At 36.9% G+C, this 116,352-nt stretch overlaps 5 protein-coding genes and 4 long non-coding RNA genes across 16 annotated transcripts; 2 read left to right on the top strand and 7 right to left on the bottom strand.

Annotated features, from left to right (window-relative positions):
- Positions 1-9,443: 9,443 nt before the first annotated feature.
- LOC113283836 lies at positions 9,444-14,690 on the bottom strand. Of its 3 annotated transcripts, none has more exons than XR_003327651.1 (4): positions 14,121-14,690; positions 12,501-12,704; positions 10,988-12,309; positions 9,444-9,726 (listed from the first exon to the last, which is right to left on the bottom strand). It is a non-coding gene; the product is annotated as an uncharacterized LOC113283836 (long non-coding RNA). The 3 variants fall into 3 exon arrangements; XR_003327652.1 differs by having other exon boundaries at positions 12,501-12,659; XR_003327650.1 differs by having other exon boundaries at positions 14,126-14,690.
- A 4,878-nt stretch (positions 14,691-19,568) lies between these two features.
- Positions 19,569-21,837, bottom strand: LOC113278254 (L-type lectin-domain containing receptor kinase IV.2-like). The gene has a single exon (XM_026527149.1). The coding sequence runs from the start codon at positions 21,716-21,718 to the stop codon at positions 19,667-19,669; it is 2,052 nt and encodes a 683-aa protein (XP_026382934.1). The 5' UTR covers positions 21,719-21,837; the 3' UTR covers positions 19,569-19,666.
- Positions 21,838-22,225: 388 nt separating this feature from the next.
- On the bottom strand, positions 22,226-26,924 carry LOC113283835. Its single transcript, XR_003327649.1, has 3 exons — positions 26,384-26,924; positions 24,309-25,963; positions 22,226-22,750 (listed from the first exon to the last, which is right to left on the bottom strand). It is a non-coding gene; the product is annotated as an uncharacterized LOC113283835 (long non-coding RNA).
- Positions 26,925-38,072: 11,148 nt separating this feature from the next.
- On the top strand, positions 38,073-40,179 carry LOC113280225 (cilia- and flagella-associated protein 251-like). Its single transcript, XM_026528875.1, has 6 exons — positions 38,073-38,153; positions 38,241-38,536; positions 38,857-38,940; positions 39,075-39,177; positions 39,549-39,662; positions 40,009-40,179. Exons 1-6 carry the CDS (start codon positions 38,073-38,075, stop codon positions 40,177-40,179), a joined length of 849 nt encoding a protein of 282 aa, XP_026384660.1.
- A 7,166-nt stretch (positions 40,180-47,345) lies between these two features.
- Positions 47,346-50,102, bottom strand: LOC113283834 (probable WRKY transcription factor 33). Its single transcript, XM_026533221.1, has 4 exons — positions 49,623-50,102; positions 48,588-49,459; positions 48,215-48,388; positions 47,346-48,072 (listed from the first exon to the last, which is right to left on the bottom strand). Exons 1-4 carry the CDS (start codon positions 49,995-49,997, stop codon positions 47,604-47,606), a joined length of 1,890 nt encoding a protein of 629 aa, XP_026389006.1. The 5' UTR covers positions 49,998-50,102; the 3' UTR covers positions 47,346-47,603.
- Positions 50,103-53,786: 3,684 nt separating this feature from the next.
- LOC113283832 lies at positions 53,787-56,251 on the bottom strand. The gene is made up of 8 exons (XR_003327648.1): positions 55,993-56,251; positions 55,854-55,916; positions 55,234-55,328; positions 55,002-55,101; positions 54,829-54,890; positions 54,651-54,692; positions 54,297-54,465; positions 53,787-54,046 (listed from the first exon to the last, which is right to left on the bottom strand). It is a non-coding gene; the product is annotated as an uncharacterized LOC113283832 (long non-coding RNA).
- A 17,377-nt stretch (positions 56,252-73,628) lies between these two features.
- Positions 73,629-76,980, bottom strand: LOC113278253. 2 transcript variants are annotated; one of them, XM_026527147.1, is made up of 2 exons: positions 75,511-76,980; positions 73,629-74,590 (listed from the first exon to the last, which is right to left on the bottom strand). In XM_026527147.1, exons 1-2 carry the CDS (start codon positions 76,006-76,008, stop codon positions 74,519-74,521), a joined length of 570 nt encoding a protein of 189 aa, XP_026382932.1. In that variant the 5' UTR covers positions 76,009-76,980; the 3' UTR covers positions 73,629-74,518. The 2 variants fall into 2 exon arrangements, with proteins under 2 accessions (XP_026382932.1, XP_026382931.1); XM_026527146.1 differs by having other exon boundaries at positions 73,629-76,117; positions 76,492-76,980.
- Positions 76,981-77,929: 949 nt separating this feature from the next.
- Positions 77,930-82,223, bottom strand: LOC113283831 (F-box/LRR-repeat protein 3-like). Of its 2 annotated transcripts, none has more exons than XM_026533219.1 (8): positions 81,481-82,223; positions 80,701-80,826; positions 80,422-80,526; positions 79,939-80,332; positions 79,729-79,858; positions 79,259-79,562; positions 78,917-79,168; positions 77,930-78,792 (listed from the first exon to the last, which is right to left on the bottom strand). In XM_026533219.1, the coding sequence occupies exons 1-8, from the start codon at positions 82,096-82,098 to the stop codon at positions 78,742-78,744; spliced, it is 1,980 nt and encodes a 659-aa protein (XP_026389004.1). In that variant the 5' UTR covers positions 82,099-82,223; the 3' UTR covers positions 77,930-78,741. The 2 variants fall into 2 exon arrangements, with proteins under 2 accessions (XP_026389004.1, XP_026389005.1); XM_026533220.1 differs by having other exon boundaries at positions 79,268-79,562.
- A 17,018-nt stretch (positions 82,224-99,241) lies between these two features.
- LOC113278252 lies at positions 99,242-102,267 on the top strand. 4 transcript variants are annotated; one of them, XR_003325389.1, is made up of 5 exons: positions 99,242-99,653; positions 100,240-100,333; positions 100,933-101,253; positions 101,394-101,503; positions 101,851-102,267. It is a non-coding gene; the product is annotated as an uncharacterized LOC113278252 (long non-coding RNA). The 4 variants fall into 4 exon arrangements; XR_003325388.1 differs by having other exon boundaries at positions 100,861-101,253; XR_003325386.1 differs by having other exon boundaries at positions 100,240-101,253.
- The last annotated feature ends 14,085 nt before the right edge of the window (positions 102,268-116,352 follow it).

Raw genomic sequence — 116,352 nt, 5'->3', positions numbered from 1 at the left:
TGGGTTACTTCTCAACTAAAATATGCCTCGTTGGATCTTGGTTAGAGCCTCGTAAAATAAAGGGTTCGCCGGATCGTATAATGGGAAAGACAGACCATCCCTCAGATACCCAGCAGTAATGATAATCCTAGTAGACGACCAGGAATCAGAATCAATCCATTGATAATTCAACTCCATATTCTTTGCTGCTTCAATTGGAGGATCGACAGAAGAATTAATCAACCACCGGAAAAGAAAAAGACCCTTCCGTCTTAGTTTTGTTTGAAAATCCTTGAAACTTTTAGATGATATTGGTGAGGAATTCTTCTTAGGAGCCATGAAAGCCTAGTAAATAAAGACTTGGAGAGAGTGAAAGAAAAATAGAAGATGATGTTTGTGAACCAGAGGAGAAGGACAGTAGCATAAAGGAAAGATGGTGAAGAACTAGAGAATTTCTCTTACTAGTCAAACTATTTATATATAGTAATAGGGAAGGTAACCGGCTAAGGCAGGTGACGAAAATTGGGACCGGTGTTAGCCAGTCATCTAGAGAGTGAGGAAAACGTGGGGATATGGGAAGCGAGAATCAAGGAGACTTGGCAGTTATATAATTCATGCAGAGTTCTCTTTTTGTACTCATTGCTTTCGAACAAAAAGAGAAAAGGCAAAATATAGATACAGAAAACCCATCTGTCACGTGTTTAACCGTCACGTGTTTAACCGAGAAAGAACGAACTCGACGAACAAACCTTGTTAGAAGATAATATCACCAGATTTGGAGACAAAACATTTAATGAGAGGTCAATCAGTTGCCAGAAAAACTTTACTGAAATTTGGATCTGCGAAAAAAGGATTACGAAGTAATATTGAGAAGATGACTCACGAATGAAAGCGACGAGGAGAAGGAAGACCCAACGAACATGAATGATTCGTCCAGATTCAGCGAGGAAAGAATGTCCAAGCGAAGTAATATGGCTATAGACGAAGATAAACTGTTAAACAAGAAACGAAGATAAATTGTTAAACAAGAAACCAGGACATCTGTACCGACAAATCACCGGGATTATCGGCGAAAAACAGGAACAACTTATCAAAAATTGGATTGACGAAGTAAAAGTGTAAATCATGTGAATTGTGTGACTATCCGCGAAGTAAACATGAGTTGTACTCCACTTCACTGTTTGCCTATAAATAGGGTCCGTAGGACATTGTTTGAGGGGAGGTTTTTTTGGATAATCAGTAAGGCCATATTGTAAGAGAAAAAGATTAAGTTAGGGTTTGTGCTGTCTTGATACTTGTGTAATTCCACCTAATAATATTAAGAGTTAATTTTAATCTTATGATCATGTCTTAGAACTTGAGTAATAGTTCATTTGGGTGTACTGTGGTATTTCCTGCAATTACAACCACCTTTAAGAGTATCAACCAGACCAGAATCTTCCATTCCAAGTTCATCATCTTCCATTTCAACATATTCTAGTTCCTCATCCCCATCTTCATCATCCCATTAATTTAAAGGTTTTTGAGGACTCTATCAAATCTCTCAGAAGCTCCTTTTCCTGTCGTGCAACAATGTTTTCTTTTCCAATTTGCATAGTCATTACCATATCCCTTGTTTTCAAAGAAGTAAGGCATCTTGATTTTAGGTCTTCTTGTGCAACAACCTACAAAGAGAACATGAACCGTGTTATGGGCTGAAAGCCCGGATAATACGCTCCATACATGGCACGATCGCTCACATCCCTTTAGGCCCGCTTAATTAATCAAATAGTTTTCCTTGCATCATCTCATCTCCTTTATACGGCTGTGGAAATCTTGCCTTTTCGAGCCAAAAACTTTGTAGCTCTGAAAGATGTAGCGGGAGGACTGTTACTAGAAAGGAAGGCCAGTTGAACGCATCACATATATATGTTTCCCAATTCAGATTTTATTTCTTTTTCAGAATATTCATAATTTAGCAGTTAGTTTCAAACTTGTACATTACTGCTGAGCCTATACAAGGAAGTAATCACCATATAAAACCACAAATTGTACTTGTCGCCCCAAAATTCCAACTCTCTTGTTTTTCTTTCGTCAAAACATGAAGTTTCTGTTGGAGACTCTCTCCTTGTGCTTTTTACTTGTACTAGTTGTTGAATTATTTTCTTTGAGTGATACTTTGTTCAGCAACATTACAACAGGTTCGTCTCTCTCTACTTCAACGAATGATACTTTGGTCAGCAACATTACAAGAGGTGCATCTCTTTATTCGAATGATGCTAGTCCTTACTGGCTTTCTCCATCGGGTAATATTGCTTTTGGTTTCTACCGGTTACCACGCACACGTTTCTCGTACAATTGTTGTGATCGGTATGTTGTTGGTACATGGTTTGTTAAATCACCACAAAAAACTCTAGTAAAAGAGATAATGTTGTAATGATATATTGTCTTAAAGAGAACAAAAGATAAGCCTGGCATTTATAGTAGATGCACAGGTTAAACATGACAAAACCCTAACAACATTTAAGATAGGACAACTAACAGTAAATGAAAGTAAAGACATAATACTAACACTCTGTTGACACTGAAAGCAAAATAACTGAGTTACAATACACTCTCTAATAGTCCCCCTCAAGCTGATGCCAGTGTAGTAAACTGCATTAGATTGTCACGAAGTCCAGAGAACTGAGGAAGATTCAATCCTTTTGTAAGAATATCAGCAAGTTGCAGAGAGGAGGGAATGTAGGTGAACTGCACAACACCATCTTCAATAAGGTCACACACATAGTGATAGTCCACCTCAATGTGTTTGGTACGTGCATGAAAGATGGGATTTGCATCCAAGGCACGAGCACCATTGTTGTCACAATACAGAGTGAATGGAGTAGACAGAGGTAGGTGTAGTTCTTCAAGGAGGGTCGAGAGCCACATAACTTGTGATGCTAAGAGTTATAAGACCTTGTACTCAGCTTCAGTGCTTGACTTGGACACAGTAGGTTGTTTCTTATATATCCAAGAGATAAGAGACGATACAAGAAAGACACAATAGCCAGCAGTTGACTTACGGGTGTCTGGACAGCCATCCCAATCCGAGTCAGAGTAACCAGATAAGCATGTAATGTTTTCTAAAGTAAGTGTATACCTGATCCAAGTGAGTGCTTGATATAGCGCAAGATTCTATTCACAGTCATCATATCGGCTGACGTTGGACCATGCATGAACTGTGAAGCGTAGTTTACCCCAAAGGTTATATCTGGTCTTGTGAGAGTGAGGTATTGTAAGGCACCCACTAAGATTCTGTATACCATTGGGTCTGTCAATAAGTCACCATCATGTTTGGAGACTCTGGGGCCATGAGCAACTGGAGTAGAACTTGGCTTACAGTCAAGCATGTCTGCTTTAGTAATCAAGTCCAAGGCATACTTGGATTGAGTAAGAAGTAGAGACTGTTTATCATCAGACTGTCTGGATTCAATGCCAAGAAAGTAATTAAGCTCACCTAAGTCTTTCATAGCAAAGACTGTATTGAGTTTGGTGATGAAGGAAGAAATAAGAGCATCTGAACTTCCCACCAAGATGATATCATCCACATATAGTAAGAGGAGGAGAACATCAGTGCCACAGAAGTATGGAAAAAGAGAATGATCTTATCTTGATATAGTAAATCCCTGTTGAAGGAGAAAACTGTTGTACTTATGGAACCAAGCCCTAGGTGCTTGCTTTAGTCCATTGGAGGACTTATTGAGTTTGCAAACATGATGAGGTTTATTTTTATCAACATACCCCTGTGCCTGTTCCATGTAGACTGCCTCAGATAGATCGTCATGTAAAAAGGCATTGGACACATCCAATTTCCTTATTTTCACCCCTTAGTAAAAGCAACAATAAGAATTTTTCTAATAGTAGTGAATTTAACCACAGGACTGAAAGTCTCTGTATAGTCAAGACCATCAATCTGATGATAACCTTTAGCCACCAACCTAGATTTGAGCCTCTCAGTTGTGCCATCTGATCTCAACTTCACTTTATATACCCATGTGCAACCCAAAACGTTCATGGAGGGATGATAAGGAACTAGAACACATGTGTCATTGAGAAGGAGAGCTGCATATTCCTTGTCCATGGAGTCTACCCATCTGGGATCTTTTTGAGCAGTTTTGAAGGTTTTTGGTTCATCAAGAGAGATGACTTTTGAAGTGAAGGCCATGGGTATAGGGTGACTGGTAGAGAAATAAGTCACAAAATCTGGCAGATATTTTGGTTTATGAACACCCAACTGGGACCTATTTGTCATTAAATGAGTGGTAGAATCAAGAATTGGTGTAACAGTAAGGTCAGGATTGTGCTCATCTGCAGGTGCAGGAGAGTGAACAACAGGTTCAATGGGTGGTAAGTTGCAGATTTCTGGGAGATCATCTTGTTGCTCAACTATTTGAGATAGTGGTTCTGGAAGAAGTATTTGATTAGGATAAATCTCTTCAAGAGTGGATGGTGGTGTCTATGTAGGATAAAAGGTTGGCAAATTGAGAATTGTTGGGGTTGAGAAAGTTACAGGGGCAGCTGAAGTAGGTGAAGGCTGTGATGTACAGGTGCAGAAAGGATAAGTGGTTTCATCAAATAGCACATGTCTAGAGATATATACTTTCTTAGTGGCATTCTCATAACACTTGTAGCCTTTGTGGTGTTGACTGTACCCAATGAAAGTACACAAGGCAGACTTGGGACTCAATTTGTCCTTTCTATATTGACCCAAAAATGGAAAACATGCACAACCAAAGACCTTCAAGGAAGAAAGATCAGGTAGCTTACCAAAAAGCACTTCAAATGGAGTTTTGAAGTCAATAAGCTTGGATGGAGTCCTGTTAATCAAAAAGGTAGTTGTATGGAATGAATCTATACATAACTCCTTGGGCATACAGGCAGCAAAAGCAATGGTGTTGCCAACTTCAGCGATGTGTCTTATCTTTCTTTCAGCAGCTCTATTTTGTCGACGGGTCTTTTGACAAAACCAATACACCACAATTCCTGAGGAGTCAAGGAAACTCCTAAAAGGTCCTTTCACAAATTCATAAGCACCATCACATTGAAAGGATTTAATCTTGGTTGAGAAGAAGTTCTCATGAACTGTTTTGAAGTATTGGAAACAAGCAATACTCTCATCCCTGGTTTTCATAGGATAAATCCAGTGGTACTTGATGTAGTCATCCACAAACAGAATGTAGTACCTAAAACCCAGTTTGGACAATGTTGGTGCCGGGCCCCAAATATCACAGTGAATGAGTTCCAAGGGCGCAGTGGCTTTTCTGTCAGATGTAACAAATGGAAGTCTCTTGCTTTTTCCAATCTGACAGGAGTGACAAAGAGCACTGGAATCATCTTGTGTGATTTGAATAAGAGAGGATGACACAAGTTTATTAACTATAGGATTGGCAGGATGCCCCAATCTCTTATGCCACAAAGTAGAAGCAGCTTTAACTGTGACATGGGCCAGAGGAGCAAAAGAAGTAGCAGAGAGTAGTGGATGCAGATTACCTTCTTTAGGGCCTTCAGCTATAATCTGTTGTGTGTTTAAGTCCTTGATGGAGTAACCCCAAGGTCAGAACTCAACATAACATAAATTATCACTAGTGAATTCTCCAACTGAGACCGAAGCTATAATCTGTTGCTTTTGGTTTCCACCAGTTACCATGCACACGTTCCTCGTACAATTGTTGTGATCGGTATGTTGTTGGTACATGGTTTGTTAAATCACCACAAAAAACTCTAGTTTGGACCACTAACTGTAACGATCTTCTACTGAACAAACCATCTTCAATTCTCTTCACTAACCAAGGGAAGTTAGTACTCCGTATAATTCCAGACAATACAAATCACCTCTTGCTACCCAATGTACCTGAACCGGCTGCATATGCAAAGATTCATGATGATGGCAACTTTGTATTATATGGTTCAGAGTCTCAAATTGTTAGGGAAAGTTTTGACCATCCAACTAATACAATTCTCGGAGGTCAAAAGTTAAAAGATGGAGTTGATCCAATCTCTGGTAATTACATGTTATCAGTTAGACAGACTGACGGTTTAATTGCTATATACAATATTGATTCTCTTCGTAGGGGGTATCGAACTGAAGAGATTTTGAAGGTAGTGTCAGATGAGATTGGAGGTTCAATAAGTAGTCCACTAACATTGAACTTGGACACTACTGGTAACTTATACATTGTTGATTCTCATGATGTAGTACTAAAATATCTTTATCGAAACAAGAATTAACAAGAAGAAGAAGGAAGTATTCTAGGGGATGAGGAGGAGGTTCATATGTATAGAGCTACACTGGGTTTATGAGGGAGTTCTAATCTGTACAAGGATAGAATTGATGGCAATATTAGTAGTACTACGAATCATAATGAAAAATCGCCTTCTATTCTTGTAATACTATGGCAAGTTGCTGATGAGGTGAATCATGAATTAGAGATATTCTTGATATTATTAGGTATCATTACTCTCGTTGGATTACTTTGTTTATTGTAACGGAAAAACATATGTTCACCGAGGATTTGTGTAGTTTTCTCTTTGTTTTACTGTTTGAGAATATTTTCCTTTTCATCTTTGTAATATTGGTGCATAATGCTTACTATTTTTCCTAGCCTCTCCCAATTGATTAAGTTATAATAGGACCCAACCCAGTGTTCATCTCTCGCCAACATCAACATCAAAATTGTTGCAATTGGCATGGGATTCAATGTTCAAATGATACTTCTCATGTCATATCCATCAACCTTCGAAATATACAGCTTCAAAATCACCAAAATGAATATTCCCTACTTCTTTATTTGACTCAACTTAAGGTATTTTAGTTTTTCTTGTAATAACCTCACAGGAGTTATCCAATCTTGCATATCTTCAATCTTGAAAATATCGTTTACTTAGATTTGTCTAACAACAAACTCCGACAGTCCTCTGCCTTTTCCACCTATAGGTATGCACAATTTTGATTTATCACATAATAAACTCGACGATATAATCTCATTAGAAATTGGCGAAAGACTATCGAGTTATAGCTAGCTACATTGGTCAAGATGACAATCAACTTTCAGGTTGAATTCCTTCTTCAATATGTTGACAACAAGTACCAGCTTCTATATATTGATCTCTCTCACCTAGTCATCAAGGCACCATGCGGCAGTTTGAGAACATGTCCGACTGACTATAGTTGGGGAATCGATCTATCATGTAACATTATTGACGGAAACATTCCAAAAGAGATAGGTTTATTAAATGGACTTGTTATTCTTAATTTGTTCGCACAATCATTTCTCGAGTAAGTAATATCCCACCGAGTGGAGTGTCTATACTAGAATCTTTGGATTTGAATTCCCATAAAACGGCTTGATTATAATTTGGGAATTTTGATAAAGTGCCCCCGTTTTGAATATAGCAAAAAAAAATGCCCCCGTTTTTTCCAACTTTTCAAAAGTGCCCCGTTTTTTTCAAAAACGGGTAACGGCTAGTTAGGGGGTTAAGTGCCAGCTGGCACTCTACAAATGACATATACACCCCTCGCGCGTGCATCTCACACACGTAGCAGTAACATGAGACGGAAATTCCCAGAGCAGTTGAGTGATCTAGGCCAGAGCAGTTAAGTGATCTAGGCCAGAGCAGTTGACAACGCCAAATCAATACTGCACCATGATGGCGCTGCACAACCACAACTTCAACCATGCTAGCACTCTTCTGTAACCCTCGTTTCGTCTCAACTCCAAACACAACTGACTGCATAACACAACCGCAAGACATCGCAGCTGTTATCTAGACCACCAGAAATTCATCTGCATCACAATCAACAGCTCATAACACTCCTCAGCTCTGCCATAACCCTCAACAACACTGCCTGCAACATCAATCTGCAACCTTGACTCAAGCAGCAATAACACAACTCCAGTTACAACATCCATCATTTCCTCAGGCAATTTCTCACTAGCAAACCACTGCATTTCAGTTGCAACTTCTACTCTGTAAAACCACTTCAAGCATTACCATCCAGACTCAATTCCAGTGCACCAGATCACTACTGCTTCAAACATTCAACACACAAAACCCTTCCACCTTATTACAGCTGTAGCTTCAACTCAGCTGCAATACTAACTAGATGCAACAACATGCTCTAACTGCAGCTGCTCTTGTCAGTTAATCCCTGTACTAACATACATCTAGGATACTCATTCAACACCATTTCAGGCCGTGCGACAGTAGCTTGTCCTTCCTCCTTGTATTGCAGCATTACCAGCACCATGTCATTCATACATCTACTTCATTTCAGTAACCTATGAAATCCACATCTAATTTGAATAACAATCTTGAAACAATCATCACAACCTGCAATCAATCTCTTCTAAACCCTTTAAGCACATTCATTCCTGCAATTTCACCATTCAATCAACATCAGTAAGCCCATAATCTCTTCCATGTTTTCATCACAATCCACCTCCAACCCTATTATCTTGATTTCTGACTCATCTTCAACATAATCTCAAATACCACCATCTCTTCCTTGCTCTTTCTTCACTGAAACCATCCTTGGTGACAACTAACCCTGGCCATAATCATCTTCTTCTCAATTTCAAGAGTAAGACGACCAACATCTTCTAATTCTATTCTTTATTTTCTGAAATACACCACTGAATTCAAGATAACATTTCACAAACCCTACAATTACACAAACTCAGTCTTTCATCTCAAAACATCAGATCATCTTCTCCATCGATTACACATCCACTTCAAACCAATTTCATGACCTAACTTCAATTTCTTAAGCCAAATCTTCAATTCATCCATAACCCATCTCTTCTGGTTCTTCATAAGCTTGAATTCCTCTCTACATTTCTTCCCAAATTACACAACTAAGAAATCATCATCAAAATAAACTAGGGTTCGACAAATCTCACCTGTCTACAACCTTCTTCTTCTTCTCGTTTTCCTTCATCTTCTCGTTTTCGTTCATCGTCAAATCAAGCAGAAGACGAAGTTAAATCTCTCAATCTCTCTAGATTAAATAACGATATCGATCTGCAATCCCTCAATCGCAACTGCTAACCTAAACTGAAATCCTAAGAGAAATGAGAAATGAGTTTCTCTCTCTCGATCGATAGGTCATAAAGACCAAGGGACAAACAAGTAATTTTACTTGTTATTTTTGACCACGTATTGCCCTGTTTGACCGACAAACCTGACTTTTGGCGGAAAAAAGAAACTGAAGGGCACTTTTGAAAATTGGAAGTGGGGAAGTTTATCAAAATTCCCTTATAATTTCAGCGGCAAAGTTCCGAGATATTCACTTTGATACATTGGGTTCAGATGGTCTGCTAGAAATGGATTTACTGTGCAGATATCCTGCGGGACATTTTTATGTTAGAAGAGAATGAAAAATAAACAACAAGGTCGTTGTAGTATAGTGTTAAGTATTCCCACCTGTCACCCGGGTTCGATCGATACCCCGCAACGGTGCTTTTTTTTTTTTTTTTTGACTGAAATTTCCTGAAGCTGAATCTAATATACTGCCGAATACAAAAGCCAACAAAAGATAATTCCTACAATAGAAAGAAAACATGTAAACAGATTCTGCTGCATATGATTCCTCATCCTAGAAATATGCTCCTCTATAAACCCAGGGCTGTAGCAGGCTGCACGGAAGACTCAATGAAACCATGGAGAGAATAATCTTCAGCGGCATCTAAAGTGGCTAGAGGTCTTCTCTTTCCTCTCGAACGCAACCTGTATGTAATCATAAATTCAGTTATCCAAAAATGAGCGAAAAACAGACGAGAATTTGAAAAAATAAATATAAAAAGGGGGAAAGAACTAGCTTAAAAGAACTAGCATATATAAACAATACTTTTTTTTCAAAAATGACGATCTACCAGAAAGCATACAAAGCCGAATGGATGGTGAAGTACGTGAGTTAGCTACCACAATGCGTACAAAGCCTAGAATGGTTGGTGAAGTACATCTGTTAGTTAGAACTATCCAACCTACATACAGTCATTTATACAAAACGTAGAACATAATATGGCAAACTAATGATCATAATCCTGTTACATATTCCTTTACTAATAATAATAATTATTATTATTATTCTTATTATTATTGTTGGTTTGTTACCTTTACTTCTTAGACTTTAACTAGGTCTTCCATTCTATGTTTAAAAGCTGATGGCTGTTAGTCACATTGTTTTAATCATTAACTTCTGTCTCTGCAGATAACTTGAATCTGGAGGGGGTTTAGATAAGTATTAAATCTATATAATCATTTAGTAGAGGATAATAATGTTTGGATGCGTTTCTTTTATAGGTACAATTATGTTTTGGATGGCTAACTGATGACCCATCAAATGTAAAACAAGAAGCTAAGTATGGCTTAAAGTTCTTATGCAGTGAATCCTGGCTTCAGAACTAAGTTCAACAGAAGCACTTTCAAAGTTAAGATAACTGGAAATGAGCATAAGCATACAGCGAGTATTCCTAGTATCTTTAACATCCAAATACCAGTTTGGACTTCAACATGAAAACATATCACCAGCATACAGAACAGAATCAAAGAATTTCCATCAGAAGTCGAAACACAGAAATGACGTGTTTCTCATTTTCAGATTTTGGGAACTAATGAAATGGGTTTGGAAGATTTTGTTGTTCCAGTGAAAGAGTTCCTTTATATTCCAAGGTCTTTTCTACATATATTATGCTGAAAGAATGAATGTCCTTATAATCTAGCCATATATGCATGGATAACACAAACCGAAACCTTGATACAAACAAGTGTCACTAATCTTAAGCTAATGGAATTTTTTTTTATTCTGATACCTAGAATGACTAAATGAGAAATGATAACAAGCAGACAAAGATGAGAAAATATAAATAACGCAGAAACATAGAAGTACTAAAGTTCGACAGATAAATCTTCTTCTTCTTCTAGGCCCTTCGTCCAAAACAAGTTTGACAGATAAATAAAACCCAGTAATGAAACAGTATATACTTACAGGATCAAGAATATTGGGTTATCTCCATATCCAGATGTTAGCAGAAATATGCTGCAATTACTGTAGCCATTTTTAATACTTTACGAGATAGCGTCCTCCGCTTGGTGGCATGTTAAACTACTTTTCTTCCACTGGAAGACTTTTCCGCCTACTTACTGCATCAATGAGCTACCTACAATACTAGAACAACTCAAGTAATGCACTTGAAGCTTCAGATTTCTTTTCTGGAAGCTCATGTGCAAACCATAAACTTGCAGTAAACGGCACATATGTTGCACCATGAACAAAGGAAACCCTTGTTGCATCTCTTCCTTCTAAACTCGGGCACGTCTCTTAGATAGAACAGCATACACGGAGCCCAAATTGGGGTGTTCAATTCACAAAAGTACATGGCTTCCACAAGCCGAGGTTTCTTCTGTTCTGAAACACAGCTGTCCAACATGCTTCCTTCACTGCTGTCATCATCAGTCCGGTGAAGATGCCATAGTTGTCCACTGGAATAATATTAGCTTCAACTATAAAGGGCCACGCGTGCACATAGGTTCATCACATAAAGATCCAGCTCCAGTAGCAAGCTGAAACCCAGATAAAGCACTGCTCCTGAGACTCTCTGCCTCCATAAAGAGAGAACTGTTTGTTTCTTTAAATATTTCAAAAAGCCACAGTTTGTGATTGAAGAGGAGAACCTCGAATTTGAGCTGAATGGTCATCATTCTCTTCTTTGGCTTCTGGAACAAGAAAAATATTAAGACCAATGTGCCTAGATCAAAGAGCCCAGATCAAGCAACTTTGTAACTGCCAGCAGAAACTTTACAACCTGCACCCGAACACATTGACCATTGGAAATTGGGTCCATCCCGTTCAATGGTCTCTTTATAGGAGACAGGGATTTTGAGATATTCGGATTAACCCTTGCAAGCCTCTCTTTCAAATCCCTTACGCATCACTCGAAATGAACCTCTCCTGCAGCTGCAACTGCAAGCACTTGTACTCCTTTGCCAGAATCAGTAACCTCTATGAATGAGTCTCCACTGTTCAGAAGCCGCAAACCCTTTGTAAGTGCAGAAACTCTTAGAGTAGGGGCAACTTGGAAAACCATATTTGAAAAGAGCCAACAATTTCTAGTTGAAGAAAGATTTGCACTCTTTAGGATGTGATGACCAAGGCCTTCAGATGGCAGCAACTTCCCCTGCCACAGGTTTGAAACCTTGTCCCATCAAGGAGATACAAGGAATGCAACTCAACTTCTTGCAGATGTTTCTGCACTGCTTCTTACCCTTTACATGGATCATAAAGAGCTGAAAGCACATAAATTCTCTTCCCTGCAAAATAGTGAGAGAGATATAAATGAAGTTGCACATACGAGTCATGTTTTGCAGAACATCATTGCCTGTTTTGTCTTTCCTTCCAGCTTACTCTGAAGATTAGTAGAAGGACAAAGGGGGGAGTCTTGGGTTTTAAGCTATGATTGATCTAACGTAATGAATTAACTGCTAAGTTACAGAAGAGGTACCTTTGATTCATATAGAAAGCCCAAATGACCTTCGTGTACAAATAATCTCCACCATTCCCTCGCAGAAGTTTCTCATCAACTTGGTCTACATGATAAAAAAAGTTGCACTGTAAGGGTACCTCGCCAATAAATGAGTGTGTAAAGTTACACTCATACAGGCTGCAGATTTTCCAGAAGAATAACTCGAATGTTAGAACAATATTCCTGTTCAAGAATCAAAACATTCGTATCAATTAATCTAATAAATGAGTGTATAACCAACGGGAATTTAGTTTCAGAAAACATCCGTAAAATTTAGTTGACAGCAGAAATACAGATGATCTAGCCTATCTTTACTCTTCTGCAATTGGTTCCACATATTAGGCTATGAACTGTGTAATCAATTGAAAGCAGAATGAACCAATTGTCCCACGCAAAAATTAAGAAGAGGATAAGTTTTGGTTTCATCCAAGGATAAGGTCAGTTATTTACGGTGTACAGCTATATGTTGTCTCTAATTACTGCAGTTGATTTGAGAACTGAAACAGACAAATGAAAGCTAATCTCATGAAACAAACCAATAAAAACAAAGAACTATTAGCGTATAAGAGAAAATCTTAAACTTAAACAATAATCCTAACTTTTATCTGAGCCATATGATTGTTGAAAAAGAGCACAAAGGAACAAAGTCCCAATAATCGAAGATTGATGATACGCGAGAACTTTCCAATTGAAAAATTAGTCCGAGATCGAAAACCAACAAAAGAATATCTGTAACTAATAAAATAGCCGTCATTAAAAACAGTATGAACAATACATTCGCCTATACTTGTAAAGAGCCCTAAAAGAACCAGTAACTACAATACCCACGACACATTTTGAATCACTAGTCAATGATGCTTTACCAGCACACAACCTTACAAAAACCATACTCACGAAAATCCCATGACTTAAGATAATTTAGTTAACGAGTAACTAACTGTTCACACATGTTCTAGCAAGACAAAGACAGCCAGCACAGAAAGCTTATGCAACCAATTTTGCAATCAACTAAAAGCAGAGTGAACCTACGGTACCATGCCAAATCAAATAACTAAAGCCCTTAATGGTGAAGATGAATCACCTTATATTAAAATTGCAAACTGTACTCTTCCCATGCTGATTGAAGATTTGGGTCCCCAATTTCTCTACATTAAAGGAGATTTTTCAAGGGAGGTTGGCAACAACACCCTCCAGGTATCTTGCTTTCTCCTCGTTACTAATAGGCTCATCAATACGGTCTAGTCGATGGAATAAGTTAAAAAGAGTATAATTGACAGTGTTTTTTAGCAACTTGAAAGGTTAATGCCCCAGGAATCCAGTAAGAAAATATGGGAATTCAAAGTTACAAAAGAAATTAGCATCTCCCTCCATTCTTTCACATTTCTATTAACAGCTAGGCACTGAACAACTGTCAATAAAACTGTGACTAGTACTCACTTTTCAGTATCTATCCTACAGAGCTATGACTAACAGTGAACCACATCAATCTAGCAAGTAACTAACTAAATAAAAAAGATAAGACAAGCAATTGAGAAATCAATTTAAGCAGAATGAACCTATTGTCCCATGCAAAATCAAATAACTGCAAGGAAGAATCACCTTACAGCCAAATTGGAATTCGTCCTCTCCTCTTCCATTCTGATCTCCAATTCCACTCAAGAATCACCATACAGCAAAATTTTCCAATTGAAGTTCATCTTTGAATGATCCCCAATTTCTCCATAGATTTCACAATTCTTCATTTGATTCAGCTGCTTTGGTAGATGATTCTTCATCTTAGAAAGACCTCCATAGACATTGATTTCCTGTGATCTATTTCGAGTGTTTGATCTCCAACAATCAAAATGAATTTAACATATTGCGGATTTTTGTTACATTCAACAGCAACCACGTAGATTGATAACTAACCATTGAAATTTCATTCCCTACAGAAATCCAGGAATCGAATAGCACAACGATAGCAGATTCAATCACAAACTGGAAGATAGTATCCAAATCAATGCTTCTTATTTCTTCTCTTCCTTCTCTTCTTCTTCTTGTTATTCTGTAATTGTATCACTCAATTCGTCGCTAACAACTCAAACAACTTAGATTTAGCAACTTCCTCCATATCTTGTTTCATTTCAGGGTGTAGAGAATAGAGTTTGTTGTGATCTCAAAGCCTGTGAATTTCATCGTTTTGGTTTTAAATGAGATAGATTCAGGGTTAAGGTTGGGGTTCTAGGATTATTACGCCCCAACTTTTACTATTTGATATTTACCACGTACTACCTGATAAGGGCAGGCAACTCATAAGGTAAATATTTGATATTTACCACATACAGTTTCATTATGTGTAACAGATGGCTACAGTTAAGGTAATTCTAAAGGTTGGTAGATTTACCCGCTGCAGTGGGAGTTAAGAGCTTCTCCAATAGAATGTATTTGAAGATAAATATCTAAATCCACGTAAGATAGACATTCATTTTCCTTAAAATTCTTCTCCAACCCAACTTCTTAAATCAATGTGAATATGACATGCCTTAAATTTTGTTAGACATTGTCGAGTCCAAATTTGTGCACCCCTTGTATACCGCGGTGCACGTTCCGGCCGCTCTCATTGGCCCAAATATTCAAAATTGGTTTCCGGTTTTCACTTCTTTTCTTTCGTTTTCAAAAATATTCTTTAAAATAGGAGAAATTAAAGAAATTTTTAGATCTTATTTATAGTGCCTGTTTTATTTTTTTTCTATTTCATTACTTCCCACGAAGAAGAAAACCAGTTGGATGCATACTAACTAATCCAACAAATTAAACTTTACCTCGCAAGAAGCACGCGGACTTACCAGACAGTATTTTTCTACACATCACGAGGTCCAAAAACCAAAAGGAGAAAAAGATGAAGTTCTTAAAAAAGAAAAGCCTATACGAGCAAGATAACTGACGAACTTAAGCCTTACCTTCACCAAGAGCACCTTGATCAGTGTCCATCTGATCCTCGCCCTCGGCAGTGCCAAGAGCAACTTGCTCGGGCTCAACAGGCGGAGGCTGAATCACAACATTGGCAGCAACAACTCTTTGACGCTCACGAAGGACGGCAGCCCAGCACGGATTTGTCATCATAACTTTGTACTCAGCATGAAGGTTACTCAGTTTGTGATTCTTATCAGCACGTTCATCCTCCAGCTCTTCCTCATGGTTTCTCACCAACTCATTAATCTCTTCATCAAGACTTTGCCTTGCTTCCTTCACTTCTTCCAACTGTTTCTCCAGCTCTGCATTACGCTTGCGAGCCTCTACAAGAGAAATAAAAGGAGACAGTCAATATAACAAAAACAACTCATAAAAGCGTGAAGTGAATAAAATCAAAAGCCTCTAATAGGAAACCTTCATGTTCAATTAGAACGGAAGCTACGGTCTGTTCCACTTGGGACTTTTGATTATCTAAAACACTAATCCGTGCTTCAACAGGAGTTATGGCAGCATCACCAGTCGGGCACGATAACATGTATCTATCGCGCTCCTTCTCAAGTTGGATAAAATCTCGCTTGAGACGAAGTAACTCTTTTCTATCGTCCTCTGCCTGCACTAACAGAGGCATATAATCGGATTTCCACTCAATCAGCCCATCCTTTTGAGTTCGGAGAATATTGATCTCATCCGAGCGAGCTACAACCACTGGCTTGGCTTTATCTAACATCACACGAAGCTCAATAATGTGATCCCGATGCACATCCACATCTTTCTGAAGTTGCACATTCTCATGTTTCAGGGAATCGATCTTGCACTGGCGAGAGCTCACATCGAGCCTTAAGTTGCAAAGTTCCCTAGCATGCCTATGACCAGTATTATCTATCGCCTCCTCCAAATGTTTGATGGTGGATACCAATAGGGGGACTAATTCATAACTCTAGAACCTATTACGGAGTTGAGAAACAAACAACAAAAAACAAACTTAGAGAAAGTAGAAGCTAAATACCTTCCAACTCTTTCTTATCTTGGCGAAAGGACAAGGCCTCCTGCTTAGCCATCTCCACGGCGAAACGTAAATTCTGGATCTCGTGCTCTGCAGCTCTGGCTCGCTTCCTAGCAACACGAGTCTCGGACAGCATACCAACTCTAAGACTATTGCTCTAGTAAACCAGACAACATCACCAGTTAGAAAAACTTCAACTGGGTCAATAATAAGTCATATACTATTACAAGTATAGCCAAGTTTTGATACATACCGCCTGCACAAGCTGCTGATGAGGGACTTCGACAAAGAAGTTAAGATGCGAGCTTGCACATCCTCACTTAGCCGAGCATACTGATCCGATCATAGCATCTTCATCTCCTCGGATCCTCCACCAAAAACAGGGGAGAGGAACTAGAAGGACCCGCTGGAGCAGAAGGAAAGCCGCCAGCAAAAGTACTTGGCTCGCCAGTGCCAACACCACCACCACTCGGAATCACAAGAACAATATCATCAACACCACCACCAACCCAAACCCCTACACCGGGAACAACACTCTTATCAGCGAGATTACTCGCCTGGGGCATCCTCACATCCGATAAGGTAGCAGTGCCATCGGGATTGGTAGGATCATCTAACAAGGCTTGGTCAAGATCATCAAAGAATGCATCACCAAGATCCACCATCTTATTCTCACCAAACAATGCATCAATATCTACCTCAAGAGCATGTTCTGCAACCTCCACAGGAGCATTAGATGGCCCGGAACCATCAGCAACCCTCCTCCTCTGCCAACACATTCAAGCAGCATCAAACGCTAAGGAATAAAACAGGGGCAAGGTGTATATACGTTAAATAGTAAGACAATATTTTATACCTTAGCATCCTCAATAGCTCGAGCAGTTTGTGATGAACGCCTGCGAGGAGGGATCTATTTAAGCACCCATGGCTTATAAGGAAACAAATGATTATGCATCTAGGGAATCCCAGGAAGAACATCGCCAGTCTCATTCCAACCATAGATTTAAGGCCCCACAATGCGAAGTGGAGCTAAAAATCACTTGGGATCATGAGTCTTACGAAGTGTAAGTTGGCTGGCATTGGGAGGATCTAAATCAAACATAAGAGGAGGACCTCGGAGAGGCTTCCCAGATCTAGAAATCCCAAATCCAAACCCCTCAAAGGTATCAGACTGTTGACACCAATAGTTCTCCACGAAGGTCGCAGGCGTATACAACTCCTTCTGCTCCGGGATGAACTCGTTCAACTCGTGCTCAATAACCTTGCATTGGCTTCGCCAAGAACATTCTCGCGTGATTCTATAAAAATTACCATTGGGGTGGAATATAGCTCGCTGAGGATTAAGCATAGTAAGTACCTCGTACTGTAAAGAATCTAGTGGACAGTACAGAGGAAGGCGAATCCCAGAATCAAGTTGGCTTGCTGCCACGATGATCTCGTTGGGACCACAAGGGTTATCTTCAAAAAGTTTCTTGGTCAAAACGCCGTCCTGACCCTCCGGAGTGGAAAAACTGACTTGAAACCTCTGAAGACGATGTATAGTCTTCATTAACTCCAAGAAAGCGGCATCAGACATGCCGGAAGAATGACTAGTGCTCGGAGTTCTCATCGGGTTTTTATCAGGACTGTAAAAAGTGGACAGAAGAAGAGAGTTAGTATTTATACCAGCAAAGAACTGGTGAAAATATCAAGAAGAAGACGGAAACGACGATGGTGATCCCCAAAGAAACTCCACAGTTGAAAATTAATGGCAAGAACCATTGACGATCAACATAAGAACCACATAGTTCACAAAAACGGCGCAAACCACCGGCAAAAACAAAAAACAAAAAGTAAATCAAAAAAGAAGGACCATACCGTCTTAGAGGTCGATAGGAGAACTTCTCCCAGACATAATGAACTTCTTTATAGGAGACAAGAAGTTAAGAAGGAATAGAAAAAGACAGAGGAGAGAAAGAATGAAAAAGTTCTGAACACTGAAAACAGATAATAAAGACATCATTCTCTTCTCCCAAAAGATTTTATAAGTAACCAATGGACATCCAACCGGCGCCTCAAGTCCAACAAGTAAAAGCGCACTAAAAGTGCAGACGTGGCGAAAATTACGGACGTGGCGATAAAGATGGGACGATTATGAAGTTTTCTTCCTATAATGCCCTTCGCAAGTTGCAAAGAAAAGGAGCAAAATGTGAGGGTAAATTACCCGATGGCTACGTGTCAACATCTCAAGGGATGGTTTCATGATAAGGTGATGAGGTAGAAGCACCGAATCATACTCTAACGGGTGATTTCGTCTGAATCGAGACACCTTCTACAAACGATACATGGATTACACGTGTGAGGAGTGGTCTAATCAACTCAGACGGTCAAGTCTAAAAAGAAGGACTGCATTTAATAAGAGATCAGAAGAGGTGTGGACGAATCTACATCGTACTAGTAGGCTCGTGCCATCCATACTATAACCCAATGATGATGCAGCACGAAATTCCCCCAAGGGAGAGCAGCACAATGACGAACAGGGAGAGATGACTCGGAAGGGGAACCAAGTAGGTCATCACGAGGGATAGCATAAAGCTCGTTCTAAGTGGTGAGAAAATGTACGATAGCTCCACCATCTCGGAGAGACCAGGCCTTTACGAGTCTAATTTGTCTATAAATACCAGTCCATGTAGAAGGAAATTGACATGTTATGTAATCTTAGATGGTCTTTCTATAGAGAATTCCTGAGAGAGATCTAGATAAAGAGAGAGTGAGAATTCTAAGTGATACTTGTAGCTCTTTCAAAGGTAAGACCTTATAATCAATAAAGAACACGTATTCTTTCCCGTGGACGTAGGTCTTCATGTCCGAACCACGTTATATGCTTGAGTTAATCTTTACTTTTCATGTTCTTTATATCTTGTTTATCTTAGAATCTTGAATGTTAAAATAGTTTATAACCTTTAGATTCATTTGGATGTAGGCATCAGAAAAGATGCAACTACATCCACCACCAATATGATGAAATCCATTCACAAAATGACTTTATTTTTCTTAATCACACAATTTTGATAACTTATTAAGCAAAAAAGAAAATTACTAAAGCCCAAATCTAACACGAACCCTATATATAAAATCAACATCAAATTTTTAGAAACTGTAATATAATACACTGAATAGATTACAAACATGAGACGGGACAACACTAAATTCAAACAGGACTTGATGGTATCGATCCATTTGGCATGGACTTTGTGTTATCTGTAGAAAAAGGGTGTTGATCTCCTGGACCTGCGCGGCGTGTGAATGCTTGATTCAGTGTATCGCTACTCTCCAGAGATGACATATCCGTTTGCTGCAGAGTAAGATCGCCGCTTAAGTACTGCACGACTCGTCTCATACTTGGTCTGCACTCGGGATCAGTATGGGTACAAAGCAACCCAAGTCCTAGAGCCAATTCCATCTGTTCGACCACGAACTCACTTCCTAAATTTGGATCAGCTGTCTCAAGAATTATGCCTTTCCTCCAATTTGTCAGAGCCAAGTCGACAAGATAAATTAAACCTTCACCTGTTAAAGCTGTTTTAAGTTCTACTGGTCTCTTCCCTGTAGCAACTTCAAGCAAGAAAACCCCGAATGCATAAACATCGGTGCTAGTTGACGCCATTCCGCTTTTAGTCATCTCTGGTGCGAGATAACCTGGTGTGCCGACTACTCTAGAAGTTGGAGCATCACAGGTTCCATGATCAAATAACATTGCAAGACCAAAATCGCCTAATCTTGGGTTCATCTCCTCATCCAATAAAACATTACTTGACTTGATATCTCTATGAATCACAACTTTTTCCCATTCTTCGTGTAGATAAACCAGTCCAGAGGCTATACCTTTGATGATCTGAAACCTTTGACTCCAATCCAGCATTGTTTTCACCGAGCCATCTGTTGAGCGACGTCGAAAAATGAAATTGTCTAAGCTTCCATTGGGCATGTAGTCATAGACCAACAGTAGCTCTCCTTTACGTCTGCAATAACCATACAGTTGTACTAAATTTCGATGTCGAAGTTTGCCAATACTAACAATCTCTGCAATGAATTGCTGCATTCCTCGTGTTGAATCGTGAGAGACTTTCTTGATAGCGACTTGACTTTTAGTGGAGGGTAATACACCTTTGTAGACCTTACCAAATGCACCATTTCCTATAACCTCTTTTTCCCTAAACCCATTTGTAGCCCTATAAAGATCTCTATATGCAAATCTATGCGTTCCGTAAATGTCTTCCCAATCCTCTATCAGTTCTTCGTACTTCTTCTTCCATATGTAGATAATGCTGGCAGCAGCAAATATGGTCAGAACAACAATTGGGATGAGCACTGACAAAGCAATTGTCTCCTGTTTCTTAAAAGTCCTAGGATGGTCAGGAAGACTTGGTACATGAAGCTCTTGAGCTATTCCATTGACCTTAAAACTCCATCCATGTATGTAATGAAATGCTTTCACAGTTTGAGTAGACGAAGAGAATCCAACATACATAGTATCTAAAAGAATATGCGAAAGATCTTTTGACAAGGACAACAATGGAATATCTGGTTTAGGTAAATGAATTGGAGCTATTGTGACATTAAGTTGCTTATTTATCACCCCATCATAATCTATCCAAACTTGCATAGGTTCGCCACCCGAAAGACTCAAATTCTTATACCCACCATTCATATCCGTATAGTACCTAGCAAATTCGGCCTTGACAGATTTTAATCCATTGATATCAATACCAATATGGTTATTATCAGCATCATATTCAACATTTCTATTAGTATCTAGCTCCACTGCAATAATATGATTTTTTGGGTTCCCATTGTTTGTATCATTAAAAATGCCCAAGTATTGATTTGCCAAACCTCCTGGTAACCCTCTTGTGGGTGCAATAACAAAAGCCATCCCTTGCCCACTTATTTTACTCTCAGGCACTATTGCAAAAATGAAAGTAGTCGAAAACGAAAGAGGAGTACTGATGTTGTTACCTTTAGATTTCAATTGAACTGGATTGGAGTAAAAAGCATGACCAACTCCATATTTGGTTTTAGAATGAGTCAGCCTCAACAGACCTTTAGGTGTAATATCAGCCATCCCATCAAGTACCAAATTTTCAGCATCTTTGAACCCATTGTAGATGAAATCAACATCTTGTAATGCTGCTGCAGAATTCAAGACCAGATGCAGCAGAATTAACAACGAAATCCTGCACTTGCAGCAGAAGAAGAACATAGCTGCTAATCACCAGCCCAATCTTGGTAGTAGAACAGCAACTGCAGCAGTAGTAGTTTTTGGATTGGATTGGATTGCAAAGATTGAAACTGAAGGAGCAGAGTTGAACATTGAAATGATATAAAAATATTGGAGAGGAAGATAGATGCTGGAAGATTCTTTTTGGAAAGATATATTAAACCGGAAAGATTAATCAGGAAATTAGGAGGAAATTATTTCAGATGATGTTACTATAACGTGTGCGGCATTAAAGTATGATCATCCTGTCATTGTGTTGTCTATGAGGTGTAAAATTCCCAAAAATGATATATGCTTGCACGTCTGACTGAGTGTATTGGTTGTCTTTTAAGGGAACAACCAATGCGCTTCTAGCGGCACAGCCGCAGCATCTACGCGAGACTTGTTCATTGGGAGCAGGGCAGCAGGGTTGACATAACGACATGTTCACTGGAAGCAAATTTTTTGATTGATTAAACAAAAATAAAACAGGAAGAGTCAGAGAGAGAGTGTCATAAAAATATTTTTTATTTTTTTATTTGTTCTTATCCAATGTTGAAAAATGAAAACTATGCAAAGAATCTCAACAATAATAAAATTTGTTGCCACTCCCAGGCCTCCCAAATTAACATCTACAGATGAATCCAGCCTAAATGAATGACCTGGTTGTGGCTTCCACCCTTATCCCCCTAATAATTGGGATTTCACCAGCTGCGGCCATTAAAACTTCCTCAAAGCATCTCGGATTTAAGAAATTAAAGACATTTCCCAATCAGCTTGGAACGATTTCACTGAAATCACAAAAACCATAACAGACAAGGCACTATACATCCATAACAGACCACCAAAGAAAGCATTTTGGTAATTTGCTTCTCGTACCCACCCATATCCTATAAGCTGTTTTTCTGTGACAAACTGTCAAAATTCCCCATAGCAATCAAATTCACCAACTTTCCTGCTGTGCTACTGGCCATCAACTGTTGCTGCAGGTTGGGTCATTCTTCTTTCAGCCTTAGCATCCAATCAGGATTCCTCCTGCCAATTCATCATGGAGGTACGGTTATATATACACATATATATCCTCGTAATAAAAATTCCTATGAGAATGAAGATATTCCTGCATATGGGTTACGCAGTCTCTCCTTCAAAATTGAGGATTGGGTAATTATGTATCTATGTGTGACCTTAAGAAAACAAGGTCAACAGAACAACACTTGATCAATCAAGGGTGTTGGGTGTGCTACAACAACAACAAAAACAGAAACTGTTTTTTCAGATGTAGTTTTGTAGTACTGGTTTCATGTGTGTGTATATATAAACAAATTTTTGTTTCATATGGTTGACTTCGCAGACTCACGTCAAAACCAAAAATGACAGATCTACCAGAATGCATATAAGGCCTAGAATGGTTAGAGAATGATCCAGCCTACATACAGTCACTAGCAATTCATACAAAATATAGAACATACATACAGCAAACCAATGATCATAGTCACGTTACATTTTCCTTAAACAGTTATACTAATTATTCTTCTTCTTGATTGTTACCTCAGTTTCTTAGTACTGATAGGAGAAGACTTTAGCTAGGGTCTTCCATTATAGGTTCAAAAGCTGATGATGGCTGTTAGTCACATTGCTTTGATCATCAATTTCTGTCTCTGAAGATAACTTGAGGGGGTTTAGATGTTTTAAATCAATATTATCAATTTTGTAGAGGATAATAAAGTTTTTAAGGCAGTAGATTATTTTCCTTCATATAAGATACAAATATTTTTGAATGGCTAACTGATGAACATCAAATGTAAAACGAGAAGCTAAGAGCGGCTCCCGGTTAAAGTTCATACGCAGTGAATCCTAGTCTCAAAAATACGTTCAACAAAAGCTCTTTCCAAGTTAAGATAATTTAAATGAGCTTCAACATAGAGCAAGTATTCCTAGTATCTTCAACATCCAAAAACAAGTTTGGAATTAAACATGAAAAGTGCAAAATATCTCCAGGATACAGAATGCTGTGAATGGACACAGAATCACAGAATTCCCTCAAAACACAGAAAATAACACGTTTCTCATTTTCAAGTTTTGGGAACTAACAAAACGGGTTTGAATGAGGATTTTGTTTTTCGAATTTGGAAAATCAAACCATAATTTGAAGTTTTGAACCAGAGTTACAAACTGAACTCCTGCACCAATAGTTCTAATGAAAGTTGGTACCCAGACAAAGTTCATTTTCTATCTGTCTACTGTTGTTTGTTGGTACTAGAAAGGTCTTTTAACTGACATATGCTATGCTGAAGGGATGTCCTTATAATCTAGCATATATGTAATGGAGAACACAAGTTCATCTTCAGGTATATCCCCTAAAACTTGATACAAACTAGTGTAGCTAATCTTAAGCTAAGGAAAAAGGTTTTGATTCAGATACCTAGAATGACAAAAATGAGAAATAATAACAAGTGGATAAAAATGAGAAAAAATAATTAAGGCAGAAACATAAAAGTACTAAAGTGTGACAGATACAACACAATAATGAGAACATATATATATATTAAAAGGCGAAATTGTGAGTTTGCAGAAATGAACAATATATACTTACAGGGTCAAGAATATTGGGTCATCTCCATATCCAGAAGTATGAGAGAAATGCTGCAGTTACTTTAGCCATATGCATTTAACTGGAAGACCTTTTCGTGTCCTTAGTGCACCAATGAGCTTCCTAGCTGTGTTTGGCAGAATACTAGAACCATCTCTAAACACTTTGATTTCTTCTTCTGTCTAAGGGACAAAGAAAGAATCTTCCGGAAGCTCTTCCCAATGACCAAGTACAAGTAATGCACTTAAGCTCCAGATTTTTCTAGAAGCTCCCGTGCAAAACCTGAACTTTCAGTAACCGGCAGATATGCATGCACTGTGGACAAAGAAGACCCTTGTTGCATCCCATCCTTCAAAACTCGGGCACATCTCTTAGATAGAACAGCATACATGGAGACTCAAATGTCCAGTTGGGGTGTTCAATTCACAATAAGTACACATGGCTTCCACAAGACAAGGTTTCTTATGAAGTACGGCCATTCTACATGCTTCCTTCACTGCAGTCATTATCTGTCCAGTGAAGACGCCATAGTGATCTGCTAATTGAGTATAATTGAGTAGAAACATGCACATCAGATCACTGGATATATTAATCTCCACTGTAATAACATTAGCTTCAATAATAAAGGCCAACCCCCACATAGTTTCATCACATAATGGTCCAGCTCCAGTAGCAAGCTGAAACCCAGATAAAACACTGCTCATGAGAGTCTCTGCTTCCATAAAAAGGGAACTGCTTGTTTCTACAGATTTTTCAAAAGCCACATTTCATCACTAGTCTTCTCATCGACAAACTCTGATCTCTGAGATGCAAGAAGAGGAAAATCTTGAATTAGAACTGAATGATCATCAATTTCTTCTTTGGCTTCTGGAGACGAGAAGAATATTAGGACAAACACTCCTAGGTCCAAGAGCCCAGATTCTCCACAGCAACTGAAGCCACACATTTCTACATTTATCAGCATTATCCTTGTTGAGTTTTTTTCACTCGCAGCATGATCCTGCACAACATCCATCTTCTGTTGTTTAAGTGCTTCGAGTACACTATCATGTAATACTGAAGTTCTCCAAGTGTTGCAAACAGTTTGTTGTTTCTTTACCCGGGTTCTCGCTTCTAGAATTTCTCCAAGTAGATCGGAACTTTCCTCAAGCAACTTTGTACCCCCACCCGAACAACACATCGACCATTGGGAGTTGTTTTCTCCACATAAACTAAGCTACCAGTCAAGACTTTCAGATTATCCAGGAAATTGGATCCATCCCCTTCAGTGGTCACCGAATAGAAGCAAGGGGTTTTGAGACATTCAGATTAACCCTTGCAAACCTCTCTTTCAAATCCTGTATGCATCCCTCCTGCAGCTACAAGCACATGTTCTCCTGTGCCAGAAACACTAACCTCTACAAATGAAGTCTGCGCTGTTCAGAAGCTGCAAACCCCTTTGTAGATCCCTCGGAATAGTCGGTCCAACAGCAACTGTTAGAGTAGGGGCAGCTTGGAAAACCATATTTGAAAAGGGCCAACAGTTTCTAGTCAAAGAAAGAGTTGCGCTCTTTAAGATTTGATGACCAAGGCCTCATATGGCAACAACATTCCCTAATGAGGACCCCTAACCTTTACATATACCTCCGGGTGTGCGTATAATTAGCTTCTCCTCGAAACTACATACACATTACAAGACACACGGTTATCAGAAAAGACATACATGCAATAATTTTGTCACACAAATTCAGAATCTCTAGAGCCGAGAATTAACTAATAGTAACCCACATCAATTTAGCGAGTAACTAACATGTTTTAGCAAAGATCATGACTACCAACATATAGAATAAGCTAATTCAAGCAATTTAGAAATCAATCAAGAGCAAAATGAACCTATTGGTCCCATGCAAGATCAAATAACTGCAAAGAAGAATCACCCTACATTGAAATTGGAATCTGTAATGCTGATTGAAGATCCTCCTTGGTGATCCCCAATTCCTCACCACATTTCACAATTCTTCGATTGATTCAGAATCAATTAATAGAAAAATGAACCTATTGGTCTGATGCAAGATCAAATAACTGCAAAGAAGAATCACCTTACAGTGAAATTGGAATCTGTAATGCTGATTGAAGATGATCCCCAATTCCTCTCTACGTTTCACAATTCTTCAATTGATTCAGCTGCCTGCTTTGGTAGATGATTGATGCTGTTGTTCTGCGATGATACGGGTAACTTCTTTGGATCTTTCCATCCAGTTTCTAATACTTCCAAAATAACTTTAATTTTGCCCAGCAATTTCTAATTTCTGCACTGTCCAAGTTCCAAAAACAACCCAAAAATGATGGTCGAAAGCTTAAAACAATGGACTCATGGAAACCAGTTATGAAAATTTGAAAACTGTAAGCAAAATCACATACTGATCGAATGAAAACCAGTTAAGAAAACCCCAATTCCCAGCCCGCTCATACCCAAACTAACTTAAATTTACCAGCTTTTCTTCTTATTCTTCTTATTACAACACCAGCTTCTTCTTCTTCTTGTTTCTTCATCTTCTTCTTCGTTTGCTTAATCTACAGATCGTCTCTCAAATCTTTTTGATTTCACAGTGTAGAGAACTAACGAGGCTGCTGCTGACCTAAAATGGTTTTGTGGGTTTTGAGATGGGAAATTGAGATTTGGTTTTTACTGTCCCACACTTTTGATAAGGGCAGCTCTAATACAAAGGTTTGTATCGGCGGAACCACTTGCTGGTCCTAGTTTAATTGGGGGTCATGGAATTTTGTTTGCCCCCCAAAATTTTCAGGGGTGTAAATATTGCAATATGAATATACTATTTTACCCTTCACTAATTGAAAATCAGTTTCACTAATTAACTATCCTAATTAAGGCCCCTAATCTATATACCCTAATTAAATCAAAGAGAAAATCAGTTTCTGTTTTATCTTCATCTTCCTCTCCTCCCTTTCTCTTCTCCACCTCCACCATTAACGACTCCACCTCCACCGAGGAAAATTCTTCGAACCGATTCATCGCGTAATCGTCGATGATAAAACTTTAATCGACGATTAACTTCTTCTACAAATATGACTAAAACAAAGCAAACCGCTCGCAAAGCACTTCAAATTCCTAACCTTGTAGATACGGTGAATGCAAAGGTGTACGTGCGAAGAGCTCCTGAAGCAAGCAAATCGAAACCCAAAAAGGGAATGGATCCAATTAGAGGGTACGTGAACTTAAACCCACCTCTTATTCGATGTTTCGGTTGTTTTTTGATTGTGTAATCGAGATTGGTAACTGAAAAATAGAAGTTACAGAGTTAGAGTCGTTAGCATCGAAGAAATAATACCCTAACGACTCTTACATTGCATGCTTTTTCTATGAAAAATCGTTAACCTGTTAGTGTAAATATGACGACCCTTGTTCCTTGGAAGTTTACTAAGACGCTCGTCTTCCTCCTTGGAACGTTGATTACCCTTTGCAGGTTTGATCTATTGGATTTGATTCTTGCAATTATTAAAAAGATTCTTTTGGATGTGCCACGTACAAAGAAAATGTTGAGCAAGGGGAAAAACTTGACGAACGACACTCATGACTGCATAATCCCTATCCGTAAATATAACCTGCGGTGTCTCTTCGCCACGGTAAATCAACCTAACTTGTTCCAAAGCCCAAACATAGTCTTCTATTTCTTCCTTTTCCATAAAGCACCATGCCACGGTGAATGATTGCTTATCCGAAGTATGACTAGTCACGTTCAACAAGGGCATGTTATACTTGTTGGTTTTATAGGTGCAATCTATGAACAAGACCTGGTAAAAGCACTGTGCCAAATCCATCATCCTAGGATGGGCAAGAAAAATATGAGTCACTTTGTCGCCCAGACCAACCCTTGTTTGCATGGCATAGTTATGTTTTTCTGCCAACCACTCTGATTTTTGCATAATTAATCTACCATCACATTCAGTTCTCTTGATCGTTGCTTTGGCAGCGTAGATTGTGGAAAGAATAGACAAGTTTGACTTATCTTCCACCTTTATTGCATTTAGAATCTTAAGGGGCCTACATCGCTTCATCTGCCGAACCTTTTCCATTTGATGTAGTTTCAATCGGGCATATGCTGGGTGCCCTAAAAGAGTACTAGGTGGAGGATGGTTGTGACGACCATCCGGAATAACATACATCCACCATACTAGAGTCTCGGGATGCCTTTTGAAAACAATCCTGAAGGGGCATTTTATCTTCTTCGACGAAGTTTTGTAGACCCTCGTCGTCTTCTTCACATACTTGTAGTTCTTCCATTTGTGACTTTCTTCCTTATCCCCCGCTCTCTCACATACCATCTTCATTTGCTTACAATCAACGTGTTTGCTTTGAACAATTACGCACATATTCTCTTTTGCCTTGGAAATAATCCATTCCTTGACCTCAGCCTTTGTTTTCCACGTCTACATTAAACAAATAACATGTTCATTATAAAAAACTAATTAAACAATTTCTGTATGGATATACATTGACTCAAACAATAAAAACGTACCAAATCGGTCATATATGCTTGGGAGGTATCCGGGCCGACAGTGCCGAGGGGTTCAGGTTGAGAGCTCACCCGTACAACCAACTACAAAAAAAGAACAACAAAATCAGTATAGGGTCGTCACTCTGTAAGATGTTAATATGACGACCCAGACAGTCGTCAGCATATACAGGTGAACGACTCTTTAAGTCGTCACCCAGATTTTCTGTAGACCAACGACCCTTTTCTCGATGTATGACGACTCTTTTTTATAAAGTGACGACTCTACATTGATAGATATAACCAACTCTGCCCAGTTTTCACCTTGAATCGTCACTTTGTATACATATAAAATAACGACTCTACGAGTCGTTCTCTGGTACATGTGAAGAGTCGTTTGGTTTTAATCTTTACGGATTAACGATTCATGTTAGTGGTTGCATTTGTTTTTGAATTTAACTCAACCAAATGTGGTTGAGGCAGTTTGGTCGCTCCATTCTATATATAGAGGCCCATATCTCACTTATTCCATATCAAAACCCTAATTATCAACATCCTCTTCTCCTTTTCATTTAATTACCATTTAAGAGCAGAAAAAGAGAAACATCATGACTCCATTCACTAATGAAGAGAATTGTGCCATTACAAGAGCTTGGAAAACAGTCACTAACCACTTTGAAAGTCTAGACAAAGACATTTATGAAACATCGAATGCTTGGTGGAACCGCGTATTCATCGTTTTTGTGGCTTTGGACGGAAATTGCAACTTAAGATCTTTGAAACAAGTCAAGGAACGCTTCCAGAAGATATAATTCGAGTGTGATGTTTTGAAAAGAGAACTTAAGGATGTTAGGGAAGCCTTTCCGGATATGTTGAGTGTTGTAAGAGTTAGTATTTGAACAAGAGGTAAAACTTATAAAAATCTTTGATCGATACTAACTAAGTATATTTGCATTTTCAGTTGGGGAATGCGTATCGCTATTATGAGGAGCTTCGTGGGGAAAAGTTTGAGATCCACGATTGCTACTTTATCTTGGAAGGCACTAGATATAACAACCCATATATGATTAAGTGTATAAGTGCACCTTTATTATCTATTGTATTTCATTTCCTTCAATGCAACGCTATGCGAGATGTATGCCTTTTACGATTCAATGAAATGGTTCTATGAAATCAAAAATTATGAGAATCTAGTGCAAGGGTCGTTGTTTTATATAACTAATCAAACTAACGACTCTAAAAGAAATAGTAATTGATAGCTAGAATCGTCATTTCATATGACTACATGTATGACGACCCTAAGTGTTACTTTTTATAGAGAGTTTTGGTTTTAGAGTCGTTAATGTGTAAACAAAACAACAAAACGACTCTAAGTGACCTAGTTAAAAAGGGTCGTCAACGTTTAGCACACTATCCTAACGATTTTTCATAACCTGGAAAAGTTGCAGGTTTGAGTCGTTATTTGTAGTGTCAATATACTGGCGTCCTTAGAGAGTCGTTTGGGTATACAACCCCCGACTATGACGACCCTTTCTCTGAGTTGTTCCATAGTGTGGATGATTCGACTACTTGGAGCACTATTCCGACAATTTGAAGAGTATAGGAAGTTTACCTGATTGTTTTGTCCTTGGGGTTCCTCATTATGAGTGTTGGTTCCTTCATCTTGAGCAACGGGATCTTCATTCCAACCATTGTTCATGCCTTCCTCTGTCAACATCTCCTCATCAAACATCCAATCCATATCATTAGTCGAGACAATCTTACCATCAACACAATCATTGTTGTTATTTGAAGCTTCACCAATCTTATTCCCTCCACTTGAATCACCCATTTGTAAAAACCCTAGGTTTTCCTCTCAAAACTCCTCCTCTTTTCTCAACACATAAAACACATAAAAACACATTTTCCATAATTTTTTTCCTAAAATCAGATTTTAATCTAAATACACTTACCACACTAATCAAACTAATTAATTCCTAATACTAATCAGATTTCCATATAAGGGCAGTTTTGCCATTTAGAAAATATTTTTTTAAAGGGTGACCCAAATTAGGATTGGGTGACCTTTTTTGTCCCGTAGTGCATGGCCCCTAATTGGAAGTTATGGCCCCCAATTAAGCTAGGTTGCTGGTGTGCCGTGACATGTAAGTGTATTTTTCATTTCCGAGTGATGATCATTTTATTCGCATTTAAAGTTTCAAGTATCAACTCAATGGATTGTTTTTCACTTCCTAGTTTTTTTTTTAGATAAAATGAACTTAAATTACACTAAGCAAAGAGAGTTGCAGCATTATGATTACAAAGTATATCTAACCATATACTCCCTCTGTTACTTTTTAATATGCTGGTTTGGTTTTTAGAGAAAAATTAAGGAAATGAAGAGAACCAATCATTGAAAGTGGTCCTCATGACACTTGTCAATAAAAAAAAGTGAAGTGAAATGATCCCCATGACACTTGTCAGCAAAAGAAGTAAAGTGAGATGGTCCACATGACACTTGTCATAAAAAGAAGTTAAGAAAACAGTGGTCCCACAAAACCAAAGTAACATTTGACTTTCCCAATTAGGAAACCAGCCTATATTTTTGAAGCTTTCATTAATAGAAACCAGCCTATTAAAAAGTAACGGAGGGAGTAGCTTTTCTCTGGTTATCCCAGTTTCTAGAGTCAACTAGAATATTAGTAAACTTGTTAAGATAACTAATTTATTCGTTATATTGTTTAAATATCTCCTTTTATTAAATTAGTTATATTGTTATAATCCCTTCTAATATAATAAAAGGAAGAATTGGGAAAATAGTTCTTATAAACCAAAGCATTCATCAAGATAGATTTACATCTCCGGATCAGAGCAAAGTGATTCTTCTTCATTCCACTTATGACATTCATATTATCATTGAGAAATACTAGTTTGCGATGTCTATAACTTTGGACCCATCTTGTTGCTTCTCTATGACCTCTTGATTCAGCTTCATCTGAGCTAGAACACCAGCATGTCCCTCTTGCAAATTCACAGACTTGTCTAGCATTATTCATCATAACAATGCCATAAGCGTATCTCTTCGTACTTTTTTGGAAAGAAGCATCGAAAAATATATAAGCAGCATTTCCATAAGAATCCGACGACCCAAATTTACACCATGAATGCTGGCAGTCACAAGTAGTAACTTGTTTCTTATTTTTCTAGTTGTTGTCTTGCTTATTTACCAGCTGGGGAAGCTTTTTCTGCAAAACAGTAATTAACTCTTTAGGATTAGGAGCAATTTCATCAAAGACGACCCTACATATGACCCTACATTTGTATTTCCAAATGTGCAAAACAATATGAGCATAAGCATCTCTATTATCCTTATCATTTAACCATTGCAAACAGCATTCTATGAAACTCAAATTCTCGGCATCATAGAAATTAAAAGATAAAGACAGACCTCTCCAAATAGCTTCAGAGAAAACGCATCTAGTAAAAATATGATCAACATTTTCACTCACCAGGATATTACATAAAGGACATTGAATTTCAATAGGTATAAATCTACCTAATCTTTTCCTAACATGCAAACAATCTCTAACAGCTTTCCGTAGAAAAACTTGGAATCTAGGCATCACACAGAGATTTCCATATCGAAAACCACTCAACTTTGTTACTCCTATGATATCTATTACAAAGAAAATTGTAAGAAAATTTAACCGATGCTGAACCATCTTGAGTACCTAACCATTTTATGTGATCTTTTTCATCTATACTGTTAAATGGCTCAACTAACTTGATTTCTGGAATAGTGTTATCATCAAACAGATTATGAACAAGGTCAATATTCCATTTACCATGAAGAGTAATTACATCTGAGACTTTTGGGAGTAGGGAAAAAAATCTATCTTTTGGTTTCGGACAATCCCCATTTGGAAGCCATCTATCATTCCAGAGATCTATATTCTCTCACCATTTCCTATATCTCAACCATGATTTTCTTTAATAATATAAATACCCTTACAAATACTAGTCTACACCCAAGATAACCGATTTTTTCTTATAGTTTAAAGGGTCGCAATTAGGGAAATATTTATATTTCAGAATTATACACCATAATTTATCTGGATTTTCAGTAAGTCTCCAAGCAAGCGAGAAGAGCTAAATTGAATTTATGAGGGTTTTTAATACCCAGGCCTCCGCTAGCTTTACTGGTACAAACCGTATCCCAAGACATAAGCTTAATACCTTTGTTACTTTTTTTCTTTTGCCACCAAAATTCTCTTTGTAACGTGGTGAGCCTGTCTAGAGTTTTCTTAGGAAGCGAAAAGCACATCATTTGGTACATAGGCATAACACTAGTGACATAACAAATGAGAGTGGTTCTCCCATCCTAAGAAAGTAACTTAGCCTTCTAATCTTGCACTCTGCTATACACCTTATCCAACATATATATTCTAGCAATTGAAACTCTTAGTTCTATTAAAGAAATGTGGGTACCAAGATAAGTGTCAATCTTTGTTATTTCATTAACCTTTAGGGTTCTAGCTAGAAGTCTACAAATCTACCTTTTTACCAAAGTAGATGACCGACTTTTGATCATTTATACCAGAAAAATCACTGAATTTTTGAAGAACATCAATCAAATTACTAGCTTGTACTATACTGGCAGAAGTAAAGACAAAAGAATCATCAGCGAAAAATAGGTGAGAAGCAGAGGGACTATTTCTATTTACTTTCACTCCGGATATTTTGCATGTCGTTTCAGCATGCATAAGAAGTTTAGAAAGAGATTACATACAAATAATGAAAATATAAGGTGACAAAGGGTCACCTTGTCTAATTCCCCTAGTCGGGAAGAAAGATTCACCTGGAGTACCATTAACTAAGACCGCATATGACACGGAGGAAATACAAGCATAAATAAGACTACATAAATCATCAGAAAAGCCAAAATATTTAAATATATCAATTATAAAATCCCACTATAATCTATCAAAAGTCTTAGACAAGTCGAGTTTTAGGGACATATATCAATTTTCTTTTACTGGTTTTCATAGTATGCAAAGTTTCATGAGCAACTATATTGTTATCAGTTATCTGTCGTTTAGGAAAAAAGCTAACTGATTCTGAGAAATAAGATTATCTAACAAAGGCTGCAAGTAATGTTTCAACTCCTTATCAAAGTGGGTGATCAACATCGCTATGAAATCCTCATACTCTATCATCCCCTATGACATTTCCATCACTTCAACTTGCTTGTGATGCAGTCATGGATCTTGATTTTTTTTCTTTTTTGATGATCCCTTCTCTGCCTCACGGTGGACGCCAAAAGAAGTTGTAGCAAAACAAATTCCACAAAAATCCTCAAGATTTGAATATGTATATGAAATTGTAGTTGTTGGATGACTCAATGGTTTTCCTCGTGATATGTTCTAGGTAGGTGTGTGTGTGTGTGGGGGGGGGGGGGGGGAGTTGTACCTGCAAAGGCACTCTGATGCCTCAATGAGTAAGCGCTCTAAGCAGGTTCGTATGGAGAGAAAATGATTAGAAATATATACCTTTCTGGTTGAAATTCCACCTCTGTTTATAAGTTTTGGAGGAATTGTATCCAGTTCAATATTTGTCCGGATATATTTTGACCATGTATCTGGACCAAATGCTCTGTAGGTTCAGCCTGGTACAAAACCTCCAGAATTTGAAATATGTGGTTTCATCCCCCCCCCCCCCCCCCCCCCCGGTGTTGCAACTTCCAATTTTGAATATGTACCTGGTCTTGTTAGTAACTAATTCTCCCTCTTTTTAGGAATCTCTGACCTCCAGGCTTGATTATGTATCTGGTGTTTTGTTGTAGAAGGGAAATTGCTGATTGGGCTAGCTGTAATCATCCTTCCATATATTTTTTCCCAAGGGCCTGGTTAGAACTATTTCGCTAGGGCTCTTGAGCCCATATACAAACTATATGGTACAAACACTCTAGAATTAGAAAATAATTCTCCCTAAAGGCAACAATTAAGTTTCAAAGAGTATATGACTCTCATCCTTGCATAAGTGTTCTAAAAACCAAGTTTGACTTCCTTCTCCCCTGACCCTATCTCTTCTAATTTATACTTGCACCGAGAACATATTCGGCACATTCAAAGATATAATATAAATGATGTTTCAATATTATACGAGACATCCACAATACATCACTTCGTCACCGAGTCATGGGCAACAACGCGACCCTATAAAATAAATATCTGAAAAATGAAAAATGAAAAAAACGGTTCAGTACAAAACCGCCCCCAAATATACGGATTAGAGCACCCCGATTCGACTAGGAATAGATTACTCCAAAGTTAATTTTAAAATGTGTAAAGACGCTTCTATCCTTCGCACGCTTTTAATAAAGCACACGTGCAATGAAAAAGAATCAGTTTTGTAACTGACACAATGAACGTGGCTGCGACACGTTGGCTTGAATAAAAAAATGATTAAAAACTGCGGCGTAACGGAGAAAACATTAAATCCAACATTTTTCTTTTTCAGACTAAAATCAGAAGAAAAAAATCAAAAAACTTGAGAAGAAATTTTGTAGAAAAACCTTAGAAAAATCTTCAAACTATTGAAAACATTTAATCAAAACCCTAAAATCTTACTAATCAAAACACCTAGATGAATGCAGTATCAGTAACATCATGGTGATATGAAAAAAACCAGTTTCAAAGACAAACGTACCACCAACAACGGAATATTCAACATCAACTGAAGAAGAAAATTCATCAGTTGCGGTAGAAGAAATTCAAAAATCAACATCACCAAGAACGAGATCAAAGTTAGCATTAAAATATTCAACATCAATTTCATCCCCAACTCCATCAGTTGCAGTAGAAGAAATTCGAAAATCAACATCAATTTCAGTACCAAGGACTAGATCGAAGAGAGCATTGCAAGATTCAACATCAATTTCAGTACCAGAAACTTCAAAAACATCACCACCTAAGAAAAAATAAAAGACTTCAAATCCTTCAAAGCCTTTAAAAACTTCAAAGCCTTCAACATCTGTTAAAAAAAAAAAAGGTAACAATTCAAGTCCAGTTTTATCTGTTTTTGAGCAATTTTTTTGAGATTTCTTGTATATGTGTACAGATTTGTACACCGCCATGTTGTTGCAGTCCATTTCATGTTCTGTCTGTTTTTGTGCAATTCTTGTGAGATTTCTTGTATATGTGTACATACTAGTACACCACCATGTTGTTGCAGTTCATTTCAAGTTATGTCTGTTTTATAGCAATTTTTGTGAGATTTCTTGTATATGTGTACAGATCTGTACACCGCCATGTTGTTGCAGTCCATTTCATGTTCTGTCTGTTTTTGAGAAATTCTTGTGAGATTTCTTGTATATGTGTTCATACTAGTACACCACCATGTTATTGCAGTCCATTTCATGTTCTGTCTGTTTTTTAGCAATTTTTGTGGGAATTGTTGCTAGTGTGTTCATACCAGTACACCGCCATGCTGTTGCAGTGCTTCATGTCCTGTTATGTCTGTTTTTGAGAAATTTTTGTGGGAATTGTTGGTGGTGTGTAAATACTAGCAATTTTTGTGGGAATTGTGAGTGGTTTTATGGTTAATGGCATGTTATATGTGATTCATGGCATGTTATATGTGTTATGGAGTTGTTTCATTTCAGTTGTGTGTACAGATTTGTACACAAGGATTCTATTGCAGTGATTCATGGCATGTTGTGTGTGTTTTAAAAATGTTTCTGTAGGAGTGTACATATTTTTACACCATCATGGTGTTATAGTGATGTATGGTGTGTTGTATGGGAATTATTGTTGCTCTTGTTATATTTCTGAGTAGTGTACTAGTTTGCACACCAGCATTTTTGTATGAGTATTATGTGTTGTGCTTCTCTTTTCTTATTCTCGTTTGTCTATTTTCGTAGATACGAACAAACCTTATAGATCAGGTTTTCATGCAATCAATGATTTTGTGAACAAGAACCTTGAGAAGGATGGAAAAGTAAGGAAAAAGGATCCTGAAAAAGTCTGGTTCACTGACTTTCAGTTAGAGAAGCAAAAGGAGTTCCCTTTTTGGAATATGTTAGACGTCTTTGTTCACAAGAAAGCTGAAAAGAAAGAGGAGAAAAACTCAGAAAAGAAAAAGGAGAACAAGAGAGATGTGTGGTTCAAGAATCCATAATCAATCTTGAAGGTTGTGAACCAGTTCCGCCATGATAATTCAGGGGGAAATGTTTTCGTTTTCGATACTGTCGAGGAGAAAAAGTTTGTGGAGGTAGAAAGTATGCCAGAAGATTTGTTTTTAATTTTTGGATTACATATGGTGGCATCAGAACCTGTGAAAGGAGAATGTACCAAAACTAGAGCTGAGACGAGATATGGTTCATTGATAACCCGAATGAAACTGAAGGATCCAACTAAGTTGGGGAAACTAGATGTGGAGAATGAAATCTTGAATATAATGAAGTTAAAACCAAAGTGAGATAGAGAGATTGAAAGAAATGTTGAGGACTTGGTAGTGTTGTTTGGGATGTACCTGTGCATCACTGTTTTTTTTTACCACAACAAATTGAAGCGCGTTTACCAAGAGCCAATTTGTTCACTACTTTGAATCATTGAATAGAATAAAAAATACCAACTGGCCAGTTCATATATACATAAATATCTAATGGATGACATTAGGAACATATCGACTCACCACTTAGAGTTAATGGTTGTATGGTATACCTGTTGGTGATTTTACATGTGTACATTGTTTTACACCAGTTTTACGTTGTACCAATTTACATGCTTTGGTTCATTGTATTTGTTGGGTCCTAACATTTAAAACTCTTTACTTGTTTGTTAATGCAATACTGGTTTCCTGAACAGAACAACAGCATGACGCCAAGCAATGAACAAGGTTTCCCAAGTTTCTAAGGTGGGTAATAAGTGACATCAGTATAACTCGATAACTTTCTTATGATAGTGATTTCTTCCTACATGTGTACATCAATATTCACCTTGATAAGGTGTACAAAATGGTGACAAAAATTTGAATTTTGTCATGTGTACAACAATATACACCTGTAAAACAGGTGTAAAAAGATGTACACATGTGATCCATATTGATACTTTGGCATGTTTTCAAATGCAACCAGGAAGCGTAAAAGCTTGTAGTGATGAACAACAACAGATTATGGATGAGTACATAAGGAATAAGAAAGAAAATAATACAGATGCACTGAAAGGAAAGTTGTAAAAAGCACTACAACTAAGAGATGAAGTATTGGAAGAGCTTTCTGACTTGCAGTTTAAACATGAAAAGCTTGTTAGCTTCATTGAAGAAAAAAAAAATTCATGCAGCTGATCTGAGTAATGTGCAAAATGATAAGGATATTGTTGATTTAGTTGTTGACACCTTGCAAGAAATCATTTCATTTAAAAAAGCATTAAAAAGTGAGGATTAACGTGATGATGATGAGCAGGAGGAGGAAAGTGAGAAAGGTGAGAAAAGTGGAAAAGGTGGTGATGTGGATGACAATGATGATGATGATGAGGAGGAGGAGGAGGAGGAAGGTGAGAAAGGTAAGAAAGGTGGTGATCTACATGATGATAGAGATGATGATGATGAGGAGAAGGAGGATGAGGAGGAGGAGGGTGGCAAAGGTGGTGATCTACATGATGATGAAAATGGCAAAGTGTGTAACAAAGGTGGTGAAGAGGAGGATAGAACTGAATCCCAACAGAATGAAGTTCCATCTGAAACTCCTAAAAAGCTGAGGTATAACACCACTTTTATTAAAATATGGCAGTCATTTCTTTTTATATACTTTATGTGTGTACATAGTTGTACACAAGTGTGCTAAAACTCATACCTTTTCTCAAAACCTACATCTTTTAGCTCTCCTTCATCAAAGACCAATGAGGGAAATGATGAAAAGGATACGGAGGATGGAAGTGAACATGACAAATGAGTTGAGTTTGAAACTGCTAACAAGCCGAGGTATGATGATCTAAAATCACATTTCTTTTCATTTTTTTGTAACTGTAGATACTTGTACACCACTGATAAAAATCAAATAAAATTGTATTTCTCAACAGGCCCCTGTCAAAGTCAAATGAAGAAGAGGATGGCAAGGATGGACCAAGCCTAAGAGTTGAGTCTGAAACTGCTAACAAGCAGAGGTATAAAGAAAATAATCTCAGCTCGCATTTCATTTCATTTTCTGTATATGTGTATCAAGATGTAAACCTTAGTGATTTCTTGTGTGTGTGTGTGTACAATTTTGTACAAACTAAAAAATTTGCATTTTTTTCAGCACTTCTCTGCCAAAGACAAATGAATATCAACAAGACCAGATGGACCTTGATAACCATGATGTGAGGAATACCACTCAAACTGCTGAAATTGATGAAGCTACGGTAATCACAGTTCAAGCTATATCTCAGTTGTATCCTAAAGGCATGTTGTCGGTTGAAGAAGATGTTCTTTTACTCACACAAGGAGAAGAGACAGAGAAGGAGACTTATACATAAATTGAGGACCTTCTGGATAACTTGTATGAATTTGTATTCGTAAATCTTGAAAAAGGTTGTTACAGAACGACACGATCTGAAGTGAAGGAAAAGATGGCAACCCTGATCCGACACGATTGTCCAAGATTTTCATTGTTGAGCCAAGAAGATATAAAAGAAGAGTCGTCGCAAAAATCATTATCCAATGAAGATGTGCGAGGAATAATCGTTGCTGAAGCAGTGCAGTTCATCCAACAAAATCATACTGAATTTTTTAGCAGCCAAGAGGTAGAATAAGAGAAGAAGACACCAGTGAGGACAAGAGCAGGGAGGATGAAGGAAGCAGAGATGTTGAAGACATGATATGTGAAATAATGAGTCCTACTGCAGGTGTAAGTTTCTCAAAAACAAATCAAAAATGTCATATATACATACTTTAATGATGTGTACATACTAGTACACCTGATCGACATGGCATGTTCTATGTGTTTGTAGATTTCCTTAGGAGTGGACATGGATATACACCAGTATGATATATTATTGACACATTCTTTGTTAAGTGTTTGCATGGATGCTTGATTGTTAGATTTACTTAGGTGTGTACATAGTTGTACACCTGTATCATACATCATGGATACATCTATATCATACATATGTTTGATATGTAGTAGTGTACATGCTTGTTAGTTTTCTGGTGTACCTAATTCATTTTATTTTCCAACAAATTATTTATTGCAGTATTATGTGAAGAACAATATCATCAGCGAGGTACAAAATCTTGTGGTTGATTTCATGCGGGACATGCCTGGCAATCTGGAAGTTCTTGTAATACTCGTCAATCACTCTACATTACAAATAGCAGTAGGAGTTCACTGGTCTCTTTTGAAGTTTGATTTTGAAGATGAATAGTGGAAGTGGTACAACTCGTTGCACTCAAATGAGGACTATAAATATTATGCACAACAAATGGAAAATGTGGTGCAATTGGAACTCAACAAGAAGAGAGCGTTAAAGGGTGATGCACCTATAGAACCGCATGAAATAAACATCATGAAATGCGCTACTTAAGAAATCAATCCATACTGCCTCCTATACACTTGTTACTTTATGAAACGAAGTGTGAAGAAGACAAAGAGTATCGAAAGAGATCAGCAGAGGGCCGAAGAAATTTTTCAGGAAATGAGAGCAAAATTGGTAGCCAAGATGCTAAAAAAAGTCAGAGTGTATGAAAAGGTGTGGGATATGGCAAAGGATGAACCGCACAAGGAGCGACGCCTGAGTATGGAAATGAAACCATTGAAGAGGAAAAAGAGTTTTTAAGCTTCATCATACAAGATCACTTTCGGAACTGCTTCTAAACATTTTCTATCTTTCAGATAACTTTTCAAATTTCAGTTTTTATCACTTTGTTTATGACTTATCACTACTATAAAGACCTTGAATTAATATTTTTATTAGTTTCAGTGTTGATGTTATTGATGTTACAAGTTTATGACTTATCACTACCATTCAAGTGTATATTACATGTTTTGAAATATTAAGGTGTACTTGATTGTGCACAGTTACTGACAGAGCATAAAATGTTTAGAAGGTGTACATAATGGTACACATGTACTGACAGATTTATATTTTATCAAAAGTATAAAAATTGAAAAAATAAAAATATTACTCAAATTTTTGTAGCATGCAGAACTGAAAACATAAAAATTGAACATAGCAAAAGTAATTACTAATTATACAAATCTGAAAACATAGAATATTACCAAACAAAATAGACTAGTAGCATCCATTGTACACCAAGGTGTACATAGTGGTACACATGTAAAAAGACAAGTAAGAAAAACTGAAGTTCAAAGGAAGGTGTACATAATGGTACACATGGCTTGGCACTAATTATCCAATCCAAAGAAAATTGAAAAAACATTACCAAAAGTAAAAGCCAAAAACAAAGAATCTTTTGAACAAATCAAACGTAGAAAAAAGCATCAAATCATGGGGCAGGTAGATATGTTGTGGTGACCAAGGGTAAATCACTTTGTTCACATTATAGGACTCTTTTGCTTCTCCCAAGAATTCTTTATATGTTGTGTTCTTCGTCTACCAGGTGGAGAAAAAGGAATAGGAACAATAACCCTATCATTGGGATCATAAGCCTGCGGCTTGTCATGATTGGGGATTGGCAAGATGTTCTCCTGGTATGTTCTGTTGTACCATTCAGTGGTGAAGTATGTCTCAACAAATGAATAAATGTCCTCTCTCGTAGGTTGAATGACATCACAACCATGTGCACATGTGACATGTACAAGTTTTCTGCAATAGATTTACAGTATGAGACCGGGGAGACATGACTTCATACAATATTTCCATGGACTGAGTAACATTCCAAGTACGACTAATGTCGATGTTTTCCTTTGGTAAAGCCTCATATATGGGAGTGAGCCTAGTGTTGAAATTTTCTAGACCTTCTATTCTTCTCTTAGTATTCTTCTTCATAACCTTCAAACTAACATAATAAAAACACAAAGAATAAAATCAAAACATGATCTAGAAGGAATACAAATAAAACATGTATACAACAATCACTACAAGAAAATCTAGCTCTTGCTACACCATATATTTCCACACCTTCAATATAGGTGTTGCAAAAGAAAATTTCTAGCCACAGTAATTTTCAGCTGCAGCTAAAAGCTATAATTTACTGCTGCAAAATGAAAAAAATTCCACACAACTGTAGCAACAATATGAAAAGAGTATGGCAAAAAAGTATAATCTCTTGTTGCAGCAATAAAGATTGGGTGCAGCAATAGACTTCTTGATACATAGGTTATAGCGACAGTAGTAGGAGTTTATGCCATAACCATTAGGTGCTGCAATATATTAAGTTTCTTGTAGTGAATGTACACATTAATTAAGGAAATCCATGTGTACAACAATGTACACACAGTTGCAGAATCACAGATAAAACATGTGTACAAGTATCTACAGATCAAGCAAATCCATGTGTGCAGCAATGTAAATAGACAAACATGTGTACAAGGGAAGATGTACACATCAAACAAAAATATATGAATGAAACAATAAACATAAAACTCACCGTGTCGCATCGAGAAGAGCAAAAGCAGCCAACTTTTTGAAATCAAGAATCTAGTTTTTGAACGATTCTGAAAGAGTTGACGAGTGACCACTATATCTGCATACAAGGAAAAATGCATTTTCCCATTTATCCTTTGGAATAGTCCTGATATAGTTAGCAACATGTCCACATCCAATTGCATGCATCCCCCGCAAAGCTTCTTCAAAGTTCGCAGCTTTGTAAGAGTAAACAGCTTTGTAAAACAAATCAATAACGGGCTCCGAATTCGCATCACCAGATCCAATGGGGAGATGACACTTGATGTGGTAAAAGCAATATATGTGATAAATTAGGAAAATTTTTGTAATGCCCTGCAAAAGTCCTTCTCCACGATCACTAAGGAAAACAATCTGACGACCATCGACAACTTGTTTAAGATTCTCTAGAAACCAAAACCAGTTTTCCTTGTTTTCAGAAGAAACAAGAGCAAAATCGAATGGGTAAAATTCATTGTTCCGATTGATACATGTTGCAGCCATCAAAGCACCCTTGAATCTACCAGTAAGGAAAGTAGCATCCAAGTAAATCATCGGCCTGAGATACCTATAGCTATGCTTGCAAGCACCGAACAAATGAAGATCGTCTAAAATATTTGGGTTGCATGATCAACTTCAAAATTCACATAGCTATCATGATTAGTTTTCTCAATGGCTTTGATATACCAAGTTAAATCGCTATACGACTTCTCGTCATCGCCAAACTGTTCTTCAAATACTGCTTCTTTCCCTCTACGGGCATGGTGATACTTGATATTGGACCCATAAGTCTTCTTAAAAAGTGACATGATCTGTTTGGGTTTTAGACTAGGATCCCCTTGTATATTGTCAGCGATCAAATGCTTGACTAACTTGGTTTTCACCGCAGGACTCTTTAACCTCAAACCAACACCACAGTTACAAAAAAAAAAAAAAAAAAAAGACTGGAATAAGTAATGTGCACCACAATGTACACCTAATAAATCTCAAAACCAACACCACATAGATGCAAAAAAAAAAAAACACAGACCAAGCAAGAGTATGTAATTTCCATAAAAAGCATACAACAAGTAATGTGCCACCTAAAAAGCCTACAACAAGTAATGTGCACCACAATGTACACCTAAATACAAGTCTACATATAAAAGCCTAAAAACAAGAATCCGTAATGTGGAAAAATATGAACACCACTAACCTGTGAATAACATTAGAATCTTTCAGCACGAACCAAGAAATGTCACCATTCACAGGCACAAAGTGAATCCTCCAACCACAATCATTTTCTTCGCACATTGCAATAAAACGAGTCTTGTCATTTTTAAGAATAATAATTTTATGACCAGTAGTCATCTTGTATTTATCGACAGCAAGTCTAACAGCTTTAACACCACCCACAAATTCTCCACCAACTTTTTCAAAAACATAAATCTATTCATCAATAATCAGAGGCTTGTTCTTGTCTGCGTCATGATCTAACACCCTTACCATATTAGGACTTTCAGTTACACAAGAATATGCAGTACTAGAACCAGAACTAGTGTTACAACCAGACTTAGAAGAAGAAGCATGATTCCGAATCACGTCAACATTCAAATAAAAATCTTCATTCTTAATAAGAATAACAAGAGCAATCAAACCTTGCAGTTGTATATCACCTTGTACAAAAATTAATTGACCAGTATCCATATAGCTGAAACGTATACTCCCAGGATTCAAAGACCTCCAATGCTTGCATGCAAAATGCTTCAATTCATCTACAATTGTCGAAGTATTAACAAGAAAAAGTAGCAGAATGCATACCATGATTCAAAACAGCATGAATAACTTTCTCAGACATATTTGATACCCCTACACATTAGAAAAGAAATGATAATAAAGATTTGAAGCTTCAAATCACAATTTCATATTTGAATAACCTAAAACTTAAACAGTTTACAAGAAAGTACACATTTAATCGAAACCAAAAACATCAAATAACAGTAAACCTAAATCAAATACTCCACCAATTAAGCTTCAGAATCTTACTGGAACACATAATTGAATAAATCAGAAGCCTACGATCTAATATCAGTTCGATTTCATATCATGCATCATAAAACTATAAATTACCATCAAACAACAGTAAATAAAAATCGTTTCACGAGAATCAAAAGCTAGTGTATAACAAATATCAAATCAAGATCATACAAACAATAAGATGTAACAGATCGAATTGATATCATCAACTCATAAACTCAGAACTAAAAATTAGAAACAAAACCTGAAAATTAGATGTAACAGATCGTACAACCAAAAGAAAACTAACCTGAGGTTGAATTCTTCTCCATTGACAATAAAATCCAACCTAACCTCTATGAATCTGTTAAATCACCTCCAAATTCAAATCTGGATCGATTTATCTCTCAATCTCTCGTGAATTCAAATCTGAGATTAAGAAAATCGATTTCAAAACACTTTCGAATGTAACCTGAGTTGAAATATGATGATGAAACGATTAAATCCTCTCTGAAACTGTTAAATCGCCTCCCAAAATTAATCTCTGACCTGCTCCCTGTTTTGAATTCATGTTTGAGATCCAAAAAATTCGATTTCAAAACACGCTTTATATATACGGAATCGTTTCAAGGGTAATTATGATATATCGAAAACTCGCAAAATTGGGACTCGACTTGATTTTGGACTAACTCGTCCATGTTTGAACTAAACCATAACAAGCGGGGTTTATTTGGACTAGAGTGTACTGGGCTTCAGATGAGTGGACCAAAACGTCCAAAACCCACAAATTTTGGGACTAAATATCAATTTCTACTTCTGAAAATGGCACCTATCAACATGCAATAGACCCCCATAATTGGTTCCACCATGTTCATAGTTTCGCACGCTACTCAGTTCTATTAAGAAAATTAATAACCCCGAAATACCTTCATCCAAATGGGTTTAGATATTGGGAAAATTGGGAATATGTCCCATTTTCACTAATTCGTTTGGAAATCTATCCCATAACGGAAAAAAATTTAAGAAATCTATCCTAGAGAGAGAAAAAAACAGTTAAGTGCTTAGTATCCCACATGTGTGGACTTGCACATGTGATCGACTGACATTTTAGCCCTTATGTTTTGGATGAGCGACAGTCTACAAGCATAAACGTGTTTGGCTTCGGGTGGTTTGAGTGAGAGCTAAGTATCTTCTCTGTAAATCAGAGAAATCGAGAGAAACATTAAGTTTTGAGAGTGAAAAAATTTCGGCAGAGATAAACCGAGAACCGTCAAATCCTCCTGTAATATTTGGAGCATCTCCGGCGTATATCATAGGGTACATTTTATCCTTGATATCAAATGTATTCACGGAAACTCCCTATGTTTCAAGAAGCTTGCTTATTAGGTGGGGATCAACAATTGAAATTCATACTTGAAAATAGAACCAAACTTGCTAGATATTAATGGCTTTGAGCAAATGCTGGAATCGTTAAGCTTGATTAACTTACCTCATAAACCTCAACATTAATTAGCTGGATTTTCGTCACAAATTTCCTATTAATGGTTCTAGCAGCAACAATTAGAGTCTGCAGGAGTTCCAGTTGCAGTAGATGCAGTATGAGTTCCATGCCTATTGAATCCGTAGGAGTTTCAATATCTTCCGGAGGTACTTGTCCATCAGCGTGGTAAAATCCGGATCCAATGATTTTGCTGTATTTGCAATCAAATATCGTATATTTAAAACCACATTTTGATCATACAGAATTTTGAAAAATGAACCACTAGACCATCACAAATAGAAAGTAACACTAGTTGAGATCGATATCCTTGTTGCAAGTAAAATTTGATGGAGTTTGGCAAATGCCCTTCCACTTTTTTATCACTGAAGCTTTCAGATTCAGGCCAAATTCCAATGTCGAGCATCCCAACAACATCGTTGCTCCCCATGCCTGCCCGCTTTACATGCTGGGTGAAGCCCATGATCTTGTTGTATTCATTCTGCCAGGGAATACAAATACCACTCCTTCCATGTCTGTTGGTCATCGTTTATCATTTTCTTAATTAAGTTGGATCAAGTAATATAACAGTTTAGTTTGGACTTGACCAGTCATTTTCTCCACCTCTTCCTATGTGAGCCTGGCGGCAAACCCATGTTGAATCAGTTTGAAAGGTAACTTAAAATTTCAAATTTCTTAGAAGTCTATGAGGTGCTAAGGTCTCCCTCCAAAATAGAGACCACAGCTCAGATTCTTTGGTACTTGGTTTTCGGTTTCTCTCTGCCGAAATTTTTCACTTTCAAAACGAAATCTTCCTCCCGATTTCTCTGATTCACAGAGAAGATACTTCGCTCTCACTCGACCCATAACGAGTGTTTTTTTTTCTTTTCTTCTTATAATACCCCAAAATTCAGCTACTTAGACATTTGAAAGAACAATTTATCGAACATTTGGAATCGGACTTATTTAGTTGGGAAAATTGGGGTTACTTTTTATTGAAGTCAGCATGATTTTTTAGTACCGAATGTAACAATCAGTATTGAAATAATATACCAATTGCAATAAAAAGTATCTTCCAATTTACGTGGGTATCTCCTAAATGTGGTCAGGGACCCAATTTAGTTGCCTTCGTAAATCTAAGATTGAGCTTTCGTTTTAAATAAAAGAAGGGACAGTGCCCGACTATAGGGACCTGCCATGGGTTATTACATTTTATATGTCCAACAGTATCTTCACTCATCTTAAACTTTAATTTTGACTGGAGATTCTAGACACACCGATAAAATTACTGAGAAAAAAATCCCGAGAACGGATCGTGTGGTCTTTTGGAACGTCTCTGTACATTGGGATTATGAAGGGTTAAGATGGGATCAGCTCCATATCTCAGTCGGGAATTTTTATCGGGATAAACTCCAGATAGTTTTAACATTTAAGCAACGAACAAGCAAAACAATAAATAAGCATGAATAACTTTCGAATTTTATTATCATAAAAATGGAAAAACAAATGTGAATTATGTATATCATAATGTCAAAAGAGTGTACACAGAAAGGCCATGATCATGAGGCCTCAAAAACCGATAAACAAATCTCAAATATATCTCTGTAGCTCCCTATAACTACACGCTGTTATCTGTATCACTGAGAAATTTACAAATACGTAAACTATCTCAAATTACAACAAATTAAATGATCTTTTTTTGTTTAAATCTATATTACAATGTCTCACATTGTGTAAATAAAGTATACGGCTTTCAGAATAGCAATGACTCGAGAAACATATCGTCTCTTGGTTCATCTTTCGTCTTGGAAAAAACCCCTTGTTGTTGTTGATTATTCATGAAAGAGTTGTTGTTGTTGGTATTCATGGAGAAACCAGAGAATCCAAAACTCCCAGGACTGGTTTGTAACATCTCGAGGGTAAAAGGTGCTTGACCCCCTTGATTATCATTTCGGTAACTATGATTATTATTAGTATTAACATTATTCACCAAAGATGTAGTATAAGGCCTTACAACTGATGATCCATTGTTATGGGACGAGCCCATTGTTGTAGTGGCAGCAGCGGATTGTTGCTGCCTATGCATACCACTACCACGAGCTGCAGGGACATCGTGGTTGTGCTTGCCTTCGTAAGTAGTTATCACTGCTCGAAGATCATGTGATGCTCTCTCAACATGCTTTCGCACCGGACATCCATTACTCGTGCACTTGTAGTAACTCCTGCACATTTCATCAAACAAAAAAAAACTCAATCAGTACTAACGATTAAACTACAAATGCAGGAACCATAATTAAATAAGCCGAATGACCAGAGGCATTGGGGGTGGACGCCCTTGATGCATTTGCAAACTTTAAATTGTACCTTGGATTAGGGTTTCCCTTGACAACTTTCTGTCCATACTTCCTCCACCTATATCCATCATCCAGAATATCAATATCACTTGTTGTTTGGACTACAACTCTGGGTTCTCTCACTGTTCTACTCCCTGCAGGCGGAGCTGAGATTCCTTCACCTTCATATTCATTCTCCCTTTTCCTGCAATCAACAATGAAGCCAAATCAAAACCAGTACTAGATCAAAGACCATAATAAATTTACACGAGAGTTGCAGTTCCATTTCGATTCGAACACGTCAGGAGTTCAAATCTTACAGAGCCATAGGGGATGAATAAACATAGACAAACTAGCTAACTATATATGCATAAATTTGATTGTATTAGTACACCACTACTAACCATCTTTTGGCTTCAGGTTCTTGGTCATGGTGATCATCGAACTCATCTCCATTTGATTTACTCTTATGATCAGACGAGTGATCGAAATCGACTTCCTCTCCAATTGAAATATTAGAAGAGTTCTCCGGTGTTGTAACAAGCTCCATTTGTGAACTAGAATTACCACCATGATGGTTGTCTGATGAAATAGGAAGTGCAGAAACAACAATTGAAGAAGATGATGATAACGGAGGTTGTTGTTGATGAGATGAAGGTAATGAGGTTGATGATTGTAATGATGACGATGATGATCTACGAGTCGAAGTAGGTTTAGGATGATTATGACTACCTTTATAAACAATCTCAGTAATCTGTCCTTCTAATGATCTTTCAACTTTCTTCTTAGTTGGACAATTTGGAAATGTACACTTATAATAACTCCTTGGATTTTCACTTCCTTTAACTTGTTTCTGACCATATTTTCTCCAGTTATATCCATCTTCTGATCTTCTCTTCTCTCTTAGTGTTTGATGATGAATTGGTGGTTGTATCTGTTGAGTTGTTGTTGATGATGATGATGAGAATTGATGATCGGGTGGTAATGATGAGAAGCCTTGTAATAATGGTGGTGGAAATTCTGATTTCACAATGTTTCTCTGATTATGATTATCAGATGATATTGAATTTGAATTCCATGATTGTGTTTGAAATGAGAAATCATTTGATGATGGTAATGAAAATGATGATGATGTTACTATTGAGTAGTTATTTGTATTTCTTCTCTCTGTTTCTTGCTTGATTGTGTTGTTATTATTACTCTGTTGAGAATTACTTCTCCAATTGAATGAAGGATTATGTGCAGGAAATGACCCTGTAGTTGGAGATGGAAGAATCTGCAAACACACAAAAAATCAATCAATAAAATCGATTAGAATCAAAACCCATTTCAATTCATTCATCAATCAACATAATCATCAAGAAATCAAACTAAATTCACAATCAGAGAACCCATGAACTGAATTAGAATTGAGAAACAAAGTATAAACATAGACTTACATTAGAGGAAGAGAGAAGACCAGGGGAATCAAGAAGCTCAGCAGGACTAAGACCAGGAGGAATAGAAAAGTAAGAAGAAGGAGAAACAGCTAATGAAGGTGGTGATATTGGCAAACTAGGTGGTGGTGTTGACTTGAATTTTGGTATTGCACCACCACCACTACCAATTCTATCAGCATAGCCACCACTCCCTCTATTACTAAAAGTACTGTCAGTGGTGTAGTTATTAGTAGCAAGAAGATCAGAAAAGGAGGAAGAATTCATGAATTGATGATTTGTTGAATTTGAATTTGAAGTTGAAAATGAGAAATTTGGATATTCAATTGTAGAAGTTGTATCTAAACCACTACTCCCTCCCCCACCTGAAGAAGTCATCAAATTTGGAGTTTAATTATAAGAACTCTTATGATTATTAATAACTTTGAAGATGAGAATAGTTTGTTACATATAAGAGAGAAGAGAAGAAAAAACAGAGGAAGGAGGATTACTCTGTTTCTTAAACTCTGTTTTCTAATGGTGACTTTAAGAGTGTATTTTCTTGGAAAGAGGGGTGAAGGAAATTTGACCGTGGAAAGTCAAACACCTTGTGTTTTTGACTAGTTCAAAGAGGCGGCTGAAATGAAGACCAAAGAAGTCCTTTGCCACCTGTTTCGTGGAAGTCATTCTTGATCGTTGGATTTTGTACGTGAGTGTTACTCTTTAGGTTTCTGACCATTGGATGTTGAAAAATGTTGGTTGTCTCATGAATGGCTATGGATTTACTAGCCATGACTAGTGAGAGCTTTAAGAAAAGTTGTCACTTTTTGGGTTTTTTGTTCGACATTGTTAAGAGGGGCACCAAATTACCGAAATTATAATAAGAAAAAACAAATTTTTATATAAGACAAAATAGTTTTTGTTTTGGTTTTGTACAATCCACTAAAAATGACACCTCATTAACAATCTTATTTTTCTTGGGTACATTGCATTATGTAAAGAAATATTTAGATTTTCAAGATTCTGACCATACAAGATGTGTACAAGTGCCACTTGATGATGCATGGTTTCAATATCAATCAATACGTAATGGTGTCTGACTCGAGCTGAATAAGATGTTAGATTGGTTATATTTCGGTTTTCTGATGTCTGGCTTGATTTATACAATTGATTCGGAGGTAATGGAGTCTATCTGACCGAACTGAACTTACTCAAAAAATTTCAACAATCTTACTACTAATAATCTTTAGTTAGTTACGATAAATGAGTGAAATTCAGACGATTCAGACGAGTCAATTGATCTAACGAAACACGATTACTTTAATGTGAATTTTGGCAAAAGTTTTTGGTATCATTTTTCTAGAAGGCTATTTGTTAGTCGTGATCCTATCTAATTAACTAGTCATTAAAAGGACTCAAAACATTATTAACAGCAGTAGATTAGTGTAGACTAGAGTCCAAATGAACTGTGTACCTAAGAATATTTTGACTATAGCCTTGCATACTTTCTAAGTTATGGTACTACTACAAAGTTGAACCAAAGAAATTCTGTCTCATTATTTGAATCTTAAAATATTTTACCCCGAAAAAAGGTTCATTTGACTAATTCATCTGTGATGGGAGATCTCATTTGCACGTGATTGACGATGCCGTGGACCAATGGATATCACGTTTACCATCGTAGTCAAGTCTAGTGCCTAGTCAGTAAGTTCGCGAATTATACAAGTATAATTCGCGAATCCGTCTATATCGACCGAATCCGTACCTATGAGCCGTATAACTGAAACCCGACTTAGATTCGCGAATTTCCAGCTCAAAATGAATTATATGCGTGTTTACGAATTACCGAATCATACAGTCCGTATAATACTTTGCCACATCATCACTAAATTATCATTTTTTATTTTTGAAATTTTACATATACCAATCTGATTCCAATACCACCAACATACATGTTATTTGCTAATTGTAATTCATATATCATATATATAGTTTATGTCAACTATTAAATTACTGTATCTAAGGAGGGATTATATTAAAAATGATTTTTACCAGGTTAATATATGCCGAATTTTGTACGCCGGATTCATATCTCTAAAACGAATTATACACGTAGTATGTCGTTTCGTATTATTGCCGAATTACGAACCGTTGACCGGATTTTTGACCGAATTTGAGTTTTACAAATCCGTATAATACTCGTACATATCCCGTTCTGAATGTTTCCCGTATCCCGAATTGCTAACTAGGATCTAGTGATTGTTATCTTATTAATTAATCTTGCAGGTTTCTGATAAAATCGTAAAATTGTAGGATGCTGATATTTTCACTGTCAATGCAATTAAAATTATGACAAATGATGTACAAATCAACGACTCTACATATACCGTGAGAATTTCCCTGTAAAAATCTCTGAAAATATAACTCCGGGGGCTGCAAGGGGCTTCTATTAGGACTTTGTCTCCCGGAATTTTTCTCAGAAAATTCTCACGGTTTACAAGGAATTATTACGTACAAATCCAATAAGGGGCGGTGTTTCCTGCTGCTGATTCATCTATGGGTGGGAACAATAAATATGGTCGGGTAGATACAGAATGTATGCACTTTTTAGGGAAATAATAGGATTAGTTCATGGATGAAGAAGAGGATAAGTGAGATATTATTCAGTTGGGATCTGTCTTGAGCTTCATGTGATTTATAGTTGTGAACCCCATATTTGGTACACCAAATGGATTAGTATATAAATAAGGGTAGGTAGGTGGAAATTGTTTTCTACTAATATTCGCCTGTGACTTCACTAAGGACGTCACCCTTCAAAAAGAAAGAGTGAAGGACAATAGATTCTCTTTTTGGCTTTTGTTCTATGTGGCTGTGGACACTGGAAAAGAGTTTTCATGGCCATTAGAGCAGCTCTTATAAAAAATATTATCCATTTTGCTCCCATTATGGACTCAACAAACTTGAAAAATGGATGAACAAATCGATAAGATTTAGAGTTCGTCGATTGCAGCCATAAATTAGGCGCGCGCTTGAAGGAAAACCGCGCGGCGGAACAAGAAACACTGGCGATTTCCTACACGCGGCTCTAGTGAATCCTCCAGCTTGTGATCTAAAACCGCCAGCGGCTACTTCCCAATCTCGTCGTCCAACGGGTCTTATTCCTTTCCCTATAAATTCAGCTCATCTTCGAACTTAAAACCCACACGTTCTTCAATTTTGACTCAAAATTTCACACCATCCCAATACTCACTTTTCCTTCATTTCAAGCACAACTATTCATATCAACTCAATCTATCAGGAAAAAAATCTATAAATTCCATTTCTAACAATAATGGCATCATAATCGCAACAATCACAGCAACAAACACAACAGCAGACACAGAATCACAACGATGAAACGCTAGAATTCGTGGTGCCAAGTATTCGATGGATGAAGACGAATCAATTTGCAGAAATGACGTATTATTTATATTAGATCAAATCAATTGTTGTTATCAATAAAAGAATACTTTTTACGGAATGATTTTAGCAAAATTTTGTGAAGAAACTGGTGACATCCATGGTCGTGATGCCGACAGGTTGTCTCACCGTTTTCACGCAATTTTAGCAGCTGTTAGTGAATACGCTTCTTTGATCATGCAAGTGTGGAGTGACAAAAAAAGTGGTGAAGGTGAATCAGATGTGGAATGAAGATGCCTGAAAGAGTGGCAAAGATCCCTCAAAACTGGTTTCCAACATGAAACTTGTTTCACCATTCTGAGGGTGCTTAACAAGTTTAATCTATAATTGCTGAATCAAGTCACTAGTCCAGAAGGCCCTATAAATAACGAATGAAGTCTGTTATAAAACATGATTTATCATGATTTTTGGCTGTTATTCGAACCGTTATTTATTTGATGTGACTCTTTATAAATAACGAATTGAGAATGTCACCAACTACAACGAATAAAATGTGCGACTTTAAATCACGATCATAATCTGTTTTTTAAGTACCACGGTTATCGAATGTTATACGTAATAACAATTGATGTCTGTCCTAACAGAGACATTTTCATCAAATGAAAATGCTCCGTCAGCATTCAGGCTGCTGATTCAGATCTGGCGTATTTGAAACTAATTGAATCTAAATCAAATCTTTCAACTAAATATTAAATGAAACGGTTTAAATTGAACAAAACTAATTGGAAGTTAAGGATAAATTTAACATTATATTGATACTCAAAATAACATACAAAACATAGAATCTCTGACTACAAACTGAAAGATAAATTATATCAAGTATCAACCTAAAATTGCACGCTAAACATTAAAACTAAATTTCTGACTTCTAATCTTGCCACTCTAATTTGGTAGCTCTCCTACAAGATTTACATAAGTTTTTGGCCACTTAATCATGTCGCCTCTTGCAACATCTCCAAGTACTTCTTCTTTATCGCATAACATAGCACCTGCATCCATAATTTTATCAAACATAGGAGCCTTTAAGATCATGACCTTCCTAATGAACACATTCTACAATGGGTAAATGCTTGATGTAGCCTTCTCAATATCCTTTCCGATCATCACTAGGATAAATTTTGCCACTAATTATTTATGATCACATGAAGAGGCCTGGTTTACCATTATCTGACAAAACAATACAGATGCTACAATCATCAAATAATAAGAAAATGTTGAAATCCAAAGACATAACTTCACCTGTAGAATCTGGCTAGATTGAGCATAACAGGTTCTCTTGACCTGTTTGTCTCGCTTCATGGTGAATCTAATGCAGAACATCCTAAAGGTGAAGTTGTCTGTTGTCTTCAATCAATGTCTGCCACTTTCTTACAAGAGATATCAACTTATCTGTGGTAAAGTCCATTCCCTGAATACCAAACAATTATAAATATATGTATCAGATTCCATTCACTCAATTTTGTATCAATAAAAATCACACAAACTTGTGAACATCAAAAACACATCTAAGACTGTTGATCCAAGTACACTGACCCAGCTCAATCACTAATGCTCAGTGAAAAAAACCCAAAAAATGGAGTAAAAAAGGCTTACAATGAGTTTCCAATTTCTTCTCCATGGTGATCTAGTTTGGTTCTGCAGAAAAAAATCCAATCAGTGATACGAAGCTCGGAGAAAAAATCAAAGGATAATTCATAGTCATATTTGAGATTGTACAAAATTCACCCAGCACAACTTAGTACGACATGAAAGATGAACAGCAAAAGAGTACCTATTTTCAAGACCCCTTGTACTTAACCAATACACAACTCATCGAGTCAAAAGAACCAAATCCTGCATCCATTAACAAACAGTTAGGGCAGCGCAGTAAGAGATGCTCCACAATAGCAGGACTAGAAAACCAGAAAATTAGAAGATACTATTGAAATGAATTCACACATATACCTGATGCATGGACTTTCTTGCTCTCCTCAGCTGTACATGCAGTTTTACTACCCCGAACACAAGGAACAAGCATGCAACGATAACCTTCTGCTGAGAAATACTACAAACAACACCAAATGATATTTAAAATCTCCAACTCTAAATAAACCTAAAAGAAATTCATAATCACAACAAAATATCAACAACCAATTACTAATGGATAACTATATATAGAGAACTAAGAGATAATTACATTTAAGAGCTCCTGGAAGTCCTAAGGTGCATTTCCCAATTTTCATCATAACAACAAATCTGCTATCAAGGCTCCCTGTTTTTCGCTGCAAAAATCTACGAAAAATCAAAACAAGAATATCAGTACATCACATTACTCCACTAGTACTGAATCTACTGATACATACTTATTAAGTACTAAACTATGGATACATACTAGAACGCTTAATGCCTACTTCGAAACTTCTCCATGGTAACATCAAACACGTTTCCAAAACACTATTCCCCATCGTAAAACCACTTGAAATTACTACTACAATAAACCCTCTTGACTCCCTCTATCAAGGACTGAATTAGGATCCCTAACCACACACATAAAACCAAACCTAACACAGCAAGAACAACTTACAAGGAAAATAGTAGAAAAAACTCACTCATGCACAACTTTCATCCACCCAAGAAACCTCATAATTAAGAAGAATAATGGGAAACCTATACCAAAATTGAAACACTACTGTAAACAATTGAAATCAGTAAGTACCCAGATCCACATTTCTAAACCTTAAATAAGCAAAATCAGATAAATTACGGAAACCCTAAATTGAGAAATTGAAATCAGAAGATGCAATCATATTTGTATACCTAAGAAGCAGTAACATCAAAATCATTCTCATCATTACCCAACCCATTGAAATAAGTTATTCACTGCAAAATCATCAAAATTCAAGATATTAGAAATATGACAATCATAAACACAGTAAATAATAGAAGAAGAAACTACCTAGAATATAGATTTGTTATGAGAGCATATTAATTTCGTTTACTGGGTTCTAGGGTTTATCTTCTCAAATCACGGATGAAGAATTAAGATCGATTTTTATTTTTTGATTGGACCTTATCTCGTTCGGCTTGTGAAATTTGTTGTCCGAGAAACAACAACGAGAGAAGAGAACGAGACACAGATGAGTTTGTTAGGGTTTGTTAAGAGATGAGTCTCTTAGGATTTTTGAGGCAGAGAGAAGGAGGAGAAACAGCGAAAAGAGCGAGGAGAAATAGAGATGGGACCATATTCGAGTCGGACTTGGGCCTTCCTTTTTTTTTCTTTTAACAGCACAGGTTGAAATCACCACATCGCAATGGTGAAGGGTTCATGGCATACAAGCCAGTAGCTAACCGGTATAAAACTTGGAGACGCGTCATTTTATAATATGCCTAGCCATTTTTGGGCGCGTAACAGAAAAATGCTGCTGGGTATATATAAACATAAGAAATTTGATGCACATATTTTGTGATTTAAAGGGTCATTATTAAATCACGCACTTAGAAAATTACCACGTTTGAAAAGGACGTTTTTATTATGTAAAATGGTGGGTCCAGTTATTTTCATGTTATATCACAGATTTTGTTTGTAAAATCATATCAACGTAATTAATGCATCATTTAAAAGCGTGATTTACAACTCACTTTGGACTAGTGAGTGCCTGCAAGATCTTTAGATGGTCCAATCTCGCAGAATTTTCAGAATGGTGGGCCTGCTTCCTCACCTGAAGAACTAGATCTCCATATACCGGGTCTCCAAGTAGTCGGGAACAACACAACTCCAATCTAAACGTTAATACCGACGTCAAGAGAAAAAGAGGAGCAGTTCCAAAAGATGGAAAAGCAGCGAGAAACACAGCATACCGAGCATTATTAGAAGGAGGTTCAAACTATACTGAGCACAATGAATTCAAATGTAGATAGAACCAGGGACCGTCGCATTGCTAGCAACTTCGAAAAAGTCTTTTTCGAGAACAACAGTACATGGATTTTAAGATAAACAAGCTACTCTCCCTGGACACTTAAAATATGAATGCACGACAACTTGTTGTATGGACTAAGCAAATGGATATGGCGGAACAACAAGTCCCTCAACAAACTGGCCAGTATGAGAATGTGGAAGAAGATGAAGATGCATGCCTCAGAAGAAGACGAAGATGAATATCGTCTTGATAACTGATTTTAATTCTTGTTTAGCATTTAAGTTTAATTTAAATGTAATCATTTAGTTAAAATTACTTTAAATATAATTTCCTTAATTTAAATTTTAAGTTTAGTCTTACTGCATGAAAATAAAAATCATTAAATTGAAAAACAAACAACTTTATTAATTAAAATAAACAACACTAAATTGAAAAAATAACATCTATCTACCTCTGCCTCGCCCCTGCGCATCGTCTCTTAGTTGCTCCTTTTAAATATCAAAGGTTCTTAGTTATATCTTCTGTTAGTTGTCCATAGAGTCCCGGGCTTTGGATTCTGTTGGTGGCAAGTCTATATTCTCTTGTCGGATGCCCATGCTGCACCTCATGCATCAGCCTCAAATCTTCATCTAGAAAACTAGTCCAGGTTGGGTCACATCTGGTTACTTCGATGATGTTATGCAGAATGATGCAAGTCAGCATAATTTTGTTCATTTCTTGAAGATAAAAAAAGCGTGTCGTCCCAGCTATGATGGTGAACTTTCTTTTTAGTATGCCAAAAATGCGTTCAACATCCTTTCTGCATTTCATTTTTTGGGTGTTAAAATACTTCTTATCCTTCGAAGTCGTCGGTACAAAACCTGTCTGACTATAAGCTTGAACCATAGTTGACCATTATGAATAGATTTCATCTGCTACATAATAACCCTAAGTTTAGTCATGACAATTGATGGTGAAATTACAGTACGACGTGATCCCATTCTTTAGATCTTCAAACAATGGTGACTTATACAAATTGTTTGGATCGTTATTTGAACCCGACAGTCCAAGAAAAGAATGCCAAAACCAATAATCATAAGTAATTGAAGCTTCCAAAATTACAGTTGTTTTTGGATAATGACCCTTATATTGGCCTGCTCATTCAACCGGACACGCATGCCACGTCCAGTGCATGTAGTCAAGACTACCTAAAATTCCTTGAAATCCCCATCCCCTCATGGTGTTTTCTACAGTTATTCTTTGAACCTCTTCCCGAGTAGGCTTTCTTAAAAAGTTTGGACCAAAATGCTCGACTATTATTTCGCAAAACAATTTGAGATAACTAAAGGTAGTTGTTGTTGGAGAAAAAAATGAGTCTTAATAAATTGTTTTGGTCTTGGTGTAGTTTGATCTTAGGACCTAAGGGTTTTATGAATGCTCACTCATTACTTTGAGTGGATGAATCTCTCTTTAGTCCAACATTGGGTATAATACAGAAGGAGCTCCACTATATAACCATGTGCTCATGGATATGTTGTAAAACAATGTGGGTGGAGCGGGTGGGTCGAAAAATACATGTTTCGACCCATACATGTGCGCGTAAACTATGCACCAAGTCACATATTTAATAGAATTTATTTTTGCAAGTTTTCTTAAGAGTTTTATTTATGGAAAAATTCCTTTTAAGTGTTTAACTTGCTTTGAAGAAAACAAATACCTAACTTGATTTGCAAGTATCTTCTCCTTTAAATACAACTCGAAAATCTGTTTTCAAACTACCCGAAAAAATTCTTCTTTCATTATAGGGTTTCTCCATACGTTTTAATTTCGATCCCCGTTGCTGAGTTTGAAGAGAGGGTAACTTGTGTTGTGCTAACTCAAGTTATATCGGGCAGTCTTATCCTGGACACAACTTCGTTGTGAGGGGTTTAGCATTACTCATCTCGAGTATACCCACAAACTAATGTGTTAAGGACAACTTGTTGAACCTGTGATTCTTCCCTCATCAAGTTGTTTGTGATATAGTTATTTTTCGTCCAAGTCTTTTACATCTAATGAGCTGTTAAATGTTGCAAGATCCTAACAATCTTAACATATTATTATTCCTTGCAACGATGTCAACAATGGAAATAAAGATCAACGTTGAAAGATCACAAAAGTTTAACGGAAAGGATTTCAAGAGATGGAAATCTAAGATATCGTTTTTCCTGAGAAATCATGATTTGGACGCAGTACTGCAAGGTCCTCTTGATATTTTGATGAATAAAGAAGATAATACTGATGATGATAGAGCGTATTATACAAGGGGTGACTATATGGCTAAAAATCATATCATGAATGGTTTGGAAGATGCGATGTATGATTTTTACAATGCTAAAGATAACTTGATTGCTTATGATTTGTGGACTTCGTTAGCAGCAAAGTACCAAGATGAGACTGCAGGAAGCAAGAAATTTCTTGTGGCGAAGTTTATGGACTTCAAGATGACGAATGATAAGCCTGTAGTTGATCAATTCCTCGAATTTCAACAAATTATTAATGAGATTCTTGCTGAAGGTATGGTCATTAATTGAGAAGTTACCATCTTCTTGGTCAGAGTACAAAAAAAAACTAAGACATGAAACCTGCGATATCAACATGTTTGAATTGGGAAAGAAGATTCAAGTGGAAGAGATGTTGTGCACCAAAGACAAGAACGTTTCATCTTCAAGGGACATGGATAACAAGGATCATATGTCTGAGCACAAGCCTTCAAAAGCTAGAAAAGGTGATAATAGTTATCGCAACTCTAAGCATGGTCCTAACAAGAAAGGTATGTTTCGTAAACCCGAATCTAGCATTATTAAAATTAAAGGTCCTTGGCTGTGTGGAAATACTGGTCATATGGTAGTTCATTGTATACAATGCAAGGATAAGAAGAATAATTACAACTTGGTTGAGAAGAGCAAAGACGAGTTTTCTGCTGTGGTGTCTGAAGTTAATTTGGTGACCAATGTGATGGAACGGTTGGTAGACTTTGGAGCTACTAAGCATGTTTGTGGGAACATAGACTTGTTCATCTCCTACCATAGGGTAGGGGAGGCGAGAAACTCTATATGGGTAACTCATCTGCATCAGAGGTTACAGGAAAAGGAAAGGTCGGTCTGAAACTCACATCTGGAAAGACTCTCACATTGAATGAAGTTCTTCATGTTCCAGACATCTGCAAAAATCTTGTTTCTTGTTATGTTTTAGATGATAAGGGTTTTAAAGTTACAATTGAGTCTGGAAAACTTATAGTAAGTCCCGAATTGAAATTGAATGATTCTTCTCCTTACATGTGTGTATCATTGAACGTTTGGCATGGTAGACTTGGTCATGTAAATTATAAATCAATGCATAAACTGGCTATCGTAGGCTGCATACCCAAATTCACTTTAGATAAAAAAAACATAAGTGTGAGATTTGCATAGAATCTAAACATGCTAAGAAATCATTCAATAAGAATGTCCAGAGAAACTCTAAACCCCTAGACTTAATTCACTCAGACCTAATTGATATGAAGTCAGTTCAAACAAGAGGTGGTAAGAAATGGTTTATTACTTTTATAGATGACTGTACGAGGTACTTCCATGTTTACTTACTTAGAGGGAAGGACGATGCCTTAGAAGCCTTTAAGATATATAAACGTGAAGTCGAAAACCAATTGAATACTACCATTAAAACTATTAGGTCTGACCGTGGTGGTGAGTATGAAATTCCTGTAGCATATTTCTGCGAAGAACATGGCATAATACATGAGACTACAACCCCTTATTCACCTCAATCAAATGGTGTAGCTGAACGTAAGAACCGTACCCTGAAGGATATGATGAATGCCATGTTGATTAGTTCAGGATTACCTTCGAACTTGTGGGCGGAGGCTATTCTCTCACCCAATTACATCTTGAACAGAGTACCCTTTAAAGGATCAGATAAAACTCCATATGAGTTATGGAAAGGTAGACAACCATATTATGATTACTTCAAAGTGTGGGGGTTCTTGGAAAAGGTGGGTATCCCTCCTCCTAAGAAAAATAAGATAGGACCCAAAACCGTGGATTGTGTTTTTATAGGGTATCCTGAGCATAGTAGTGCTTATAGGTTTATGGTTGTGAGTTCTGAATTTTCTGACATAGGGTAGAATACAGTTATGGAGTCTAGGGATGCTGAGTTTTTTGAGAATGTTTTTCCTTTAAAACGTGACTCTCGTAAGAGATGTATTGATGATCCCCCTGGACGTGCCTTCAACTAGTCAGTCATTACCTTTAGAGGAAGATGAACCAGAAGTAGAACCTAGAAGAGGTAAAAGCGCTAAAATTAAGAAAACCTATCCTAGTTGCATTACATACCTAGCCGAGTCTGATCCGCAGACTTATAGAGAAGCCATGACTTTTCCAGAAGCTCCATGGTGGAAACAAGCTTCCATTAGTGAAATGGATTCCCTTCGAGAAAACGGTACTTTTGAACTTGTAGATTTACCTCCAGGGTGTAAGGCCATAGGTTATAAATGGATTTTCAAGAGAAACCGTAAGATAGATGGAACTATTGAAAAATACAAGGCTAGGCTGGTAGCTAAAGGCTACAAACAAATAGAAGGTATAGATTTCTTTGACACCTATTCACCAGTAAGTAGAATTAGCTCCATTAGGATGTTAATTGCTATAGCTTATGTTCATAATCTAGAGATACATCAAATGGATGTAAAGACAGTGTTTCTTAATGGTGAGTTATATGAAGAAATTTATATGGAACAACTCGAGGGATTTGTATTTAAAGATTGTGAAAAGAAAGTTTGTAAACTGGTTAAATCCTTGTATGGATTGAAAGAAGCACCTAAACAGTGTCATGAGAAATTTGATCATGTGATGATTTCTAGTGGTTTTAGAATTAATGAATCTGATAAGTGTGTTTATACTAAACTTGTCAAGGATGCCTGTGTGATTGTATGCTTGTATGTTGATGATATGCTTATACTAGGTACAAACATGGATGTTATGAATTCCACTAAGAAACTGTTGAATGAGAACTTTGACATGAAATACTTAGGCCCCGCTGATGTCATATTAGGGATGAAGATTAGAAAAAATTCTAATGGCTATATCCTGAGTCAGTCTCATTATGTTGAATCCATACTTAAGAAATATAACCAGTTTAACTGTAAACCTGTGTGTACTCCGTATGATTCTAAGTGTAATCTCATGAAGAATAAGGGTGTAGGAGTTAACCAACTTGAATACTCGAGAGTCATAGTCTGATGTATTTGATGAATTGTACGAGACCAGGCATTGCTTATGATGTGAGTAGGTTAAGAAGGTAAAATTGTAATCCAGGGAAGATACATTGGGATGCACTTATTAGAGTGCTGAAATATTTAAAGTTCACAATGACCTTTTGTTTGAATTATGAAGGGTATCCGGACGTCCTTGAGGGATTTTGCGATGCAAACTAGATAACAGGATCAAAGGAGTCTAAGTCTACGAGTGGATATGTATTCACTCTAGCAGGTGCGTCTGTATCTTGGAAGAGTTCCAAACAAACATGTATAGCTCGTTCCACTATGGAGTTGGAGTTTATTGCGTTAGATAAAGCAGGAGAGGAGGCCGAATGTCTAAGAAACTTTTTAGAAGATATTCCTCTCTGGCATAGGCCTGTGCTAGATATATCTATACATTGTGAGAGCAAATCTGCAATAGGTAGAGATAAGAATAGCTTCTACAATTTAAAGTCTATACATGTGCGTAGAAGACATGATTCTTTGAAAATACTAATCTCAACTGGTGTTATTTCCATAGATTGGACAAGGTCCAAGGAGAATATCGCAGACCCTTTGATGAAAGGTTTGTCCAAGGAGCTAGTTAGTAAAGCATCGAGGGGGATGGGTCTTAGGCTCAATAATTAAACTTGCCATGAAGGATACTCAACCTTGCTGATTGGAGATTCCAATATCAAGATTTCGAATGAGACAACTAATTTATGGTAGGTAAAGGTAAACACTATCAGAGAATTTCATTCTTTGTCCCTTCCCTATGGTGTTGATGTGATAGCGTGACTGCATGTGGAGGATGACTTTTAAATAAGTCTTAATGAGTTCCATAGTTTCAATTTAAGATTGAAGTGGGGTGTAGCAGTAAACACTCTTGATGGAACTCACCTATCTGAATGTGAAAGTGGGGTCGCTTCCTATGAGAATTGAGCGATTCTCTAGAGAATTCTGAGAAACTGATTGCGATTTTTGATGGGGTTGTAGTAAATAGGATCCGTTTCAGACTTGTGAAGGAAATGGAATTTTTAGATTTAAAAATTAAAATATATATATACAAAAAATATTAACAATGGGCGAGAGGTACTGGGACTAAGGATTTGGCCGAATTCACTACACAGGGTTCACTCATATATTCTTTGACAATTTAAAACTCAATAAAATTAACATGGACTCTGATTTTGCCAAGATAGATTCTCAAAACATCGATTGTAAGTCCTAAGCATGATGTATGAAAACACCTAAGCTAAGCATACATCATCAAATTAAATAACAACCAATTAATTCAAATCACATTTCAATTTTAAATTAATGCAAAAGTCATAAAAAAGAATATAATAAATTTACCCGTGTATGAAATTCACCCTCCTCCGTCGTCCCAGTGTTGGGTTTAGCTCATCATGATAAAAACACGCTCAAAATATTTAATTATTGATCAAATGGTGTTTACAATGAAGAGAAGAAGAGAAAATGGTGTAAACAGCTAATGCGCGACCCACATGAAGCGTCACAAAAGAACGATAAAAGAGAAGTGCTATTGTCGTTGTGGTTCTAAGACCCACACCTACGACCCACGCCTGTGAGTCTGTTTCACTGTTGATAAACGACTGTCCCTGCGAGTCTGTTCTTCGTGTTCTTGGTGTTCTTCATCATCAGCAGGAGCAGAAACAGTGTTTCATCAACTCTTGATTTCTCGCTCCTGAGCTCTCCTATCGACCCCAAACTCTCGAAACCACCTCTAGGACTCCCAGGGAACCTATTTAAACCAAAAACACGCGTTGAATCTCCTCCATTAATTCCAAGTAATCTTCTTTTACTCGGGATATTTTCTTTCCTTTTTCAAAGAAATACGGGATTTTCTTTCCTTTAATTCCTCTTCCGCGCTTCTGTTGATGTGGAACACACTCCAAACAAGTTTCTACAGCATCCCAACTCCATCCAAACACGTACAAGCACGCTGAATCCCATGAACAACTCTTCCCTGCACGTATTCCCCTTTTTCTAGCTCGTGGATTCCCTAGCCAATTCAAACCAATTATGGTCGAACCAAACACCCATACCATCTTTATTATGATATATCACATCTTTCCACAAAGTTTCAGCGATTGAATCGCACAAAATCACGTCCAAATGTAATCGAGCAAATCTGCCAGTGAAGAGCAAATATTTTCCCGCCAAAATATTTTTTTTGAATTTGTGAAGAAGTTCACCCCTTTTCCATTAGTCTCCCCCTTATCCGTTGCTGGAGTCCGAATAACACATGTCCCTTGTGGTGCCTTTAGTAATTTTTCTGGGTTCCTCCGGTGCATTTCTGGGATGTCTTTAGTACTCTATCCTAGGGTGTAAAACACCACTTTTCGAGCCAATTTCGCCGCAAGAGCTTATTTTTCCAAAAACATCTACAAAAACATAAAATAACACAATGAGTATTTAATCGAGTCTAACAATACATAACATTGAGAACAAAATAGACACATAAATGCGTCTATCAAATACCCCCAAACTTATTATTTGCTAGTCCTCGAGCAAAACTAATAAAAAATAAATAAAACCAAGTTAATATCGGGAGTGTTTACCAGAGGTGTGCCCACAAAACCATTACTCCAGACCCTAGCTATCTATGCAGAACCTTGGAAGGCACTAAAGAATCTCATTGGTTCGCATACGAATTGACTACAGGAGGAAGTACCCTGATGCGAAATTCCAATTGATGTACACGAGTTTGCACTCAAGCATACTAAAATTCATATAAAGTGATAGAGCTCTACTCAGATAGTTTCTGGACATCATAAATCGGAGTCAACCAATCACATGGATAGATTAAGAAGATGGATGTAGAGAAAAATGTGGATGATGTTGACTAAGGTGAACCTATCCTAATGGACTGAGATACTGGTCTGGACTAATATCAACACACAGGCAAATACAAGGGAACCAGTGGTCGATAATCCTAACTCTAGGTCAACTCAGCTGGCATATACAAGGGTACCAGTGGTCGACTTTATTGTATTTATTCTGGTTGGTCTGGTGGTCTGGTCTCAATTTTTTTTTTCATCTCAGTCACTCTATTTCACCCTAGTAATGGTAAAAAATAAGAAGAAGTGATCAGGATTCTTTCGATGTTTCCATCACGAGGATATGGCGAAACTACCATGTTTTCTTTTTCTAACACCTGAGCTCTGTGATTTTATGAATAGACTCTTTAGATGTTTCCATCTAATCAGATTGGTTCCTCAAATCCTACAACCAAAATGCTTCCATCCACTTAGATTAGTTAGTGCCAACCTTAATAAGCATAAATTTATAGTCTCTGGAGCTTATTTATTGCAACTAAGAACTTTCTCCCATACCCCCAAACTTAAATCTAACATTGTCCTCAATGTTCTAAAGATGAAATTAAAAGCATGAACAAGGAGAAACTGTTACCAATGAAGCAAAAGAGATAAGGAAAGATATTACCGTGTCGCATGAATATTGGGTTACCTCCCAACAAGTGCTAAGTTTAAAGTCTTCAGCCAGACTTAGGAAAGGATTAGTCAAATCGAACCATAAAGTAACAGTCGAAATAACTGTGGGTCTTCAAAACTAAATAGAGCTGACCAAAGGAAACTGCAATGAACCAAGAAAGTGAACAAGACTAGTATGCCCTTACTTAGTTTCCTGATTAAGAAATTTATATCTAATTGTGGTTCAGGTTCAGGTTCTATGAAAGGGTCTAAATAGAAAATTTTCATTGGCTGTGTTTCTTCATAGGTGGGATCCGACTCATTAGGTCCTAGAGTCTGGAAAAACTCAAATATGATCTTAGAAGCGCACAATAATAACCTAAATAACTGAGGATCCTCTAAGTCAATAAGATTTGACTTACATAATTGACCACAATGAGAGTAGTGGTCATTCTTAAGCAAATGTGTCGATTCTAATTTCCTAAAGCATTTAGGTTTAGTCTCACAACTTAATATTCGACACATTTGGAATATAAACGTTCCCACAGTTGGAAGAAAACTATTTGGTAGGAAAACAAAGTCAATTTGGGGATCATAGCCTGGGCAAACCACATCAACCAGAGGATGGGTTTCTAACGACTGAACTTCTTTCTGGACATCATTAGGTTCGGGAAAACGAGTATGAAGGTAGTCTTGTAAAATGGTCGAGGCAGAGATATAAAGTCCTAAGTTAGGGTACTTTCTGAGAGTTAAAGGTAAGGCACTAGGAAGGTGATAATCACCCCCAAACTTAGAGTTTTCAGTGTCTCTAGGAAGACTAGTCACAACTTCCCTACTTTCTTGGTCATCAGATTCCTGAAAATGGGAAATTGATTCTTCTAAGTCAGGTTCATCCTCACTCATCTCTACGAGTTCATCTTCTTCGTCTAAGACTATTGTTTCTAAATCGCTAGACTCTAAAACATTATTCTTAGAATAAACTCGTTCCTCTAAATCATTATCGGCTTTGTAAACAGGAAATACTACATCGTCTAAAACGAGGGTATCTCTAGTCAAATCCTCGTTCTTTTGAATAGGTGAATAATTATTAAAATTATTTGGATTTGAACTAGAAATAATATTATCATTGTAAAGCTCAATTGGAGTAACCATTTCCTGATCACTATTCCTACATAAGTATGATTCTCCATCAACACTATCCTCATCATAATAACATGAAAAAGATCGAACCTCATCAAAACAAGTAGTGCTACCAATTCTAACCTTGTTCTCTAAATTAGGAAAATATTCACTATTGATATCAAGGGTAGAATTAGAAACCCTATTTTGGAAATTTAGATTATTTCAAGCAGCATTAGCCAACTGTTCATTTTCTGCCTCTAGACGTGCCTGAATTTCACTGAGCATAACACTTATACGTTTACCACTGTCGTTTATCATCTCAGAATATTGTGCACACTCTTCTTTTGAACTATTCATTGCAACTAAACGTTTATACGTCCTTTCAATCCGTTGTTGGGTCTCTTCTAGAGATGGAACAGGTTCAGAAATATCATAATCAGGACTAGTTTCCAAAAACGAGTAACCAGTACTACAGTGTTCCTGATTTTCTTGCTCGTAAGACCAATTCGCGTGTGGATAGTAATTGGGCTCACCATGGTATGAACCATAACCTTGAAAAGGTTGGCGTTCCCAACTACTATTCCCACCATGGTCATAAAAATGATGATGTCCATATTCAAATTCAGATCGATACTCATTGTATTGGCTTCTGTCATACCAGTTCGACATTCTTAATTGCAAGGGAATTCTACACAATCACAAACAAGGCTGACTCGATCAAATCAAACCTACTGATTTCTAGCAAACAAAAAGCATGATGGCTCCACTTATATTGTTTCTAAACCAGCTTCTAATCCTTCGAAAGGGAATTCGTTACAATTTAAGCAAACCCCTCTAGAATCAATCCGAGTCAAAGTAAGTTGAATTGAGGCGAGAGAAGCTCAGTGGAGCTTTGATACCCAAAGCCTCACTGGTATTACAAGGCGGCACAGTCACGCATTCAACTTACAGAAACCATCAAGAACTTTGAAGTATGCTTAAAAGAGTAACCAATATTTTTCGAAAGATTTTCCTACCAAGCTCGTTACCCTATCGGTCTCGTTCTAATCAAATTTTAAGCTTGGGTTCGCGTTAGGTTTCGTTTTCCTAAGGCGGGCAAGAAGGGAACGGTGATGAAATCCGAACCCTTATCTTATATGGCCAGTTCTTTCCCTTTACTAGGAAATTAAAGCAGCCGGTTCAGTCCTCAACATATAATCACCTTAAGGCAGACAGTAAACCCGCGGACAGGAGATTCACGGGTGTTTAGAAGTTTACCTCCCGTACCAGACGGGAGAAGAACCGTTGTAGTCGACTCGGGCCACTGACTCCAGTGTCAGTGTGCGAACCTGAGGGGCCGAGACGATATTGTAATCGTTGTCCTTCCCTGCAAACAGTTTATATTTATTTTATTTTTTATTTTTTATTATTTTTTTTATATAACCCTTCCGTAGGGTTTAAAATTAATATAAATTGTCCAAAGTCCAGTCCAATGAAAAGAAATACAAAAAATAATAATAATAATTACAAAGAAAAAAATAAAATGGAAAGTCTCTTAAAAAAAGAAAAATAAATAAATCTCTTTCTTTTTGTTTTCTCTCTCTCTCTTTTTTTTTTTTTTTTTTTTTTTTTTTTTTTTTTTTTTTTTTTTTTTCCTTCTCTTTTAGCTTTAAGCTTTGATTCCAAGGTCTTTAGTATCCAACTTCAAACCTGTAATACAAAGACACAACCAAAGAGATGTAAAAAGAACAAATGGAATAATAAAAAAAAAATAAAATCCTAAAAATTCTACCTAAGCACAAATCCCGGCAGCGGCGCCAAAATGATTGCGATTTTTGATGGGGTTGTAGTAAATAGGATTCGTTTCAGACTTGTGAAGGAAATGGAATTTTTAGATTTAAAAATTAAAATATATATACAAAAAATATTAACAATGGGCGAGAGGTACTGGGACTAAGGATTTGGCCGAATTCACTACACAGTGTTCATTCATATATTCTTTGACAATTTAAAACTCAATAAAATTAACATGGACTCTTATTTTGCCAAGATAGATTCTCAAAACATCGATTGTAAGTCCTAAGCATGATATATCAAAACACCTAAGCTAAGCATACATCATCAAATTAAATAACAACCAATTAATTCAAATCATAATTCAATTTTAAATTAATGCAAAAGTCATAAAAAAGAATATAATAAATTTACCCGTGTATGAAATTCACCCTCCTCCGTCGTCCCAGTGTTGGGTTTAGCTCATCATGATAAAAACACGCTCAAAATATTTATTTATTGCTCAAATGGTGTTTACAATGAAGAGAAGAAGAGAAAATGGTGTAAACAGCTAATGTGCGACCCACATGAAGCGTCACAAAAGAACGATAAAAGAGAAGTGCTATTGTTGCTGTGGTTCTAAGACCCAAACCTACGACCCACGCCCGTGAGTCTGTTTCATTGTTGATAAACGACTGTCCCTGCGAGTCTGTTCTTCGTGTTCTTGGTGTTCTTCATCATCAGCAGGAGCAGAAACAGTGTTTCATCAACTCTTGATTTCTCGCTCCTGAGCTCTCCTATCGACCCCAAACTCTCGACACCACCTCTAGGACTCCCAGGGAACCTATTTAAACCAAAAACACGCGTTGAATCTCCTCAATTAATCCCAAATAATCTTCTTTTACTCGGGATATTTTCTTTCCTTTTTCAAATAAATACGGGATTTTCTTTCCTTTAATTCCTCTTCCGCGCTTCTGTTTATGTGGAACACACTCCAAACAAGTTTCTACAGCATCCCAACTCCATCCAAACACGTACAAACACACTGAATCCCGTGAACAACTCTTCCCTGCACGTATTCCCCTTTTTCCAGCTCGTGGATTGCTTAGCCAATTCAAGCCAATTATGGTCGAACCAAACACCCATACCATCTTTATTATGATATATCACATCTTTCCACAAAGTTTCAGCGATTGAATCGCACAAAATCACGTCCAAATGCATTCGAGAAAATCTTCCAGTGAAGAGCAAATATTTTTCCTCCAAAATATTTTTTTGAATTTGTGAAGATGGTCACCCCTTATCTAATGGTCGCCCCCTTATCCGTTGCTGGAGTCCGAATAACACATGTCCCTTGGGTGCCTTTAGTAATTTTTCTGGGTTCCTCCGGTGCATTTCTGGGGTGTCTTTAGTACTCTATCCTAGGGTGTAAAACACCACTTTTCGAGCCAATTTCGCCGAATGAGCTTATTTTTCCAAAAACATCTACAAAAACATAAAATAACACAATAAGTATTTAATCGAGTCTAACAATACAGAACATTGAGAACAAAATAGACATATAAGTTCAAGACTAGGTTCACTGTTTAGCAAGTAGTTCCGATAACTTCTCACTAAGTAAGTGTTCAAGACCTCATGGACACCTTTGCCTAAATGGTATTTTCCTTACTCTGATTTTTTCGTTTTCCGAGATTTCATTCATGTGGGGATTTTTGGAGAAAAAAATGAGTTTTAATAAATTGTTTTGGTCTTGGTGTGGTTTGACCTTAGGACCTAAGGGTTCTATGGATGCTCACTCATTTCTTTGAGTGAATGAATCTCTCTTTAGTCCCACATTGGGTATAATAGAGAAGGATCTCCACTATATAACCATGTGCTCATGGATATGTTGTAAAACAATGTGGGTGGAGCGGGTGGGTCGAAAAATACATGTTTCAACCCATACATGTGCGCATAAACCATGCACCAAGTCACGTATTTAATAGAATTTATTTTTGCAAGTTTTCTTAAAAGTTTTATTTATAGAAAAATTCTTTTTTAAGTGTTTAACTTGCTTTGAAGAAAATAAATACCTAACTTGATTTGCAAGTATCTTCTCCTTTAAATACAACTCGAAAATCTGTTTTCAAACTACCCGAAAAAAATTCTTCTTTCATTCTAGGGTTTCTCCATACGTTTTAATTTCCATCCCCGTTGCTGAGTTTGAAGAGAGGGTAACTTGTGTTGTGCTAACTCAAGTTATATCGGGCAATCTTATCCTGGACACTTCTTCGCTGTGAGGGGTTTAGCATTACTCATCTCGAGTATACCCGCGAACTAATGTGTTAAGGACAACTTGTTGAACTTGTGATTCTTCCCTCATCAAGTTGTTTGTGATATAGTTATTTTTCGTCCAAGTCTTTTACATCTAACGAGTTGTTAACTGTTGCAATATCCCAACAGTTGTTTTCCCAATAAGGATGTAATCATTTGTGGAATTCTCTAGTACCCCGTTACATAATATATCGAGGACCAAAGTGACTTTTTGATCGGGAGTGCCTCGTACATGTCGTGCATCATACTGATAATGAAATAAAGGTCGTACCTAACAAAGCTTGCAATAATCCTTTGCGTCAAGCTGCGGCCCATACGGAATCATCGCTGAAAATTCTCATCGGAATAGACACAATCATGATTAAAATAATCATGCTTCATCTTGTGGTGGTAAAATTATCGATCTCTCCACGTCCATCTTCTAGTCATAACTTCATGTGGCTCTAAAGGCTTTGATATGATCCCGGTTTGTAATTGCAACGTAAAATTTCGCCTCCTGCTATCTTGAATTGCATCTTCATCCATTTGACGCAAAATCTCCATATACATTTCTTCCTCTTCTTCATACAAGATTTCATCCATCTCCATATCTTCCTCAGAAGAACCAAAATCAGGATTCATGGTTGAAAATCGAAAGCGATTCAAATTAAGAAAAGATTGATCGGACAAAAGATTGTTGTAAATTTATGAGATGATTTTTGATGATGCACGGTTTCCGGAATAGTCAATATTACTGGTGTCTGACTCGAACTAAATCAGATGTCATATTGGTTATATTTCGCTTTTCTTATGTCCAACTTGATTTATACAATTATTAATTCAGAGGTAATTGAGTCTCTCTAACTGAACTGAAGTAAAAGAAAAAACTTCTATAATTCTACTACTAATAATTTTGAGCGGGATATGATAAATATGTTTCATATGTAATTAGTAAGATCTAGACGAATCAGATTCTTCGTACGAGTTATCTGATGTATGACAGTTCATTTGGAGCAACAAATGAGGTATCTAAATGATGTTGTGCCCTGTAAGAGTTTATCTGATGTATGACAGTTCGATGATTGGGTGTTATATTGCTGAAAACAGACCTACATCTATGTTTCCAAATGAAGTGCATTATACAGAGAGCTATGTGTACAACTAGAGGTGTGTGTTTGATCGTTATATTCGAACCCTTAAGCTGCCAAGTCTGAATCCAGGAGAGAACCGAGGGATGCTGCACAATGGAAACGAACTGATTAGGAAAAAAAGTCTTCCATATAGCTTGAGAGAAGGAGCAATGAAGTAGCAAATGGTCCAGATCTTCAGTTTGATTCATACTACACAGAACACATATTTTATCATCAGCATTCAGATGCCTAAATAGCATCATGTATTCCTTTCCACATAAAAATTTGAAACTTGTATGATACTTTCAATTTTCAGAATGCTAACCAAAATTACTGAGATAAACCCATTGAAATATCCATATTCAAATCCTTTTCACAAAGTATCTTGTACGCTGAAGCAGTTGTAAACATGCCAGTACTAGTAAAAGGCCAGACCAACTTATCTTCCCGATCTAATTGTAAAGGAATAGTGAGAATAGAGTTCACCTGGTCTGCAGAAAATAAAAGGCGAAGAAGCGGAATATTCCATTGCTGAGTGAGAGGATCAAATAGTTCCGAAACCCATTGAATATTACTTGTATTCAGATCACTCCAATCTTGAATTGCAGTCTGCATGGAAGGAACCCAATTGGCAGTCCAGATATTGATGCGAGTACCATTACCTACTTGCCATTTTGCATTTCTAAGAACAATTTCAATCCCAACACATATACTCTGCCATACCCAACTTGAATTTTTAGTTTCCGGTGGAGGGAAGAATTGCAGATCATTATGAGGAAAATATTTACCTTTCAACAATTTTTCCCAAATAGCATCTTGATTATGTAATAATTGCCAGGCCAATTTCGCAAGAAGAGCTAAATTGTAATTGGTTAAATTTTTAAGACCTAGACCTCCAAATATTTTAGGTACACATACCTTTTTCCATCCAATAAGTTGTCGTGGATGATCGCTGGTAAAATTATTCCACCAGTAACGCCTTTGGATGCTGTCCATTTGATAAATTGTTGTTTCTGGCGATTTAAGGATCTGCATTTGATACATACCCATTGTACTCAGCACTGCATTCACTTGAGTTGTTCTTCCTGCTTGGTTAACCATTTTACTATGCCATCCCTGTAACCGGTTAGTCATGTTATCAAGAATACCTTTACCATTTTTTTGTCTTGATCTATGCATCAAAAGAGGAACGCCCAAATATTTTTCACCCAACCCCTTAACTTTCATATTAAGAATGCTAGAAATACTAGACTTGTGAGAAATTGAAGTGTGCTTACCAAAAAACAAAGTTGACTTCTGCATGTTAATAACCTGACCTGAGTCTTGTCCAAAAGATTGAATCAGATGTCTAAGATGATTCATTTGAGCAGAATGAGCTTGAAAGAATAACAAACAATCATTTGCAAAAAACAGATGATTGATAGGAAGACAATGATGATTAATTTTAATATCATTGAGAAGACCAGAATCAACATTATGTTGTAAAAGTCTAGAAAAACGATTCCATGATGAACAAAAATAAATAAGGAGACAAAGGGTCTCCTTGGCATAAGCCGCAGGTTGGACAAAATGAAGAACTAGGAATACCATTGATAAGTATAGAAATATTTGTTGTGGATATGCACTGATCAATCAAAGAAATCCAATCATCATGAAAACCCAGTTGGCGAAAATTTGATAATAAAAAAAACCATTCTACCCGGTCGAATGCTTTCGACATATCTAACTTTAAACCTACCAAAGCCTTATTTATCTTCTTAATTTTCATACTATGCAGAATCTCCTGTGCTATAATAACATTATCATGGATATGTCTGCCTGTAACAAAGGCAGTTTGAGTAGGAGAAATAATGTCAGGCAGTAAAGGTTTAAGACGGTTCGCCAAATTTTTTGAGATGATTTTGTAACTAACATTGCACAGACTAATTGGTCTGTAGTCAGCTGGTGTTTGAGGGTTATAAGTTTTGGGTATCAGAACTTGATATGTATGATTTATAGCCTTGAGCATATGCTTGAAGGTAAAGAAGTGATGAACCATGGAGATTACCTCAGATCCAACTGTCTCCCAGCATTGTTGATAGAAAGCAGCTTGGAATCGTCATTACCTGGAGAATACCAAGGTCTAATATGAAAGACAACATCCTTAATTTCTTGAGCATCAGGAACTCGGATAAGCTGAAAGTTTTGGTCTTCTGTGATACAAGGAGAAAACAGCTGCAAAATATCTTGATTAATTTGCAGCTTAGAAGTACTTGAAATATTCACAAAATGGTTAAGAAAAATAGACTCAATGTTACTCCGATCATCATACCATATACCCAAAGGCCCTTGAATAGCCTGAATGTTGGATCTCTTTTTATTGAAATTAGCCATTGAGTGAAAATATGATGTATTCCTATCTGCTTCAAGAAACTTGTCACCTGCCTTTTGCATAAAGAATTCTTTATGGACTGTTATCCACTGTTGAAGAGAAGAACTTAACTGTCGAATCAAAGGATGAGAAGCTGGAAAATTATCATCATAACAACGTTGCAGTTGATTCTGAATATTATGAAGATTGCACTCAATATTCCCAAAAGAGAATTTTTTTCCACAATTGCAGCTGAAATCGAGTGAATTTTAACTTACTTGATAACTGAAAAGAAGGATAGCCATTAAATTGTTGTTGCCAACTTTGATGGATAGTGTCTTTACAAGAGGACACTTGGAACCAACACTTGTATAGCTTAAAAGGAGTGTGTTTTCTAGCACTAGGAACAATATGTAACAAAATAGGACTGTGGTCTGAAGCAATGGGAACTAAATGTTGCATATGAGCATTAGTATAATTATTAATCCAACAACAGTTCACTAAGGCTCTATCTAATCTAACAGAGACATGAGCATCTCCATCTCTATGATTCGACCAAGTAGTGTCAGCTCCTGAATAACCCAAATCAATGAGACCCATTTGCTGAATAAAATTCCTAACATGTCTAGCATGATGAGGATGAGATGCATTAATACCATAGGTTTCAGAGTCATTCATAGTGAAGTTCAAGTCGCCTAAAAAAACCCACGGGAGATCAACAGAAGAATACATATCAATCAAATATTTCCACTGATTGTTATTGCCTACAACATCACGCACTCCATACATAAAGGTGACCAAAAAATCCAAGTTATTATCATGAGTGTGTACAATAACATGTATTGTATCAGAGGTAGTGTGCATTATTTCAACATCAATTCCTTGTTTCCAGGCAAGAGAAATACCACCAGAAAGGCCCAAAGAAGGATCAAACCAATAATTAGGGTATTTAGTTCTAGAAAGATATAGTCGCATATTATTGGACTGAGCTTTGGTTTCGCACAAGAAAAAAATATCTGGATCATTACTGGTTAAACAGAAACTAAGATAGTCTCTAGTATGAGGGTTTCCTATACCTTGACAGTTCCAAGACAGAATTTTCATGATGTAAATAATGAAAAAGATAGATAAAAAGGTAGGGAAAAACAACACAGATTAAGGAAAGAGTGAAATCTCAATAAAGAAAAACGAGTTGAGAAAACCACCTGTTGCCATGCATCAGTTTTGTTCTGTGCATTAAGGGCATGTGCTGCAGCAATGTCCCAAACATTATTCTCTTCAACGGTAGCAGTATCATCTTGAACAGAAGATGTTTCTCTAACAATAACAACATCTCTATCAAACTCAGCATCTTCAAGTTGATTCTCAGGAGTTATAACCAAGGTTGGGGGTCGACGATATCGCTTCTTCGTACCACTCGTACTAGCAACATCACTTGTCAGTGTAGAATATGGCCTTACGGAAGATAAAAGATGAGACTGATCATGATAGGATGATGAAGTTGCAGCATCAGAATCAGTAGCCGAGAAGATGGATAGACGCATTCCATCAAAAGGCCTCGGCTGTTCTAGAGCAATTGGTTGACGCAGTCTGTTTCTCCGTTGAGTACCATGTTGTAAAAATAGTTGAGCTTCTTGCTGAGGATTTCTTTGAGGAGGTAAAACCGGCTCAACAAAACCAAATCCTATTACAGTCTCTTCCATTTCACGTCTTCGATTAGTTATATAAGCACAATCATTTTCTTCATGATTAGGTACCTTACACTCAGAGCAAAGTCTGTAAGGCTGTTTTTCATAAAAGAAACCAATCCACCTAGTGACACCAGCAGCATTAGCAGCAGTAATACCAGTTATAAGAGGAGTGTTGACATTAATAAGAATTAAAGCTCTATATTTTTAGGAAGTAAAAGGACTAACACCATCAGGCTCAACCAATCTAACTTCTCCAACGATATTACCAAGCATTCTCAAAATATCAGCATACGTGAATTCAGGTAAGAGGTACTTATATTCTAGCCAGTATGGAGAAACCGAGAAATCTAAGAGACGATAGTCCATTGTTAAATTCCAATCTTTTAAGACTATCAAATAACCATCAAAATTCCAAGCCCCACCAAACAAAATAGCTTCTTTATCATCATTAACTTGAAATTTGATAACAAAAACATTAGGTTCCAAACTACGCACCTGAACCAACCATTGATTGTGCCTCCTCAGATGAGGCCAAATGAATCTGGCAGCTCGTTCAACATCTTGCCATATCATAACACCGGGGGAATAAAGTTTACCAGCAAGACAATATCTCCAATCTCGAATTCCAGTTAGGATTGAGTATTCGAGTGCATAACAACCCTTCTTCTAATAGGTTCTTCACTGATTGAAACTTCCTCCATCTGTTCAGAAATGTTATTCACCGATGATCTAGCCATAAGGGTGAAAAAAAGTAAGATGTTGTAATAACAGAGAAGGATATAAAGAAACTGAAAATGTTTGAGGTAGTATTTATAAGGAAAACTTGTAGGATGTGTCAAATTCTTAGTTGGATAAGTATGATTGAAAGGTTTAAAAAAATCAGAACACAAATACATTTTTGTAGACACCAAAGCTCCTGACCAAGTAAAGATAACAGCAAGAACTCTTTTCCCTAAAAGTGAAGCAGGAGAATCATTATAATAACCCCAGATTAGATAAGATTGAGAGAAACCGATAAGGATGAAAATTAGATGCACTACTGCAATAAAAATCCAACTTTGATTATGCCAACTTGGAAACTGTCAACTATGATTATACCTCAAGATGTGATGTGACATTACTGCAACACCAGTGCGTGGCAACAAGCAGGGAGGAGATTAAGCTGCCATTAAAAGGAAAACAAGCCAATTAGAACCAGAGATTGACAAAGATAAAGGGGAAAATGAAAAATTGAAAAGTAGGGCAAAATAAAAAAAGAAGAGACGTATAAAAACATCAGAGTTGGACCAAAAATCAATCTACAAAGGATAAAGCCAGAGGATTAAAACAAAGGGTTGAAAGAAAAAGATCAGATCGAATCAAAAAAGGGATTCAAAATCAAGGGTTGACTATGGTTGACTTAGGGTTGACAATCTTGACCATATCGTGTTTAAATCGTCAATAACGAAGAGAAAAACTTTTTCCGCCCTTAGACATGTCAATGGAGAAAAAGAAGATGAAGAAGGTCTTCTTGTGGTGATGGAAGTAGTGGATGGTGGTGGTAGATCTGTGGAGAGAGCGTGATTGAAACTGCAAATAGATATGTTTGAAGGTTGAATTCGTGGAATTTGCAAAATTCATGAGAACTGCATTTTTGGAATTTTCACAAAAATATATTTAGGATTAGTTCATGGATGAAGAAGAGGATAAGTGAGATATTATTCAGTTGGGATCTGTCTTGAGCTTCATGTGATTTATAGTTGTGAACCCCATATTTGGTACACCAAATGGATTAGTATATAAATAAGGGTAGGTAGGTGGAAATTGTTTTCTACTAATATTCGCCTGTGACTTCACTAAGGACGTCACCCTTCAAAAAGAAAGAGAAGGACAATAGATTCTCTTTTTGGCTTTGAAGGTACCAGGAAATACTCAAATGTGAAAGGCAGTAAAGAGACACTAGGAAACGCCAAGTATCTGAGATTCAGGTTAGAATCGATGAAACATATACAGCCTTTTAGATCAAGGAAAAAGGGATTTCATTAAGAGAGAGATATACAAGTTAAGGCGGCGACAAAGAGGAGGTTCCAGGAGAAGAGCCGCCGGTTGAGGGGAACTGCACTTTTCTTCAAAAATTCTGGAATTGCGCAGTAACCAAAGAGACCAGATTATAGCATGAAGAATCAGATGCCAAATTGTTTTGCCGGGACCATCAATTCCATTAGAAGACCAGGAACAGGACAAGGGATTAATTTTAGCATCAGCAGGGATCATATGCCAAACTGCGGTTGGGAGGGGGCACTTCAAAAATAAGTGTGCGGCTAATTCAACACAGCAATTGCAAAGATAGCATCTACCAGCCAGACAAATGCCCCGTCCTTGAATGTTCAAATGCTTCAGTATTTTCTCCCAGGCCGCTCACCAGAAGAAGAAGCGTATCTTAGGAGGGCTAGCATGCTTCCAGAACATACACAATTTTACAAGCCTCAAAACAACAGGAATACAAATACAGAAATCTAGGTGTTTCCAATTTCTTCGAAGGCTTACAGAGACAGGGATTAAACTTCGTTTTTTGGCACAAAAATAAGCATGCCTGGTATCTATCTTAGTGAATAATCCAATAATCAAGGGTTAAATTTTCATCCACCACCCAAATTTATATGACCCGTAAGTTACTAGCATGTTCTCTTTATTACCTTCCATCCATAATAGTTGCATGTTCTCAGGCTTGGTGATTGCCTGATATACATTGCTCCTGTGGTACATCTACAAGGTGGCTTCTAATTGTTGTTTCCAACTCCTTGCATCAACTGCGGCCTGCAATTAACACCACATCAAGCATACACTTTAGTATACAAGGTTGACCGTAGATTATAAGGACAATGTGTGGTTGGAAAATCAGAAACAAAGAAGCATAAACAGATCCATATCTAAGATGTACCTGGAATGGTTTATCCCTCCACTGGAACGAGCAACCACGAGACTCAATATGCTCAATAAAAGGTTGAGAGAGTGAGGATTTAAAGGATGTGTGGAGTTTCACTTTTCTGAGTCCCCTACATGACACCAAGGCAGCTATCAAGCCATTCGCAGTCAAGCCGTCCACGTGTAATATAGTCACAACCTGTAAGCAACTGATACTAGCGAGTGCTAAGAGGCCGACATCAGTTACAGAACAATATGACAAATTTATCTGCACCAGATAAAGTTGATCATTAGCTACAGAACTAAAGGACAGTTCTCAACACATAAAAATCAAAAAGAGACGCTAGGCAATAGTTACCTCACTTACCTGTTTCAGGCTTTGGGAAAAATGAGCAAGTAGAGCCATTCCGGAATCGTTAATATTGAAGCAGCTTTTTATGTCCAGTTTGGTAAGTCGCTTACAACCCTGAGCAATGGCTGAGAAACCCGTAGACGAAATATTAGGACATCCTCGCATTTCTAGAGTATTTATCTTTGTGCATTTTGACAAAGATAATAGGGAATTATCAGTAATATCCGTAGAATATGCCAAATTAATTATCTCCAGATTGGGGCACCCACTAGCAATTGCTGCAATCCCCAAATCAGTTATCGACGGTGACCTATACCAAAACAGAACAAGAAGAATAGTAAGGTCAAAATGTTATTTTCCTACTCCCAAATAACAAGAACTGCTTCACACCCCTGTTGGATCTACTCCCATCAATTTATATAGTATCGCAAGAAAAAGGAAATGACATGAGATTCATACAGTGAGACATCACAAACCTGTACAGGTCGAGCTCAATCAATTTCGGACAATGCGTACCTACATGGATAAGCCCCTCATCGGTTATGTTTAAGCAAATACCTATTCTCAGAACAGAAAGCCTGGAACCTCTAGATATAGACTTCAACCCTGCAGAGCAAATAAAAATGAGTAAAAACAATAAAATTGTGCTGTCACAGAGAAGGAACTGTTTGGAGCAAGTTTAAAACCTTCATCATCGACTTCAGTATCTGTAAAATCCAGCTCCTCCAAGAAATGGCATTTCTTCCCAATGGAGATGAAGGCTTCCCTTGAGACCAAGCTACAAGATTCCATCCTGAGGGAAGTAAGTGAGGTGCATGAATTTGTGATGCTATCCATAGAAAGACGAGTTATCTCACGACAGCATGAAATGTCTAGCTTTTTCAACTGTTTGTGCTTCGCCACAAGTAAAGACAGACCATCATCCATCACTCCTACACACTTGCTTAAGCTTAGGTCCCTCAGTGATATGCACCAATCTCCAATAGCCTTCAGGGCTGAAGATGTAAGCTGACAACCATCTAATTTGACGGACTGCAACATTGGGAGCCTTTGCATGCAATCAGTCAGAGAAACTGTGACCTACACCACCACCAGTGTTGAAAATATTAGCAGGGAGATAATCTTCCCAACTTATCAAGGAAAATTCGATACAAGTGCTGTTAATTTACCGGAGATCCATATGCTATGATAAGCTGACGTAAAGATACAACCCCATTTGTCACGGCAGAGAGACCGACGTGACTCACATTTGGACAGTACGACATATTTAGTGTCTGCAATGAACAATGTATCACCAATTCTGCCAATAGAATGATTTAAATAACACCTACACATAATTGCTTGAATCTCTAAAGACTAGATGTCAAAAACCAATCATACTCTCAATTGACTCAAAACCAAAACATAATGTGATATAAGTTTCAACACCTTATGTAATATTGTAGTACCTCTAGTGACAAGCTTCCCTGTCTGATATTAGCAAGACCTTCATCATCAATAAAGCAACATCCCACAAGAGCCAAGCTTTTGAGATACGGTAGTTGAAATATTTCTGGAAGGCATTTGTTTGTTATCTGCAAAGTGATAACATAAACAGTTCAGTGAACATAACAACAACATTGTCATGACCTATGCAAATAGATAGAGCTGATATTAAGTCCTTTAATATAGTAATTTATTTGCCTCATTGACACATAAATAGCACATCCATTCACAAGTGCGCACAACCTAGTATCATTTTGCACATACCATAGAACAACAAACCAGAAAGCCTAGTTGTTCATCATAGCCAACTGACCTGTGCATATCACCCCAACATAAATATTATGTGCATCATGAATGCCCACAACCTAGTAAGAAAGCCTAGTTGGAAATGGCAATGCTGTTGGCCTAGGCACTTCACCCCAATATGATGAAACCTACCAATTCAACCTTTAACATGATAACTTTATTGCCTAAAAACAATATAGCATGCACATTGCCCGCGCAACAACCTAGAATCATTCAGCACCTAACTTAGAATAACTTATCAGGAAGCCTAGTTGTTCAACATAATCAATAAGGGAATTCCCAGACCAGCAATTCCCATGAAAATTAACCAATTCAAATCCTTCAGTGCGACAACGTTACTGCCTCATTGACACATTGATAGGCATTGCAGTTGCACACAACCTAGTCATGATACATCAAACAAACCATAAACCAAGGGTGAAAGAAGATGTTCTTACCGGAATATATGAAAGATCCAAAATTTGCAGCTGTTTACATTTGACAGCAACCAAACCAACCCCCAAATCACTCAAACTAAAGCACCCTTTCAAATCAAGTAATTTCAGCTTCTTGCAACCAACAGCAATACAACCAATACCCATATCTGAAATAAAAACACATCTAGATAACCATAATTTCTCCAAATTCTTAGCTTCACTAATCACAGAAGCAGTAGAATCATTGAGACTAATCCCATTTGATAAGTCAATCTCAGTCAAGGTCAAGCAATTATTACTCACTAAACTTGAAACCCCCAGATGTGTAAAAAACTTAGACCTTGACAAATTGATTGATTTCAAACCAATTGATGATGAAATCAAACAAAGGGTTTTGTCTGCAACTCTCGGGCATAATGAAAAATCAAGACTTGATACAAAAGGGTAACGGTTAAGGATTTTGTTCACCAGCTCTGTTGAATATGGTTTTAAGGTTTTTCTGTGTTTTGATTCGAGGGAGTGGAATGATTTACAGACTAGTGAAAATGATTTGAGATCTAATGGAGACGATGAAAGGGAATCGAGGATTGTGAAGATGATTTCATCACTGAGGAATTCAAATGGTTTGAATCTACCCATTTCTTGAAGAAAAAACAGAGTACTGGATGAAGAAATTTGAGAGATTTTGTTGGATTGTTAGCTTTGGATGAGATTTGGGGGTTTTAAGGAAGATGAAGTTGTAGTGGAGATATGTCTGTCTGTTGATAACCAGGAGTGATTATACAGTACAAGCTCTTCCTGGGGGAGAGGTAGATGCTGGTTATTTGCTATATGAAATTACCATTTTGCCCTTTGTTGTTCTTTGGAAAATGACTTAGCCTACCCTTAAGGTCACTTGGCCTTTTGAAAAATAATAGTCCTACGCCTCTCGGTTAATTGTGCTGCTTGTGCGGTTGGATAATTTTAGTAACAAAAGTTATAGAGTACTTAAGAATTTTAAAAATTATCGGATTGTCTGACAAGTAAATTGATGCACTTGAAAACTATAAAAAATAAAATTTCTTGTCAAGTATAGTAGTAAACAACAAGATCAAATATTTTCTGGATCGATAAAATCTCTGATAAAAGGAGTCATGGGTGAAAACAGTTCCACAGAATTGCTAAGAACTAGTATCAATATTGTTACCAATTGGTACTAATTATATAAAACAAAATATTCCTGACCATCATGCGGAGCCAGAAAATCTCTCGCGGAGAAGCAGAAATCTTTGATGACAGATTAAAAAAAAAGGAGAAGCAAAAATAACTCACTCAGAATGGATAAGAATGAGCTTGAGACCTAGTCTTTACCATGGGATAGCTCCGCCTAGTTTGGTACCAGCCCGAACTGGGTTGCACAAACGCGGACACGACATAATGCGGACGCGGACACTACAAAATTCTCAAGAAAATTAGGACGCGGACACGTATATACATATTTTATTTATATATACAATCATGTATTTATATAGTAAAGTGAAGTGTTTCGATCCTAAAAATAAGAAAATGATGCTACATGTGTATAAATTTCAAAAGAAAAGAAGAGATTGTTTGTTTATAAACACTGAAGGTCAAGAAATCAATCTCTATTAAACATATGGCACAATCAAAATGCATTCTTAGAACAACACATGCCCAACCAAGAATATAAGTGATGTCATTTCCAATTACAAAACCTTAATAAAGACCTAAACGATTGATCTAAATGTTTGCATTTCTTCATTTAGTTAATAATAATAAAAATAATGGAAGAGTTTAAATGAAAATGAAAAGAAAAATGCTTCAAACTCGAGTCATCAGCGTGTCCAAACAGACGCGCGCAGGACGCGCATATTGGTGTGTCGGACACGCGTCCAACACGCGGCTCAAAAAATGCAGCGTCCGAGCAACCCAGAACCCGAGCAATACGGTGTCACCTTCGGCAATAGTCAAGAATCCATTCTAATAGGCACTTTGTGATGTTTTCAAGAAGGATTGGAAGATAAATAAGGGTACTTATGTCATTGTCAATATAGAAGACAAAAAAAGGAAGTCTTGGGAAAGACTTATTTGAGGAAGGACAGATCTAACGTTCTTTGGCTTGTACGAACGTTAGGATTACAGCGTCATCATCGATGTTTATCACTTATCATCCGCTCCTCCTAAATCCGGGACAACAGGGGCTTGTCCAACCTTGGGACACGAAGTGACACAATCCGAATGGTTGAGAAAGGAATGAATTTAGCGTTGGGATTGTTAGTGGGATGAAGAGGGTAGTGATCAAGGTCAGGATCCATCGTCCCATATCTGGACAATAACATTTGTCCGGGATATAGAGTTTTCCCTTATCATCACCATGATTAATTCGATAAATATTCCAAATTTTTTTTTGAAATGGCTCTTTCTCTCACTTGGTGAAGGTGTTTATTCGGGGAAGGTCATATCCGAGACCAGACGAACAAAGAAAAAAATCTCATTTGGAGCAGCGTCATTTGTGGGTTGCAGTTGCACCTTCACCAGATAACAAATTCCCATAGTTTTCTCTGCATTATCTATCTGATAAGGTACTATATGGCCCGTATAGACACGCATTCCATGGACCAAGACGAAGAGAAGAATATACTCTTTTTACCTTAATAAACAATCATGCAACTTGTAACTATATTTCCTTGGTTTGTTGATAATCGGTAAGTTGATGAGGATTAATCTAATAAGTTCATAGTCAAATTCTACTGGCCAAGTTGATGATTTTAATGGTGAAGAAGATCTGAGCAATGACTTACTTGAGGAAGGACAGAACTTGTACGAACACTTTTTCTTGTTAATATAATGCCGGCACAATAAGTGGCCAGAAAAGTCTATGGTTATCACGTTATCATATCATCCATCGTCCACAGATAAACACCATTTTAGTCCACAGATAAAACCATTGTTAATTGGATTAGCACTTGATCCCTGTTATGATTAGGTAAAGTACTATTATTGATGCAACAACTATGAATCTAAGCACATGGCGCCTACTGTCAACTCATCTTACAATTTTCATAAACAAAGGAAAAAGAACGAGTTGGAGATGGTTGTCCACAGTGCCACCCACTGGACAGGGTGTAACAGGTACAAATATCAAAGTAAAGTTGGAAGCCCACTCTAGGAAGTAGTACGTGATAAACCACAAGTTAGTTTTGAGTCTCTTAGTTGAGAGAGATCCCTATTTATAGACATTTCTTGAAATGAGAATGTCAAACATGTATCCTTTCCTGTCTTTTCTTATCTTACATCTGTCCCTACATCATTACAAGTGTACCTTAGATTCTTCTTTATGAACCCACGTGACTTGGACTGTGCACCTGCCTGTCAACAGGGAAGGAGCGCTACGTAGCGCTTTCTCTAGGATATGGGGAGACTTCCGCAGTCTTGGAGGGAATACTATCTAGCATCTCTTCTTGGATATGGGGAGGCTGACATTCTACTTTGGCATTTTTTCGGTATCTACATTAAGTCCCTGGCTATTTGGGCAAGGCGTTATTCTTCTCAACAGTCTACCATCTGCTTCCTCGGCTCTTCTGTCGTTGCGCGCTTCTTCTGGCGCCTTCACATTGAGACTTGCATATTCCCGCAAGTCCTCTTGTGTTTCAAGCTCGGATGGTTTCGACTTGCACGCTTGGTGCAAGTCCCCTTGCCTATTGGTGATTTCTGACTTGTGCGCTCGCTACAAGTGCCGTAGTCTTGATTCAGAACCGCTTGGACTTGCTCAATTCTGGCAAGTCCCCTAGCGCGGGTGTCTCTTCGACTTGCTATATTCTCGGCGTCTCTTTGGACTTGCACTCTTTCTGCGAGTCCCCTAGTGCGGTGTCTCTTCGACTGACTCTCTTCTCAGCGTCTCATCGGCTTGCTCTCTTCCTGCAAGTCCCCTTGTATGACGTATCTTCGACTCGTCCTCTTCTCGGCGTCTCTCGGGCTTGCTCTCTTCCTGCAAGTCCCCTTGTATGGTGTATCTTCGAAAAGAGGGCCCTCTTTTCGGCGTCCTCTTAGGGTGTCTCTCTTCCTGCACTTTTATGTTGTCAAAGGCTTGGGAACCGCTTTGGAGACGAAGGGTTACCCTTTCTCTTTTTATGTCAAAGGCTTAAGGGACGCTTTTTTTTTTTTATCAAAGGCTTGAGAGTCACTTTCTTTTTCTTTATTTTTTTGTCAAAGGATTAAGAGGCACTTTTGGAGTTGAAGGGTTTCTACCCTTTCTCTTTTTAGACTTGGCTTTAGAGCCAATGGCGTATGAGGCACTTCTTATAGGAAATAGTATCCTCTTCCCTCCTTTTTTTTTTGTAATCAAAGACTTAAGATCCATTTTTTCTCTCTCAAAGGATTAAGAGGCGATTTTGGAGTCGGAGGGTTTGTACCCTTTATCTTTCTTTTATACTTGTCTTTAGAGCCGATGGCGTAAGAGCCGCTTCTTATAGGCGATAGTATCCTCTTTTCTCCTTTTTTATTAAAGACTTAAGAGCCTCTTTTTTTAATTTTCTTTTAAGGGCTAAAGAGTTGTTTCTTCTCTCAGCTTAAGAGCCGCTTCTAAGGGATTAGGAGCCGCTTTCTTCTTGATTTGATGGGTATCTACCCTTCCTATCTAGGGCGCAAGAGCCGCTTTTGGAGGGTTTCTAGCCTCATTCATCATTCCATTTCATTTTATTTGTATCAAAAGCTTGAGAGTTGTTTCTCCCCCCCTCCTTTTTTTTATCATCAAGGGCTTAAGAGCCGCTTTTTATCTCTTTCATTTTTATCAAAGGCTTAAAAGCCGCTTTGAAGGGATTTAAGAGTCCTTCTTCTTTCCTTTCTTTTTATCAAAGGCTTAAGAGCCGTTTTTAAATGCTTAAGATCGCTCTTTTTTTATATATAATTTGACAGGAGAGGTCAAGGAGATGGCGCTATAGGCGCATTTATGGAAGCAAAAGTGTTCCTCCCTTTTCTTTTTTTTTTTGTATGACTTGCCTTGAAAGGCTGAGGGAATGGCGCTAGAGGCGCTTCTATGGGAGCAATAGTGTTCCCTTTTTTTCTTTTCTTTAAATGATAATTACTTGTATGGAGAGGCTTAACTACCCGAGTCTCAAAGAGTGAGTGCAAAGGGATTTACACACTCCAGGCTCAAAGAGTGAGCACGTGAGGAGTCATGGGCACTCCACCTTTTAATAAGGACCGGAGGATTTGGACACCCGAGTTTCAGAGAGTGAGCGCGAGGGTTTTAGACACTCCACCTTTCATTCATCATTTTTCATTTATTTTTATTTTTACTTTATTTTTATCAAGGGCGTAAGAGACGTTTTTGGAGTTCGAGGGTTTCTACCCTCATTCATCATTTATAAGGGCTTAAGAGCCAATTCTTTCATTCATCCATTTCTTTCTTATCAAGGGCTTAAGATCCACTATTTCTTTTTTCTTTTTATCAAAGGCTTAAGAACCTCTTTTTAGAGGCGAAGGGTTTCTACCCTTTCTCTCTTTTTTATTTTCATCAAAGGCTTGAAGGGCTTCAAGAGCCGCTTCTTCCCTTTCATTTTCATAGAGAGAAGAGCTTCCTTTAAGAGCTTAAGAGTCGCTTCTTAGAGGGAAAAGTACTCTCTCTTCCCCTTTTTTATTTTTTATTTTTATACTTGGCCTTAGAGCCGGTGTCATGGCATAGGAGCCGCTTCTTAGTGTTTTCTCCCCTTCATCAAGGGTGGCAGAATTTAGACACTCGAGTCTCAAAGAGTGAGAACAAGAGGATTTTTAGACACTCCCCTTCTCGTCGAGGGTGGGACGATTTAGACACTCGAGCCTCTTGGTTGTTGAGGGCAGGAGGATTAGACACTCAAGTCTCAAAGAGTGAGGACAAGAGGATTTTAGACACTCCACCTCTTATCGAGGGTGAGGGGATTTAGACACTCGAGCCTCTTGGTTGTCGAGGGCAGGAGGATTTAGACAGTCAAGTCTCAAAGAGTGAGGACAAGAGGATTTTAGACATTCCTCCTCTTATCGAGGGTGGGAGGATTTAGACACTCGAGCCTCTTGGTTGTCGAGGGAAGGAGGACTCAAGTCTCAAAGAGTGAGGACAAGAGGATTTTAGACACTCCCCCTCTTATCGAGGGTGGGAGTATTTAGACACTCGAGCCTCTTGATTGTCGAGGACATGAGGATTTCTTAGACACTCAAGCCTCTTGGTTGTCGAGGCTAGAGGATTTATTTTAGATTGATAGCACCTCTTGTCGAGGGAGGCTTTTATTTTTTCACATATATATTTCTTCCAATTTCTTCCAAAAATGCTTGGATTTCTTTTCTATTAGCTTCATACAACAATACATACAAGAATGGCGATAGTAATTAAATGCTTATCAAGTGCAACATGTGGGCATACTTGAAGTATATGTGCAGCAGATACATATTGGCGCCGAGATGACTTATATACTAAATACTTGTATGGGATGTATTAGTACAGATAGGTGGCTTAGCTATTTCCCAACGGCTATGTTAGCTATGAGTTCATATGCATGCATGCACATTAAGAAAAGAAACAAATAAAATTGAAACGGGTGAGAGCAGCACAAAAGTTATGATGTATTAAATTAAAGTATTTGTGTTTCACCTTTGAGCCGCTATCTGGTGACTGCAATCTGTATCTAAGACATTCTTGACCAGAAATGTAAATATTCATTACTGAAGTCATATGTAAACATGCTATATTACTTCATCATCAAATCTTAAATCTTTGAGAGTGAGCAAATGTGCCAAACCCAAATTGCTATGTCATGGTATGATATTTACCAAGTAAACTACTTTATATGATTATAAGAGATATGTGGACATGCATCAGCGTGTACACAGGCGGCGTATATATTTCCTAGTGTTTAACTACATGACTTGTATACTAATTTCATTGCATGGGTGCATCGGAACAGCGTGCATGGACAGACACTCAATGTTATACGGGGCCGTAAACAGGTGGATATGCTTTGAAATAAGATCAGGATTTCAGAAGTTGTAGGAATGAGTAAATAATTACCGCCGAGGTGTTTCGGGTTTAGAGCTCATATCCATTCTGCATCAGCGGCTGTGTATATTGCCTTACAACTTGGTGCGCCCTGTGGTGCGGTTTATTTACCTAGTTTTCTTAGGCTCTCATTTGATTTGAAGTCAGCTGATTCCGCTTGTGGTGCTTGCATCTAGGGTCCCCATGGAGCTTTTACTCAATAATGCTTTGTGGAGGAACCGGCTTGCCTTATAGCAGGGCTCGTTGATGCTTTCTCCTACCAAGCTGGTGTCGCCAGTTCCACTTCTCTCTGCGTGATGTCAAGTTAAAAATGACAGTAGTTTGTTGCCGCGGCTTGTGAAGACGAATTTGCTGATTGTGAATCGTCCAGTTCGAGGAACATCAGGAATTAATTCACTTCTTATTGCACTCTGGCGTAATTTTGAATGAGATCGTGCTGAGGGATGCTGACTTTCTCTCAACAATGGGTTGCTGGTCTCGTCCTTGGCATGAGGAGCATTAGTGGCATTTTCAAGAGAGCTGAACTGGTAGCAGCTGGAACCGATGCTCTCTCCCCATCTCTCTTTCAATTGTTCTTCCATCCTTGACTTGTGAAGAATTTCTCACATGCGTTTCCATTACTTGCCTCTTCCGCTGATACAAGCATACACTTTAAGAAGATTAGCGCTGATGTATCTTAAGACGCCAAGGTGATAACATCATGAAGCAAACAAATTATTAAAATGAACTTGGTATGCCAAGGACTGCCATCAAACAGTTAATGTATACACTGGCCTAAAGTACTTCTTAGCTTTGACAATACAAGTTTGTTAAAGCGTATAGCAACATCGAAAACTACTGGGTGATTACTAAATGATACTGAACGACGAAAAGATAGGAAGGGAAAAGGAGAGTTGGGTATCAATATTTTAACAACTCATCTATCTTTAACAATTAGAATTACGCAAATGAAAATTCCCAAGTAGACATGGTGTCATTCAATAAATGCCATGGGCAGAGCTTCAGTTTTAACGGATTTCTATTTCACGTCTCGAAAATCGTTAGGTTACCAGAACGGACATGCTGTGAAATACTATTAAGGTAAGGCATCGAATACGCATCTTTGTGAGAGGGTGAATTCCGCCTACGAGCTCCTCTTTGTGGAGTTTGTATAAACACTTGATGTGCATTCAACGCCCCTTTCCACGAAAGCCGACAGGCTTAGCTCCTTGTTTACCACTTCAATTTTTTTTTTATACAAGCGACAATGGAAGCTCGAATTGAAAGCCGCTGATATGGGAACGTCGATATACAGCCACTGCAATCGATAATCCATGACTCAGGTAATAGCCACTGAACAGGGACGATAGGAGATAGCCGCTGGAAGTAGGGGGTGCTGAGGATACAAGCGTCGATGACAACGGAGGCGACGCTGTCTTGATTCGTTCAAAGGGCGCTGGGAAGACTAAACAGGCGCTGGTAAGAGAGAGATGGAGGCACTCGAGAGAAGCAGGCGCTTCTCGAACATGGAGGCGCTGATGAGAAGTTGGGTTATTGAGGCGCTACTTGGAGGAAGATGGAGGCGCTGAAGAGAAGTTGGAGGAAGATGAAGGCGCTGACGGTATGAGGAGATGACCGCTGGATGTAGGTGGTGGATGAAGAAAGTTGGATTATGAGCCGACGCTGGATGGTCTGATGGGGAGTAATAGCGGACAGTGGGTGTTGTTTTTGGAAGAGTGTCATGTGTTCGTTGAGATAGGAAAAGTGGGATAAAGATGGCGCTGGCTGGTTGTTAAGACGCTGTATGGAGAGAATGAGTCATATGATGTCGCTGTTGTGAAGAGCCGCTTTGCCCACTGGTTCAGGCGTGTGTCGCTAAACACGCGCGGGTTGGGTGTAGAAAAGTTGGGCGCTGCTTATTTTTATGGTCTCGCTGTCATTAAGTGGATGTAGAAAAGAAAGTGAGTGAGGGGCTACTTAGATTTCATGGCGCCGCTGTGATTGAGCTTTCAGTGGCTGAACCGTTGTCCTAATCCTATGAGTAGACTCCCACTGTGGTTGCCAAAATGTAACAGGTACAAATATCATAATAGAGCTGGAAGCCTACTCTAGGAAGTAGTACATGATAAACCACAAGAAATTAGCTATGAGTCTCTTAGTTGAGAGAGGATCCCTATTTATAGACATTTCTTGAAATGAGAATGTCAAACATGTATCCTTTCCTATCTTTTTTTATCTTACATCTGTCCCTACAGCATTACAAGTGTACCTTAGATTCTTTTTTATGAACCCACGTGACTTGGACTGTGCACGTGCCTGTCAATAGGGAAGGGGCGCTATGTAGCGCTTTCTCTAGGATATGGGGAGACTTTCGCAGTCTTGGAGAGAATTCTCTCTAGCATCTCTTCTTAGATATGGGGAGGCTGACATTCTATTTTGGCATTTTCCTGGTATCTACACAGGGCCAGGCTCACCATTACAAAAACTTTTCAAATGTCCTCTTGCCATTTCTTTTGAAGAAAATCAATCATGCCTGGAATGTCGCATATCGTTAGACATATCTTGTATGTTAGGGTCTGTTAAGTCACGTATGTTATGGTGTGTAAGTTATATCTTGTATTTATAGGAAATATCTTGTAACCAAACTTAATATTATGTTGTATCTCTTATATTTCTTGTATCAAAAGGAATATTTCTATTCTAATCTTTGAGAAATACATGTATTCTCTTTTGTTTCTCTTCCACTGAGAACACATTAAATCTCTGTCGCAACTTGGTATCATCTTGGTTTTCAAGGGTCTGTTTTTTTTTCTTCTTTTCATCCAAATCTTTGATTTTATTTTATTTTTACATCGGAATGACTGGTGGTGAAAAATCATCTCTCGAGTCTTCTTATTCTTCATGGATAGATATCCCTTTTGCCAGACTTCATGGAGCTATTTCAGACAAGCTCACATGTCACAATTTTCTTCTTTGGAAGGCTCAATTTTTACCCTATTTACAAGGTTATGATCTTGAAGGTTTTATTAATGGTTCTAACTGTCCACCGGTTAAGCACAAGGATGGTTCTTCAAATCGCACCGACAAGCTATTACTTGGATGGATCTTATCATCACTCCCATCACCAATTTTAGAAAATGTGAAATCATGTCAATCTTCAGAGGTATGGATAAAACTTACCGAAGTTATGCATCTAAAACTGATGCTACTTCGATTCACCTGAAGTCTTGTTACAAACGATCACTAAGGGAAGTTTATCATTGGATGACTATATTCAATCTGTCTACAACATCGTTGATTCTCTTGCTGCTAGTGGTCATGAAATTTCTAGTAGTGAATTTTGTCATTATGTTCTCAAAGGTTTAGATTCGACATATCAAAGCATTGTTATTTTTCTGTTACAACTGTGAGTCTAATTACCACTGATCAGTTTGAATACATGCTTTTATCTTATAATCTTCGTGTTGCTCAAATCAAATTGCTTGTTACTCCTCCTCAAGCAAATATTGTGCGTAGTACCCGTGATACACCTCTCACAAAAAATGGAACCCCAGCTACTACCTGTCAAAAATGCATACAACCCTATCACGGTGCTAGAAATTGTTGGAAGAGTTACGATAAGAACTATTATCCCCACGTCGTCCACAACCAAAGAGTGGTCCAAAGAGAGGTGGTAAAAGTTATTCTTCTTTGTTAGGACCTCGTGGTGCATATACCGCTATCCATAAACCTATCAATATCTATGATTGGCTTCTTGACAATAGTGCAACAAATCACATGGAAATATAATATGGGTAATATTTAGACTCATTATGAGTATACCGGTCCGGATCATGTCAAAAATGCTAGTGGTGCCAATCTCTCTATACCCATACTGATAATGCTATTTTACAAACTCCCTCCCTAAGTTTGTACTTTCTAATGTTCTTCATGTTTGACACCTGTCTCACAATATCCTATCAATTTCTCAATTTTTTCGTGACAATGATGTAGTTTTTGAACTTTATGATGATTTTTCCTTGTTAAGGATCGACCTATGGGGGAGGTAGTACTTCAGGGACAACTCCGTGATGGCTTATACACTCTTCAGTATGTCACTCCTAAAGCTCTTGTCGGTAAACGTGATTCTATTGAAACCTGGCATCAACATTTAGGTCATCCGATGCTTCGTACTGTTCAATCGATTGTCCGTCGTCATTGTTTCCCAATTCCTATTTCCACTTTTTCGTTTTGTTTCTCGTGTTTAGAGAATAGGAGTCATAAATTGCCTTTTCAATGAAGGTTATCGTTATTATATCTTGTTTGTTGATTGTTTTAGTCGATTCACATGGATTTTTCCTATGCATGCTAAATCTGATATGTTGCAAATTTTTATTACATTCTCTAAACATGTTGAAAATATTTTTAACACCAAAATCAAGGTATTTCAGTCTGATAACGGCGATGAATATCGAAATTTCACTAAAATTTTGCAATCTAATGGCACTCTTCATCTTTTCCCTTGCCCCCATACTTCCGCATAAAATGGCTTAGTAGAACGTAGATATCGTCATATTGTCCAAAGTAATCTTACTTTAATTTCTTTAGCATTTGTTCCCTTATCTTGTTTAATCGTTGCCGGATTATTTATCATTACACATATTTGGTTGTCTAATTTGTTTTCCTCTTCTTCGACCTTATGGTCGCAAAAAATTGGATTCCCGCTCTTCTCTTTGTGGTTTTCTTTGCTATAGTGATCATCACAAAGGTTACAAATGCCTTCACTTACACATTGGTCGAGTTTATTAGTCTCGTGATGTTGTCTCTGTTGAAGATAAATTCCCGTTTGCTGCTGTCCCTCCTAAGCTACCCTCTTCTCCGTCGTCCTTACAGGTATTTTCTTGGCCATCCTCTTCCAATATCTTCCCTACTGTGTTGTCTTATCTGGATTCTATTGTTACTACCGGTTCCAACCCACGTGAGTGGTTAAATTTGAGAACTGCAGACGCAGTACGTTCCACTATACAACACACTTCTAGTGATGCTCGATTACCAGGAATAGACCCACCTGCTTCCGCTACTGTACTTCCACCCGGCGCATCATCCACTGCTCCAACAGACACCAGCAGCTTCAATCGGTCCATTACAGCACCGACATTTTCTGACAGCAGCACACATCAGACCACTCCCGTACTTCCTAATACTACTGCCAGTGCTATTATACAGGATAAAATCACTCATACAACACCTGACCTACCTAATACTACTGTTGGTGCAATTATATATCCAACAGAAGACAACTTCCCCCGATGCTCATCTGACAGCACTACAGCCAAACGAGATGCTGTCTACAGCTCCACTTGTGTCTGTTGACACCTCACCACCTTATGATTGTACGCCTATAGAACCGATTGACTACAACAGTCAAGATTCTCTCTCTTTGCCGCCACCTGAAGATGTCCTTTCTAGTGAATAACCAGTGCATTCAGTTTCGCAACTAAAAGTTTCTCATGACCATCCAATGATAACACGGGGAAAGGATGCACTACAAGAAAAACTGGATTAAGCAACCCGGCAGTTTTGGTTGTCAAAGCCCATATTGAGTCGCTCTAACCGTTATAGCGACTTAATTTGGTTCTCGCTCTTGAATTGCAAAAGGTGGGATTTCTATAGGTCTAGAGCAGCTAGGCACTCGCTCTAAATATGTTTCAACTACCATCAGCGATTAACTAATATGATTGCTTTAAATTTATTCCAACTATCCTAAAGTGAGACACTCTAAATATGCTCCAACTACATCAGCGGCTAACTAATATCACTGCTTTAAGTTTATTCCAATTATCCTAATCGAGTCGCTCAAAATATGCTTCAACTGCCGCAGCGGCTAACCAATATGATAGCTTTAACTTTATCTCAACCATCCTAGTGACTAATATGTTAAGTTGATAAAGGTTTAGAGCGACTTAACTGACCAATAATCGGTTGCTCAGGGTTTCTGAAGTACGAGATATCAGAGGGCCCTAATTTGAGCTTGTCTAACATTAGTTGCTCTAGTTAGTCTAACATTAGTTGCTCTAGTTATTCATCAGTAGGGAATGTTCCGGTTGGTTAAAAAGCTTTCAGGCAAGTTTTGACTCGGATGAATAAAAAATGAAATTAAAATTAATATAGAAAGCAAATAATTAAATGCAAATAAATGTATTTTCTTAATCAATGAATTTACAATATCATTTATTAATCAAAAAATTTACAATCTGCTTGACAAAAATTAAATAAAATAAAAGCTCGTTTCTTTGGAAAAAGAAATTAGAAGACGAACAACATTGATGCAACCATTTCAACTTTGAGAAGATTAGAGTTCTTTGAAATATCACCGGACAAGCTTAAATACACAGATCGAATCTGCAACTTAATATCATTCAATCTCTGATTTTGAGAGCAATAGAGTTCTCATTTCAGATCTAATTCCTTCCTCCAAAAATTGGTCCTGCATATATACAAACAAGCAAATCCAAAGTAGAAGTATACACATTAAGGAAATCGAACTTAAGCAAAAACAGGATCAAGAACTACTCAACAAACGAATCAATAATACCTGATACTTTTGTACCTTTTTCAAAGCTTAGATTAGTGGAGCAAACTAAATCAGATTTTTTCATTCTAAACAAACAAAAGCCCAGACCCATTAAAAAAATCAAAAACTATGACAACCATAACAACATAAAGAACCAATCAATAAAACCCATAAATTTGGTACCTAATTTAAAGGTACCCTTCAAACACTCTTGTCTGTGAAATAAATTTGTTCATTACAACAAATTGCTGAACACCACTATTACTACAATCATTGCAGACTACTAATTTCTGAAAAATTGATTAAGGCTCTTTGCCAATTTCAGATGAACAAACAAAACTAATTTCTGAAAATCATCAAACAACAAATAAAATCACTTGGATCTAAATAAATAAAACCCCCAAAATGAAATAAAAATGAAGAACAATATGAAGCAAACCCAAAAGGAAACTCACATGCAAAATGAAACCCACTACTCAATTCTTAATTGAAGGAAAACTCAGCTATTAATTCAACATACGACGAAAATTCAACATGAAAAAAAACATAAACTCAGTTGAATAACTATAAATCTCAACTCTTCAATAATCATTAGAGTTGAAATCAGTAAAGATTCAACATTTTAAAACAAATCCCTAACTGAACAAGGAGGAAAAAAACAATCTTCAATAAAGTAATATTCCAAACTCCTCAAATCATCATTAGAGTCAGAATCTGTTACAAGTTTAATCATCTAAACTAATTTAGCAGAAATTAAAGATAGATCACATTAAACCATCTAAATCAAAGTAAAAAGTCAACCAAAAATTGAGAAAATTGGACGGGAAAAGAAGTTTAAAGAGCGATTCAAAAAATTAATCAGGTGTTAGTGGTGTTTGTTCAAACTTCAAAGAGAGAGACGTGAAGGCGGTGGATTTTTTACTGTGAGATCTAGTTTAGAAGGAGAAGAGGAAATGGAGATGAAGATAAGGCAGAGAAAGGAGGCGGAGAGAAAGAAGTAGGGGTAGGTTTTTTTTCTTTCTTTAGGATTAATTTATAGGGTAAACAAGATGCTCCATCTCGAGAAATATCTAACGAGATCCAGGGCCCAGATTATTGCACGTATATTTTGCACGTGCACTTGAGTTCTAAATTTTGGAAACCCAACCACTAATACAGTGAGATATGTACAAAGCCCATAATTAATTATATTATTATTAATCTAGTAATAATATCCGGATTAGTTATTATATTCCCGATTTTTAGTTTGCAAAATTTAAAGTTTTCTAAAGTCAAAGCTTCCAAAAATTGTGAGTGAATCCTAAATATTCCATAAATTAAGAAATAAACGATTCTTTAAAATAAAAAAACGCGAAATATCTTTTCTAAAAGACTTAACTAATGGGATAATAAATGATAATCCGAAAAAAAATCTCCCCAAAAATTACTTTTCATTTAGCTTTTCTTACTTCTCGTTAAAAAGTGAATATTCTTTTCTTTTCCCATCGCAATTATCAAATCGAATTTTTTAATTTCACGTTTTGAAAAATCAGAATTATCACCACCATTGAAAACTCCAATTTCTATAATTGAGTGATAATCGCAATTACCAGCCTACTGAAAAATTCGATGAAAAATATTTTATGATGAAAAATAAAAGTTACACAAAAAATTGCTATTGTCAAATTGAAAATTTCAATTTTCACGTTGTAATTTTCACATTTTGCAACCACTTACATTTTGAAAATATTGCAACTATCACCATTATTAAAAACTCCAATTTTTACATTTATGTGATAATCACCCTACTAAAAATTCCAATTTTCACAACTTTGTGATAATTGTAGTTTTCAAATGAATCTTGAATGCAAAAAATTTTTATCAACTCTTTTGTTTAAAACTAGGAACTAAAATTTCATTCAATTTGAAATCAAATTATTTAAACCCTAACTTTAAAAAGAAAAAAGAAACTGAAAAAAATTTATTTCCATTTTAAAAAAAAATAAAAAGTGATAGTATTTATGTTCCAAATAATTTCTTGAATTTCATCTTTTTATCCAGTTATCATCACTTTAACCGAATAACCATCGACCCAAGTCAACGATGTATGTTATTCATCAATCTTACCTGAAATCACTCGACTCCACTCAATTTCTCCTAAATTTCATCGGTTTCTCCGACATCCATTAATTTAAAAGGAAGGTTCATTGACCTTAATCTTATCCTATGTCTATCGAACTGAATTTCCATAGGATTCCATCGATTTCTCTTAAAGGGTATGCATACCGGGTATCCGTATCGTCAGGAAGTCACGAACTCATATCAAAAGGGTGTGCATATTGATGGTAAACAGTTGGTTGTTTTCATTGGTGTAACTGTGTTTGCTAAAGATCTATGAATATCCATTGCTCGAATATATTTCCATAGTTCAAACAAGACAAGCTTGAACTTGAAATTTGTCTTATAAGTATGTATGAGAAATATAGCAAAAATGAACTATAGCCATGGTCAAGGTATGCACAGCGAGTATGCTTAACCTTAGGCGCTTCATGTGCTTTTTCCTTTGCACTTAAGATTCCGAACTAGGTTAGGTCAACCAGGTATGCATGTCGAGTATGGGTACCTTTGGAAGTTGTGAAATCAGATCCAAAAAGTGTGCACACCTGTATGCGTACGTGCTGTTGGAAGTTCGCGAAGACATATCATAAGGGTATGCATACTGGGTATCTGTATTGTCAGGAAGTCCCAAACTCATATCAAAAGGGTATGCATACGGAGGTCAATATATAGCAGTATGAACCAAAATATGCATTGATAATATTTATACCGGAAGTTACTACATAGGACAATTAGATATGATTAGTATTGTTGATTTCATCCCGGCCAAACTCTTACAAAGTTTCCGACTTATGGTAGTCCACTCCTGGCCAGGTTTCAAGCTCAGAGCCACGAGTTATTTCGGAATCCAAGTAGAACCGGTTAAAAGTTGAATTGTGAAGTTAGTTGTAATCATTCACAAGCTACCTTTGGGAAGCAAGCTGTAACCGGTCACAAGCTACTTCGGGAAACAAGGTGTAATCGATTACAAGCTTTTTCGGTTAAGCTGAACCAATCTTAACTTTTGTTGAGATTTGTGGTATAACCGGCCATGTTTTGAACTCGGAGCCACTTGGTTCATAGTTTGTATGACGTTATACCGGATTTGAAGTTCGAAACGACACTGAGCTTCATATTTATCGATTTCGATGATGTATCATGCTAAGTTTGAAGTCAGAACCCTCCCGGAGCTTCTTGGTTCATAATTAGTATGCTCTTATTCCACATTTGAAGTTCGAATCAACACTGAGCTTCATATTTATCGATTTCGATGATATAGCATGCTAAGTTTGAAGTCAGAACCCTCTCAGAGCTTCGAGGTTCATAGTTTGTATTATGTTATACTAAATTTGAAGCTCAAATCAACACATGAGTTTCATATTTATCGATTTCGATGATGTATTATGTTAAGTCTGAAGTCAGAACCCATCCATAATTTCGTGGTCCATCTCTAGTAATCTTATAACCTGAGTTTACCAGTATGAATTAAAGCTACTTCATGACCTGCATGACTAGTCGAAATTACTTCATGACCTATGCGAGTAGTAGAAATTCAAACCGGAAGCACAAAAACACAAAGAGAAAGCACAAAGAAAACACACTTGCCTTGATTTTTCAATCAAATCGAATTTTCGTCGACTTCAATTAATTTCACTTGTCATCCGTTATCTTACTCGAAAATTTCCTAAATTCTATCGGTTTCTCCGGTATCCATCAGTTTAAACTGAATGTCCGTTGACTTCATATAATGCTCCAGAAAAAAGAAAAAAAAAACCATGAATTTACATTGACCAACAAAAAAGTCAAAGCCTTTTGAAATCACTTCACGGATCCGCGTGGTTTTATTTTGGCTTATAGAAATCCAAAGTATCTAAATCCACCAATCGATGCATGAAACAAAAGTCATACGGATTGCCAATTTGCCATCTTGACTAGTGGAAGGAAAATTCCCGCAAAACTTTGTTGTTGCCTCAAGAAAGAAATCCGGACCCTAGATCGTCAAAAAATACCCCCACCTTTGTTCGATGGCTATCATTTTGATGATCCGTATGATATCCATTTGGCCAATAGAAAACCACGGATGTTTATCCCACGAATATATGCAAACACAAAATGTCACACGGATTGCCACCTTGTTTTCCCTCTAAGTGAAAATGTCTTCTAAATTGATTAGCGGGAAAATCCAAGTTTTGGCGCAAAGTTCCCTCCAAAAATTTCATTTTTCCCTCCACTCGCATAAACTGGTTTCTCTACGCTCAAACCCTTACTGTCTATTCCCCATCTCCAACTCTCTGAAACTTAACCCAAATGGCCGAATTAAAGCTAGGTCTTGTACAAATCTGTCAAAATTAGAGATTTTAGAGTGGGTTTCTACATTTCTTCCTCCCCTGTTTTCGACATATCTTCGTGGGTTTGTATACTTTGTTGCTGATGGTATCGGCATATCTTATTTCTGATTTTGATTCATGTCATTCTGTTTCTCTTGCAAAAGCATTTGGGGTTTCAAGATCCAACACTATGATTAATTGAAAAGCTTCAATTACTAACCAATTTATAAAGGTAATATTTTTCACTCGATTTTGATTCAATAGTAAAGATCCAAAAAAGAGAAATTAGGGCTTCTTAATTTCTCTCTTATAACCTGTTTGATAAAATGACTCTAAGAAGTTTCTGACAGATTTTGTTAAAATGATTTTGACGAACTCGATTTTTGACTGTATTTGCATATGGAGGTTGGATTTTTGGTGAGATTGTTCGAAAGGGTTAGTAGATGAACTTACAAAAAAGAGGATTAGTAGACTGTTTCATCTTTTTTGAACACCTAGATTGGCTATTTGGCCTTATAACCACAGCTACCTCCCTCCCTCCCTGTCAATTTCTGTGATATATTGAACATTGTCTCATTCTTGACATTTTCCCAAACTTGACACTGTCTCATACTTAAAAATTCAGCTGATAAGTCCAGTTTTGCGAAAGAGTCAGCAATGAAAATAGGTGCTCTGTTTTCTATGATTATCCTCTCCTTCCTATCAATCTCAAGTGAATTTCTTCTTTTATCAGTAAAGTAAGATATGGGTTATGTTAATCATTGATTCATTTTCTAAATTTAACCCCTTTGTTCAATTTTATGTTTTTTCATCTACAGATGCACAACCTTCAAGTAGTCTTGGTCTTATGTTCAACTAAGAAGTAATCTTCCATCACCAACAAAATCAGTTCAATTTTTGAAATTTCTGAGAGTAAGTTAAGTACAACTCTATGACCCAAACCCGATTTTAACATCATTAGCAGGTACTAAAATCCATGTTAACTGTGCTACCAAATGATGATATCATTTCAAATGTGTCTAAAATCAATCACTTGTAGATGAATGAACTAGACTAAATATCGTTCCTTTTTATCCTAATACTAAATATCTTTCACTTGTAGATCAGCCCTGTTACTCATTTTTATTCACACTCCAAGCCTTATATAAAGATTTATACCTGATCTTGTAAGTTCCTGTAAAAGGCCTCAGTAAATGTCATTTAACTAAAGATACGTTTTGACAAATAGGACATAATCGTGATTCCTGATATCTAGTTTTCTAACAATGGAACAATTTTCATAATGAAATGTATAAGCTAGTCATCAATTTTTTGATAAGGGAAGCAGAACAATGCTTACCTTGTTATGGGCAGACACAGTCTTACAAATGTTGTGCCCTGCACCAATTCAGAGCGATTTTTCTGAGAAAGCAAGCTTTTGTGTGAAAATTATTTTGCAGCTTTACTCGATCCATTGCTGGATACTAAGCTCATCCCAGATTATTAAAGTTATTCAAGTTTTTTGTCTTTAGGAATTGAAGGTGTTGGTGTTGTTCTGAAGTTCTGCTAGATACTTGTTATTGGAATGGAAGTACTTGGCCGATCGAAAATAAAATAAAATGGAAGTACTTGAAGTTGATGTACCTGATGTAATGTTGGAAATGCATGTTTGCATCTAGCAATCAATCTAAATCATAAATTATCTTATTGTAAATCTTATGTGTTCCCTCACTAGTTCAATTGCATTGAATAAGTTGTCTTAGATTGAATTTTAAATTTGTGAATATATGGAAGTGGAGGAGTACGTCAAGCACCCAGGGAAGTTTGCACTTGTTGGAGGAAAACGGCTCAAGGTATATTTAGATGCTTAAAGTTCTTTCAGTGTATACCTTTATATGCTGTTGTGACTTAAACTTGGATGCATTTGTGCTTTTTATTTATCATTCCTATTTCAATTAATAATTTATCTGCAATATTTGGAACCTGGTTTTAGGGAATGATCATGACAGGTGGGATTGGGACTGGTAAGACTCTGCTTTCCAAGACTATTGCAGCAGAAGCCAGAGTACCTTCATTTATTCAGAGCAGATTCAGAAAGGAATTGTAAGTTGGAAATTCTGCATAATTTGTTCAGGATGAAATTTATCCACTATCGTTGTGCGTGAGACTTATTCTTATCATAATGATCAGGTGTATGTATGGCCCTTCTTGGCATTTCTTAGTCTTTTGTAAGCACATTGATATCTTGGTTTCAATTTCATAGTTTGGAATCTTTATGCAAAGCATAATCTTAAGAATACTGGAACAGCTAACAAAACAAATACTTCAGGATATATATTCCTCATTGCTTTTGCACCAGTTACCGAATTACTATATTTCTACTTTTTTTTTGAGTATATTATGCTCTACAGAATGTACCAAGTTCTTCAATTGGTCAATTGTGTTTGCAGGAGGGTCTGCCAATGGTATTCTCTGTGTGCAACATTATAAAAGGGATACGGAGAAAATGTAGAAGCACAAGCACTAGATATCTTGGAGCCTGCAAAAGCTGTAGTAGTCACGCTTGCAGAGTGGCCTCGGTGAAACTCTGCATTTCTAATTTATTAACTGTTACTGGAAAATTATGCAGTGAAGGCCTCTCAGAGAGTCTCAAGCAATTTGAGATTATGGAAAGATTGTTTACTGAACAGCGTTTCAATGGGATGATCCTAGTATTTTGGAAAATTTACTCTTCAACAAACTAATTATTTTTATGACATAACTAATTTTGTACCTCTTGATGATGGTTTAAAAAATGAATGCTAAATTTTCAATGGGATGATATCCTTGTATCCTTGAAATAAATCTTATTCCCCAACATACTGATTCCTTTTTTCTTACATAACAAAATTTAGAACGGCTAAAACAAAAAGCTTAATAAACAAATCACAAATTTTAAAATCTGACTTTTCTTTTCAAGGCTGGTGTTGCTGAGATAGGATTGTACCAACCAAATGTTTTGAATTGCTGGCCCACTGTGCCTCAAAGTAAAAAGCTACTCAAGCACTTTTGTAGTTGCTGCGGATAACTTGAAAAAGTGATGTACCAACGTAACACCTTTATTGGTTGCTACGAAATAGCGGAAATAAATTTTAAGCAAGCAAACTATATCGTGGTTGCAAACTTGGTTGCTTGACCATTAGAGCGACTAAAGTTCTGGGAGCTTGCTAAGATTTTGGTCTCTTAATCCATCTTTTCTTGTAGTGATGATATTTTTAAACCGAAAGTTCTTGCTGCTTGGGAACATGCTAAAATTACGGATGATTTGTATGAGACTTCGTGTTATATATTCTCAAGATAATAATGATCCCAATGGCGTCCTCTTATGGATTTGGAAATTCATGCGCTTTTGAAAAATGGGACTTGGTTTAAAGTTCCACCTCCTCCTAATCAAAATATTATTGGTTGTAAATGGGTTTACTGTGTTAACAGACGAGTTGATGGTACTGTTGAGCGTCGCAAAGCTCATCCTAGTTGCCAAGGGATTCAATCAACAAGAAGGTATTGATTATGGTGAGACTTTTAGTCCGGTTATTAAGCTATGCACTATTCATATTATATTGACGCTATCCTTATCTTACCGTTGGCCCATTTGTTAACTTGATGTTCAAAATTCTTTCCTCAATGGCATTCTCACTGAGGAGGTATACATGAAACAACCCCCTGGTTATGTAGATCCCCAGTTTCCTGACTATGTTTGTAAATTGCATCGGTTTATTTATGGTCTTAAACAGGCTCCTCGTGCTTGGTATACTCGTCTTAGATTCTTTCTTCAAAAACTTGGCCTTGTTATCTCTGTTTGTGATACTTCTTTATTCATTCGACGATCATCTGAGGTTGTTACATTTATTTTGGTTTATGTGGATGACATAATTCAAACGGGATCTTCTATGGCATGTATACAATCACTTATGCATACTCTTCAAAGTCAGTTTGCTATCAAGGATCTTGGCTCTCTTTCATATTTTCTTGGCATAGAGGACACGCAAGCTTCTGGTAGGTTGTTTCTTTCACAACGTGGTTGTATCGAAGATCTTCTTGTTCGTGCTAACATGCAAGCAAAACCAGTTATCACTCTTTTTAGTACCTCCTCTGAGATCCACCCGGTTGACAGTTCATTACTGTTGGAATGCCACTTTGTACATGAGTTTAGTTGGTGGTCTTCAGTATCTCTCTATGACAAGACCGGATAATGCTTTTGTTGTTATTAAGGTATGTCCATTTATGCATAAACCTACATAAGCTCATCTGGTTCTTGTTAAGCGTATACTTCGCTATTTGCACCATACTTCTGCCTTTGGCATTCTTCTTCGTCCGGAACCAAATTTTCAGCTTAGTTTTTTGTATTAATTTTACTGATGCTGATTGGGCGGATGACCATCTTGATTGTCGTTCTACGAGTGGATATTGTGTTTATCTTGGTTCTAATCTTATTTCTTGGAGTTCTCATAAGAAACGTACAGTCTTTAGGTCCAGTACTGAATCCGAGTATGGTGGTTTGGCTATTGCGACTGCTGAATTAATGTGGATTGAATCTCTTCTTCGGAACTAAAGGCTTCTATTCAATTTCCTCCCACTCTTTGGTGTAATAACTTGGGAGCTACCTATCTCACAATGAATCAGTGTTTCATGGTCGCATAAAACACATAGAAAATGACTATCATTTTGTTCGTGCGAGAATTCAAAATGACCAGCTTGTTGTTCATTCTTTTTCGTCTAAGGATCAAGTTGCAGATATCTTTACGAAGTCTACTCCAAAGGATCACAGTTTTCGAATACTCTCTAAGCTCAATGTCATCGACAACCCCCTTATATCGAGGGGGAGTGTTAAACATAAAATAGACGTGACTAATTAAGTCACGTATGTTATGGTTTTGCTAATAAGTTATATCTTGTAACCAAACTTAATATATGTTGTATCTCTTATATTCATTGTATCAAAGGAATTTCTATTGTAATCTTTGGTATATAAATATACATGTATTCTCTTGTGTTCTCATCCATTGAGATCACATTAAATCTCTGGCTCAACTTATACAAACTTTTTTTCCCCAACATTGCCATCTCAAATGATCCAATTTTTTTAATGGGTTTGTTGGTTAGCAGAAATAGAGGAGCTTATATTTGGTATTGTAGGGGAGTTAATATGTAAAGACCCTCAAGCTCGTCAATGCTATTAGACCAGTTAAGAGGCGATTTAGCCACTATTAACTCGATTAACTGAATATAAATTTTAAATTAATAGGAATTAATATAACAATGATTTAGATACGAAACTAGTACCATTATATAGGTCTCAAAAATTTATGTGAAATGGACTACTCGAACTCGTCATTCGGATACCGAACGAAGAAGAAATCATCCAGTAGGCATAAAGGGTAAAATGGTCATTTGACATTGAATGCTATTAAGGAAACAAAGTTATATTCTCTGAGCATCGTGTGTCTACCCATATCCAATCGAGCGGGTATCTCATTAATTATTTTGGTCTTATCCCAAAATATGTCGAATAAAGTTTTTTTCTATTTTTTTCTTCATCTCGTTCTTCGGTCCTTCCTCTCCTTTTCTCCGTCGAATTCAGTTCCAAATATTTGAGTTTAAATTTGTCGAAAATGGTTCATAGGAAGCTTGTAGTTTTTTAATCGAAGGAGTAGCCGATGATGTTGTGATTGGTTAAGCCTGAAAGACGAAGAAATGATAAATTGGAGAGTACGTAACAAAGGTTAGGGTTCTGTTAAATTGATGAAGGTTTGCTTTGAGGTATCAATTGAGGTGGGTTTTAAGCATATGTTCTGAAGAAGAAGATTATTCTACTAGTTCGAAAATTAGGCTTCATAGAAGAAGATTAATTGGGAAACATAAGGAATTAGGGTTTCATGAAATTAATCTTCACTACACGAAATCAGGGATTTTGTAACGTTGAAAAAACTTTAGTATCTATTGTAATGTCAAAAAATCGTTGGAAATGTGCCGTTATTATTAGTGTTACAATATTTTGTCAACAGTTCATTTCGTTACAATAAATACTTACTAAATAACGGTTTCATTCACCAACGATTATCTAGTCAGCACAAGATTAATATGATGTCATTTTGTTGTAACGAATAGCAATTATTGCGCAGATCGTAACGGTTAGTCTGTAACAGTTCGGTGTAACAAATACTGTAACAGTGAGTTTGTGTGTAACAGTTGACTTATTGCCACCTTTCCTTCCTTGCAACAGCTACAACAACGATTTTAATCGTTGTTTAGTTGATTGTAACAGATTGGATTTAACGGTTATTGTAACGATCCGCAACCGTGATAGCTCAGTGTAACGGCTATCGTACGACACGTGTTAATCGGTTGTAACGTGTAAAGTAACGGCTTTAAACGTTGATGATTGATTGTAACGTTTTGGATATAACAGATTGTTGTAACGATTCGATTCGTAACAGCTGACTGTAATGTTTGCCGTTTCCCACGTGTCTATCATTTGTAACATATGAACTAACAGCTTTAGACGTTGACGATTGATTGTAACAGTAATGAATTGTCCAGGTGTGCTAATTACTAACATATTTTATAACGTTGATTCGACATTGGTAAAAAAAAACAGTTCTCAAAAAAAAAAAAATAGCATTTTTTACTGTTATAAATAAGCTCCCATAATTGGACCCTGCAATGCGATGCAATCCATTTCTGAAGTGGCAATACAGTTGCTTTCTGAAGTTGCATTGCAATTCATTTCTCATTCTACCATACATACATTATCATTCTAGCAGCACAAGGAATTCATTCATTCAAAAATCTATACAACAACCAATTGAACCAAGGTTTGTCTCCTCATTCATTCACATACGCACGTATATACGATTATCATTCTTACATTGAAAGAACTTCTTAAGCCTAAAAAAAATACATGGTTCCCCATATGGTTATAATCAAATGACAAGGGTTGTGTTTTTCAGTAGTTTCTAAATATAAAAATGTTGTTCTGCATTATACCTTGGCTGAAAAAAGTTGTTCATGATCAGCCAAAAGAAGTCGTCCCTTGACATCAAAGTAGACTTAAGAAGCTCATGGCATCAACTATTGCCATCTATTCCAGTATCCTGACAAAACAAGAAAATGAAACAGAAACTCAAATTAGAAACAACTCTCATAGGAGAGAAAGATTCATTCAGTAATTTCGGAAATTTATTTACATGTTCATTGTCATCCTGCAATACATACTTCTCATTATAGACCAACCAATTGAACCAAGATTTGTCTCATCATTCATTCAGATACCTAAGTATATGTGAGTGTGAAACAACTACTTGAAGCAAAAAAAAATACATGGTTCCCTATGTTAAGCTTGTGTGTTTCAGCAGTTTCTAATATAAGCAAGTTTCTAATGCATACATTCTCACTGTTTTTATATGAACATGACAACCTAAGCATCAAAAGTTTATATTTGACAGAATTGTCACTGGAAATTTATATACATGGTTTCATATGTTAAATTAAGATGACAACAAACAATGCACTGATATATCAGGACTTTACTCATCAATTAATTAAAGTATAGAAAAGAATGTCTCGCTTGGTACAAGTTCTTTCCATCGCTTGGTACAGCACTGCAAGGCCAACACTGTCTCGCTTGTTTATCTAGCTTCATGGTTGACCCCACACAGTGGGACTGATCCGCTTCAGGTATTCGTATCAAAGAATTCTCGAAAAACAAAGATAATGGTACCATCAGTGAACCAAATTTTCAGTAAGTAATGCAAGAAAGTCTAATGTGTCAAGAGTTTACCCACCAACTAGAATTACATTGGTAAGTTGTACCTTTTGGAAGGAATCATGTGAAACACATACTTGAAGGGATCACAATAGGTAAGGAAAACAAACCTGATATTACAATGACTTGTCAACTTTCTCTGCAGTAGGTATTCTCCATCTTCAGGTGTTAGCATCAGTGAAACCTCACAAAACAAAAAGAGAATTGTATCATGTAGGTGTATCAGCCGGAGGTAGTGAACGATAACAAGGAAACTAATAATTATAATAGTTCAGTCACCAGTTAAATTATAGAGGAGAATATTTTTCTCGTCGGGTTAGCTGCATTTATCACCTTCAATTACAGCAAACATAACGACCATAACTTCTCCACTCCGAAAACTAGATGGTAGTAAGTTGTACCTTTTGGCAGAAATCATGCAAAACACATACTTGAAAAGAATGAACATATGTGGTAAGAGCTTACTCAACAACATAATTAGATACGAGAATAAGATACTTCTAGCTTGTGATACTTCTGCGGCTTTGAGGACAAACAATGTCAAGTTATTTCACCATAACTCTGGCATTTCTCTTTCAAGGTCCTGCAACGCTATGCAAGATAATGGATAAACTTATTTCAATAAGATGATCTTGGTTACAAGTTTTTTCCATCTCTGTACAGCTTTGCAAAGCCAACACTGTCTCCTGTCATATACCAGCAAACGCATATAGGTGAACTGAATATTTTCAATTAAGTACACGAAAAAATTTGAAGAGATCATGATAGGTAATGAAACAAACCTGAGAGTAAAATAACTTGCCAACTTTGTCCATAATAGGTAATCTCCAGCTTCGGGTGTTAGAATCCATGAAACCTTGCAAAACTAATGATTATCGGTTAGATACATGGTAGCTGAATAAGCAAATGACATATTTGAAGAGATCATACGATGGAAACAACTCACTTCTCTGGTTTCTCTGCTCAAGTCTAAAGAAACTCAGTGTTTTGATTTTAATAATGAGATCGCGAAGATTTTGAGAGTTTCTTCTCGGGCTCGAATCTGAAGTGACAATCGACGGTCCCAAATTACTCTTTTTGACCCACATTCCCATCCCGTACCGATATTGAAATTTTCCTAGCCGTCCAAGTCAAACGAAATACGAACGATCCCGACCGCGAGATGGCCCTTTTCGGTGAATCCTGTCCACTTTTTGACTCTTTGATCAAGGAGACAAACACCACCTTTTTTTATAACAATGATGGTTCGGTTGGGTATGGTTTTTGTCATAACCGAAACGGAAGTACTCAGTTTTCACATATTAAGAACCAAATGAAAACATTAATTTTATCCGGTTTCACCCGGTTCGGTTAAAAACCTGAGATTAAAAAGGCGACCTGCGGTATCCTATGCTCATGGGAATTGCATATATGAAAGAAACATACTGATAAACTTCCGTATTCTAAATATTTTCCACCAAAGTTCCTGAAAACAGACAAAAAAACGATATGAAATATCAGATGAGGATACAAGGTTTCCCCTCTTCCCTCCTCCTTTACCCGGGATAGGGACCGACATTTAAAATGGCAGATTTAAAAAGGGGAGGGGGACAAATAAAAGCAAGTAAATAAAAGACATCCATATATAGATATACACAAAGGAGTACAACCCGATACACTGTCAGAAGTGTATTTTTAAGAAATGTTTAAAGTGACAGAAAACTGAAAGGAACTTTTCTAGGGTACACTCTAGCTAGAGAGTGAAAAAAGACTCCATAAAATATAAGCAGCAGTATGTATACTGTTAAATCATTTCTCGGTTGAACCCACTAGCGTTGGTATGTCAAGTTAGTTTTCAATTCTAGTTTCCAAAATGCATTCTTGATTTAGTATACTAGATTAGGTCTAAGAAGTAGAATCGAAGCTATCCTTGAAGAATGAAGACTGAATACTACAAGAAGACATCAACAAGGACTTCATCAACAAAGGTATGTAGTGGTTGATTTCATTTTGATTCTTGTTCAATTATACCTTTCTAATCTATCGAAACAAATCCTCACTCTATGGAACAATTCCTATGACTGTAAATGTACATTTATGTATATTTACTCGAGGTTATTTGAGCTACGACTTTTGTGACAATAATATTTATCCCTGGAAAGGTTCTCATGTTACAGTGAATGAGCTTACGAATTCAACGAGCCAAGAATCACTCAATTATGAGTTATAACGATGAAGTTATGAGTGAATTATTAAAGCAATAATTATAAGCGTTGCTGAAACTGTTGCAGTTCGTTAGTAAGAAACAATCCATGAACTGTTTGTAATGGTTCACAGACTTGAGCCCAATTACGTGACTAGAAGCCTTTTTTAGTCAAGTTTTTGATGTTTCCTTATTTAGGCTAGATGGCTACTAATCCAAACATAATTGATTACCATATTAAAGTGTTTGTGATATCTTTTAATTCCTGCCTAAGTTAAAATGTGATTTATTCACATAAATACAATATATGCTAATAATTATTTATTTAATTATTTACGCAAGATATTTGTAACTTAGGAAAGACTCCCATAATTAGGAGAGTCTTGAAAAAGGAAAATAGCCTAAACCCTAGCTTAGATTTCAAGCTAACTTATTCACTATAAATAAAGAGTTCGTGAATGCTAAACCTTTTCATCCCTTTGGAAAATTGGCGTAGGCTTCACATGTTGTTTTCCATGTCTTTTGTTCTTTGTGAACAAGAGTGAGATAAAAGTCTTTGTATTGGGGATCACAAATCCAAGTTGATAATAATCTTCGTGATTGTTTTTACAACTTATAATTGATCAAGGTTTTCATCTCTTGTCTATTCTAAGGTTTTCTCTTCTGATATATAACCATTCAAGAGTTGTTGATCATAAACCCTAGGTTTTGGTAGATTTCAGTTTCCGATCGTATACCAACACTTGTTAGTCGAAATCAGAAGCTAGAAAGAAACTTCGATTAAGGTATTTCGTAAAAATCCTTAAGAAGTTTTAAACAAGATATCTCTAGATTTATTCTAGTTGTTCTTGTTGTAGAATCATTAGGTTTCTCTTCCTATATTTGAAGAGTATAATAAACCCTAATCTACAATTTTGTTTTGATATTACACCTAGTAATTATTTTTATCAAAACAAACACAAGATCTCCAAAACCTTGATCAAATCAGTGTTTTGTGAAAACAAAAAGATCGAAAAGTATCAACGTGTTGTTGCTTCTTCTAAAGAGAACTAACATTCTGCTAGAAGATTTTTGAGAGTGCTTCTGAAGAGAACTCTGTTCTTCCAGAAGATTTTCGAGAATAAATTCTAAAGAGAATTTGTGTTATGCTAGAAAATTTACGAGAAGAATTCCTAAAGAGAATCGGTGTTCTTCTAGGAGTTCTACAAGTGCTTGAATACAACTGAAGAATTGGTATTATATCTAGTCCAAATAGGTAGTAGGAAATTGGTGTAACAACTTATAATCAGTGTGTGTTTATTCTGGGCTAGGTCCCGGGGCTTTTCTGCATTTGCGGTTTCCTCGTTAAAAAAAATTCTGGTGTCAGTGTTATTTCTTTTCCACATTGTATTGTTTATCTTTATAATTGAAATATCACAGATTGTGCGTAATTCAATAAATTGAGAAATCCGACCTTGTTTGTTGGATAGAAATTGATTGACACTTGGACATTGGTCTTTGGTACCGTTCAAGTGATTCTCATATCAGTCAGTTCATGGATTCCTTCCTGTTGATTTGTTGATTACTTTGTGTTTTTTCAAGTGTATGAAGAATTTTTTAATTAGTAATGACGCTAGTAGTGGTTTTGGTAGCTTTATTTTTCATAGACTAGGCATTGCTATTCAAAAGAGTGTTGGATCCCAGCTTGTTGCTAAGTTTCCAACCAAAATCTTTGTATAATTTTTTATTATTTTTACATTATTTCCATATTAAAAACTATTTTAAAAAAAATGAGATATAACTCTTTGATATATTTCCTTGATTGAGTCTGACTGTCTAGTTGATTCTCTCGGAATTATATTGGAGTTAGTCCATATAGATTGCCAAACTAATTATTGGGTGTGGTTGTTATACCCCCGCTTTTTCTTATATATTAGTGTAAGGAAAGTTGCACAAAAAACTATGTTTCAAAATGCTTAGTCTAGATCTTGCAGGACTCTAACTACGAACTCTAACTAAAGAGTGACTGAATGAAAAGAACACAACAAAATATAAGCAACAACATATGTATAAAAAGTAAGGAAAGCTGCACCAAAAGATAAGTTCCAAACTGCTTAATCTACTGGTTGCAAGACCAACCAGTTTGCAGGCTAGATTAAAATTCCACCTAAAACATAATCAGCCAATGTGAAACATTTGTCCGGGCCTTGAGGAGCATCGGGTACAGGATAGTGCACATCAAGAATACCCTCAATGCATACCTTCCTCTCGTCATGATCAACACTCACCCCGGTACAAATTTCTCCTTACAAGACGGTAACCACATAACTTGTTGTGACTGTCTCCCTTTTTCTGTTAACAAGACAAACTTGAGGCTCTCCTTCAACAGGTATAGACGTATAGTATTAGAAGCAGCACCAGGTTGAACGAGCGGAGTATGGATATCAGGGACTTGTGCTCTTCTTTGATAATTGACATTAAACTGTTAGCTTGCCATGAAACTGAAAACAACTTACAACCAAAACCAACCCATTCACTATTTGAAAAATTATAATCTCTTAGTTACAAAACTAACTATAAAAATTAAGGACGTAAATGAATTATAGATTGAAGCTCACCTTTGAGAGAACACTTAACTCCTCTTGGATCTTGTCCATCCCGCCTTCATTACCAGCTGGAGTAAATGAATTGGCTTTTATACTCGTGGCTATTGAAGAACCAAATTTTCCTTGTATTGCTTGATTCTTGGTAACAATGGATGAAAAACCCCGTAAATAACTTCTGAAAAGACGAGGGTATCCAAATATACCTCAATCTAAAACTTTTCCACCTATAAGTCCTTTCTCCGAAAGTGATTGTCTATGGACTGAGTCGAGACAATATAACTAATCGGCTCACACTTCGTGTGATCGTCTATGAATACGAGATCGAGATAATACGACAACAAGATAACTTGTGTGATTGACTATGGATACAATATCGAGACAATACAACAACGAAATATGTTTACTTGATAATAGGTTCAGACTTAACCAAACACAATAGGATTGCTATCAAGTAAATAGGAATTAACGTTTGTGTATTTTACTTTTAATTATAATAAAACAATTATAATTGTGGAAATAGAAAAGTAAAAGGCACAACAAGATTTTGTTGACGAGGAAACCGCAAATGCAGAAAAACCCCTGGACCTTATCCAGAATTGAATACTCTCAGGATTAAGCCGCTATACAAAATTTAAACCAACTTCGTATAGTTAAGACCAAGCAACTAAACCTATAGTTCACCTAGTTCCGTCTGTATCCCTGCGCCTCCAGCTTGTAATAAGTCACGCACTTGGAACAATTCCTTTGGTTCGTATTCCAAACAGTAAAGGAACAACAAATCTGTTCGTTAACAACTCTTTTCAAAAAACGTGATATGAGTTTGACAAAAGGCTCTTCCGTTTATCCCAATAAACTCCTTTGTCAGGTCCTTAGATCTATCCAATAACAACTACCAAAGTAATTGTATCTAGATTTTGCAATCAATACTTTGAATCACAAAGAATCGTATTGATGTCGATCTACTTAACTAATCAATCAAATCTATCACAAAGGTAAACCGATTATAGTTGGATCCTTTTCCATCCAAAACAAGTATTGTGCACACCAAAGATTATGAACCCAAATAAGAAGTCTTCTTCGTCATCAAATCTTCTTAGATCTTCAATAAACACCTGCACACAATCAACTTGAATCTCTTGTGATCAATCACACACAGAACATAGTCTGTTAACAATGGATTATCACAAGACGTCTTTAGATCTACAAACAATCTAAAGATCCCCGTCGAAACTTCTCTCTAGTTTGAGTGAATCTTATATCAGAAGAAAAGATTCTCAAGCATAAACAAACTAGGTGCAATCAAATTTCAACCACCGTTAGTCAATCTTATCAATTGAAAACTAATAATAAACTGCAATTATCTAGTTTCCCACCAACGGTACTAATAGAGCTTCTCAATCCCAAAGAAGTCTTGAAACGAGCGGCCGTAAGAGATTTCGCCTAATTAGGTTACTTTCCTCTCCGAATAGGCGGCTCCACCAGTAACAACACAACTAGGTAGTTTTGTTGGCTATGAGGATTAGTTTGCTTAAAATCCAAATTTCAATATTTATAGACCAAGGAAGTTTGGACACCAAGGAATATCCAAAACCGAATATTCTCAAAGATATGCAATAAATCCAAAATCGGTTTTCATAATTCCTGGAAATGCTCTGTCCAATGAATGACCGAAATCTCAGTAGAAAATCTCCAACTAGTAAATGCACATTATTAATTTTTATTTTCTAAAGATATGCATTTTAATTGCTGGAAATTAAAAGCACATAAAAACTAAAAACCTTAACTAAAAGATTCTCAATTTATTTCGATCCAGGTTCTCCTTTATCTATTAAGGAATATATTTGAACAATAAAAGATAAGAGTTAATGCACATGTTCAAAGTATGTCGATATCTTTACTTTGTAAATCTTTTTTCACATTTACAATCTTGGAACCTATTTGCCACACTTCCAAACAAGTTTAGAATTGGTTCATATGACTTCCAAGAACTATGTGATTCATTTCCTATCAAATCACCATTAATAGGTTTCACGGTTCTACCTCAACATAAAGTTTCGGTTCTACCTCCAAGTGGGTACTAGGATCGGTTATACTAGTTACCATAAAATGGCTAACTAAGTACTAGGATCGGTTACCACTTCTTATTGTAAAACTTGTGATCGGCTGACCAAGTTATAGGATCGGTTACACCAACTTACTAAAACTTGTTAAACCTCTTACAAGGATAGATTACACTCTCTCTTGTGATCGGTCACACCTCTTACTAGGATCGGTTACCAAATGGCTAGTATTTAGTCACACCAAATTCAAGATATCGATCTTACCATCTTAGATGGTTACTTAAGATCGGTTTCACTAATAAAAGTCATACCAATATAACAGTCAGGCCTTGTGAATAGTTTTACCAAGATACATAAACAAGTTATGAGCGGTTATACTAAACACACATATTGGTAATTCAAAAGATTTTCAATGAATAATAATACCAATAAGCCTAGTGATTTCCCTTTCGATTCAATAAACAAGTTTATGAATTTACTTCCTTTAAACGAATGTAAAACATTGTTCCTAGGACGAAATATTCTCCCATACCCATACATAATCACGATAGCATTCATACGATTATGTTGATGTCTTATATACGAAGTTCAAAATATAGACGTTATACTTCGTATTGTAATTCCTTAATTCTATGTCTAACTAGAGTATAATCAATCACATCTTCGCAGTTACGTTTTCAATATGCACGACTTGAAAGATACACTAGGGAATGAAACAGTTCAAGTCAAATATTACTAACCTCAAGTGGAAGGATGATAAACTGTCAAATATCAGATTGGATGGATCCAGAGTGGATTCTGCAACTTATAATGGAACTCAGGTTGCAAGATTACCATATACATACCCAATATTCTCTTCCAGGTGAGGCTTGAGATGTCAAATATCAGATTGGACGGATCCTGAGTGGATTATGCAACCTATTATATATGGAAATCAAGTTATAAGATTACCATATACAGACCCAATGTTCTCGTCCAGGTGAGGTTTGAGATTTCAAATATCATATTGGATTTTTCTGCAACCTATTATGGAACTCAGGTTGCAAGATTACCATATACTGACCCAATTTTTTCGTCCAGGTGAAGTTGAGATGTCAAATATCAGATTCGATGGATCTTGAGTGGATTCTGCAACCTATTATGGAGCTCAGGTTGCAAGATTACCATATACAGACCCAATGTTCTCGTCCAGGTGAGGTTTGAGATTTCAAATATCAGATTGGATGATTCTGCAACTGTAGTTGCAGGAAATCCTGCACTACACTCTTCATGTGATTTTATCATTAATCAACTCATTTTAGGTTTATATTCTTAATTTTATTGAGTAATCTTTGGATGTTCTTACAAGAAAATATAAAGCATTAAAGAATGATCTCTGCTCTAAACTTTCTCTCTCCTGTTTACTTGTTTCTTACACAAAAAAGATCTCTCCCCTCTTTTTACAACTTGAACGACTATTTATAGGGAAATACATAGTGGATGACAGCTAATCTATCCTTTATTTTCGGATATGGTTTGCGACATTCTCGCAACCTTACAAATGTTAATTTCGCAAGCTCTCTAATTTTCGCAGGACTATTACACTTTTCTCATGATCCTAGATGACGTCGTTTGTTATATTCTTCCTGAAATTATTCTGCGACGCTATTGTGCTGTGTCATTAATAATTTCGCTGAGACATTATTGTTGCGAGATTCTGATCCTACATCTTTCCTCTTATTATATCTTCTCTGCAAAGTAGAGAATGATGTGAGAAATGCCGCAGATACTTATCTTTTCATATCCCACATTTATCACACTTACTCCCTCTTCCATTTATTTCTTGACACGTCTTCTATAACCGCTACTTTTCAACCGCTCACGTCTCTTCGTCTTAATGGTGTTTATTTCTTCGAGTAAAAAATCTTCTTTATATACTCTTCTTAACCCCGTTTTCCACTTTTCTTTTTACTTTCTCTTCTACTTTTATTCTCTCATCTTTGCAACTCTGTTATTCTTCTGCAAATTCTGCTACTGTAATTTTTTCTTCCTTCAATCCTTTTACTTCCTATACATTCCCATATTCTATATTCAAACATGGCTCCAAGTGGTCATACATACGTGAAGAATTTACAACATGTCCAAAAACATCTTGCTGATAAAGGTTTCACACTCTCCACCATTCCTGGTGAGAATGCCAAATAAATTCTTTCTGTCAAGCTTTTCTTTGATCAATATTGTGATGATCAATCAATCATAATTTCGCTAGGTCAGATTCTCGCAGGTCTCCCTATTCCTCTTTATAACCCAGATCTTCCTTTATTTTATGAAATTCTCGCTCA

The sequence above is a fragment of the Papaver somniferum genome, chromosome 5 (assembly GCF_003573695.1).
Source record: "Papaver somniferum cultivar HN1 chromosome 5, ASM357369v1, whole genome shotgun sequence".
NCBI classification, from domain to species: domain Eukaryota; kingdom Viridiplantae; phylum Streptophyta; class Magnoliopsida; order Ranunculales; family Papaveraceae; genus Papaver; species Papaver somniferum.
The sequence above is the reverse complement of the archived record's forward strand: the minus strand, read 5'-3'. Positions and strand labels throughout refer to the sequence as shown.

Bases quoted from the DNA above. Each gene is read 5' to 3' on its own strand.
- LOC113278254 (XM_026527149.1), bottom strand. From the start codon at position 21,718: ATGTTCTTCTTCTGCTGCAAGTGCAGGATTTCGTTGTTAATTCTGCTG.
- LOC113280225 (XM_026528875.1), top strand. From the start codon at position 38,073: ATGAAAAGCTTGTTAGCTTCATTGAAGAAAAAAAAAATTCATGCAGCT. The intron at 38,941-39,074 runs GTATAAAGAAAA...CATTTTTTTCAG, and splicing joins GAAACTGCTAACAAGCAGAG to CACTTCTCTGCCAAAGACAA. The intron at 39,663-40,008 runs GTAAGTTTCTCA...TATTTATTGCAG, and splicing joins TAATGAGTCCTACTGCAGGT to TATTATGTGAAGAACAATAT.
- LOC113283834 (XM_026533221.1), bottom strand. From the start codon at position 49,997: ATGACTTCTTCAGGTGGGGGAGGGAGTAGTGGTTTAGATACAACTTCT. The intron at 49,460-49,622 runs GTAAGTCTATGT...GTGTGTTTGCAG, and splicing joins GTCTTCTCTCTTCCTCTAAT to ATTCTTCCATCTCCAACTAC. The intron at 48,073-48,214 runs GTACAATTTAAA...TGAAATGTGCAG, and splicing joins AAGGGAAACCCTAATCCAAG to GAGTTACTACAAGTGCACGA.
- LOC113278253 (XM_026527146.1), bottom strand. From the start codon at position 76,008: ATGGAAGAGACTGTAATAGGATTTGGTTTTGTTGAGCCGGTTTTACCT.
- LOC113283831 (XM_026533219.1), bottom strand. From the start codon at position 82,098: ATGGGTAGATTCAAACCATTTGAATTCCTCAGTGATGAAATCATCTTC. The intron at 80,827-81,480 runs GTAAGAACATCT...ATCACTTTGCAG, and splicing joins TGGATCTTTCATATATTCCG to ATAACAAACAAATGCCTTCC. The intron at 78,793-78,916 runs GTACATCTTAGA...TGTTAATTGCAG, and splicing joins GGAGGGATAAACCATTCCAG to GCCGCAGTTGATGCAAGGAG.